Here is a 109267-nt window from a genome sequence, read left to right as displayed (position 1 = left end):
TCAGGCCTGGGGTCTGAAGTGGAGGTTTATGGCAAAGGAACGTTGAGGATGCTGGTGACCTTTGGGTCACTATCCTGTGGCACGGTGCACTATAGAATTGTATGCTTAATAAAAACACTTAGCTCAGTTATCTCTTCCTGAAGAGCTGAGACGGAAATTCAGCATAAGGGTCAGAATAAGAGCCATTCCCGGGCTCACGTCTCAGGTCACAGATCTACTGCTTCTGTCTGTGCAAAAGAGCAGCATAGCTTCTAGGCTTAGGCAGAACGAGTCCAAGGAACACTGCTTTAAAAACAGACAAAACAAACTGCAGAGCAGTGTTCCCACCTTTGATCGTACAAATGTCCACAACCATCCAGGCGGGAACGTGCTGACGCCCGTTCACGTTAATCTAGGGCATTGCCGTCTTGGTCGACCTTGTGAGTAGAGCTCTTTTACAAATGTTTTTAAATGACTGCTTAATATCTAAAGCAGTACTGTGGCCTTGTCGGCCTAAATGCAGGGTCTGTCACTTCAAAACTGCGTGACCTTGGACAAGTTTTCCACCTTCTGTTGCCTAATCAGCACCAAGCGTCTTAATAACCAGTGAAGGGATAATCGTGAGAATTACCCGAAGTATGTCACCGCCCCTAGCACACAGGAGATATCCAATGAAATTGTTTTTCCTTTACTATCACATAAAAAAACCCACCCTGCAAAACCGGACGGACGCTACGCCGGGTCCTAACAGCAGCGCACGCCTTTCCGAGCCTGTCTTCTCCACCCCAGCGTGCGCACCGCTGTTCACCTAAACGAGAATGAATAACTACAACGGAAATGGGGTGGTGTGTTCACCCCGAGTTGTGCTGCGCGACAGCCTGGGGCTCAGCCTCCGCTCGGCCTGAGGTGGGACTGGGGGCGGAACCAGGGAGTGGGACCGGGGGCGGGACTGAGGTCCGCGACCGCTCCCTTGTAGGTTTCCCTGGGGCGCTGCGACTGCGCAGCGGAGGCAAATGTCCCTTGGCCGCCGCCGTAGCCGAGGACCAGCAGCGCGCTCCTATTGGCCGCGCGTGTTGGCGCCAAAGCGGGGTGGAGGCGGGGTCGGCCCGCCGGCCGAGGAGCGGTAGGCGCGGTGGTCGTAGGCCGAGCTGCGGCTGTGTGCCGACGGTGGGCGGTCCGCAGGGCCTGCGCTGCCGCCATGCTCTGCGAGAAGGCCATGGAGCTGGTCCGCGAGCTGCACCGCGCGGCCGAGGGGCGGCTGCCGGCCTTCAACGTGAGGCGGGCGCGGGCGGGCGTCTGCCCAGGGCGGCTTCCCTCGGGGCTGCGCTGCCGGAAGCGGGACGGCGGGCTTGCCCATGGTTTTCCGCGGAGCCGGACATCGGCCGGGGCGCGGCTCCGACGCCGGCCCGGCTGGGTTTCGGCAGCTTCCCGCGCACGGGGCGTGCAGCGGCCCTGGGGCTTCCTGCCGGACGCACGGGTGGGCGGGCGGGCCTGGCCCGAGGCGCTCCAGCGGCGGGGCGGCCGGGGGTGAGCCCCGCCCCTGCGCTCGTGCCGCTATCCCCCTCGGAGGGCGGCCCCTGAGCTCGCGCGGACGCGGGCGGCCGGAGAGGCCCGGAGACGTGTCGTGGGCGCAGGTGCTGAGTTACACCGGGGAGGTGTGGGCCGCAGTAGCTGGGGCGTTAGACCCGCGCCTGGAAGAGGCGGTGACCGCATGCCAGCCGCGGACCGGCCGTGTGGACACCCTCCGCCCGCTAGGGAATGACCACAACCTGGGCTCTGGGTCCAGGAGATGTGCCGTCACTCACAAGGCATTTTAGGCGCAGGAGTGACTGAGTAATTTGTTGTGTTTTGACGATAACTGTGGCAGCACTTTGGGAAGTGGATCGGGGAGAGGAAAGAATGATTCTTGGTAGTTATGATAGACCAGCTGAGAGATGTGTCGGGTCCGAATCCACATCTCGGGAGGCTTCGCTCTCAGGTAGCAGAGTAAACAACATAGGAGGTCAGCAGGAAGAGTGTTTTGGGGAAAGCGAGTTTTGTTTTGAACATTAAAAGGCACCTAGTCTGACAATGAGGCCATTTGACAGATGAGGAAACTGAGCCGAGGAAGTTAGGGACCGAATTAAGGGGCTTGTCTGAACTTGCAGCGAATTGGAGACAGAGCCTCAGCTTGAACACAGGATTCCAGTGTTCCAGTCTGTTGTTCTTTCAACTTCAGGACAGTTACCTCATTAAAAGTTAAGAGAGAGCATTTCAGTAGAGATGCTGAAATTCAGAGGTGTGGGGGCTCTCAAATGTGGCTCCACTGGGTTCCGTGGGTCTGGGCCTTTTGGGGGTCCTGGTACAGTTGAGGAAACCAGCCCAAAGACAGAGGCTGCCGGACATGTGCTGGCTCTTAGACAGCTAGTCCAGCCCTCTTTTCCATTCAAATTTTACAGTAAATGTTGGTTTGCCACTTTGGGGGTCTGGGGTGGACTTAGAAGTTGTAAAGTCACTCTTCTAGGTCTTAGTTGGCGGAGGAGACTACCCTTGCAGTCAGTTGGAATGATTACCCACTTTCTATGTGTAGAACTGGTAATAGTTTAAGTGAGTTTGTAGGAAAATTATCTTGGGCTCCCAAAGGCTTATGGCCCAGAGATGAGAGCACAAAATAATGCAGTTCCTTCCATAGATTAAAAAGTCTAAATCTGAAAGCTTGTGTGTATTTTTACAAAATTATTTCACACTTGTCTTTGGATCCCTGCAAGCCTACTAACTGTGCAAGAGTTTCAACTGTTCCTTAAAATAATATTTGTGATAAAAGGAGTGTTTAACTAAATTCTAATAAATCAGACTTTTCTGTGATCTCTTTTTGACCAGCTGATAGAAGGTAGAAGTTATGCTTACATTTTTCATCAGGAATGACTTCTTTTCTTAAAACTGAGCATGTTAAGTAGTTGATTTTGTAATTATACCAGTAGTGTCCAAGCATTTTTGCTAATGTGTATATTTTGGCTCTAAAATAGGTGGGTCGCTTATATTTGATTTTTGGAAAAACCAATTGTGTAACACTTACGAATTTTATGTTCTAATGTTTTTATCCTTCCAAGGGAAAATTTTAAAAATTTTGCCCTAAAAGGATAGTAGAAAAACTCCTCTGACCTTTCTGTTTTCAGTTCTTGCAGTATAAGCCAAACCACTGTTCGTTTTTTTTTTTTTTTTGGTAGTAGCCTTTTAAGACCATTTTCTAGTAAGTAATAAATTATTTACATACTTCTGTCATGCATTGTTGCTTCTGTATGACTTGACTTTTTGTCATCAGTTTTATTGTATAATTTATGTACAATAAAATACATATTTTAACAGACCTTTAAGTTTTGACAAATGCATACAGTCCTTATTATCAGCACCCAAATCAAGGTTTCTGTCACCACAAGGATTCCCTTTTCTCCCTTGTAGCTGTTAGCTGCCTCCCACCTGCAGCCTTGGGCAACCTTTCTGTGCTGCAGATTATATTTGTGTTTTTTATGTTCTTCTGGATTCAGCATGCCAGGAATCGCACACTTTTCCATACAGGGCCAGTTGGAAGCACACAGCGTGTACTCCTGTCTGACTTCTTTTCTCAGAACAGTGTATTCAAGATTATCCTTAATCAGTATGTTAAGTGTATATCTTGTCAGTAACTTATTCCTTTTTTTTTGGTGGTAAAATATACATAACTTAAAATTTGCCATTTTAACCATTTTTCAGTACAATTCAGTGGCATTAATTATATTTACGTTGTTGTACAACCATCACCCCGATTTCCAGAACTTTTTCTTAATCCTTAAGCAGGAATTCCCCATTCCTCTCTACCCTCCGCCCCTGGTAACCTCTAGTCTGCTTTATCTCTGTGGGTTTGCCTGTTCTAGACATTTCAGATAAGTGGAATCATACAATATTTGTCCTTTTGTGTCTGGCTTATTTCACTCAGCATATTGTTTTCAAGGTTGAACCATATTGATGCCTGTATCAGTCCTTCATTTCTTTTTATGGCTGAATAACATTCCATTGAATGGAATTCAATAGATATTATAGACAGAATATTACTACAAACTTGGTGTGGGAATTAACGTATCAATATAATTTTGTATGTTCTAGGAGGATGGACTCAGGCAAGTTCTGGAGGAGATGAAAGCTTTATATGAACAAAACCAATCTGATGTGTAAGTTGATAAGACTGATACCTTAAAACAACTTAAGAAATAAGGTATTGAAATCATATAATCTTACGTTAGTCTTTAGATAATGATTTTTTTTTTTTTTAAATTCTCTGTGAGCCTGATCATAGGCCTGGAGGGATTTGTGTTAAGCTGCTGTATCTCCGGGGGTTCAAATAGTGCTTGGCACATGGTAGATGTTCAATAAATATTTGTCATTTGACGATACGACTTGGTATTGGGTCTGTCTCTTATCTCCGTGTGATAAAGACATTCCCCAAAGTAAGGAAATACGATGTCTGTCTTTTGGAGGCAGTGGAGAGTAACTGTGCCAAATGCGGAGTACCACATGTCTAAGCAAAACCCCCGGGGGGTGTGATCCTAGGCAGATAAGCTTTTGGGCTTTTTATCTTTTAACGTATTAGCAAAACTCTGCTGTGGAGTATTTGGGTACATTAACTGTTAACATAAATGGATAAAAACAAGCATTCAGTCAGCTGTTGGCTTTGAAAAGGCTTATTCTGAAGTAGATTTTCTTTTCCTCCCTAAATGTTTTACCAGGAACGAAGCAAAGTCAGGCGGCCGAAGTGACCTGATACCGACCATCAGGTTTCGACACTGCTCTTTGCTGAGAAATCAGCGCTGCGCTCTAGCCTACCTGTGAGTGCCTCTGGGTTTGCTGGGGTGACAGGGAGCCGCAGGGGGTTCCCCTGTGGTTTCCTAATTAGTCATTTCAGATGGATAACCAACATTCTTAGATTTGTCTCTCCTTTATAAGCATGCTAAATTCTTCTCTTTTCTCCGTTCAGTTTTTTAGTATGAAAAACTGCAGTATTCATAATATTAGGGAATAACATGAAACCCTCATGGAGCCATCATAAACAAAATGTTAGGTTTAACAGTCCTGACATTTTGCTATAGTTGCTTCATCTTGTTTTGTTTGTCTGCTAAACCACTACAGAGCATCGTGGCATCTGACCACTGAATACTTTAGTATGCACCTCTAAGAAATAAGGACCTCTGGGACCTTTTGTCATGTGGCCACTGTACCATTCTCATAGCGAGAAAATCGAACACGCTGTCACTGCGTCTGTGCAGTCTGTGTCCCTGTCCTCCCAGTTGTCCCAAAGGTGTCTCACGACAGTGGCTGGTTTGCCTCAGGAGCCTCATGAAGTCCACGTGTTACATTTCATTGTTGTGAGTCTTGGGTCTTTCCTGATCAAAGCAACTTCTGATACCCTTCTGTTACACTCTCTAATACCTTGTTAATGTCCTAGGTACGACCGATTGCTTCGGATTAGAGCGCTCAGGTGGGAATATGGCAGTGTCTTGCCAAGTGCTTTACGATTTCACATGTCTGCTGAAGAAGTAAGTTAGCACTGTTCAAGTTTATGAATTTGGAAAACACTGAGATTCTGGCATTGTTCTATAACAGTATTTATGGTATTTCTCTTCTTGTCTTAATACTTGTTTTTCTGCAGTTTTGGTCTGTATTTACTGTGTGCTGTGATGAGAATGGCAGGAGTGATTCTAAATGCTATGTGGAAAACTCTGCTACGACTTATTAGGGATCATCGGTAGGATTAAAATCACTGGCATCGTTATTTAGAGATTTTCCATAAATTATGTGTGTACATACTTTCCTTGTCAACGTGAATATCTATGATGAATCTAGTCACTGAGGCACAGAGCTGGCTCAGTATTTAAGGACACAGAGTCATGCAAACTTGGATTCAGACCTTGGCTCTGCCACAGTCATGTCTTGGGCAGGTGATTCAGTCTCTCCCTGTGTCTAAATCTCCTCGTCTGCAAAGTGAGGGCCGAAGTGCTTACCTGTTAGAAGGCTGCAGTGTCTTCAGACACTAGCTTCCTAGAGTGAGAGCAGACTTCACAGGGTGAGACTGCCCTCAACCTCAGACACCAGTTGTAAGTTTGGGGGTTCCCAGGGCCACCCTCCCTTCTGGCCAACTGGCTGCAAATTCAGGGGTTCCCACCATCCCCTCAGGCTTTTAGCCTCTTGATATCAGCCCAACTACCGGAGAGGAGAGGGGAGCTGGACATAGACCCTCAGTCACCTGTGAGCTGGTCAGTCATGCAGATGTAATGACACCCCAGAGCTGTGAGCATCCCTGGTTGACAACACGTCAGTGTACCAGGAGGGTGATGTATCCTGAGTCCACAGTGGGAGGACCCTCCCAGATCTCCCCCTGTGTGTCTCTGCCTTTGGCTGGTTCTGACCAGTGTCCCTTTAAATGCAGTAAAACCATGACTTTTAAGTGGAGTGCTTTCCTGGGCTCGGCGAGTCGTTTTGGCAAATGGTTGACCCTGAGGGAGGGGTGGGTGTGTCCGCGCATGCACACACATTCCCGACGCAGGTTATGAGGATGTCTTCTGCACAGCCTTCCAGGAGTTAGCTTGCTTACCAGCCCCAAAGAGGCCTACAGTGCGGGGACTGATTCTTGTGTTTGATGGGAGAGTTGGGTAGCGTTTTCAACATGGGGACTGAGATGGCACCGTTTCTTGAAAAGCCACTCTTTTCCCCCTGCTCCGTGCACAGTGCCACTTTTGTCATAAATAGAGCATCAGTGTGTCTGGATTTGGATGGGGGACTTCTGCTTGTCCTTGCACTGGCTCCATGCTGTTTTAACTCTTCTAATTTTATAAGTCTTGAGTCAGTATTCCCTTCTTATTCCTCTTTTTCAAGTGTCTCAACTATTTTTGGCCTTTTGCATTTCCATGCAAATTTTAGACTCAATTTGTCAAGTTTCATTTTTTAAAAAGTTGACGTTTTGATTGAGATTGAATTGAACCTGTAGGTCAGTTGACATTAATATGAGACTGACTCGTGCAGTCCATGAGTGTGGGATACCCTTCCAGATATTTAGGTCTTCTTTGATGTCTCTCAACAATTATAAGAAAAGAACCAATATACTGAGATACAATTTACATACTATGAAGTCACCCTGTTAAAGTATCTTGAGAGAGATGTGCGCCTGTCAACACCCTGTCCAGAACATGTTCTCTCTCTGCTTCCCTGCCCCTGGAAACCACTAACCTACTTTCTCCATAGATTTGCCTAGGTTGGATTTTCCATATGAGTGGAATTGCGCAGTATGTGGCCTTTCATGTCTTTTACCCGGCGTGTTTTCAAGGTCCAGCCACGTAGCAATTGCACACTGGAAGTCCTTTCAGGCTTTGGGTTGGGATAGTCCCGTTGTGGGGTTGTACACGTCTTATCCCTTCATCGGTTGATGGACATTTGGGTGTTTTCTCTACATTGTTTTATAGTTTCAGAGAAAACATCAGTACGGAGTTTGACAGAGTTTGAAGAGATCATAATTCTGAAATGGTGTATTTTTCAGAGTTCAGGTTTTGTTGGAAGGTTCCTTAGGGCTGCGATTAAGTATGCTGGGATGCAAGTTCTGTGAGAACAGGTTTTTGCTCACTTTGATAAATGATGCTTCCTAAGACCCCAGGCCAGTGCCTGGTTCAAGGCAGGCAGTCGGTAATATTTGTAGTTTAGATGAATGGTAGTTGCAGTAATGATCCCTGTGGGGAGAGTGTGCTGTTTTTGAAAGGATGATGCACAGTTTCTGCAAGTCTGTTTTCTTATAACTTTATCAAATGGCCACCTTTATGTTTTCAGATGGAGTGGTTCAATCACTATAAAAAGTCCCTTGCTACTTACATGAGATCCCTGGGAGGAGAGGAAGGTTTGGACATCACACAGGATATGAAGCCTCCCAAAAGCCTATACATAGAGGTAACTGTCCCTTTGTAAACGGGTTTTCTTTAATGCATAGACTCTGCTGACTTGTCTGAGGAGAAGCGGGATGTGGGTATGTAGTAGCCGTGCAGGCACACCTTGGAGATACCGCAGATTTGATTTCAGACCCACAATAAAGCCAACGTGCGGTAAAGCAAGTCACACAAAGTCTTTGGTTTCCCAGTGCATGTAAAAGTTGTGTGTACACTACATCGTGGTCTATTAAATGTGCAGCAGCAGTGTGTCTAAAAAACAATGAACATACTTTATTGCTAAAAGATACTGTCATCTGATAATGCAAGGCTGCCATAAACCTTCAATTTGTGAAAAATAGGTTACCTGAGAAGCGCAAAAAGCAAAGCACACACACAAAAAACATAAACCCAAACCAAAAATGTCCCCTGTAGCGGCAGTAATAATAGGACGGAATAGATAAAACTTTCTGACTGGACCTGTTTTAACAGTTTTAACTTTGGAACTGTGTAAATATGTTACTTTAAAACACATAAATTGACTGTATTTCCCTAATGAGTGTATTCTAAGGATGGGAAGACGTGCAGAGAGCTCTTAGCCTGTGTCTAGTTACGGTAGTAGTAGTAGTAACAGTATTGTTACTGTTATTTGTAAACAGTGTATGAATTGAGGAATAGAGCAAAATGGTAACAGCGTGGACTCACATTGAATCATCTCTTTCAAAGAAGTGTTTCTTAGGGCTGCCCACTGAGGAGGCTTGGGAGCTGTGACCAGCCCTGCATGAGCATCCGCTTCCTGGGGTCTAAGTGCCATTTCCCCTGTAAAAGGAAACCAGGACTCCTGGGGAAAATGGCCCATTCCAGGTCTTGAATAGATAGAAAATGTACCAGCTGAGCACGGAAAGCAAAGAAGGCATCATGGGCTCCATGGGGAGGGCTGCCCAGGCTCAGGAGCAGGCTCAGAGGGGCTGGCGTTCCCTGGGGAAGCAAACTGAGACGCAGAATGACTGATGGCAGCAAATCGTAGCACTTCAGTTACGTAAGGAGCAAGAATGATAACACCACCAAACAACAACAGTAACAATTTTAAAACTGAAACCTCTTTGGGGCCCCTTGGAGAATATGAAAGAGGCACCTCATTTTAAAAAGTGGTAAATAAAAGAATGGAGACAAGCCTCCACCCTCCTTTACTGCACAGATTCAGTCTCAGGGAAGCCAGACTGTTTGCAAGGGAAATTTCTTTTTGTGGAAGAATTCCAGCTAACAAAAAGGAGCAGGAAGGAAAGAATGAGATGAAGGCCGTTTTGTAGCCCTAACACAGGGAGGCAAATAGCTGCTACACCAGGAGGTGGAAGAGCTCTTAAATCATGGGAGTGTGGGTGGGTGTGGGTGGGCGGGAGTGGTGCGCAGACCCACTGGTCGGTCTCAGCGTCCAAAAAGAGACTCCAGACACTTTGTGCTTCGTGACATCAGGACACCGTTTGCCTGGAAACTAAGCCTGATCTGATCCAGCCCCTGTACCTAACTTCTACTTTAAAGGAGATTCTGGGATGGAGGAATATGTTACGTGACCCCACAGGAATCCACAACAAAATCTAGTTTGTGGGAAACTACCAGACAGACTTCCCAGTTTATTTAACAGATAAATCGCCAAGGGGGAGAACCCTGCAGATGAAAATGGACTTGGAGGCGTCAGAAACATGCAACGTGCAACTCTTGTTTGACTGATTTTAATGTGGCAACTTTAAAAACATTATGAGATGATTGGGGGAATTTGGATACCAACCAGGGTTTTCACGGTATTTAAAAATTACTACTTACTAAGATGTGATAATGGTGTTGAGGGTTTTTTTTTTGAAGAAGAAGAATCTTATTTTGTAGAAATAGGTACCAAAATATTTATTAATTAAATGAAATGATGTCTAGGATGTGCATCAGAACTCCCCAGAAGTGGTGAGGGAACCAGACTGGTGACATGTTGGTGGTTGTTGAAGCTGATGGGTCGTGGGGTTTTATTAGTCGTTTTACCTTTGAATGTGCTTGAGATTTTCCACAATAAAAATCTATTTAAAGAAGCAAAATGGTGGTAGTGGAGGGGGGTATTTTTCTAAAATAGTGTCGCTCAAGCTAAGTCAGAATGCCTTTGGGAGTCGTGGGGAGATTGCAGAGCAATCACAGGGCATGAGATCATCCGGGAAACGTAGGGGACTGAGACGGGGTTGGCTGTGCTCATACCACACTGGTGCTGGGGCTCGGGAGGGTAAACTGCAGGCCGCACTCTCAGGCAGAGGAATGCGTCCTCCCGCTTCCCTGGGGTGGCTCCTGGAGCTGGGCCAGGTCCCCGACCTCTGGGGCCCTGTCGAGGTTCCTTCCTTGCAGCCTCAGAGGTCATCAGGCTGCCTCACCCCTCCCACCTTCAACTAAGAGCCTTCCGGGGGAGGGGACAGGTCAGAGGTAGAATGCGTGCTCAGCAGGCAGCAGGTCCTGGTTTCAGTCCCCAGAGCCTCCATTTAAAAAAGGGGAAAAAAAGAGCCTCTCCTGACTGTTGTAACATGAGTCTGCCTCCGTTCTTTCCCAGGGCCCTGCTAAGCAAGCGTCCGCGTGGTGACGGAGAGTGGAAGAGTCCAAAACAGAAATGTTGCTGACTTACATCCCATCCTCAGATACTGGTGTTTTATGGGAGGGATCTGGGAGAGGACGTTGGAGCAATTGGGAAACATTCTCTTTTCTTTGTAGATATGTATTTCAGCTGCTTGGTTTTTCAGGATTTGCAGAGGGACGAGAATCCAGTGATGTTGTCTCTCTCTGGCAGCAACCTGGGTTTCCTTACTGCCAGCGCTGATGTCCACATATTCAGAAACTGGCCATTTTGCTTCCTCCCCATCAGAGCAGCGCGGTTGGAACCACGAATACCACAGCAGGGAGAACCAGTCCCAGTACCCAGAGAAGAAACAGGAGACAGCCCCGTGCCCTCCCTGCGGGTGCACACACGGTCCCCATCCACTTTGTGGTCGCTGCATGTTAAATAGTTGAGGTAAAACATCAATTTTTCCTTTCAGGTGCGGTGTCTGCAAGACTATGGGGAATTTGACGTTGATGATGGTACTTCAGTCCTTTTAAAGAAAAACAGCCAGGTATTCACTATCTTAGGATAGTTTAAGAGTGTTGAATGATGGAAATGTTAGAGTCAGTAGCAAACAACTGTCTCCTTGGGGTGATCATTTGTGTCACAGTAATTATGTTTAATTTAAGATACTCTGTTTTGTCCTTTTCCTAAACATAAAGACTTAAAGCCATTGTTGCAGATAGTAAGAAATGGTTAATCACAGCTGACTCTTGAACAACGTGCGGGGTTTAGGGTGCCAGCCGACCCCCCAGCCCCGCATGGTCAGAAATCCGAGCACTGCCATTTCTGCCTCAAAAACAAAGGAACTGATAGGTGGCTCGCCCGAGGGCAGGAAGCCGGGATGGTCGGGGTAGAGTCAGGACCCAAACGCTAGGTCTTTTGATTCCACATATTACGATCTCTGATTGAACACAAACTTGTTAATTTAAAGATCTGTAAAATGAAAGTACGAGATACATATATATGCCACATGTAAGTGGAGCTGTGCAGTTCAAACCCATGTTCGGGTGTCAGCTGTAACTTGCTTGGGTTTTGCTTGAATTTAATACCAAGCATTTTCCTGGGAAATTACCACACCGGGTCTTACTCTAGCTAATGGCTATTTGTTGCATTTAGCGCCGTCAAAGGGTTATTTATTAAACGGGCTCAGCGCTTGCTTTTAGTTTACACTTCTTCACAGTCTAAATGCCGGTTCTTCAGCAAGTGGTGGTACGGATCGAAAGGTTCCATAAACATAGCAGCTTAATAGGGAAGGACTGAAATTGTGCCGTTGTGGCCTACCCTGAATTTTTCCTTAGAAAGAATCTCAATGCATTTATTGTTTCCTTAGACATCTTCAAGTTCACGTTAGATGAGTCGCGTCAGCTACATTTATTTTTTCCTATCTCAACTTTCTGTAGTCACACTAGCATAGGAGGGAAGATGGCCTGGTGAAGACCACTTTCCTCTGTTACCTGCCACCTTGCTGTCGGACGGGTGTCATCTACTGACCCCTCGTCCCTGACGTTGAAGCCAAAGGATGCTTCCAGTTGGGTGGCTCTTGGCTCGTTCCCTGAGGGTGAGCTGGTCTCTTATTTTACTAGTACCCTTGGAGCTTTAAGTGGTTTCCTAAAACAAAGGTTGAGTTTTTTAAAGACAGGTTTTCAGGGTGCCCTAAAATCTTTAGTTGTTAACGGCAAAAATTTCCCTCCCAAGCATCCTCCTAGAAGTAGGGTACTGCTGAGTAGAAAGTGTGAGTTAACGCTCTCGTAGTATCTGTGTCTGGAGGACCCAGTGTGACGCTCTGGCTCACAGGAACAAAGCCGGCCTCTTACAGCAGGCTCTGAGCAGTGCTCTTCATCCCGGACGCCGTCTTGCGGCTGCACTTCTCCCCAGGCTCTGGCCAGCCTTCCCACCCGGTGTGCTAGGACACTGACTTCTCAGCAGGGAGAGCCTGGGCGGGCTGGGGCGGCCGAAACCCGGCCGGTCCCTCCTCCACCTGCTGCCCTGCTAAACACTGCTGTTTCTGTGTGGACCGTGCCACAGCCTTCCTCTTGCTGAGACTTTGTCTCAGTATCGCCGCAGAAAAACAGGAAAGCGGCAAGGGATAGCCAGTGGTAGAGCATGTGCTGAGCTTGCAGGTGGTCCTGGGTTCAGTCCCTGGTGCCTCCACAGTGTGGAAGTAAACCACCCCTCCCCAGTGAATGAATGGACGAATGAATTAAGGAAAAAAGCCAGAAAAACATTTCAGAAGCATAATTTATGGTAGTTGATGTAAGGGGCTTCTGAAATGTCTGAGCACACCTGAAACCAGTTTCTGTGGAATCGAGAGTGTAGACCACCCACATGATGGGACACGTCCCCTCCCGCATATTCTGCTCTTGTCAGGGTGGTGAGCACGCTTCTGGTCGGGAACTCAGAGCCCCCTCTTTTCAGCAGACACTGGAGTAACTTCACTGTTGAGCTGCGGGAATGTTTGAAATGTATATGAAATGCTGCTTTTTAATGATGCAGGATGTAATTTAAAACTCTTCTCCTTCCTTCCTTCTTCTCCCCTCCTTCCCTCAGCACTTTCTGCCCCGGTGGAAGTGTGAACAGCTGATTAGACAGGGCGTCCTGGAGCACGTGCTGTCGTGACCCAAGCTGCTGCCAGGCCCCCGGTGGTGCGGGGCTGGACCCGACCAAGGACGCTGCTCCCCTCCCCTCTCCACCTCCCCTGGGCCCACCTCTCTTTGGTTTTAATACTTACATTCTTTAAGATAACCAGGAATGATTGGTGGAAGAATACAGTTTGTTTTTTTCGATTTCTCTTTTATTTAATTTCTGAATAGAATCCCCTAACCTTCCATGGTGAACCTGTTTTTGGATTTGTCATGTGCTTCCATTGTGAAGCATCATTTCTCAATTCAGAGTTTGAATTCTTGCCCTCTAGAGACCCTACTTCCCCCACCCTGCGGTCCACAGGCCTAGTGGCCAGGAAGTCCAGGATCGAGGCTCTGGCAGATCTGGTGCCTACAGAGGGTGCTTCCTGGGTCCACCTTCTCACTCTGTCCTCACAAGGTGGAAAGTTGGGTTTCTTTTGTACAGGATCCTCCTCTTTGTGTAGTAAGCTGTTTCTGTAATTACATTCCTGCAGTTCCCAGAATAAATACCACAGTGTGTTTTTGTGTAATGAAAGTAAACATGTTACATGTGGATCTCTTCTCAGCTGTGGGGAAGGGTCTCAGCTGGCTGTGTAGGGAGACAGGGTGTGCCTTGTGTGGCTCCTGGTCGTGCTTCCTGTACCAGCCGGGGTCCCTGCAGCTCCTGTTTCCAGGTCACATGGTCGGGGAGGTGACGGTCTAAGATTTTCAGTGTATTGATTGTTTAATGACAGACTAACTTACTGTCTGGCTGGGAAGGAAAGACACAATGGATTTTTCTCATTTCCTGCACTGGTGGCTGGTGTGGCTGGAAAGGGAAATAGAAATTGAGGCTAGAAAAGGGAGTTCGAGCGGTTCCCCCCTCCACCGAGTCACACTCACCATAAAGTCACATGAAGAGCTGGTCAGCTGGGTGGAGGGCAGTTCTCATTGCCCGAAGTTCTGTGAGTGATAGGAACTGGACAGTGGTGGTCAGTGGCCTTTCGCTGCCAGTCCCCTCCATAACCAGCCCAGTAATCTCAGAGGCAATCAAGTACAAAGTCCAGATAAGCCCGGTACCTGGCACATGCTGTGCAGTTTCATTCTTACATAGGAGACTGTTTCTGGCCAACATGACGCTCAAGTCCACCTGTGGAGAGAGTCCGCCGAGGCTGTGGGTCGCACGTTCTCAGGGTACGCGAGTGCACGTGCTCAGGTCAGTAGGCGGCCCTTGGCCCATTGTGAGCCTGGAGTCCTTGAGTTGGCGCGAGGACGGACCGCAGTGCAGGCCGTTGCCACGCCGCCAGCCCAGCCTCGTTCCTGAGCTGACATGATGCGCTTTCCTGTTCAGTCCCAAGTGAAACAGTAAGTACAGGCCTTATTTGAGATGAATGTGCGCTAGTTAAAAAGTTAACATTTTGTGGGTTTTATTGATTTATGTTGGCTGGCTCTCTAGAATTGTGGCTAGAATTTTAAACATCTATCTTATATGATTTTTTTCTTAAAGAGGTAATATATGCACAGTTAAAAAGGAAAACATAGCCCTGTAATGTAGAAAATGAAGCAAGTTCCCCTTCCACCTACTGAATGCCACCACCCAGGGTATCCACTGTTAACTAGTCACGTGTGTAAAGTGTAATTGCATTTCTTTTTAAGGGTTTCCCCACGCATTTCTAGTGTTTGTTTCTAGTGTGAATGGAATCCCTTTTTTAAAAAAATGTGGGGGGTGACTAGGTTTATTTATTTAGTGGAGGTACTGGGGATCGAACCTGGGACCCTGTGCTTGCGAAGCAGGCACCCGACCGCTGAGCTAGAACCTCCCCGCGGAGTCTTTCTTGTGTGTGGTATTTTCTGACTAGTTTTCTGCTGATACATACAAAACTGCACATTACGATGGTTTGGCCATCTTCTCATATTTATGTAAGCTCATGTCTTTTCTCACGTTGATCTTGTTCTCTAGAACTTTCAGGAAGTGGTTGCCTTCTGCAGCTCACAGCTGGAAGCTTACCTTCTTCCTGACTTGATTGAAATGCCAGTCTTCTTAATGTTTCTGTCCCAGGCTTCTCCAGGAAAAATACTAAAACTTGTGGCCTCCCTCAGTGCCACCTGAAGCCCCCAAATAAATTCAGCACCGTAACAAAATGAACCTGGGTAACTAACAAGCAGGGTTTTCCCATGTGCACTTTTGGAACTTGAGTCATCATAGATGGTTTCTCACTTAACTCTCTGAAGTTATAAATTATATGTAAAGAATTTTATTGTTGAACTATCTTGCATTCCATTTGTAACACTCCTCTTGGCCATGGTGTGTTAGCCATTCAAGGAACTGCAAGGTTTGACTGACTTTATTGGGAAGGTTGCAGCTGTGGCTGATGCTGGTTTATAGTGTTTGGGAAGAGGCGAACGTGTACGTGTTCATGTATGTGTCTACGCTTTGTCAGTGTTTGCAGTTATCTGTTCCTATGAAAAAAAAATCCAAACTTAGTGGCTTTAAAGCCACACCATTTTGTTAGCCCTCCCAGTTCTGTGAGTTGACGAGGTTCAGCTGGGAGGCTCTGCAGATCTTGCGTGGGGCCCCTGAGGCAGTCGCATTCAGACGGCGGTCTGGCTGGGAGGGCTCAGCTTCCCGTGTCCGAGTGGGGTCTCCACGTGGTTCTCCAGCAAGCGGCTGGGCCTCACCTGGCACCTGGGGCCCCTGCGGAGCTGGGAGGTGGATGTGGGAGCTGCTGGTTTTCTGAACGGCCAGGCCTGGTGCTGGACTCGCACCATTTCTGCCACAGCCTGTGGTTACTGCAGCCAGAGGTGCCCAGGCTCGGGAGGGCCCCAGGGCCAGGCATCGCTTGCTGGTGTCCTTAGGAAAGCTCGCTTTCTTGTCTACCTTTAATAGAAATGTAAGTTTTAAGATAGCACGAATACCTATGGAACCACCTGAGTATGAATCTTTCTGGAGAGAGGAATTTTTTTTACTTTCCTTAGTTTGTGGTCAAATTTTTTGCTTTTTAAAGTAAATTGTAGTTAATCGTGTTTTTAAAATATTTTATTCTATACATATTTATTCTATATTTTGCAGTGTATTAAGGTATTTTTTCCTTTTCTGTACACAGGTCATTCCTAATATGTATCTGTTTTCCCTTTTTTCTCTTGGTCATATAGCTAAAAAAGGTATCTGTAACGATGATGTATTAATCTTTTAGGATGTAGAGAATGGAGATGCAGATTTCAGATGATTTATTGCTTTTCACAGTTCATAGTATTTTAGGATGAGCTGAATTTATTGTTTTATAACTTCACAAAAAAACACTTAATGTTTTCATGTAGTAAAAATGTAACCGCAAGAAGGCAGCCGTCGGCAAGCCAAGGACAGAGGCCTCAGAAAAAACAAACTTGCCAACACCGTGACCTTGGATTCAGCCTCCAGAATTGCAAGGAAGTGGATTTCTGTTACGAAGCCACGCAGTCTGAGTTTTGTAACAGCAGCCTCCTCAGACGAAGAGGCGCCCGCACTTCTGAGAGGGGTCTGCTTCCCTGCTGACGGCGCTTGGACAGTTTGCGCCCTTTCGCTGTTACAGACACAGCTGGGTCAGTAGCCTTGTGCATGCGTCGTTCGCTGTACATACAGCTTTGTGTGGGGGAGAATTTTAATTCTGATGGCACAGATGTAGGAATTATAATTTCTCCTACCACCAGAGATGAAGGAGTCGCTCCCCCCACCCCCTTTGCTCACAGAATGTTTCCAATTTGGGGCTGTTGCACACATGTTCAAGTCTTTTATGGACACGTATTTCCTTTTCTTTGGGGCAAATAACTAGAAGTAAAATGGATGGGTCATGTTGTAGGTGTGATTTTAACTTAAGAAACTGGCATGCTGCCCCGAGATGGCTGTGCATTTTGTGTTCACGTCAGCGCTGTACGAGTTCTAGTTCCTTAGTGTCCTCCACAGGACTTGGCAGGATTACCCTTTCTGATTTTACCCATTCTAATAGCTGTAAGGTGCTAGCTCACCGAGATTTTAATTTGCATTTCCCTGGTGACAAAGATGTTGAGTATCTTTACATGTGATTATTTGGAATGTGTATCTTTATTTGGTGAACATGTCCAGATCTTTGTCCATTTGTTGAAAAATTAGGTTGTTTTCTTGTTGAGTTTCGGGAGTTCTTTATACATTCTGGATGTAAGTTCTTTATGAGATACATGCTTTGCAAAGGTTTTCTCCCAGTTTGTGGCTTGTCTATTCATTTTCTTAACAGAATCTTTTGAAGAGCAGACATTTTAGTTTTGATAAATTTATTCATTTGTTTTATTTATGCTTTTGGTGTCATATCTAAGAAATCTTTTCCCAGTCCAAGGTCACAAAACATTTTTCCCTTCATCTAGAAGTGTTATAGTTTTAGGTCTTACACTTAAGTCCATGATCCATTTTGAGTTAATTTTGGTATATGGTGCGAGGTGTTGACCAGGGTCACTTGGGGGGCCGGTGTGTGGGGGATACCCGGCTGCTCCAGTACCTTTTCTTCACAGGACGTGAGTGAGTGGTTTGCCGTGCCTAGCACTGCTACGCACAGAGCAGGCCGTGGGGCTGCGCTTGCCAACCCTGTTCTTCTGTTTGACTGCGGTAGTGATTGTCCTATTTCCTTCCTCCTGCTGATTTTGGGTTTAATTTGCTCCTTTTCTGCTTATTTAAGGTAGAAGCTGAGGTCACTGATTTGAGGCCTTTCTTTTATAACCCAGTTGTTTAGTGCTATGAATTTTCCCCTAAGTGCTGCTTTTGCTCCACCCTACACATTTGGATATGTTTTCATTTTCAGTCAGTTTGCAACTTGTTGTAATTTTCTTTGTTTTGTGGGTAATATCAGTTTGCAACTATTTGGGGATTTTCCAGATCTCATTCTGGTCTTGAGTCCTAATTTAGAAGAACCCACTTGGTGTTGTCCTCTCCAGAATCTGCTCTTCCCTTCCATCCAGTGCTTTAGGGCCGTTCTCATTCAGCCTGTACAGTAAGTGACCGACAGACAGGAGGAGGCACCGCAGCTTCAGGACAGTGGGTAGGGTCTGCACTTCTGTCTAAATCTTGTAGGAGAATGTTTTTCATACATCTAGTTGGTGGGCATATGACTGTTTCTTTTAATTAAAAAAATACCTAGAAGTTTAATCAGTTTTAAGAGAAAAGGACTTTATTACAAATACAGTGACTTCATATTACAGTAGCTTCTTATGATAAACCAAATGACCATAATTTATATATATTTTTGCATATAAAACTATACCTTTTTTTTAAACATATAATACACTTTCCAGTGTGACGACCTGTCACTGAGGATAAGATTGCATCCACAACAGACACCACCCTCCCTGAGTCCTCAGCCCTAAACTAAGCACTGTCTGCACCTCCCCCGGGGAGCAGGCCCTGAGGAAGAGCCTTCCCCTCCTCCACCCCCACTGCCCTTCTGGAGCCTCCATGGAGCTGCCCTCGAGGTGCTAACGGCTGAAGCTGAGCAGTGACGCTCAGACTGCACAGGGCGCTGCCGCTGCCCTCAGTCTCTACAGCCGGGGTCAGCAGTCAGCACTGATGTGGCTTCACTGCACCATCTGCCTTGCTGAGAGCCCACAGTCGGCTTCACCGGGAACAGCAGCATCAGCACTTCTACCTGACGGAGGTGGAAACGGAAATTACCCACGACCCCTAAAAGCACGTGGTCTCTTCCAGCGTGTTTTCCCTGCATCTGGCCCAGCAGACCTTCATCGGATGTCTGTGGCAAACGAGGAACCACAGTCCTCACCCGTCCAGGGGTGCACGGCCAGCAAGCCATCACGGGGCTTACTTTTAAAGGATGTTCCTCCGAAATGAATTCCAGGAGCAAAAGCCGTCCTTACACAGAGAGGGACGCTGACGCCACCTTACTGATGAGTTTGTTGAGCGCTCTAACTTTTTCCTCCAGGAACCGGGTTTTTCTCTCGGCACCTCGTTGCTTCTCTTCAGTGACCTGAAGTGCTTTCATCAGGTGAGCATTTTCCACGTAAAGGTCCTTGAGCAGCAGGTCAGACTTCGTGTTCTTTTCAAACTGGAGAGGGGAGAAAGCCACACCGTACTGTGAGTCTAGCACAGAAATGCCATGCGACCAGCTGGCCCCTCCTCATCGTCCACGTTTGTTCAGACCATGGTGTTGGGGTTTTACAGATTGGAAACAAACATGGGATGTAATGACAGTTTTTAGTTATCATAGCGTGAGAGGAAATTCAGAATCTGGTGAACTAGGCCAACTTTGTACGAATTGATTTTACCAAAAAATGAAGACAAAAAGACCAAGATCCACTGGCCTCAAAAAGGACTGTTCTGGGCAACTTAAAACAAGGAAATCGCTAGGAGTGCCCAGACAGCTTGTCCACGTCTGCGTGCTCTGCAGGCCCATTGCGCCACCCGGGTGCACTGAGGCGCGCGAGCTGGTCACCACGCACTCAGCTGCCGTGGGGCGTTGGTGATGGGCGCGCAGGGCCACCGAGTCGGGGCGCCAGAGGCACGGGCATCTTGGGCTTTGTGAGTCAGCGCTGAGTCCACCCACCCAACAGGCAGTACCGAGCAGCCCCCTGGCTCGGCACTGCCCTAGCAACCGCCCGGCTCACGGAGACAGACCAGAAACAAGCCCGCACGCAGCACGTGCTGAGAGAATGCCCAGGAGGGGACATGGCGGAGACCGGGTGACAGGTCTGAGGAGGGTGCAGGGGGAGCTGCTGAGGCTGTCCGGCGGAAACAGTCCAGGCAGAGGCTGGCGCACGTGTGGTGACAGGAAGGACCAGGCGGCCTGTGGCCGGGCAGGGTGCCAGCGGAGGGGACTAGGTCCTTGAAGGCCACTGTAAAAACTGCCTTTTACTCTGAGCAAGACTGGACGGTTCTGAGCAGAGGATGGCAAGCACCTCCATCACATTTGAAAAGGACTGCTGCTCCTGAGAGCAGACCAAAGGGGCAAAGAAGGACTAAGTTTAGGACCCAGAAGAGGCGGGGGTAGGGGCCGTGGGGACGGGCGGGAGGTGGAGGGCTCTGTATGTGCGCTGCAGGCGAAGATGGTCACCCTGTGGGAAGGGGTCACCCTGGGAGGGGGTCCACCATAACGCCAAGGCTTTGCACCTGGGCGGGCAGGCAGGTGAGCACAGACAGCTCTGAAGGTCCCTCTGTAAAGAGGAGCAGAGACCTAGCAGGACCCGGGCTCCAGAGGGAGCGCCGAGGAGGCACTGGGGCCCCGGGGAGGGAGGTGGCACCAGCACTCACTCTTCTCTGCACAAGTCTGGTCCTCCACTGACACAAGCAGGAATCTGAGCTGAGAGGCGAGGGGAGAGGTGCTGGAGGTCAGAGACAGGAGGAGGGCCCTGCTGAGGGGGACGGCTGGGCTGTGGGAGGCACCTGACACCCTCCGTGTGCAGCAGTCCATGGGATGTACGCCGGGCTGGGGTTTTTGCCAGGTGAGAGGAGGCAGGTGAGGCTGTGCCAAGAGTGATGGCCAGGGGGTCACTGACAGCCTGGCAGCTGGGAGGGGAGGTGCGGACCCGGAGACAGAGAGGGGGCGTCAGTGCCAGCGGGAGAGGGGCCGCACAGGTGGGGTCGGGTGGGGGCAGCCCGCACAGAGTGACCTGACTGGGGGCCTGTGGCTCCAGGCGCCTCAGATGGCCACATGTGATGGCTCTGTGACGGGGGGTTTCTGCAGACCCGTTTCTCACTCCTGTGGCGCCAGAGCTCTTGTTGGGTGGCTATGGCCTCCCCTCCCGCTGGCTCCGGGGGAACGAGAGGTTCTCAAGGGGTCTGTGACTGGAGGCTCTGCCTGGATCAGCCGGGAGACTCCCCGGAGCAGGGACGCTTCGGGCCGCATCGCGCTCACCTGCACCTTCCGCTCGCTCACTTGCTCCTGCAGAAGCAGCTCCACGTTCTTGAGAATCCCCTCCGCCTGGGCCCCCCGCTCTTCTGCAGCTCTCAGCGGGTTCTCGTGAGCTTCCTGCACGAGGGGAGGTTTGAGACCAACGCTGACATCTGAGGAAGAATCACCTCTGGCTTGCGTACTTTAGAGTGGAAGCTAGCCGGCTGGGCGGGTAAACCCGTCCGGAGCAGAACCGTCAGCAGTGCCTCCCGAGCCCAGAACCGCATTCCTCTGCGGTTCGAGGCGCCAGCAGACTGCTTTGTCCTAGGGTTTTCATCCTGTGTGACTCCAGAGTGAGCTTCCCCAAACAAGTCAGTCTTCCCAAAGGATTTGACTCACTTTCTTTGTTCCGTCAGTACCTCTCTGTTTAACTGTCTCTGCAGCTTAATGTTTTCACATAGTGAGAAAGGTTCTCAGAACCTGAGCTTACAAACGTCAGATTTCACCCACATTTCCAGTCTCCTCTACTCTAGTCCCTTCCTGAGGAAGGGCCCCCCAACCCTCCAGGAACTTCCAGGACTGCTGGTGTCCCCAGCCCTTCACTCGGCTTCCCCAGGCCCCAGCTCACTGATGCCTCTGGGGAGTGCTCTGAGGTGGGCTCCACTGCCCTCAGAATTTTACAGAACCTAGAGCACAGAGGTGAGGTGACTGCGGTGGCAAAGCCAGGACCCCACCCTGCCGTGTGCACTCTGAGCCCCTGTCTGGCTGCATCTAAAGGCGTCTAGGGCAGCGCCTGGCACAGTGCTGTCACTTCGCTTGATCTCGGGTCTCCCCCGGCCCCCCACCCTTACTACCTTAAACCCACCGCAGGGTCCTTGCACTCGTCTGCACTCTCGGGCCACCCAGGCCTGGCCTGGAAGCAGGTTGTGGCCCTAACGTTAACATTTAGCCAGGTGGCCGACTGCAGACATGGTGAGGCCGGAGACAGCGCCTCAACCCCTGCCCACCCCCCCCACCCCCAGTTCACGGTGAAAACTGGGTCCTCAGGGAGCAGGGGCGCTGTTGGGCACCTTCCCCTTGGCTCCTGGGCAGCTTCTGGCTGAGGCCAGGGCTCCAGCCTCCCCCTCCCCACCGCTCTCAGGCCCACGTCCCCCTCACCTGCTGCGCCTCCAGTCGCCTCCCCCCGGGCCGCAGAGCTGCCTGCTGCTCCCTGTCCAGCAGCTGCTGCAGCTCCACCACGTGTCCCCAAGGCACCAGCTGCTGAGAGTGCGCCCGGGCCCGGCGCAGCCTCAGCATGGCTCCGTGCAGCTGCCCAGGGAGAAGGCGCAGCGGCTCAGGGGTGGCCACTGAGCGCTCCCCCTACAGCCCCCCAAGACGGGACGGCAGGGAAGGCCCCCTCACTCCCGCGTCCCTGCATCTCCCGCAGAGCCCCTTCGTCTGAACTCTCACGGGCAAACTGCTCAGCTGGCACATCTGGAGCCAGGAAAACACGTCGGACTCTGCCCTTCTCCCTGTTGGGTACTTCACTGGGGTCTAACTCCTCTCACACTGGGACCCACACCAGCCACAGGTGCAGCCTTCCTCTTGGGAGTTTGTGCTCCTGAGACTTTGCTGCAGCTGGGGTCCTGGAGGCAGTGACACAGAGCGGCAGGAGCTTGGGAGCAGGCACCGGCTCCCTGTGGCCAGAAGCTGTAACCAGCCGCACAGAGCCTGGCCACTTCCACTTACTGAGCACCCGGGGGGCCAGGTCTAAACACCACGTGCAGCACATGGACTCCGGAGGCTCCATCCAGAACACACAGAACTGCCCTCAATGTTCTGCCACTGCATGTCTCTGAGGGGCCGCCCCAGGCCAGGGGTCCTCCAGGACGGGCCCCCAGAGATGCACCTGCACACGCCATGTCCAGCAGGGCAGCTACCCTCCTCTCTGGGATGAGAAAACTGGGGAGGGCAGTTCTAAAACACACCTCCACCAAACGTGGCTTCCTCCTATCAAACTTTGGATGGTCACCTGATAGTCACTCTGGCCGGAGCCCAGCCCACAGGTGCTCATGGCACTGAGTGCTGTGTCAGCCCCGACCCGTCCCAAAAGTGCTCCTTTCTTTGCACATGCTGCCCAGGCCCCACTACCTTCTACAGCCACCTCTGCTCTGAGGCCGGACCCTGACCACACACTCCTCTGGGGGAGGCCGCTGTCTGCCCGGCGTGAGGCCTGAACCCACCCAACTCAGTGCCACTCAAGCCCCCTCTTTGTGGACGGACATGTGGAGAGAGGCTGCGCTCGCACTGGGGAGCCTGCTCCACCGTCACTTTAGAGGGCAGAACATCCCGAAAGGGCAGTGGGGCCACCACCACCAGGAAGCCAGGGCCTCCAGTTTCGGTGCTGGGCGTGGCAGCTGGTCTCAGACGGCAGCTCCTCCCGTCCCTTGGGAGGTAGGCCTGGGCCTGCCCTGACTCCAGGGGCCCCTCGCTGCCCTGGAAGCTCCTTACTTCCCTTCTCCATATTTTCCTCCATGTGTTTTTGGGGGTCCTCTTCCAGATCACCCAGAGAGGAGGAAGCTGACGGCACAGTGGACTGACCGCCTACATCCGGCACTGCCCGCCTGTGACGGGCCGTGCGTCAAGCACGGACACCTCTGGCAGCAGGGGGATCTCGCTCCTCAGCCCCAAAGGGCTCAAACTACTCAAGGCAATTTCTCAAGGTCCCTTTCATACTCAAAGCAGAGAAGGGAGCCCCCCAGACACAGAGGCACCCGGGGAAAGGCCTGCTCGCCCTAGCAGGAGGGCGGAGCCCACAGAGCCCAGCCCTGGGCTCCACACCCACGCTGACCCCTCCACAGCCTGGGGCCATCTGGGAAGTGACCTCTCTCGCCAGGCGACCACGACCAAGTCCAGTGGTTGGACCAGGGGCCAGTCGGGGAGCCACGCAGGTTCGAGACCCTCTCCCTGGGCCCTTTCGCTGCTGCAGCGCCCTGGCCCTCCCAGCCCAGCCCACGTCTGAGTCTGCACTGTCACCTTCCTTCTCCCCTCCTGCTCAAGCACCCGACTCCCCACCCTCTTCTGTCCCTGCACCTCACGCTGTCAGCACCCTCTGTCCCTCCTCGGCCTGCCCTGCTTGCGTCTGTCCCAGACTGCAAGCTCCCAACCTCCCTGTCTCTGCGCCTCCTGAACCTGGTGAGCGCTGGACAAATGGGGCAGGAGACAGGGCGGGACACCCGCTGGGTGTGCTGCTTGGGGCCTGGGGGGGGCCTGGACCTCAGAGGCAACTCGCCTTGTCCCCCAGCTCCCCCATCCGTAGAGGGCACCCCCAGAGGCCAGCCATGACCTCCTTCCCTCAGGAGTAAACCAGGCACAGCTGTCCGTCTGGCTCAGCCGAGGTCAGCCCGACCCTGGGCTAGGCCTGACTCAGCCCTGGACTGCTGCCCAGCCAGCCCCACAAGGCCCCTGGCTCCCAAGTCCCGGCCAGGCTACGTCCAAGGCCAGCTGACCCTCGCGGGCTGGGACCCCCACACACACCCACCTGGTCCCGGCTTGCTTCAAGGGCCTCTCTCAGCTGTGACTGCACCCGTCTCAGGCGCTGGCATTCCCGAGTCATGTGTTCAAGTTCAAGACCAAGTTTTTGGATTTGGTCACCCTGTTTTTAAAAAATCAGTTTCACAGGTCTCAGAATTATCTTAGCAATGTGATACAAAAGCAAAAATGACAAAATTTAAGCCACCCGTGATCGCAGCAGCCCAAGGGCGTTGTGCTGTCTCGGGTGGCCCTTCCTCTGCGCACACACTTCCGCTGAGTCACGGTGAGCTGCGCTTGCCCTGTTACTTTATTCGTTTTTAGTATTTAACAAGCACTTTACTGTGGAAGTAACTTCCTCGATCAAGGACCACAATGCAGATGCACTTTACCATCCAGTGAACACCTCGGAAACGTCCACGGCCCAGTGGTAAACGTAAGCCTCCAGTCTGAATGAAGTCTAAACCGCCCAGGTCGGGGCCTGAGCGCACAGCAGGAGAACATTCAGAGGACGCTCACAGTTGGTATCATCCTGCTCTTTCTGTGGAAGACCCACAGCAATTTCTTTGGTCGTAATTGGACTTAACAGTATCCAGTTCTAATGAACAAGGTAAATCGGAGATCTCTAAATTTTACGATCCCAGAATTAACGGCTCCAAGTCAGTACCAGCCACATCCGTCACCAGTGCCTCAAGTGCTTCTTTCTAATGAACTGCCCGTTACATTTCCACAGTTCTGAAAAGGCCAACAGACCGTGAAACAGGCACTTCCTTAGGCTCCTGCTTGAAACCAACAGCTTCAGCAAACCGTTGGCCTTGATTCAGGGCCAGTTCCCTGTGACGCTCAAGTGTGAAACATTGTTCGAAAACATGGTTTTTAAAACGGCTGCACGGAAACTGGCTGCCTCGCTCAGTGCCACTGACAGTGAAGCTGCCTCCAATGGTCGTGCTGTTGTAAACCCCACAGCCACGAAGGTGCTCCCGCCAGGCCTTCCCACCAAGCTCGGCGAAGTCCCTGATGCTCTTGGTGTATGTTCTGCCAGACTGCCCCCCGGGGAGGTTGCACCAACTTACTCTCCTGTCACCAGGATTTAATTCCTTTCTGCTCCTTTTTCTAGATGCCAGGCTTGCAAAAGCTGCTGAAGGCCTCGTATCTTCGGGGCTTGCTTGGTGGGTCCCTCGCTTTACCTCCAAGCACTCAGGTCTGTTTCCAAACTGCTTCAGACCAGCCTGCCCACGCCTCTGCCCCGCCAGCCACGCACCTGCAGCCCCTCCCGGTGCGCTGCCTCTTCCAGTCTCTGCGTCAACAGCTGAATGGTGACGTGATTCTTCTTGTTTTGGGCCTGGTGGGTAGAGGCCTCCTCTCCCAGCTGCAGGACCCTCAGGTTGAGCTGGGACAGTTCATCCTTGCATCTCTGACTCTAGAGCAGAAAGGGTGAGAACACGGGTGAAAAGTCGTTTTTTTTTCTATCCAGCAGCTGACTTCAGATCATCCCAGGGCTTCTCAGCCAGTGGTTCTTGCTTCTGTGGGGACACCTGGCAACGTCTCCAGATATTTTTGGCGGTCACAGCCGAGTGGGCTGGGGGGCTGCTCCTGGCAACTAGTGGGTGAGGCACTCGGGGTCCTCAGAGTGCGGGGCCCCGGACCATCCCAGGAGAAGCGGACACCGTCAACACCCAGCCCCCGCTCTGGAGGACTGGCGTGGTTCTCGTTTCTCCCTGTTGTTTCTAACGTTATTTTAAGCAATTTGAAGGGAAAACCCCTAGTTAAACCTGAGGCATGTGGACTTCTTCAGAATCTCCTGATTAATGTCATGACACACACGCTTCGCACCTCAGCCCCAGGGGTCCCGGGGTGGGGGCGCTGCGAAATCACCTACTTTGCTGAAACTCTGGTGGTGCCCGTGGGGTCATGGCCCTGCGGGCTGACGCCAGCGCCCGTCATTTCCAGCCGTGTGTCGTTCACACGTCACAGAAACCACGCCGTCCCGCCTTGGCTCCCTCCCCAGGGAAGCACCCGCCTCCTTCCTTCTATAGACTGGCCCCTCCCTTTGCCCCCCCCACCGCGCCCTGAGAACCCCAGGACCAGGTCGGGGGTGGGAGGTGCTCCCACCACAGCGGAGCGCCTGGCGGTGTTAGTGCCAGGTCACCGTGAAGACCAGAGCTGGTGTCCAGTATCGACCCCAGCCCTCCGTCCTTGGAGTCTGATTTCCTTAACAGCAAGAAATGGGATCTTCCTTTCACTCCTGGGATGAACACGTGTTATTTTCTTCTAATCCCTCACAGTCCAAGCCTCTGCTTGGAAAAGTCAGGCCCCCAGGCCCAGGCGGCTGGCACAGAGGGCGCGTCACAGAGGGTGTCCGGCGAGCAGCCTGCCACACAGCCTGCGACCCGGGGCCCCCTCCCCCGGCTCCGGCCCACTCTGTTCTTTCAGAAAAAGGTGGTGCGTGTTCTTTTGCTGAGTTGGAGATTACTGCAGACTAATGGAGAAGGGAGGGTGGCATCAGCCTCGTGCCAGGCGTCGGGGCCCGACCTGTGTGCTGAGCTCCTCCGCCTCGGAGCAGGCCTTCTCCTTGTCTCTCCGTAAAACCTCGATTTCCTTCCTGTTGAAGAGGCAAGGTCAGCAGTATCACTGAGCAGCCAGTTTTTTCTCCCCAGTCTTCACTCGCTGTCACCGTGGTGGCTTGGATTTGTACCCTGCTCCTGGACCTGCAGCCACGGCTCTGTCACTGGCCTGGGCTACGGCTGTGTGCGGCTGGTCCAGTCGGGTCCCAGGCCTCAGACCCAGGGGAAGGCTGCCAGAGTGTGAGAACCGACACTCTCCCCGACACCCTAAGCCCCACACGGTATTGACGCCCAGCTGCGTAAGTGAAGACCACCCCAGCCTCACACCTGCTGCTGTCTGCTGTCAAAGGGGCCCCCGCAGCAAACTGAGGGGAAAACGGTTTCTGCAGGGAAAGAACCCTTCAGAACGGCTGTGATGTGACAGCGACCACCAGTTCACCAGGTTCAGCACTTTAACCATCACCCAGTTTTATCAAATCAGCACTGCGTCCTCAGCATTTTAGAGCTGAGTTCACCTTGAACTTTATTTAAAAAAAAAAAAAAAAAAAAAGACCAAACCAACCATCCTTGGCTGGGGCTCTGAGAATGCAGGCAGAAATCCACCCACGGGCATTCCGCGCCTCCCCCACCACCCACACAAGCCTCTCCTGCCTCAGCGCTCAGGCCCGCACCCCTCCCCACCCGACTCTGACTCACTGAAATCCACACCCCCGGAATGCACCCCAGAGAAAAGGTCAGCTGAAACCATTGTCAGGACAAGAACACACAGGCCCCCTTGCCGGGCAGGCTGCCCCACCCCGACGCCCACACACGACGGGGCGGGGGGCTTCCGCAGGGGAGAAGTGCCTGCGCCTGGCGGGCCGGCCAGGCTGCAGCCCACAGGCTCCCGACCTCCTGCTTCTGAGACCAGGGGCTCGGGCGGGAAGGTGGCTGCCAACACCTGCGAGGAGGTCCAAGCCCTTGCCTACCGGCCACGGCCGCTTGGAGGGCAGCATGCAGGACACCCGTGAACAAGTCCCCTCCCGACAAACAGCCTTCGGAGCCTGCTCCACAATGAGCAGGCGCAGCCGGCCTGGGCGGGGCGCTGAGCAGGCCTCACCTCTGTGCCCCTTCTGTCCTTTCTGCAGCTTCCAGCTCTTGCTGGACTCTTCCCCGCTCCTCCTTCAAAAACGCGTTTTCTTCAGAAAGCTTATCCAACTCGATTCTGCAGGAGAAACGTAAACAAGACAGGACAGTGGGCACTCCACCCAGGGCTGGTCCCCACGCAGTCGCAGCCCCTCCCGACGAGGGCCCAGGGCACCCTTTCCTTTCCTTTCCTTTCCTTTCCTGTATCCTGGGCCAACCTGTGACGGTTTGCACCTCCCAACAACAAGGCCTTCCTAGCTTCTATAGTGGTCACACAGTCCACAGCTCGCTGAAGCATTCGGCGCTTGGCTCTGTGTCACAGCTGGCCTGCTCCTGCATCTCACACCCTCGGCTGGGACGTGAGTGCGCCCACAGCGGGCCCAACGTGAGACACTGGGCAGAGTCCTCAGGTCGCTGCGAGACGGGTCGCCCCCCCAGGGACCCTAGCGCAGAGCTAAGGCGTGCACGAGTCGGAGTGCCGGCCGCCAGGGGTAGAGCACCCCCACCCTGCACCCAGGGGTCAGCGCAGGAGGAGCCTGGGAAGATGCCCAGGTCAGGCGACGAGGGAGACCTGAGGCCTCGTGGAACCTGCAGCAGGAGAAGCAATTCAGCGGCAGCCGTGGGACTAGGTCTGCCTGGAGCCCTCGCTCCCGATGGGTGCTCTGAGTCTCCAGGGACGGTAACCCCACCACCGTGGGACAGACGAAGTCTCGGGGCAGCTCAGAACCCACGCCTGCCGCCCAGGGAACCCACCCCGTCTTGCAGACATCTCTGCCCCACGAGGTCTCTACTTGGCATTAGCTTCTAATGTTTTCAATTTAAAAGGAGCCACACGATCTCATGTTTAGGTTCTGTATTATTCTTACAATACCAAGCATAAGTATCTCCTTCATAAGCATATGTGCAACTTTGGTTTTTTTTCTCACGAGGGACTAAAGAGAAAAATGAAGACACAGAAGTCAATGGCATTTTAAAAGCAGCGAAGGGCTTCAAACTGGGGAGTGACACAAATGAAGTCTGTGTTTTGAGCTGTTATTCCAGCTCCAGGATGGAAAACAAACTGTCTCAAGGCAGGTGTGTGTGGGTGTGGGTGGCGGAGGTTCTGCCTCCAGTTTCCTGGACCTCAGGTAAGCTGGCAGAACCCCACCCCCTCCCCCTACACTTATCAAACCACCAGAGCCTGTGTGAAGCTGATCATACAGTGTGTGTCCTCACAGAAGGTAGTGGAGACCTCCCAGGGCCCCCAAACAGAACAAAATCTGGAAGCTGAAACCAAAGCCAGGAACATTAAGCAACACAAAGATGGGGTCACCCTGAGGCCAACACCTGTGTCAACGCTGCCACCAACAGTGTGGAGAAACCACACTGTGGCCACCTGTGTGGGGCCAGTTCCCTGGGAGAGGTTAATGTGGTCCCAGATTAATAGGCACCCAACTCTTGGTAAAAGCAAAACACATCCTTTCTGCGGGGAGCAAACTCTCCTACAGCTCCCAGGATTCCCAGAGACCAACATCATGCAAACATGAGCTCACAATCAAAGATCACCACAACATACGTGGAAAAGGACCACCTATGGGAATCAGAAGAGGCCAGAACAATAGGATTAGACCCTGCAGGAACCTCAGATATTGGAATTCAGACACAAACTAAAGATAAATATTATGAAATGTCTACTTAAATGAAAGATGGAAATAAAAGATGAACGAGCAACAAGAAGCAATCAAAAATGATCAGAAAGAACCAAAAAGAACTTCTGTGGGGGAAAAAAAGTCAATGTAAATATAAAAACACTGGTAGATTAGACACCGCTGAAGAAACAATTACTGAGCTGGAACACAGATGTGCAAAAGCACCTAGAATGTGATGCAGACAGGAAAGATGCAGACACGAAAGAGGGGTTAAGAAGTAGAGGAGAAGTGAAAAGCCCTGAGGTCACCATCTAACTGGAGAGGACAGTGAGGGCAGAGGCAGCATGTCCTGAATAGTGGCCGAGAGGTCTTCACAGGACACAAACCTATACACGCAGAAGGCACAGCGTTTTCTACGCAGGGTAAGAAAAAAGAAAACCGCCCCGGGCCCTGTGACCCGGCATTTCCAGTCTTCAGTACAGCAGCACCCAGAATGAGACAGGGGCTCCCCAAAGCCCCCCGGGGTTGCTGCTGTCCTGACTTGTAACAGTGACCTCTGGGGACTGGCTCTGGGTGCTGGGGACACAGATGTGTCCCACCTGTCCACAGTTCTTCCAACTGCACATGTGTGTATTTTCTTGTGTCCGTAACACTTTAATAGAAAGTTAAAAAAAAAGAAAGAAATACACACCTAAACCCCCCAAAGACAAGCCACAGAAGAATGAGAACTTAAAAGCAGCCGAGGACAGGACACAGGTCTCCTACTGCAGGTGCAGAATCACGGTGCCCCAGCCCAGGACCCACGAACGCGCTGTGACGCCGCAGAGCAGGTGGAGCCAAGGCCACGGCATACTGGCCCTCAGGCAGGGAGAGCACCCTGCACGGCCCGGTGGCCACGGTGGACATGAGAGGAAGAGGCAGGAGAGTCAGGGTCAGTGATGGGGCCTGAGGAGGACTGACCAGTCCCTGCTGGCTTTAAAGGAGGCAGGGCCAGATTGGGCTGTCGGCACCTGCAGACCAGACCCTCCTCCAGAAGCTCCGGCAGGCAGGCTCTGCGACACTGAGCCTGAGCTCCAGGCCCCACGCAGCAAAATCATCAACGGTGAGGTTTCAAGCCGCTGACTTGGTGGCACTTCATTCCAGCAGTGCTGGGAAACTGGTGTGCACTCACAGAGCAGACGGCCCCGGTCAAAGGGCAGAGGGCAGCCCGTCAACTGCTAACCTAGCCCTGCGCTCCTCAGGAGACCGTCCTTCGGAAACAGGGGAGAACCTGAGACAGTTTCACATCAGCAAAACCTGAGGGCATTTGCTCCAAGAGCGTTTCACTGAAGGACCTTGAAAGGCGACCATCAGAGGAAAGATGGTCCCATCAGAAGGCACCAACCCCGGCGTCCAAGACCAGGCCCACCCAGCAGAACGCCTGGTGGAGGTTCTTAAGAAAGTCCGTGTCCAACCCCCCAAAACACAAGCCACCAAAACTGCCCCCGAGGAAACAGGCCATCCGAGCCAGCCTGTGACCAGTAAAGGGGCTGACTTGCAGCAACAGGCCCGGGCTGCTGGCTTCCCGGGGGAACCCCTCCGACACCTGCAGAGAGAGGCCATCCTCCTCCAGCTCCTTCAAAACCTGAGCAAGGGGACACCTGCTAATTTGTTCTCTGATACCAGAGCCAAAGACACCACAGGACCAGTATTTCTTACCAAAGTGATGCTAAACCCGCAACAAGATGCCAACAAAAATGATCACTGAGCAGGTGCAGAGCCTGGGATGATGAGAAAGTTCTGGAAGTGGACAGTGGCGATGGCTGCACAACACTGTGAAGCCACCGCCTTATATATACACTAAAAAATGGTTACAATGATCAGTTTTATGGCAAAAAAGTCAATGTTCAATGACCAAAAAAATTCATTAAAAAAAGACTGATTCATTTTCTAGATTAAAGGACATTAAAGCGAGATGACAACTGAAGGCACAGCACGTTTGCCACAGCCACGACGGCAAAGGCACGTCCACACGGTCGCCTGTGCTCTTGCCCACCCCCCTGCTTCACCTGTGCTCTGCCCAGCCCCCGGCCCCTTCATGGGAGGGAAATCCAGGAGGCAGGACACATGATCAAGGTCCCACATGGTCAGGGACACCACGCCAGAAGCAGGGACATAACACAATGCCTAGATGGTGGTAAACAGTCCAGGCCCCTCGGGAGCAGTGAGGCAGTCTGGGGATGGAGCCCAGGGGCCTCCAGCTATGCTAACATTTTCTACCTTGAGCTGGGAGGTGCGTGGACATTTATTCCTTTTGGTTTATCGTAAATCCCACGTAACCTTTTGTTTTAAGTGAAGCAACTTGGCCCGGTCACCCAGCCAACAGGAGCTGGTGCCTGAGCAGGGCCCACCCATGTCTGCTGTGAGCCAGTGTCACCTGCCTGGACAAGTGACACAACGCCTCATGGAGCCTTTGTCTCCACAGGAAGCGGGGACCTCACAGGCATGTGGGGTGGGAGTTAATGGGGCCAAAGGACACGGTGCACAGAGCATGAACCGTGTCACACACCTGAGCCCGGCCGTGACCTCTCCCAGGCCACACTCCGTGAGCTGGCAAAGCCTTCCAGAATTCCGGCCTCCTGAGACAGAGCGTGTGCCAGGCTGAGCCCCCGGGCCGGGGAGGGGGGCCTAGCTGCACAGACCAACATCTCTGGGCCACCTCCCCACCCTGAGTCGGCCCTGACAGTGTCACCTGTTCACTACCAGCCGAGTCTGCCGTGGGAGGTAAAAACAGTTTGTTCAAATTCTATAAAGTCAGGTGCTTCAGGGCCTATGCTCTAGTTAACATGAATTTTTAAAGTAAAGAAAAAGTCCTGTAAAATAGCCTGTTCCTACGGGCTCACCTATCTGCACCGACAGAACCGCTGGCTAACAGGTAACGTGACTCTTAGCAGTTTCCCAAGTCCGATTTCAAAGTCTGGCTCTTAAGAAACCCTGACGTGGCACCCGAGAGGACGGGGTCCCCGGACCTGAGTCGCCGAAGCGCGTCCTGCAGCCGGTCCCTGTCCTGCGTCAGCCGCTGCTCCAGCTCTGCCCTCCTCTGCAGCCCGGCCCGCAGGCCGCGGATGACCGCCTGCGAGTCCGCATGCAGCCTGGCCAGCTCGGCCTTCTGGCCCTGCAGCACGCTGCGCTCCAGCTGGAAGGTCTGCTCCAGTTCCTGTCTCTGCTCCGCAAAGCCCCTTCTCATCACCTCCACTTCCCTTTCGTAGGCGCTCACCTGAGGAGAGTCTGAGGACCTCAGCCGGGGGCCCTAGAAGGGATCTGCCTTCCAGCACCAGGCTGCCAGCAGGGGTCTGAGCTGGTGGGGGGTGGGGCCCTGAGGGCTGTGAAAGGCTCCCCATGGCCAGGTGGCCGCAGGCTTCCATCACCTCCCTCCCATAACCTTCACTGGGCCCCGCGGGCAGGCCCAGCGGGTGCAGAAAGGAGGCTGGGGGTGGAGTGGGGCCAGTGCCTGGCAGACAGCAGGAGGGGGCGAGGGTGGACAGCGCCTCCACGAGGCTGGCAGGAGGCCCAGCAGGAAAGGCTACAGAGGAGCTTCTGGCTGAGGCATCCAGGTGGCCCTGCCTCGCTGCCCTGGGACACACCGACAAGTCCTGGACACTCTCCCCCCCAAAAACCCACCACAGCCGAGTAACAGAGCGGGAGACACATTCATCCAAGGGGCAGACTCGGCCAGGTGGCCCCTGGAGCGCCCCATGCAGGGCAACCCGGGGAGCTCCAGCTGAGACACAGCTGGGAGCAGCGCCCCCCACGGCACAAGGAGCAGGGCGGTCTGGCCCCTCGAGACACGCGGGCACACGTGACCCTGCCCCTTCCCATGGTCCGGCGTTCTTCCCCTGCCCTGCCTCACTTCCACTTCCTGTAAACCTCAGCCCTGCGTGCTTACTGTGGGGCAGAGGAGTGCCTGGCGGCTCCCAACCCCTTGGCCTCCCTCAGTCCCCCTGACCTTGGCCTCCAGCTGGACCTCGAGGTCCAGGTAGCGTTCCTTCACCTGCTCCAACATTATCTCCGTTTCTATACTCACTGGAGCGGACTGGCCCACAAATGCAACGAGGCCTGCGGACGAGAGGACACTTCTGCTTGCGTCCTGCCCTGGACACCACGGGTCCAGTCCCAACCCCCAAGCTCACTCCTGGACAGCTCCCTGGGACACGTCTGCCCTGAGGTCATGGCAAGGTCATTATGCCCTTCACCACTTCTGTCCCCCTCGTCCACCTCCCTTGGGGCTCTGGGTTCTGCAAAAGCCCCGGTCTCAGGTAGGCGGTCCAATCTGGCCCACCAGCCGCTGCCACCTCCCCCTCCCCGGGCAGGAGCACTGACCCACCGCCTCCCAGCACCCAGCTCCCACCTGCTGGGCGGTGTCCAGGGGACAGCTGGCCGTCTGGCTGTGCGTGGGGCTGGCTGGGCCGACTCAGGGGCAGCTGCGCCCGCAGGCCTTCCAGTGCGGCCTGCAGCTCGTCGTTCCGGTCCTGCAGATCCTGTGGGCAGAGCCAGACACCGCCTCCAGCTGCTGCGGCCTCCGGCCCCAGGAGCGCGGTGTGGAGACGCGCCAGGGGAGCAGCACGGCCCCCAGCTCAGCAGGGCAGGCGGGGCCGCCCCCTGACCTCCGGGACAGCTGTAACTGCACCCAGGCACCTGATGACTCGGTGAGCGACAGAGAAGCAGGGCCGTCTCCCGACTGCTTATGCCCAGCACACATTCCACCACTGGGGCACGGGGGGCTCAGGAAAAGGAGCTCAGGGAAAGTGAGAAACGCAGAAAATACAGAGAACCAGAAGCAGCTGAAAGCTCAGGTGCCTTGTTGAAACACATGGCGGTGCTACGACCCGGGTGGGAGGCGGCTACACCGGGTCTGCCCTGGTTCTGGCCACAGCTGGTGCTGAGTCTGCAACGGGTTCTGCAGTCACTGGCCACCAAAGCGGACAGCGAGTGCTTCAGACCAAAGGCCACAAAGAAACATGACCGTGTCAACAGAAGGGTGGTGGCCAGGTGAGCACGCACGTAAGGGGAAGGGGGATTTGGGGGCATGAAAGCTTAAGAGGAAGGGTTCTTGTTTGTGACAAGTGTAACTGGTCCAATCATGGATGAAATACACCTGAACCAGCACACTCGGTCACCTGACTTTTAAAGGCCCAGTTTCCCAGGTGGTCCCACAGCCGGCACCACCTGTCTGTGCCCTGCCACATCTGCTGTGGGTCCCTGTCCCCACATCCCCAGGCTGGCAGTCTGCGCCCACCCCACCTGGAAGATGGTACAGGGCATGCAGCCGCCACCGGCTTCTCCTTCTGGGACATGCGCTCTCGGGGATCCCAAACCAGCCACCCACGAGGGCCCATCTCTCAGATCTTTGAGTTTCCTTCCAGGCGGCTCTTGTTAAATAAACCTCATCTTCCTGCACTTCCTGGAGGCCCGTGCCTGGCCTGTCACCGTGGTTCCCCCTGGAGGAGCCTTTCCTCGGCAGCCCGAGGCCGTGGGGACAATGTACAGGCCCTGCAGATCTTAGAAGCAGCACAGATTTACTGGGATCCCTGTGCCTCCTCCAGCCCGCGGGAAAGGGCAGGCCTGCAGGGCGGAGCACTCACCCTGCTCCCCCGGCCCCGCAGTGTCGCCACGCTGGCCACTGAGCGCCTCTGGGGTGGTCAGGCCGGCTTGAGGTATGCCATAGCATAAACTCGACGCTGACTTTAACGACCCGATTCCCAAAAAGGGAGGTAAGATATCTCACTTAGAATGTGTTCATACAGATTTTATACTGAAATGATGACATTGCAGACACACTGACGTCAATGAAATGTTACTGAAACTGGCGTCACCTGCTTCTTCTCGCCTGTGAGATGTGACTACTGGAAAACTTGAAATCACACGCCTGACTGGTATTTTTATGGGGCAGTGCTGATCTAGCAGGAAGTATCTGCAGAGCCATTTCCACCCAATGCCCTGCGCCCTTGGGGGTTCTTTCTGCCCCTAAACGGGTATTTTGAGAGCACATATACGTCCTGCAAATTCAGCAGAAAGCAGGCTCTTCGCTGGGCACAGGCTCTGCAGCTCCCAGGACACACGTGGGAGCGCGGCCAGTTCTAGTCCACCGGGCGACGTGTGCCGACCTGGGCCCCAGCCCTGGGTGCCTCCTGCCACACGGGGCGGCCGGCAGGGCTGGGGAGCCAGGTGCTTGTTCTGCACGTGAATTTGGGGTGCCTGTGGGTGCAGAGGGCAGTCACAGGGGCAGGGTGTCACCCCGCTAGCCAGCAAGGCAGCAAACCCACTGCCCACGCTGCAGCGCTAAGGGTCTGGACCTGCTGAAGCTTCTCTTCTTGTTAGCGGGAGGAGCGAGCTCAGGAAGAAAGCTGGGGTGGGGAGGGGGGCGGATTTCAACAGCCACTTGGAAAACACTGGAGAGGAAGGTGGAGCGGCCCGGCAGGCTGTCTGGGGAGACGAGCCACACTGAGGCAGCACACACAGAGGGGCGGACCGCCCAGACACCGGCAGTGGAGGGGCTGGTGCGTGTCTTGGTCCGTTCAGGATGCTAAAACAAAAATACCATAGATGGGGGCTTGTAAGCAAAAGAAATTGAGTTCTGACAGTTCTGGAGGCTGGACGTCCACGACTGAGGTGCCCATGGAATCAGTGTCTGGTGGGAGCTTCCCAGTTCAGTCTTCTCCTGTGTCCTCATTTGGTGGAAGGCATGGGGGTGCTCTCTGAGGCCCCCTTCTTAAGAGCCCTAATCCCTTCGTGGGGCCCCCTCCTCACACTGTCATGTTGAAGCACAGGCTTCAGCATGTGGCTCTGGGGGGACACCCTCATTCAGGTTACAATGGGTGGAAATACAGAAAAGAAAAATCTGCATTTATGGTTTCTGACCAGGGACGAGTCACTCCATGAGGGTGTCTGCCCAAGACGGGGGCAAAAACTCGAAACCACAGAGGACCTCTAAGAAGGATGCAACTAACACCTTACAGCCCCTTTTACCAAAGGCGGCCTCGTCCAGAAAACTAAGACTGACAGTTGAAATGAAAAAAAAAAAAAAGAGAGAGAAAACCGTGGTGGAAGTGGGGGTTCTAGCATGCATGTGTGCTTAGCAGGTACGAGGTCATGGGTTCGAGCCCCAGTACCTCCATTAAATAAAATATAAATACATAAATAGACCTAATTACCCCCCCAAACTCCCAAAACAACAAGCAGACAAACAAAAGCTAAACTGACAGCTGAACAGGAAGAGAACCAGCAACAACCGGAGCACGGGTCCCAGCAGAGCCAGCAGAGCCCTGCTCACAAGGGAGGCGGGAGGCGGCAGCTCTGGGAAGATGGGTGACGCTCAGCAGGGAGGCTCACCAGAGGGAGGCTGCCGAAACGCCCTGTCCCCGAGGCAGCGCCCAGACCCCCGTGTCTGAGCCGCTCCTTCCTGTCAGGAGCCGGGCTCCGCGGAGAAAGGGCTGTTTCCAGGGCAGTCGTTACGCTGGGAAGTTCGTAACTGACTGAACAAGACTCGACAGTCACATGTCACAAGTCAGGGCTGCCGGCCGGAAGACGCCCCACTGGACAGACCCCACACAACCGGGGCCCCAAAGTGTCGGACACAGTGGCCAATTATGAAGGGGGCGGTGGGGCCCAGGGGCCAGACTGACAGCAGACGGGTGGGACACCGCCGGCTGACGGCAGGTGACAAACGCCAACCGACAGAGCAGATGCTGGAGCTGGAAAACCACCCTTCAGCCAGAGTGGACAAGAAGCACTGACTGGCCCCAAACCCAGGGAAACCTCTCACAAAGGGCAGGACGTGCACGTGGCCTTCGAGTGTCTCCCCACCAACCACTCATCAGCTGCAGGGGAGGAAACCCAGCAGCTGTCCAGCGGGGCCAGGAGGCCATGCCGAGGGCAGGTGGTCAGAACCGACCTCACCTCCGCTGTGCAACTGAGAAGGACAACTTCAACCCAAAGGGAATATCAGAAAAGCAAAATGAACGTTTCTATTAAAAATGGGGGGGGCCATATTCTTTGAAAATGTCCAGGTCAAGGGCAAAGGCAGGCTGTGGGAAAGTGTGCCGGGCTGAATGTGTCCCCCAGATCCGTGTGTTGAATCCCGAGCCCCAGCGTGATGGTGTCGGGAGGTGGGGCTTTGGGGGGTGATGCGGTCATGAGGGTGGAGCCCCCATGACAGGGTCAGTGCTCTTGTAACACAGGCTCACAGGCCCCTCGCCCCTCCACGTGAGGACACAGTGAGAGGACAGCCAGCCACCTGCAACCCCGAACAGAGCCCTGCAGACACAGCGTCTGCAGGCTCCTTGACCTCGGACTCACCCGCGTCTAGAAGCGTGCAAACTACATCTAGCTCCCCAGTCTACAGTGTTCTTTCTACCACCGCCCGGAACGGGCGAAGACAAAGCTTGATTAAAGGACGTTAAACAGACACAGCAGCCTCGGCAACACCTGGTCCTGGGCTGGATCCTGCCCTGGAGGGGAGGGGACCCCTGCGAGGCGAACCAGCGTTGACACGCCGCGGCCGCAGGGCGCGGCGCTGCATCCGTGGGGGGACACGTGACCAGGCGTCCACCGCTAAGCAGGGGGTACTGGGGGGCGGTTCTCCAGGAGGAGAAGCCCAGCTTCGTAGCTTTCGTTCACTTCTTGGTGCACATAAGCCCCACCATCAAAGGTTTACCGAGAAGTCAGCAAGATTCCTGACATTTGTCGACTTTGGTCACGTGACCAGCCCTGCGCGGCTGTAGGGTCAGCCTGTGCTCAGGAAACGCGTGGACTGGTCTGGGGGCACAGGGCCCCGGTGCACATGGGTCACCTCAAGTGCTCAAGAACAACCACGTGTGCATGTCCACACACACGTGCACACACAGTGCACGGGGCGAACGTGAACAACTGGGAACCTGGGCGGAGGCACTCAAGTGTTACTCGAGCTAGTTTCACCTTTGTGACTTCATGTGTTAGAAATTATTTTCAATTAAAAAGCTTTTTTAATGCTCTAAATGTTAGTTCAAAACAGCCAAAAACATCCCGCCAAATAGAACAAATTTCAAAATAAGCAGCTTAGTCCTGAAATGTAAAATATTTTGCTGATGTTCCAAAAAAAGTCAAGAACCAAAAGTGGATGAGTTGCAGTTCTTAAAGAAGGAAGTTTACGCTTGTGCACTAAAGTGACATACGAATGCGTGGCTGGTTCCAGGTGCCCAACGTGGAGAGAAAACCCAGCAGGAAGGCCAGCTCCCTCCGGCAGTTGAGCGGCACAGCCCCCAGCCACAAACTACACGCCAGCCGGGCTCCCGAGGAGGTGGGCAGCTGACACACGCAGGGCTGCGGGGCACCTGGGACTTGGGGTTGGGAGGGCAGGGGGCCGGGGTCACGCCACACTGCACACCAGCACGAGCTCACCTTTAACCTCTGGTGCGGCCAAGGCATCGCATGCAGAAACAGGGCTTGCGTTAGTGGGGAGGGAAATCATTAAGAATCAAGTTGCCGCCACACCCTTAACACCAAACAGCAACGTTTTCTACGCTGGACTCAGTGATCTTGAGAGGGTAGCGGGCTGGGCCATGTTTCTACGCCTCGGGTTCCGCCACCTGCGCCCCACTCTGCACGGCACACACTGGCAGGTCTGGCCCAGGAAATGCCAGCAGCCACGCACGGGAGACAAGATGAAGCCCTCCATGCTGCCCGGAAACAGAGGGGGCCTTAGGGTTGGGGTTAGTGCCAGCCCGGGAGCCGGGCAGCCTGGCGGGCGCTGGGCACGGGCGCTGGGCACGGGCACTGGGCAGGCGAGTTCTGGCCCTCCCTTCAGAGCACAGGCTTGGAGGACCCCGGGGGCAGAAGGCTGGCTGTGGCCACTCCTGCGGGGTTGCTCCGGCAGGCCTGGGCTGGACCAGGAGGTGGGAGGGGGGCGGGGCACATACCCGGCACTTGAGTTCGTGCTCCTTCAGGACCTCTGAGAACCGCTCCTCCTGGGCCAGGAGCTCCGTGCTCTGTGGCTCCAGCTGAAAGCCAGACACACGCAGGAAGACGAGGGCTAGGACCTGAGGCTGGCAGGGGTGCGCAGTAACCTCTCACACCCCCCTACCCCGGCTCAGCACCTCCGGAGACAGCCGCCCATCCCTCCTCCTCTCCCTTTGTTTGAAAGGTCTCAGGGCAGAAGGATGGTCCAGACCCATGGAAGGTGGCCTCCCGCCCACCTGGAGCCTGGGCTGCCTTCTTGCTGGGCTGCACCTGCCCTCCCCTCCTCCCCCCATGGGGATGGCAGGGGGCTTCCAACCTCTCCCCGTGCCCCCACCACTGAGACTCTGCCACTGGCCCAGGCCTTGTCACTAAAGGGCCCATGTGCAGGGCATCACCGGCACCACCTGAAGAGGAGGAAAACCTGGAAAGCTGTCTTGATTTTCTCTGCATTCTAGAATTTTAGCAGCAAAAAATCCTGTCACCTGTGCATTCTTTGCTAAGACCCTGACACCCCTTGCCCAGCACCCGGGCTCCTCTCTGAAGACTTGGAATCAGCAAGAGGACTCACCTTTTCCTTCAGCACAAACTCCAGATCGTTCTGCAGCTTCAGGACCAGCTTCTCTGACTCCGAGAGCTTCCCTACGACTTCAACAATCTCCTTCTGCAACCGACTGTTTTCCTACAAGACACAGGCCAGTGGTTTGCCAGCTGTGGGAGCGCAGGAGGGGCTGTCACAGGTCTGCCCCCTCTGACAGAGGAGCAGGGCTCCAGGGGGGACTCGGGGCCAGAACAAGCCAGGTGGCCTGTTCAGACCCCACGGAGCCCTTGGCAACACTCCTCCCTGTCCCGCTGCCTCGACCTCCCCCACAGCCTGAGCCCAGGATGGTCGTGAGCGGCACGAGGAAAGGCTGGTGGCAGTCCCTTCTGTGCCATTTTTAAAGACGGCTCTGAAGCTGCACCGTGACAGCCCAGGTGTCCACCAGGAGGAAGGCAGTGTCTGCAGACTTGGGGGCTGGGGGACAGAGGCGCAGGAGCCAGGTGGGTGTGGGCAGAGCCTGAAGCCCTGAGTTAGGAAAGGAGAAGGAAGGCGGAGCCTGGGGGGCCGGGGACATCTCACTGGGTGCAAACGCAGGGTGCGTGACAGTCGTGGGATGCTCTTCATGGCCCAGAGGGCCACGTTTGCCACAGGGCAGGGCTCCAGGCAGGGGGTGGGGCAATGTGCTTTGGTCTCTGCTGACCCCACGGGTGCCCTAGTGCCCAGGGGCGCACTAACCCTCCCTGACCTTGGCGCGGGAGCCCCTCGGCCCCTGTCCTGCTGCCCCCACAGCTGGTGGGGGGTGATGTCCCTCCGGGGAAAGGCAGGAGTCTTTCTGTTAGGCTGGGAAGGGGGTCTTCCGGTGTGTGTGTGTGTCTGTGTGTGTGTGTGTGTGTGTCTGTGTGTGTGTGTGTGTGTGTCTGTATGTATGTGTGTGTGTGTGTGTGTGTGTGCGTGTGTGCGTGTCTGTGTGTCTGTGTGTGTGTGCGCGCACGAGCGCATGTGTGTGTTGACAGAGAGAGACCTGCCCCTGTCCCTTCCCAACCCCGGAATGCCCATGTAAGGCTCTGGGGAGGGTTCGGTCCTCGACCCGGAACTTCGCCTCCTCCTTTCGGGCAGGAGGCCCCCCTCTGGCCCGTCACCCCTCCCCTACCTTCAGGGCCAGGGTCAGCTTCTCGCGGAGGCCAGCCTCCTCAGCCCGCAGCCTCCGCAGGTCCTCCTCCAGCGCAGCCCCCTGCCGGTGGGCCTGCTCCCGGAAGAGCTCGCGCTCCACCTCCAGCTCGGACCGCAGCAGGCTCAGCCTCCCCCTGCACCCCTGCTCCAGGTGTCTGGAAGGCACACGGCAGTCATGTCGGGCCCGAGGGGCCATCCGCAACCCTCCCCTCCCCGAGTCTCCTGTCGCAGCACTGGCCACTGGGGCTTGGGGCCCTGCTTAAATCCCACCGGGGCTGGTGGGTGCGCCCCTGCAGCCTCTGGAGCAGGGGTAGAAGATGACCTGACTCTCCTCGGCCTTTCCACCTCCTGCACGTTATCAAAAACATAAAAAAGGCAGCGTTTGGTGCCCAAGTGCACACACAAGTAAGCCTGCATCACAAGGACACGGACAACAGAAAACCTGTAGACGGTGAATCCCAAAGCAACCAGAGGAAAAGGTGGGGGCGCCTCCTTGGATTCTGCAGGAACCTTTTGCAAGAACTGTCTCCAGCAGCAGAAAAACGGTGCCAGTGCTTCATTTTTTCACTAAAATGGTTGCTTAACAGGGTTTCTCAAACCCAGTCTGTCTAGACCGAAGACGACTGAAACTCTTACTTCCGCAGAGCTTGTCTGCGTCAACAACTCCGCAGAAGAAACACGGGGCTGGTCTTGCGTCCTTCTCACCTCAGAGCTTCAGGGAAAGAACACAGCGGGGCGGGGGGCGGGGGAGCTGTCCCGTAGGGAAACAGCTGGACGGATGTGATTAATCTAACATCTTTGTGCCAGTTTTAAAAATACAAGTTTGAGGAGGGGAGGGTATAGCTCAAGTGGTGGAGCACATGCTTAGCAGGCACGAGGTCCTGGGTTCCATCCCCAGCACCTCCTCTAAGAATAAATAAATAAGGAAACCTAACTATCTCTCCCACCAAAAAAAAAAAAAAAAACAAAAAACCAAGAAAAAGAAATAGAATAGAATACTCAACCTTTTTTAAAAATTTTAAAAATACAAGTTTGATCACATCACTCCACTCTTTATACATTTTTTAAAGATCCAGCAAACATCCAGCCAAGGGAAAGGGTCAGGAAAATGCAGCAGACCCGCACAGAGGTGCTCCGGGGCCGGCAGCAAGTCTGCGCAACACGACACCGTTCCGTAAATAACCACGAGCACGGCACAGAGAAGCCGGGGTGCACAGACGGCGTCAGGAGCGACACTGCTTTTCCTCTTCCTTTTGCTTGTATTTTCTAAATTGTCTACAATGAACATGTATCATCTATTACCTTTGAACGAGCAACACCTAACGCAGCCTTAAAGACAGTCTCTGGAAATGTACCGACAACGCCCCTTTGCTCACAGGGCAAAATCCCAACGCCTGCCCGGCCCTCAGGCTTCGTGTGTCCCCAGGCCAGGTTCTCTGAGACTGAGATACAGCCTTCGAGCCCCTTTCTGGGTTCTCTGACCCGGTCTCTGCTGGGTGGCTGGGAGAGGCGGGTCGACCAGTCGAGACCAAAGCAAATTAGTCTCAGCTCCTTGGACTGAAAGCACGCAGCACATGGGCGCGGGGAGGCGGCCGCGCTGGATGCAGAGGAAGGGCGCGCGCGCAGGTCAGGCCGCCTCAAGCCGGGAGCCCGTGCACCCCGCCAGCCCAGGCCTCACCCCAGGGCCCAGGGGGACCCCGTCCATGGCAGGGACAGGGCTGAGCGCAGCCACAGGAACCACAACACACCCCCCGCCCCGACCTCCACTGACAGCGTCCCCGGGATCCCCGAGCGGCCTCACAGCCCGCTCCGCGCAGCCAGGGACTGAGGATGGCACCCCCGCGAGCGAGCGGAGCTGCGAGAGCCGCACCTGGTTCCTGGGCGGGGGGCCCGCCGGGCAGCAGAGCAGGACAAACCCGGTATTTCCCAGCCACAAGCGCCCCTGTGGTTAATGCTGCCCACCGCCTGCCCAAGGGTGGGCCCGGGCGCTGGGCGGGCAGGCACACCTCACAGTCAGACCATGCTTGTTACCTCAGGTTTGACTGGAAACATTTTTTAAAGTTTGGTGCAAAGAGTTAATTTTTAGCTTCCCTGAAAGTTACTGTGATCCGGTGTGGGAGCTGGCGGCAGTGCACGTGCAGGTGTGTGTGTGCAGGTGCCCACGCACACCTCCACCCACACGCACGGCCTTGGTGCCCAGACCCCAACTCTCACACACCCGTCTCCATGTGGCTCATGGGCAGTGTGGACTCTGGCTGGTGCCCAGACCAGGGTCTTGGCTGCTGCGTCCTGCCTTCCCAGCCCCCGGAAGGAAAGGGGGACTCCGGCCTTTGGGAACTCGGACATGAGGCACCACCCCAGGCCTGTGACACATGGGAAGGTGGTGGCCCCAGGAGGGTCCCTGAAGTCACAGGTCGTGGGGGAGCAGAGCTGTTGACCTAGGATGTGGGTCAGACTCCAGGTGACCCCCAAAAGTGACGAGCTCTGTCCCCCAGCCCTGCTCACATGGGGGTTCATTTCCAGAGAGGAGGGAGGGGCATTGCCGGCTGAGTGACTGTGGGCAGTTACTACACTGCTCCAAGCCTCAGTGTCCTTGGCTGAAAAACAGGAATGGAAAGGCCTATTTGGGGTCTCCGGTCAGGCAGTGCCTGGTCTGTAACAGGATCCCTAAGGCAAGAGAGCAGTTTCGCAGGCCAGAAGCCTCTTCCCAGAGGCCAAGACCCCAGCTGCACTGCCAGGGTGCCCGGTGGCTCTGCTGAAGGAGGAGCTGTGGGTCAACCCGCTAAACCCCACGGACAGCGCCCCCCAGCACCTCTGCTGCAGCCCCTCTGCTCAGGCCTCGCTTCAGAGCCCGCAGGCACACTGGGCAGGGGGAAGCCCTCCAGGGCCCTGGGACCCTGTCACATCACACTGTGACACCCACACCTCACCAATAGGCTGCTGAGGCTTCACCTGAGCAAATGCCCCTGTCGCAGGGGGAACCTGCCTGGGGACCCAATGTCCAGGTTCGAGCTCCTGCCACCCCTTTGCCAGCACTGAGGAGGACGGACACCCTGAGTCAGGACAGTTTCCGCAGCATCCTTAGCTGTCCTTGAGGGGACCCGCTGGTGACCAGAGCTTCCAGAAAGGGGCCAAACTCCGTGCTCTATTGGTGGGAGCATCCCCCTCAGGGTGAGAAAGGCCCCCTCCCAGCTGTAGCCTGGGAGACCGCAGAGGCTGGACTTCCTCAAATGTTTTGGCTAATGAACCAGCGAAGTGGTTTTGTGTCCCTGGAAAGGAAGGTCAGAAAGCCTTTCCTTTGGTCCGTCCGCCCGCTGACTCACCAGGAGCCCGCTCAGCCCTCTGCGTGGGCGAGGCCCTCAGTCAGCAGTTTCGGGCTCTGGGCTCCTTTCTGCAGAGCCGACAGGAGGCAAGGCCATTCCCTGGGCCTCTCTCAAAATGTCCACCTGTCTCACTGATCACAGCCATGTACAGAAGGCGCAGCTCAAGTGGGACCCACCCCGACAGACGGAGCAGAGCAGAGAGGCCAGCAGACACATGGCCAGATGCCGCACTCCCGCGTGAGAGCAAGACTGCACCTGAAAGCGCACCCTCTTCTCTCCAAGGACGTCGGCCAAGTGCACCCTCTAGGCTTCCACCGGCTCGGCTGAGACCAGACAGGAGGCCCTCAGCCGGTGGTGGCCACGTCCCCCGCCCGCTCCGGCCAGGGAGCAGCCGCAGAGCTGGGCTGGGGCCCCGCGGGACCTACTTGATCTTCTGCTCCGCGAGCTGCTCCAGGGCGGCGTGGTAGTCGTCCATCTCCTTCACAAAGTCCAGGTTCCTCTTCTCCACCCTCTCCAGGTCCTGCCTGGCCTTGTCTCGCTCCCTGGCCATCTGCTCCACCTGGCCCCTGCAGGAAGGAGACGGGGTCGAAGGGGACATGGCTCTGGGCCCAGCAAGCCCATCTGCAGGAGTGCACACAGCTGGCCTCACAGGCGCTGGGCTCTGACCAACCTCCTCCCAGGGCGGTTCCCACAGGCACTGCGCCCGCTTCATAGATGGACACACGGAGTGAGGCCAACTGCCGTGCCAAGGAGTTTCTAGCAGGTTTCTGAACCAGGAGGTCTGAGCCTGGAGCCCTGCGGCGTGCCATGCCTCCAGACGCCTCTGGAGGACAGGTAAGGATTTATCCCAGCTCCCTCTCCCCTCTGGCCCCAGGGACCCTCAGCACAGAACAGGGACTGGCTGCCTTCAGGGGACAAGGCTGGCCAGCCATGATCCTGCCTGGTCACTGCCCTGCCACCTGCAGCCTGGCATCCAGGTGCGTGGGAGGGGTACCGCCTAGAGCAGAAGCGATTCCTGGGGTGTCCCTGGCCCTGTCTGGTCATGCAGGACCCCACTCGAGCTCCGTGCAAACCATCTCTGGCACCAGATTCTCTGGTGGCTACTTCTCCCTCTGAAGATGCACTGAGCTATCCCCCCACCCTGGGCACAGTATTTCTCCCCACGTGTGCAGGGCTGCTGCCCTCAGGACGCTCATCTGGCGGCACCTAACGAGACCCAAAACCCTGGGGGTGGGGACTGCGCTTTTCCGTCAAGCGTTCCTGTAACTTCGGGACATCAACAAAACACAAAACGAAACTTCATGCCAATCTGCTGAGCAGACGATGGCCTGAACAGTCAGTTCAACCAGAGCCAAACCCAAAGAAAACGGAATGTGTACTCGGCCCAGTGGCCGCACGGAAGCACCCGCTACTTCCTGGCCAGCCACCCACCCGGGACCCAGCCACCCACCTGGGACCCAGCCACTGGGATGGCTTCCCAGCAGGCGGGGTGGCACCAGGCCACAAGGTTACTGTCAAATGGAAACCCATCCCCTTGGAACTTCGTGAAGCGGGACTCAGAAAGGACCCTGATGGGATTTCTAAGTTTCTCACCAAGTCTGGGGGTTGGCTGGTGACCCCCAAGTTCTGTGGCCACAAACTGATCAGCAGCCACGGGACTGGCCCAGTGGGCGGCCCCACCGCGAGAGCCACCTACAGGAGAGTAGGCGGGAAGGGGTGCAGGGCCCCCGCCCCGGGGCTGGCCCTTCGGGGTAGGCAAGGAGGCCGGCCTGGCCAGCGGCACCCCACACCCCCACCTGGGGCTCTTACTGGCAGAAGCTCAGCTCCTGGCGGTAACAGGCCAAGGCCGCCTGCTGAGCGGCTCCGTCCACCATCATGAGCTCGTTCTCCAGGGCCCACGTCAGCTCCAAAAGGTTCACCTTCTCGTCCACACTGAAGTCGAGGCTCTGGAAACAGCAAGGCCCATGGGGTAGGCGGGTGTAGACCCTTCCGGGCTCCCTAAGGACAGTCAGGACCGGTCCACACTGTCCCAGGCCTGCCCTTTTCTGTCTGCAAAGTCTCTGCCTCCTGGGCGTAGCCCTTCCCCCGACCGTCCACACTGGGGTCCTCTCTGTCCCTGCCAACTCTCAGGGTGGGCGTGACCCAGGCTGGACAGAGCCCCTGTCCCTGGACAAAGTGACAGACACAGAAGGCGCATGTCCCAAGCAGAGGCCTCTGGACCCTGGCGTGGGGGCTGGAGGAGGGTCCCCAGAGACCAACGTCCTCCTCCTCGGACTGACCATGCAGGTGAGCCCCTAATGTCCTTCTCTCTGCCCACTGGAGTTGGGTTTGTGGCATTCTGGACACAAAGGTTCCTGACCAACATGTCTCCGAACTACACACACAGTCACAAAACGGACCGGCTCTGTCTGTGGAACACGACCTCCCAGCTGAGCACCACCCAGCCTCCAGAGAGTGGCACTGCCCCACCCCGGGATTCGGAAGAGTTGAGAGAACAGAAAAACCATGTCACGTGGACTTCACCACAGTAAGAAAGAGAGGAGGACACGGGAGCGCTGCCCCCCGGGGGCCCCCCCGGAGAGTGCTTCGGCCACGCCTGCTCTTCAGGGACGGGTGCTCGGGGCCAGGAGTCACAGACACACAGCGGGGCGGGCGCACAGGAGGGAAAGAACGGGATGACCTTCCTTTAGCTTGTGAGGAGACTTGAATCTCCATGTCCCCCATGACCCTGAACCACGTGGAACAACCCAGACGCTGAAGCCATAATGCAAGGGCTGCCTTTCCAGCAGTGAGGCCTCCAGGCAGAAACAGGTCCCTGCAGCAGCGTCCCGATCAAGAAAGGCCCCGTGCCTCCCGGCGTTCACACCCGTGTGTGACCAGGACAGGCCTGCGAAACCCCCAGGACAGTGACAGGCAGTGGTGTGGGAGGCACGAGTCCCCCTTGGCCTCCTGGACAGGGCTCTGGGGAGGCCAGTGCCGGCTGGGAGGGGCTCATCCAGCCCTGGCTGGGTGGCACGTGCCCACAGCGAGACCCCCGCCCCATCCGTCAGGCCTCTGCAAGACCGCAGGGTGGGCTCCTGGAGACCCTGGGAGAGGACCACCCAACTCCTGACCCACAGAAAATGTGTGAGACAGAAACGCCGCTGGTGTCTATGGCACAATCAGCGTGCTGAGTTGAGGAGGGTCAGGGCTGTGCTCCCCCGGGCACCCGGGAGAGGTCACGTCCAGGCCGAGGGCTTCCGACCCGAGGGACAGGCCTCTTTCAGGCAGGTGTGCTGCTGGTGGCCCACAGTTCGATCAGTGTCACAGGTGAGCAGTAACGGACCTGCTGTGCTGGGGCACCCGGACCAGGGAGCCACCCTCCATGTCGGGGGACAGACACTTGGGGCTGCGTGAGGGGCACATACAGTCACACGCTGGGGGGCCTTGCCTGGCCCTGGGGTGCTGAGGGGGTCCAGTGACATCGTTGCCTCTCAGTTAAATAGAATCAAACCCTGAGCAACAGGAAATTCCAAGTGGCTAAAGAAAAGGAATCGTTCTCTGACAGCACGAGAGCAACGGAGGGATACAGTACGACCCTAACTGTGCAGAAGCTTCTGGAACGAGAACTTCTAAGCACACACTTCCTTCTGTGCTGGGAAGAGCCCTCAGGACGTCCACCAGGCCCTCAGCCGTCCCCACCCCTGGAATCTGGGAGCAGAGGGAGGCAGACTTTCTTCCTTAGCTGACAGGTTTCTAGGCTTTTTTTCACAGCAGGAAGTGAAATTAGGAACTTAGCTGACCCGCCCAGCTTGCCACACAGGTCCCAGCGCCCCTCCCTTGCTGCACCCGCCCCGCGGACACCTGACTTGCCACCCAGGGCAGAGGTCCCTCCAAAGCCCCGGGGACAGGACTGACCGGGCAGAGCACAGGCCTCCTGGGCCCGACCGGCGGCGGGAGGCCTGGGAGAGCACGGGGAGGACAGGTCAGCGGGCCGGGCAGGGCCCGGCTCCCCATGGGCCCGTCCCTAACCAGCGGGAGCACTCAGACCTCTGTGACCATGACCAGCGCAGTCCCGGGGGGCTTCCTTCCCTCCTCCGGGGCGCAGATCTGCTCCGGGGTAAATGTCTGCGACGCTGGAACCTACCTTCAAATGGATTTGTTTCAAGCTATGGTTTTTCTCTAGTTTTTACTTATTCTGTGTTTAGTTAAGATTCCCTGTATTTCAGTATCAGAAAATAAAGAAAAAAGGGGTCACGATCGGCCTGCCCTGCACGCAGCCTGTGTCTGCGGGAGCTCTGTCCAGCCTCCCCTGTGGGCAGTGGCCCCCCACGCCTGGAAACCGCTGCTGGGGCAGCCGTGGGCGACTGGTCCACACCTGCAAGACCTCCCTGCCGTTGTGAACCCCCTCCTGGGCCCACAGGGCGACAATCTGCTCCGGGGAGGCAAAGCCCGAGCCGTCATCCACGCTGCAGAACAGGCGCGGGCCGGAGCACACGGACACCAGGGACGACGTTGTGGTCTGGCCGCCGCCCTCCTCTGGGACCTGCACATGGGGACAGAGCCACTGTGAGCTTGCGAGGGCCTCATCTCACAGCCTCCCAGACCTCACCGCCCATGCCTGGCCGGCACGGTCTCACCGAGGCCCAAGAACAGCCCTGTTTCCTGCTCAAGGGAACATGGCACCCGCATGGTCGGCCGGGATCACGGGCTCTGCAGTGGCGGCCTCGAGCCCAGGGCTCAGCGCCGGCCACATGAGGCCACGCAGTGGACGCTCCAGTGCCTGCAGGGCCCTGAGTTAATCTCCTCCTGAACCAGTCACAGCCTCCCCACCTGTCCCTGCAGGCCAAGACTCGTAGGAAAGCCAGACTGTGCAAAGAAACCCGAGGTGGGCTTCATAAGAGGCAGGACGGCCGGAGCAGAGGGCACATCTCCTGGGGTTCAGGAACATGAGGCTCGTGGCTGCATCTCAGGGAGTTTCAACTTTTTTTAACAACTTTTATCGTGGTATGGTTCCTATACGGTAAACTATACATATTTCAGACGTACAACCTGATGAATTTTGAGAGATATAAACACCCACAGTCAAGACAGCTCACATTTCCACCCCCTCAAGAGTTGCGAATTTCAAACTCCCAATTTGTCCCTTCCCACCCTTTACCCCCTGGAAACTGTAAGTTTGTTCTGTGTCTGTGAGTCTGTTTCTGCTTTGTAGATAAGTTCATTTGTGTCCTTTCCAAGGAGTTTTAAGACAAAGGCAAAAAGTCCCTCAGCCAGAAAACTGACAGCAAGGCCAAGGTGCTGCAGGAACCACAGGGCGAGGCCACCCTCCCTGCGGGGTCTCCCCCAGGAGGACAGGGCCTTTCAGACGTGTGCCTGCTGTCGAGGCCACACCAGGACAGCAGCCCTTCCTCTCTGAGCCCCCTGCAGCCACACCGGAGTCCACACGCACAGGACGCCACAGCGCAGCCTCCTGGGCAGGCAGGTGTCGGCCCCTCCCCAGCGGTGCCTCCGAACTGGACACAGAACAGCGGCCGCTGCACCCGGGAGGAGGCCGCCCATGGGCCTCTGGCGCAACTTGGGGCTGCCCTCACGTGACCTGACACCTTCCCTCAGGGCTCTGGTTCCTCCCCGTCTCACTGACTTCAGGCGCTGAAACCTGATTCTCCAATGCGCCGGCCCAGCAGGGAGCAGCAGTGTCACTGTTCCAGACACAGGACCCCCAGGGCAACTGTCCCCGTTGGGTTGGGGGGAGGCTGACCCCTGGGACCCAGAAAGACCACGTGCACTGAACAAAATCACGTGTAGTGACCACTGAAACCCGCTCTCCTCCAGCTGGCATAGGACAGGATAAAATTCAGGAACACGGGCCGGGGGGCGCAGGGCACAGACCCATCAGTGACTCTGCCCTCTGCTGCACCCCCACAGAGGTGAGAGGGTGCTCCTGCTGGAACGCAGGGACCCCCACACTGAGACACAGCGAGGAGCTGCCCGGGAAGCCTCATTAGACCCCAAGGAGGGGTGTCCATCTTACAGATGAGGGGCCTGAGGCTCAGAGAAGGCAAGCAGCTCCCCAGTGACACACAGCTCAGCCCGAGGCCGCATGGCCTCTCACCAAACACGTGCGTGTACGTTTCCCAACCGACCCTGGGCCCGCTGTGGTGACCAGGCAGAGGGGTCAGGCCAGCGGCAGATGCTGAAGGCTGGAGAATGACAGCAGCCATTCCGGGGCCCGAGAGTTAACTGTCCCGTTTTACCTGGTAACGAGACCAGGAGCCACTCAGATTGACAGGAGAAGATTCCGGAAGTGCAGGGGAACGGTGCTCGCACAGGCCAAGCTGGAACTCCTCCAGGCTCACTCTGCCATCCCCATCTCGGTCCAGCTTGCTGAACAGGTCCTCAAGTTCCTAGGCAAAAGCCCCCAGGCACCTGCTCAGAGCCCCCCGCCCCCAGCAGCCCCACCAGCCCCGCCCAGGCCCACCCTCCCCAAGCAGGCGGCCCGCTGGCCTGTCCAGACACACTGTCTGGGCCACCCTGGCCTCCGCGCTCTAGCCTGTCCATCCTCACGCCTGGTCAGCTGCCACCCCGCTGCAAGGGGCTCCCTGGGTGGTGGGGACAGGTTCGTATGGAGCAGTTCAGGGTCAACAAGGTGGGGAGTGCCCCACCACACTGCCCGCCCTGCTCCCTCGGCCCCTGCGGGGGAAGGGGCGAGGACAGCCGCCAGGGAGCAGCCAGGCTCTGCAGGCAGCACCCCGGGCTGGGCAGCAGACCTGGGCCTCGCAGGAAGGGGAGGCATGCTCCAGGCAGAGGACGGTCCTGTGTGAAGGGGGCCAGGGCCACACGTGGCCAGAGGCGGGCCTTCGACACCAGCCCAGGGAGTCATCACAGGGTTTCAGGCCAGAAAGTAACAAGTGAATCAGTGTCTGAGGGTGAAGGGGTTTCCCTGGCCCAGCATCAACCACGACCACCACAAAGACGCAGCCCTCCAGGGCCGGCGTCCTGCCCCTCACCTCCTTCCCCAGTCCCTGGAGCCCGACGCTCTGGCAGACCACGGCCAGCTCCTGCTCGGTGAGGTGGCCACTGCGGCCGACACCCAGCGCTTCCCAGATGTCCCGGACTCGGCTCTCGGGGGTGTCGAGGGAGGGGCTGCCAGACTTTCGGGGACTCCCGGAGACCTCAGAACACCAGGCTGGCAGCTGACCTGAAACAGGGGAAACACACCACTGCTGTAACTTACCCCGAAATCAGACAGACTGACGGATGGACAGGGGATGGGCAGATGGACACAGGGGAGAGTCAAGCTTCAAAGGAGGAATCTAGGTGGTGAGGACACGGCGCTCACAGCACAACTCTTCCAACCTCGCTGGGCGCACACACGCACAATAAAATGGGGGAAACCTGCAGCACATGGGGAACGCTTTCTGACGGGACCTACGAAAGCCACACCGGATGCACTGCTGCTGGTTGGACTTAAAAGAGCAGCCTTAAAAATTAATTTTCAGAAACTTTTCAAACCCACCCAAAGTAAAGAGCACAGCCCAGGAGAGGCCAGTGGCCCTGCCCCTCGGGCCGCCTGGAGCCCCAGCTCCATCCACCCGGCCTGGTACTGCCCGAGGATCTGAAAGCAAATCCCAGCTGTCACACCTCCCTCGTGTCCATCGGGTGATTGCTGAGAAGCGTGGACCCCAAGCTACATCTCCCCTACAAATCAGCAGTGACTGCCCACCCCTCACCCGGCCTTCCTGTGGGGGCTGGTCTGGGTCCTCACTGCACACGTGGCCGCTATTTCTCCCAATCGTTTAAGCACCTCTCCTGCTCTGTCTGAGACACTGGACCAGCTGTTCTGCAGGACGCCCCCCAGGCTCTGTGAGTCTGCCCCTCGTGCCCTCCATCCCTAGCGTCTCCTGTGAACCTGAGCTTAGTTAGCGTCAAAGCCAGTCTGGACTCAGGCCCAGTGGTACCTGCTTTCTCTTTTTCCGGCAACAACATCCCCGGGCAGGCTGTGAGCTCCACCCCACCTCACACCAGGAGGCACAGGTGTCTTGGGATGCAAAGACTCTCCAGTGGGTCTAGGTGACAGGTGGCCAGGTGTCTCAACTGGTCTACCTTAGCCGGGTGGCTCACCGAGGTTTCTGAAGCTTTGCCAGAGAAGCACCTTGTGGAGGAGGCCAGACCTCGGGGTGCCCACGAGTGCCCACGAGGAGCTCCCTGTGCAGGCGCTGGGCTTAAGAGCCGACTCCCTCCACGCCCCGTCCATGCCGCCCAGCCCAGCATGGAAGAGGGCCACTCACATGCCATCAGACTGGGCCCTCGGCCCAGGGGCTGGGGCCCTGGGGAGGAAAGCTACCTTGGCGTCACTTTGATAACCCAACTAACGCTCAGAAGCGCCTCCCCACAGAAAGCCTGGCCCGTGTGCTCATGAACGATGCTGGGGGTGGGCCACCTCCGAGGTCCCCTCCAGCTTAGAATGTCTCAAAGTTCTACATAAAAATGGAAAAGCACTTCTGAGACTAGGCTTTGTTTCCCAGGGCCGGCAGAGGAGGTGAATGAGTCCTGTGAGGTTTGACATGTGAGTGGCAGTTCTCACTTAGATGGAAAGAACTGCAATCTGCTCTGGGCAGAGAGCCTCAAAATCTCTCGGTGAGTGACCTCCCAGGACCAGAACCACATCCCACACTCCACTCAGGGTGCAGACAGGGCCTCGTCGGGCAGGGAGGGGCTGCACTTGGCCCAGCACATCAGGAAGGAGCTGGGGTCTGGCCGGTCCCTGCAAACCCTGAAACTGCTCTCTTAGTCAGCAGCCCCGCCCAAAGGTCTGACTGCAGGGGCCTCGGCACTGGGCCCCCCAGGAGAAGGGACCACCAGGGTCCCCGCCCGCACTGGGCCCCTTCCCAGGAAATTTCCCTGGCCGGTGACCCCAGACCAGCAGCCCAGCACTGGCCAGAGGGGGACACTGAGCACAAAGCCGGGCTTCACCTTGAGCTTCAAACACCTCATTCTGAGGCTCCTTTGCACTTTCGGCTTCTTCATCTGACTTGAGACTCTGCGGAAAGACAGAAAGAGGATGTGAGTCCCCAGAGGATGGGGCACCGGGAACCAGGAGAACCATCTGTGGGGCTGACTGGGGAAGGGAGGCCAGCCCGGAGGGCTCCCAGCTGACGCCTGTGTAGACCAGGTCTGTCTCCAGGCCACACGCCGCGGCCTGGATGCGGGCACCTGACGCCTTGATAGGAACCAAAACCATCAGCAACTCTGTGAGAACACAGGCAGGTGCTCCCCCCGCACACTCCCAGTCTGCTCCAAATTCCATCACAGGACAGGCTCTCGGGCCAGCCCCTCAACACCCATCTCAGTCGGCAGCAGGCAAGAGAGCAGGTCTCTGACCCCTAGGTGCTCCGGGGACAGGAGGTGAGCAGCTGAGGCCTTTGTGCCCAAGGGGCTGGGCTGCCAAGACTCCAGTGGAACCCCATGTTTCCGTGACTGGTCGGTGGACCCCAAAGCCTGAGTCCACTTCTGATTCTGGAAGGAATGCTGGCTTGACCAGCACTCAGCACTTACAGCCAGCGCTGAACCGGGGGTAGGGACCTGCGGCAGGGTGTGTATGCCCTTTTTCCAATGCATCCAACCTGCTGACAACCCCAAAAGCACATCCCCAGGTCCTAGTTCTGAGGATCAAAGATCGTTTTTTTAACCTTTACTGTGGTGTGGCTCCTGTGCAGTTCGCTGCACATATTTCAGGGGTGCACTCTGATGAATGTCGATAGATGCACACACCCATGCAACCACCACCACCAAGACAGCTAGCATTTCCATCTCTCCCCAAGAGGTGCAACTTTCGAATTCCCAATTTATTCAAGAAGCAGAATGGCACCACAGAGATGGCACAGACGCACTGAGACTCTCCATCCTTGGGGCCAAATTTAAAAAGGGAACGAAGAGGCAAAGGCCAGGGATCTGCCGGTGTCACCCAGGTGCAGAGGGTCCCTGGGAAAAGGGACTCCAGGATTTAAATACACATCTGTTTGTTTTCCCTCAATGAACGCTGAAGATAGAAACAATTAATTTGAGGGCCAGAGCCGTCCTATTAAAGGTAAGTTCCTGGAGAGCCCCATCTGACAAGGATGACACCACAGGTCGGGGGGAAGCCTGGAACCTTCTGTAACCCTGAAAACAGGTCCAGTGGGCCACAATTAACCTACAGGGTGTGGGTCTGCCCCACCGATGACCCTCCACAGTGGGCAGCTCGGGCACCAGCTGCCCCAGTTGTGGAGGATGGGCCAGGGCCACTCCAAGTACTGGAGGCAGGGGCCCTGGGTGTGGCACACCTGCTTTGCTCTTTTTTTGGTTTTTCCTTTGTTGTTGTTTTCTTTTGTTTTTGGTAGGGGAGGTTACTAGGTTTATTATTTTTATTTCTTTTTTAACGGAGGTCCTGGGATTGAACCCAGGACCTCGTGCATGCTAAGCAGGTGCTCCACCACTGAGCTGCACCCTCCCCACCACCAGATTTTTCTACCCTCGGCTGGTTAACCTTCCCCTCCTGGTAGTGCCGGGGGAGGCTGGGGGGTGAACAGGGGAATCTCCACGGCCCCGTGTCTGAAGGAGGCCAGTTTCCCTGTAGACAGTGAGACCCAGGGACACAGTGGAACCTGTTTCCCAAAGGGCACTGGCCTCTGGCACTGAGCTGCCCCCTCCCATCTTCCTGCATCTCTTTAGGTGGGCAGGTGAGCAGCTACTAAGACATGTAATTTCCACACTGGGGAGCCTCAGCAGGGATGGAGAGGGGAAGGGGGCGGACCTACCTCCACACTTTCCAGGGACGCAGAGCAGCAGAAATGGCTCCTGGCGCTGGGCCTGGCCGGCTGCTCCAGGACACACTTGGCCCTACCTGTGAGGTCGCAGGGCTCGGGCCAACTCCAACGGCCGTACCTCTTAGAGCCGCTCACGTACTTCGGTGGGACAGCACAGGGGGGAGCTGGGAAGAAAATGGGAGGTCTGTGGGGCTCTTAAAAACAGCCTCTGGGCCCAGGCACGCGGGTGCAGATCCCGGTGCTAAGTGCGGCTCTCACGCGCAGGACGCAGGGAACGGCCACCAGCAGGCCGGCGGGGAAGGCCAGGCTGGGAGGGCTTTCTGTCCTAAATGCTAGGTGCTGTTCAAACTGTTCCAAGTATGTTTAGCCTTTTTTTTCTTTTTTTAATGGAGGTACTGGGGATTGAACCCAGGACCTCATGCACGCTAAGCACGCGCTCTACCACTGAGCTGTAGCCAGCCCCCATATTTTGCTTTTGTTATGTAATAAAAGACTAATCCAAAAATCCAGCTTTTTATCCAAAGAAAAAAACGCTCCAATAATCCAGCAACATCCTGTTCCAGAGTCCAGACGGTCACTTCCCAGCCCAGTCACGACAGGACCCACCCTGGGCCAGACGCCGCAGGCAAGGACCTCCGCACAGCCAGGGAGGCTCAGGCTCCGCGTGGGTCTTCACGAAGCCTGGAGCAGAGGCAGGCGGGGGCTTTAGTCTGGGATTCATGCGGATCCCTTAAACCCTAATAAACCTCTTCCACTTCTTCCTTCCCTCCTCACCTGCCCACATCCGCTCAGAGTGGCCAGGACCTGGCAGGCGGAGAGATGTCACCGACTCTGTGGGGGATCTGGGCGGCCAGAGAGACTGGGGAGGACGGCCGGGCAGGGGCCAGGACAGGACTCCGGTTCCGAGGGAAGCAACCAGAATGGGCCAGTCGGAGAAGAAAGGGACGGGCCCCAGGAAGTGAGGCCAGGCCAAGAAAACCGAGGACTGTGTCCCACAACTGGCGCACCCATACGGCCAAGTGACCACCTCGCTTCCCTCCTCCACAGCCCCTGACCCTGGGGCCGTCACGGAGGAGGCCGACACGGAGAACAGTGAGGCCAGTGACCGGCAGAAACTGGGGACACGGGAGGAGTTTGGGGAGAAGATGCCATGTCTCACGGGGCAGCAGCCACTTAAGGCAGAAGACCTATGGTCCCAGGACCCTCGGAGGTTACCATGGGCCTGGCCCTGCAAGCTCTCATGGGGCGGCTGGAGAAGTGCGAGTGCTCAGGTTGCCAGCGGGGTGGGGAGCAGAGCGGGAGACTGAGCGACCCTGCGCACGGCGGGGGGGAAGCGCCAGCACACGGGCTCCCCGCCTGGTCCTGGTCTCTGCGTGCAGAGGGGCTGCGGGCTGGTTAACATGGGGAAAGAACCTTCCTTCCACCAGGAGGTGCAGGAAGAGGACAGTCCTGTCGGGGGGGGGGGGGCCGAGTGGCACGCTTGGGAAACCAGGTGCAGAGAAGCGGGCAGGCCCCCCAGGCTCAGCTGCTGGCGCACGCCTGGAGCTCGTGAACCAGCCCCGTGTCTACCCCATCCAGCTTGACCCTGCTCTCCCCTCCCCTCCAGGGATCCCCTGGCCCATGTCTGGACTCCCACCCGCCCCCAAGGGGGCCCTTTCTGCATCGTTTCAGCTGGTCAGCACTTTCCTCAGACGAACAGAAAACACATGGCTGTTTCAGAATATTCCCCCAAAAGCATCACCTCCCCAGCTCCAACAGGGAGAAAGGCTTCTCCAGAAGTGAGTGTCAGGGTGGCCGGTCAGACCAGCAGCCACAGAGCACAGAGCCACAGCCTTGTGGGAAGTGCGGAGTCATGGCTGGTCCCTCAGTGCCACCCAGACAGCCCGGCTGGCGGGCGCCCTGCCTCTAACCACGAGAGCCCTGCCCCAGGCGGGCCTGTGACCACATGATTGAGGAAAGTGCTGGAATCGGAAAGACGACAAAAACAACACAAAACAAAACAGAATCAGTGTGAAAAAGCAGCAGTCCTAAAATAGCTTCAGTATTTACAACAGCCAAGAGACAGAAACAACTTAAATGGCCACTGACAGATGACTGGAGAAGGAAGATGTGGTGTGCGCGCACACACACACGGAATACTACTCAGCCATAAAAAAGAACACACTAATGCCATTTGCGTTAGTTAACATGGATGGACCTGGAGATTGTCATTCTAAGTGAAGTAACCCAGAAGGAGAAGGAAAAATACCATATGATAGCACTCATGTGTGGAATCTAAAAAAAGAGACACAATGAACTTATTTACAAAATAGAAACAGACTCACAGACACAGAAAAAAATTATGCTTATCAGGAGGGAAAGGATAAACTGGGAGTTCGAGATTTGCAAATAGTAACTACTATGTATAAAATAGATAAACATCGCGTTTCCACCATATAGCACAGGAAACTATATTCAGTATCTTGCAGTAATCTATAACGAAAAAGAATGTGAAAAGGAATGTATGTGTGTATACATATGAACTATTATACTGTACACCAGAAATTGACACAATGCTGTAAACCGACAATGCTTAAATTTTAAAAAAAATCTCTGGAATAAACAGCTTCTCCTGTCTTTGGAGGAACTGAGGACACGTCCCACAGACGCACACACGTTCCCGCACGGAGTGGGGGGCAGTGGAACAGGCGTGACCTTTCTCAGCAGGTTCACATCCACATCCACATCCGCATCCACAGCCACGCGATCACACTCCAAGTCTCCCAAGTGGCCTGCTTCCCACCTCGAGGAGAAGTGTGAGGTAGGCAACCAGTGACCCCTGACCCCCAGACCCGTGGCGCGGCTGGCGGGCTGACTCCTCCCCCAACATCAGGGCCCTCACTGGCTCCAGCAGGAGGTGGTGGGAAGGCGGACTTCAGCCCCGGGGGTAGGGGCAGGTGCATATCTGAGTAACAGGTATGATAACCCATGGGATTTCTAGGAGGGCTCACTGGCATTGACACGAAACGCACAGGAAGCTGCAAGCATGGCACACAAAGCTCCCACGCGATATCCCCGGTACCCCAGATGTCACAGGCTCCAGAACAAGGACCTGCCCAGGATCCTGGAGCAACCAGCGCCTCCCGCAGGGCAAAGGGGAAGCACTCCCTCCTCACACGCCTGCCTGGAGGGGAGGGAAAGACCTGCGACCCTTCACTCTGCCTCCTGACACTCGGAGGAGCCGAGACCACCCCCCAAGCCCACCCCATCTGGTCATCCCTGTGCTGGGGGGCAGCACACAGCCGGGACCACCCCCCACACCCACCCCATCTGGTCATCCCTGTGCTGGGGGGCCGCACACAGCCGGGACCGCCCCCATGCCCACCCCATCTGGTCATCCCTGTGCTGGGGGGGCAGCACACAGCCGAGACCACCCCCCACGCCCACCCCATCTGGTCAGCACCCTGTGCTGGGGGGCGGCACACAGCCGGGACCGCCCCCATGCCCACCCTGCTACAGCACACAGTGTCAGCTGACGTTTGTGACACTGTGATGTGACAAACATGATTTGGTCTCCTCCCTTCCCTGGCACGGCCCCTAAAACCCTTGGAATCCCCAAAGTAGTAGAGCAGCCACACCTTAGTTTATGTTAACAGGCGCCTTTTGGGGCCACACCCCCAGGTGGGCTGGCTGCCAGGGGAGCCACCCTTGTGATCAGAGGGGGGACACTTTCAGCCCCGCCCTGACCTCCAGAGAGGGGAGAGGCTGGGGTTCAGTCACTGATCGCCAATCATTTGGTCAGTCAGTTCTTGTGATGACGCCTCCAAAAGACCCAAAAGGACTGTGTCCGAGGGCTTCTGGGCTGGTGAACACGTGGAGACGGGAGCGGGGCCTGTGGGGCGCAGGACCCCAGAGCCACTTCCCTGCATCCAGTGTCCCTGCGTCGTGTCCTTGTGCGATAAACCAGGGTTCCGGGAGGACTCCCTGAGTCCTGTGAGCTGCTCCAGCAAAGGAACTGAGCCTGAGGAGGGGCCGGTCAGAAGCATAGGCGACACCTGCACTCGTGACTGACGTCTGAGAGGGAGCAGTCCTGGGGACTGAGCCCTTGCCCTGTGGGGTCTGACGCCGTCCCCAGCAGACGGTGTCAGAGTTGAGTGGAATTGCAGGACACCAGCTGGCACACAGAACTGCGCGGGGAGGGAAGAACTAGCAGGTCTCTCGTGCCCAGAGGCGCCAGTGTGTTCAGAGGGCTGCACGCAGGGCCGCGGAAAACAGGAGTCTTCCCCTCGCTATTTCACAAATAAAGAAGCAAAAGACAGAAAAACCCGAACGCTGGTCCCAGTCCACACTGCTTGGCAGTGACAGGTCTGCTGTCCTTCAGTGAGGATATTAAATCCCAGAAATCACAGATGAATCACGGAAAGAACCAAAAAAGGAGACCAGGAAAGCCTCTTACCTGATTCCAAAGACCCACTGTCTTCGTCCAAGGAGCCGACACCAGCCTGTGATGACAACACTGCCACGAAACCGTCCTTAAACTCCTCAAAGTTAACCTGTGATTTTGAGAAGAGAGGTCAACACCACTTTCTGCAGGTCACAGACGTGACACACTGGCCTTCAGCTTTTTTCCCTGGGGGAAGATCTTACGTTGCCTTCAGCACTGAAACATTCATCTTGTCAAATATTCACTTAGCATTTAAAAAAACTGAAGATATAATAAGGAAAGTAAAAGTGAACCATAAATCCATCACCAAAAATGCTAATAAAACTCCATAAAAGTAACCTTAATTTGAAAAGACACACACACCTCAAGGTTCATAGCAGCACTATTTACAACAACCAAGACATGGACACAGCCTGAATGTCCACTGACATGACTGGACAAAAAAGATGTGCTGTATATATACAATGGAATACTACTCAGCCATAAAAAGAGTACAATAATGCCACTGCAGCAACATGGATGGACCTGGAGATCATCATTTTAAGAGAAGAAAGCCAGAAAGAGAGAGAAAAACCATATGATATCACTTACACGTGGAATCTAAAAAAAAGACAAACGAACTTTTTTACAAAACAAGAACAGACCCATAAATAGACACAGAAAACAAACTCATGTCACCAGGAGGAGGGCGTAGGAGGGGTTAAACTGGGAGTTTGAGATGTGCAGATGCTAACAACTATATATAAAATAGATAAACAACAGGTTTCTTCTGTGCAGCACAGGGAACTATATTCAGTATCCTGTAGTAACCTATAATGAAAAAGAGCATGAAAACAAATGTATGTATGTATATGCGTGGCCGAACTGCTCTGCTTGTCACCAGAAACTGACACAACATTGCAGACTGACTATACTTCAATTAAAAAACCCAAGAAAATGTGGCACTTAGCTGTATTGTGTGATAAAGACTACTTCGATTAAAAACAAACGAAAGCCTCCGTAAAAGTACTTAGAGCAACCCAGTTAGAAAACAGCGCCGAGAAGAGGCACCTGGTGACCATAAACATTAACACAAAGAAACAGCCAGGCCCTCGCCACCCGTCCACGGAGGAGGGCGCTGCCAGCGCGGGCGGGCCTCCCCCGTGCTTCCTTCCCGGGTGAAGCCCCTGCCCCAGTCTGACTTCTGCAGTGACAACATCCCTGCTTTATGCCCCATTTGCGCGCACCCCTCAACAGGACGGTTCAGCCTCACCTCTTAAGTCTGACCTACACGGAACACGTGCGTACACATCTCAGACTCAGAACGACGCTTGCTGAGCGCGCCTTGCCCACGTCCTCTACTGCGTCTCCCCGCTGCCGCGCTGTAAGTGCTCAGCAAACACTGCTGGCTGCATCTGCCTCTGTGCGCTCCCAAAACTGAGCAGAATTCGCCTTCTCTCTTTTCCTTACGGCGTACAGGGTGCAGGTTGCAGCATCTCCTTCGAGCACACGGGGCACCTTTCCGGGGTGGCTGGCTTCTGCTGTCACATGAGGGGCCGCCGCCCACCTAGCCTGTCACGTGAGGGGCCGCTGCCCACCCAGCTACGGCCCATTTTCAGGACACGCCTTTTGTCCCTGGCTGCTTTCTAAAACTATTAAATGCTTCACTTTGATATGAGATTCACAGGCAGTTGCAGGAAAAAATCCAGAGAGAGCCTGTGCGCCCATCTTCGGCTGCTTTTTAAGATGATCTGTTTTCCTTCCATTTCACAATAATATGGCCAGGGTGGGTGTCTTTTTATTTATGCAACTTGGAATTCCACGGGCTCTTGGAACCTTCAATCTGATTTGGGAGCTTCTTAACTACTCCCCCCTCATAAAACCCCCATTCACTCCTCTCCTCCTGGAAGTCCGACTAAGGGACGTCCGGCCGCTTCACTCCACCTTCACTTCTCCTTTGACTCTTCTCAGCGGCGAGCCCGGTGCACGAATGCTCTTCAGCTGCGTCTAATCTGTTCAGCTCCTAAAGTTGTGTTCAGTTCTCTGTTCAGATTTGTTTTATCACTTTTTAGAGTTCCCTCTTTCTTATGGATGCTTCCAAGCTTTCTCAAAAATCTCTCCTAACGCAGCAACCATAGTTGGTTCACATTTTTTGCCCAGTAATCCCAATGGCCTCGCATGTCAGTGCCACCGCTCCTGCTGCCTGTCACTTCTCTGGCTCCAGCTCATCCTGACTCACCTGTGCCTCGCTGCCCTCGGCGGCTGTATTGGCCTGTCACTGAGGAGCAATTATAGGCCCTAGTGATAAGAATTCCTCAAGAGGGGGCTTCCGTCTGCTTCTGCCAGATGCCCGAGGGCGCGCCCCGAGGGGACGCCGGCCCAGGCGGCAGATGGCTCGCTTCGGCATCTTCGCCCCCAGACACGCCCTCAGGACCCTCCCTGCACAGGGGGCTGGCTCCTCGGTTTCCCTGCCTCTGGTGACCTGGGCTTACACATGTGCTCCCCTGGCCCTCTGGGCCCCCCCGAGACCACGTATCAATTTCACAGTTCCTACATGAGACGAGAAAATATTCTCAAGGCAACGGCATTGTGTGTGCTGAGGCCCTCGGTATGTGGCTTAGCATAGCTTTTTAGACTGTAAATTCCTGCTGACTTGTTTGCGCTTTGCCATTTTCACAAGCTTTGTTTTACTATTTTGTTCAGCCTTTTTTTCGTAGCCCTCCCTGGAAGGCGAGCCTGAGTTTGCTAACCTGCTACTAAGACAACGTCTGAAGCCGCTTCACTCGTTTCTAGGGCTGATCAGACAGACCCACAAGAAGGCACTGAAGGCATCTCACACTGAGGAGGCTGTTCCCAGTCTCCTGCCTGCTGCATCGACGCTGGATTGCGTGACCTTGCCCAGGCTTCATTTCACAGAGACGGACACCGTGCTCTCCTCCCTGCCTTCCTAGCTGCTGCCCCGCGCGGCGTGGGCGCTCAGAAGTACCTGCTGACGACGTGGGAGCAGAACGACACGGCCCTCTGCCTGACCTCCTCCCAGGTTTCTTCCGTCTCCAGTAACGCCTCCCCAGCAAACAGGGCGGGCTCTGCCGGCCCAGGTGCTGCCGCTTTTCCTGGCCCCTCTGGCTGTGCCTGCAGGTGTTCTGGCGTCCTCTCCCCTCAGAGCTCACGCTGAGGGCGCAGCCAGCCCACAGCATCAGGTGTTCGAACTGAACAGGGCAGCCCATCGTCCCGCTTGGTCTGGGACCCAACACAAACGAAGGGGCGGGAGCCTGTGCTCAAGGGTCACTTTCAACTTTAAAATTAGTTTCAGTCACGCTATGTTAACAAGTATTTTATTGAGAGGAAAACTCCCTTTCTAGCCAAATTTAAAATACTAGAGGGAAGAAAAGGGAACCTTCCTACACTGTTGGTGGGAATGCAGTTTAGTGCAACCACTATGGAGGACAGTATGGAGGTTCCTGAAAAAGCAAAAATAGACTTACCGTGTGACCCAGCGATCCCACTCCTGGGCCTGTATCCAGAAGGATAGTTAATTCAAAAAGATACATGCACCCCAATGTTCACAGCAGCACCATTTACAACAGCCAAGACATGGAAGCAACCTAAATGTCCGTCAACAAATGACTGAATTAAGAAGTTATGATACATATACACACACACACACACGATGGAATACTATTCAGCCATAAAAGCCATAAAATAAAGCCATTTGCAGCAACATGGATGGACCTGGGGATCATCATTCTAAGTGAAGTCAGCCAGAGAAAGAAAAATACCATGTGATAGCACTCATATGTGGGATCGAAAAAAAAGACACAAATGAACTTACCTAAAAAACAGCAACAGACTAACAGACATGGAAAACAAACATGATTACCGGGGGGAAAGGGGGTGGGAAGGAATAAACTGGGATTTCGAGATAAAATTTGCAGATACTAACTACTGTATATAAAATAGATAAACAACAAATTTCCACTGTGCAGCACAGGGAACTACACTCAGTATCTTGCAGTGACCTATAATGAAAAAGAACATGAAAACGAATACACGTGTGTACACGTACGACTGAACTACCCTGCTGTACCCCAGACATTGACACAACATTGTGAACTGACTAGACTTCAATTAAAAAAACATACTCGAGGTAAGATCCTCACCCCCAGCAAAGAAGCGAGAGAGCGCGACAGAAAAGGCGCACGGAAATTCCCCACAGGTCACAGCCTGAGGCGGCATCAACTTTCCCGCATGAAAACAGACCTTGATAAAGTTTCTTTAACAGGAAATAGGAATTAAAAACAAGCACACCTTCATAGCAGTAAAAAAGTTGCCCTGTTAATTCAAATACTGTAATACTGTTTTCATGTTTATAACCGGATTACTGTGTCAACGACGAACCTATGGTGTCACGTATGTTGGTTACCACAAAGAAACTGACTGTGTGATATTTGAACTGAAAATCCAACCCATTCTCCCAGATAAAGGGCTTATCTTGCTCACAGTTTCCCGAAGTCTCCACTGTTTGGCGTCTACCAGAATATGGTGACAACTATCTGGACATTCCTGACTCGACACTGGCTTCCCCTAAAACCTCTACTGAAAGTCCCACCCACGCGCAGGCTGCGAGAACTCCGCCTCTGTGGGTGGAGCAGAGTCAGCCACCTTCCAACTCAGCAGTTCCAGGTCACGCACCCTTCTGCTCACATGAAGCACAAAGTGGAGACCAACCGAGAACGATACAGTTTGTTCCATCAGCAGAGCCTGCAATGAATCTGGGGCCCCAGAGTGATTCTTTTGGTTTTGAATTTTCCAAACTGTCAAGAATGATGAAGGAAACCAGCTCTGGGTTTACGCTGTCTTTAACCAGAGTGTTGATTTGCTCATCCAGCTCCCAGAACAATTCCAGGTGATACCAAGCGGGGCTAGAACACCATCTATCAAAGCACATCTGATTTGGGGGAGGGTGTAGCTCCATGCACGAGGTCCTGGGTTCAGTCCTCAGTACCTCCATTAAAATAAATAAATTAAATAAAAACCGAATGACCCCCTCCCACACACACACACACACACAAAAGACTGGTTAAAAACAACAATGACAAAACCCACCACATCTGATTCTTACATCCACAGAGAAGAAGCAGGACTAGAGGAAAGACAGAGAGAGGGGGCGGAGGGCTCACAAGGGACAGTGGCGCTGCTGACAAGCCCTGGCCACACGGGCCTGGGGTAGTAAGAGGTCGGACTCGCCTGGACGCTCTCCCGCGGTGCCCGCAGTGGGGGCTCTGGGTTATTTTTTTCCATTTATTTTTGCCCAAGAGCCAATTCAAGAATATTTGCATGCTAGATTTTTTTCTCACTCAAAATGAAAATAGCTTTATCCAGTTCTGTGGGGAAGAATGAAAATAGTTTTATGAGCTCTTCCTTCAGAGGTAAGACAAACCCCAAGACTACGGGCACTGTTTTTAAAACCAGCACGTTAACATCTGGACGTGTTTCAGAAGCAGGGACAGGTAGGGCGTGCTGCCTACGTTTCCATCAGGAAAGCAAGTTGTGGTCCAGGCTCCAGACCACCCTTCCAGACGACCTCGAATTTCCTAGAGAAAAGCAACTCTCCGAGCATGTATTTCCTCTCCGGGCTGGATAAACTCACAGGGCACCTCTGAACACAGAGAGACTTTGCTCCTGCAACAGCACCGTGCAGCGTTCTGTCCAGCTGCCAGACACATTTCACGCTGCGCAGTTTTCTGAGACAATCAGCCTTCAAGGTACTGCCTGCCTCTGACCCACCCGGCGTGTGAGCTGCCCACAGGTGCCTATGTTTTGTGAACCTTGTGCCACTGCCCATACAACCTTCCAGCCCCAGGGAAATCTCTCAAACATCTTTCTGGAAAAACAGAATGAAAACATACCTCGGAAAGTTACTACGCGTCAAAAAAGCCGCCTAGGTGGGGAGGGTGTAGCTCAGTGGTAGAGGATGTGCTCAGCATGCATGAGGTCCTGGGTTCAGTCCCCAGTCCCTCCATTAAATTAAAAAAAAAAATTAAATAAATAAACCTCCCCCACCCACCCAAAAGTAAAAAAATTTAAATAAATAAACCTAATTACCTTCCCCCGCAAAGCAATCTAATGTCAGGGTTCCACAGAAGGAGCAACACTGTCCCATGCCTCTAACTTTCCTCGGATGAGCATCTCTAGCCAACTGGCCCTTCTCAGATGCCCATGGAGAAAACCACATGCTCTCTGTGCTTTTCTCTGTGAGGATGAAGTCCAGTACCCACCCTGGCAAAGTGGTCGTTTCCAAGAAGTGTTTGCAGGAGGACGGGCAGTTGCTTTTCCAGATGAAGCTTCCGGCAGACTTGGATCAGCTCTTCCCGGTCCAGGAAGCCGGTTCCCGTGGTGTCGCAGCTGCTGTAGACGGCCCTGAGCTGCGACACGTGGTGGCCCTCTCCCTCCTGGGCCATCCCATCGCAGGCTGCCGGCCTCTCCTACTGCCGCTCTCCCAGCCCCGACGAGCCGGGCAGCGTGGCCCAGGTCTGGGCAGGGGCTGGCTGGTGGGAAAGGGCACCAGGTCCTCTTGGTTTACGTGAGGCTGGAGGAAGTCAGGTCCACCTTGATGGGAGAGGCCAGCGATGTGTCCCAGGGAGCCCGTCCTCCTTCAGTGGCTCAAAGAACCAGGATGACTTTGTTCTATAAAAGAGTATTACAGAATCATCAGAAAAAAGAGACAAGAATAAAGAGAACGAAGATCACGGTTCATGTTTTAGTGAGTCCACATCCTGCTTCTTCTCTGACCGGGTCCACCTGGGACCCCCTGGACACGTGGCACACCTGCCCGAACACCTGCCCCGATTCCAGAACCGGGCAGGACTCAGGCGCGGGGCTGGAGGCTGGAGGGCACCGAGGGTCCTCCCAGGAGCAGGGACAAGCCAGCCCCTTCCTGAGAGAACCTGCTGGTCGGTCCCCACTGCCCCCACACAAGGGCCCCCATCACCTCACTCACACCTGGCTTTGCCCAAAGCACAGCCGAGTCCCTGGCCACTCAGAAACACACCTTTCCTCGCCCCTCCCTCACCTCCAGAGACTGAGACACTGTCCCAGGAGAGTGGGTGCTTCGCCTCGGGCCATCCGGGTCAGGAAAGTGGAGTGACAGGCGTCACCTTCTACAGGCCAGGCAAAAAGACCTTTCAGTCACAATCTGCTGGCTCGTTACTTCCTAAGTGCAAGTAACTTAACCTCCATCCAAGATAAGGTCCAGCTATGTTTTCTTTCTTTTTTTTTCTCTTTCTAATACTTCTATTGTTTTGCTTTTTATCCACCATAACTTTTTTCTTTTTAAATTTTTTTAAATTGAAGTATAGTCAGTTAAAACGCATCAGTTTCTGGTGTGCAGCATTGTGTTTCAGTCACGCACATGCACACATATATTCCTTTCCATATTCTTTCTCTTTATAGGTTACTACAGGATGCTGGATACAGTTCCCTGTGCTGTGCAGAAAAAACTTGTTGGCTTCACCATAACTCTTAATTCCTCTATAATTTATTTTGATATATGGGTTTAGATAGAAACTTAACGTTTTCCTAAATGGTTAGCCGCTTGCACTAATACCACTTAATAATCACTCTTTCCCCATTGATTTCAAATATGTTTTCAAAATACCGGGAGAAAGGAGGCTCTGCCCCTACTCACGTACACCCCACGGGACTCGCCTCCTCCCGCCCCACAGTGGTCTTTCTGTAGTCAAGACATGTATGACAAATCTCCGTGCTGAGCCAGCTGGAAACACTGGCCAGGAAGAACTCCCAGGGCACCTTCACCTGGGAAACACGGCCTGGGCTCAGGTCCGAACACCACCAACCCCACCGTGGGGAGGGGTCGTGCTGATGCACATGGCTGCCCTGGGACCCCAGAGTCCCAGGAAGGGGCTAGAGTGACAAGCCGCTAGACACGCTGAACACCTCAGAACCACAGAAGGTCTCTGGAGTTGTGCAGAAGCCTGGGTGGGGTTCAGAATTTGGATGCTCCCCCCTCCCCCGCCTTGCTGGAATCTGGAGGCAGCGATGGGGGAGGTGGTGCACGTGGGAGGGGAGGGGGGACAGCCTGCGCGCACACACACACACAGACCAACATCCACAGAGAGATGAAGGAAAACCATCACAATCATGAAACGAGATAGACTACTGGACACAAACGATAAATGCTGGAGAGGCTGTGGAGAAACAGGAGCCCCCTGCACTGCTCGTGGGAATGAAAACTGGTGAAGCCACTGCGGAGGACAGTATAGGAATTCCTCAAAAACTAAAAATAGACTTACCATATGATTCAGCCGTCCCACTCCTGGGCATTTATCCAGAGGAAAATATAATTCAAAAAGGTATATGTACCCCAACGTTCACAGCAGCACTATTCACAACAGCCAAGACATGGAAGCCACCCAAATGTCCATTTATAGATGGCTGGCTAGAGAAGTTGTGGTCTATTTATACAATGGAATACTACTCAGCCATAAAAAAGAATAAAATAATGCCATTTGCACAACATTGATGGACCTGGAGATTGTCATTCTAAGTAAACTGGGCCGGAAAGAGAAAGAAAAATATCATATGATATCGCTTGTATGTGGAGTCTAAAAAAAAAAAAAATGAACTTTTCTACAAAAGAGAAACAGACTCAGAGACATAGAGAACAAACTCATGGTTTCCAGTGGGTAAGGGGGTGGTAAGGGATAAATTTGGGAGTCTGAGATTTGCAAATGTTAACCACTATATATAAAAATAGATAAAAAACAAATTTCTTCTGTACAGCACAGGGAACTATATTCAGTATCTTATAATAACCTTTAATGAAAACGAATATATGTCTGTATATGCATGACTGGGACGTGATGCTGTGCACCAGAAATGGATACATTATAACTGACTGCACTTCAATTAAAAAAAGCTCTGGAGATCTGCGACACAACAATGTGAATATACATAACATCACTGATCTGTATATTTTAAAACGATTGAGGGTAAACTTTTAAAGCAGGGGTACATTTTATACTATGTGTTTTTTACAATTAAAAATTTAAAAATAAGAAAAACATTTAAAGAAAAAAGTCAAAATTTGGGGGCTTGCTTTCTGAAGTTGCCTGGCTCTGTTCTGTGGCACTTTTACTCAGATTTTCTTTCCTTAAAAAAAAAAAAAAATTAAAATCAATCCCCAAACTCCAGGAGAGGGAACCAGTCAGTGGGAAGGAGGTCACAAGAGAAACACAAGACTCTTTCCAGCAGAGAGATGGCGAAGGCCCATCCTGAGGGCCAACGAACGGAAAACACCCATACCACATGGATCCTCGTGGAATTTCAGAACAAACAAACAAACAAGCCCTGAAAGTGTCCGCAGGAAAAAGAGCCTTCCTGCCCTCACGGCTCCAGGCATGACCCCAGCAGCAAGGCTGGGAGTCAGAGACTGAACAGGCCTTCGACTTCCTGAGGGAAGACACTTTCCACCTGATCTGGAAGCTACTAGATGGGCCCTGAGCAAAAGGAGGGGTTAGCCAAGAGGGAGGAAGACACCGGACGGGGGGCCTGGGCCCCTGCAAGCAACGGACACTGTTCTGGGAGGGCAGCCCTGGGCAGAGCCAGTGCAACCCACACTAAGCCACAACTGGACACCCAACAGGTCCTGCGTCGTGTGACCACGTGGAAAACAACCCGGGTACTTTCTGGCACAGCTGATGAAGCATTTGGAAAAGAAGGAGGGTAAATACATTAAAGATCAAAAACCAAGAAAGCCTCCTTAAAGCCAAATCCAGCACAGGAACTGTGAGAAGGCACCCAGACAGCGTCCCCAGGGGAGTCAGGTGGGCAGTGCATCCTCGGAGGATGAGGAAGCCGGGGTGAGGGCGATCGGAGGTACCAGCCCTGGACGGGGTCGGTGCAGGAGAGACGGGACCCCAGGAGCTCAACCCGACTGTGGCCCAGATGGGTGTTTCACAGGCCCCCACAAAGCGGCTCCAGGCAGGAGTCCAAGAGCACAGCACCCCCACGGCTGCGTCCATGCTCCGTCTCGCCGGTGAGACCCTGAGGCTGGCACAAGCCCGTGAGGGGAGACGCCCTGCTCAGGGGGTGGGGTGGCTGACCTGAGCTCTGGCCCATCCAAACCCGCGCTCCCTACTGGGAGTGCCGTGTGGTCCTGCAAACTGGGACTGATAGGCAGGGAGGGCCGGGCATCCTTCCAGCTGGTCCTCTCAGCGGGGTGAGCGCTGTGTCTGCTCTGGCCTTAGGTTCTGAAAGGCCTTGCTCCAGCAGAGCAGGCGGGACGTCACTGCAGGGTGAGGGGCCCAGAGAACTGCCACATTCCAGCTGCCAGGGTCACGGGAGGCCCGCCAAGGCCTCCGTGAGAACATTCCTTCCGACGTAGCAGACCAGAGCAGCTACTGACCCAGCTGCAATCTACTGAAAGCCAGCTCTCAACACAAGGGTTTGTTAAAAAATACATAGATAAATAACATTTTAAAGCATCAGACCCTTCCTGAGCCAGGCAAAGGCAGTCCTAAAAGACCCCAGACGTGGGCAATGCTGCCTTCAGGGCTCAGTGATCAGTGCCCTCTCCCCACACCTCCCTGCAGGACTGTGGGGTCACAGCCAGGGTGGGCTCTGGGCAGGTCACAGCGTCTACCAGACTGGGTCTGAAACGCCTCCTTTCCTGGGCTGCTGGGGGAGGGGCAGTCACAAAGGGCCGGGCACACCACACCAGCCACTGCCCACACACAGGTGCCCAGGTCCCCGGCCTTCCTGCAGCTCAAGTCCTGGGTCTAGCAATGTGTCCCTGGAGAGCTCCCCTCTCCCTCCCTCCTGGGCAGAGCCGTCAGCCTACATCACAAAACATCCAGGAGAGAAGCACAGGCCTCCACCGGCCCCTCCCAGCAGGGAGCCTCGGCCCACTGACCGTGGACTCTGCTCAGACTCCCCAGGGCTTGGATGCGGCGGCAGAGGACGCTGGTGCCTGGAACCCTGCACAGGCCCCTGGGAAGAGGATAAGCACTGGGAGCGCCTTCCGGGAACGGGGGTGGGGCCTGGGGCGGCCCAGCAGGCCCCAGCATCCAGCACCCCCCGGTGCCCCGGCCATGCAGAGCCAAGCGGGTGCTATAAATAATGAACACCCCCGGGCTCCAGGCCCTCTTCAGTTTCCTCCTCACCCAAGCTGAATTATTTAATTCTCTCGGATCCCACACAGGTACAGAGGACTGCATGTCAAAACCACCTGGAAGCCCAGCCGACTCCGCGGCTGAGGGCCGCCCAGGGGGCCGGGCTCCAGGTAAGGAAGAGCACGTGCTTTCTTGTGGCTTCATTACTTTAAAGTTGGGATGAGTGGACTCTCGCCCACTCTAATGCTGTGAAGCTTAATTAAAAATACGAGCCTAAGGGTGCAGCCACTGCGGAGGACAGTACAGAGGTTCCTTAAAACACTAAAAATAGACCTACCATGTGATCGAGCAATCTCACTCCCGGGCGTGTACCTAGAGAAAACAACTCAGAAAGACACCTGCACCCCAGTGTTCACAGCAGCACCACTCACAGCAGCCAAGACACGGAAACAGCCCAAGTGTCCATCGGCAGACGGCTGGAGGAAGAAGCTGCGGTGCGTTTATGCAATGGAGCACGACTCAGCCACAAAGAGAGCAAGACAATGCCTTCTGCAGCAACACGGACGGACCTGAAGGCCTTCATTCTAAGTGAAGTGAGCCAGACAGAGAAAGAGAAAAGCCACATGATAGCACTTACGTGTGGATCTAAAAGAAAGGACACAAATGAACTTGTTTACAAAACAGAAACAGACTCGCAGACACAGGCAACAAACTCACGGTTACCAGGGGTAAAGGCGGTGGGAAGGGACACACTGGGAGTCCCAGGACTGCACCCCCTGGGGAGGGATGGAAATGCTAGCTGTCTTGATCGTGGTGGTGGTTTCATGGGTGTGCACATCTATCAACATTCAGCAAATTGTACATGTGAAATACGTGTAGTTTGCTGTGCAGGGACTATACCACAATAAAAATGTTAAAAACAAAACAAAACAAAACAAAACCATGAGCAGAAAGTTTGTTACCAAGTGAAGCACAACCCTGTTTTCACTGGGGGAGAAAACCTGCACTCAAACAAACAGGTTACTGGCCCCGAGGCCGCAGCTGGCCCGGCCTCTGCAGGACAACACAGCCCTCTGGAGGCCACGGAGGAAGGTGTGGGTTTGCGTCTCACTAATGCACAGCGAGGAGGGAATTTAATCTGTGGCCTGGAAACCCACTGGGCGTGCAGGGCCAGCACGAGGACTGCGGTCTCACCAGCAGCTGGGTGAACAGGGACCAGCTCCCCACAGGGCCTTCCATAAAACCAGTAAGACCTGCTCTCCAGAACCAACAGCGCCAGGGTCCCGCTGCGGACAGTGCGTCCTGCATCTGGGAAGATGGACGACCCTCGGCTTCCAGAAAAGCAGGTCTCGGTGCGATAAACAGCCTGGCGGCTGGTTAGTAATCAAGCTTCATTCTCCAGCAGTTCGGAGCTTTTAGGATTCATTTCTGCATTTGCTGTTTTCATGGCTTTTTCCTGTTTTTCAAAACTTACACTTTTTTAAAATTGAAGTGCAGTCAGTTACAGTGTGTCGATGTCTGGTTGCAGCACCATGTCCCAGCCGTGCACATACACACACTTCTTTGTCTTCATGTTCTTTTTCATTAAAGGTGATTACAAGATACTGAACATGGTTCCCTGTGCTGCACAGAAGAGATTTTGTTTCTCTCCCCTTTTCACACACAGTGGCTAAGCTTCGCAAACTTCAGCCCTCCAAGGCACGCCTGCCTCCCCTCATCTCCAGTGACACAAGACTGCAGAACTTCCACTGTGTATTCACTTTGCCAGCGAGGGCCCCGAGGGCCGCAGCAGTGAGGCTTGAGAATCTATCATTTCTACCAAAGGGATTTTTCAATCCCAACAATGTAAAAATAAGCCAATGTCTCATTTAATTAGCAATTAGTATAGTATTTGCTCCTCCTCCAAAGTAGGTGTAAGAACATCAGACTCTAAAACTGGCCCAGAAAGCCTGTCATCTGGGTCTCCTCGAGAAGACACCGCGGGGAGAGCAGCGCAAACAACCTTGCACCCTTTGGCCAGTATCTTCCCAGTTCTTAAAGCTTTCTGTGGTTTGATAATTTGCTTTTGCATATCTTGGGGTTTTTCAGGTTTTGTGACTCCACAGTATGCTTTTGATTATCGGTCACCCTGTTTTCCAAGCATATTAACCCATTACTGTATCTGTTTGCTGTAAACTGATAGTCAAGTAAGCTCAAACATGTCCTAAAAAGAATGAAAAAAAGAAAAAAAATCTGCATTTTCTTACCCCCATCTCAGCTTGAATGATTTGATGACTTCTTTTACATACTCACGTTTATTCTATCGCAACTGACTGTAGTTGTCACCTTTCCAATTACGGCTTTCCTCTTGCTGTAGCATCCTGCTTCTTTTCTATTTAGAGTAGACCTTTCGACGTTTCTGTTGCACGGGTTTGGTATTGCTGAATTCCTTTTGGTTTTCCTTGTCTGTGAGATTCTTTCTCTCTCCCTCTAGGCTAAAGGATAGCCTTGCTGGGTAGCGTAGCCTCGATTGCAACTTTTTCTCATTCAGAACTTTGAATATATCCAGTTCCTAAAGATTTTCATAACCACATGCATATATTTGGTTCCAGGACTAGAGCTACAGACCCAAAGGTCATCACACATCTACGTAATTATTCAGTTACACACACACAAGGGCATCCTCATATGGTTCTACTTACAAAAAATAAGCTTTCTCTTTACGTATCGCTGTGTATACAAAAAGAGAAAACCTTCCTCTCAGCAGCAGTATCAACTTCTAACTTAAATTCAGCTAGAAAATTCTACCATAAGAAAAGCAAGAATTTCTGCAAATGTTAACCAGTATGCATAAAAATAGATAAAAATAAATTTCTTCTGTGTAGCACCGGGAACTATATTCAGTATCTTGTAATAACCTTTAACGAAAAAGAACATGAAAATGAATATATGTCTGTATATGCAGGACTGGGACATTGTGCTGTACACCAGAAACTGACACATTGTAACTGACTGTACTTCAATTTTTAAAAAAAGAGAGGAAAAAAAATCAGTATTTCTAAAAATGAACAGGAACAATACAAACAATAAAACACATGCTGAGCTTTGGGGGGAAATTATGAATAAAACTAAGAAATTCTTTGGTAAAAATATGAAATAAATAAAATAAAATAAAATATAATCTCAGAGGCCAATAAGCTCCTTCCATACTGAGCCTTCCCCGGGTAACACTATAAACTCTGGATAAGACACAAAACAACGACCCAAGATGGATACCTGAGAGCACCGAAGAGCAGGCGGACTCTGGAAGGGAGTGGCGGGCACTGGTGCATTCCCCATTCCCACAGCTTCTAGGCGGAGGGACGCTCAGCCCACACCATGTGGACCAGCTAAAACGTCAACAGGAAAAACAGGTCTGATAGCCTGCAGGGTTTGAGGCAACCACTGCAACTGAAAAGTGAGTGAGGAATCCTGAAAAGGAGAGCACCAGAGAGAGAAAGCCCCAAATTCTGTAAATGTTACCCAAATCTCCAGATGACCCACGAGCTATGCATGTTCAGTGGAGCAGCCTCGGAGCAGCTCAGCCAAGAAAAAGAGAACTGAAATAAGATTTGAGCTGCTGCCAAGAGCTGCAGTTTTCAGTTTGACTATAACTGCGCTGCATACTAAAACAAACACAAACAAACACTCTTCAGAGGAATATACCAGAAACATCATTCTCTACAACACAACTTCACAATGTCCAGGACAGAATCCAGAATTATTCACAAAAATTAAGAACCAGGAAAGAGTAAGCCATTCTCAAAAGAAACCACAACCAGAGAATAACCTCAAGGTGAAGAGATGTTGGAATTAGCTGCTTTAAAATCCTCTGCCAGACAAGATCTAAACAGACATTTCTCTAAAGAAGACATCCAGATGGCAACAGGCACATGAAAAAATGCTCAGTGTCACTAATTATCAGAGAAATGCAAATCAAAACTACAATGAGGTATCACCTCACACCAGTCAGACTGGCCATCATTAAAAAGTCTACAAATCACAAATGCTGAAGAGGCTGTGTTGAAAAGGGAACCCTCCTACACTGTTGGTGGGAATGTAAATTGGAGGACAGTATAGAGGTTCCTTAAAAAACTAAAAATACAGTTACCATATGATCCAGCTACCCTATTCCTGGGCATATATCTGGAGAAAACTATAATTTGTAAAGACATATGCATCCCAATGTTCACAGCAGCACTATTTACAACAGCCAAGACATGGAAGCAACCTAAATGTCCATCGACAGATGACTGGATGAAGACATGGTATATATACACAATGGAATACTACTCAGCCATAAAAAAGAATAAAATAATGCCTTTTTTTTTTGCATTACAACATGGATAGACCTAGAGATTATCATATTAAGTGAAGTAAGTCAGAGACAGACAAATATCATATGATGTTGCTTAAATGTAGAATCTAAAAAAAAAAAAACAAATTTTATTTATAAACCAGAAATACACTCACAGACACAGAAAGCAAACTGTGGTTACCAGTGGGGAAAGGTGGGGGGAGGGATAGATCAGGAGTTTGGGATTAACAGATAGATACACATTACTATATATGAAACAGATAAACAACAAGGACCTACTGTATATAACACAGGGAATTATATTCAATTTCTTGTAATGAGCTGTAATTGGAAAAGAATATGAAAAAAATATATATATGAGACTGAATCACTTTGCCGTATACCTGAAACTAACATTGTAAATCGATTACACTTCAATCAAAAAAAAGAATTAAAAAATATTTAAATCTTCTGCCAGCACAACTATACTCAAGGATGTAAAAGAAAAGATTCTCCTAATGAATGCACATTTAGAAAAACTAAGCAGAGAAACAGAAACCTTAAGACAGAGTTAAATGGAAATTCGAGAACTGAAAACCACAATATACAAAATTTTAAATTTCACATGAACAGCAGAATGAATATGACACGCAGCAACACGGATGTCCCTGGAGAATGTCATTCTAAGTGAAGTCAGCCAGAAAGAGAAAGAAAAATACCATATGAGATCACTCACGTGCGGAATCTAAAAAAAAAAAAAAAAAAAGAACATAAATACAAAACAGAAACAGACTCATAGACATAGAATAGAAACTTGTGGATGCCGATGGGGCGGGGGGGGTGGGAAGTGACAGATTGGGATCTCAAAATGTAGAATAGATAAATAAGATTACACTGTATAGCTCAGGGAAATACATACAGGATCCTGTGGCAGCTCACAGCGAAAAAAAATGTGACAATGAATATATGTATGTTCATGTATGACTGAAAAATTGTGCTCTACACTGGAATTTGACACAACATTGTAAAATGACTATAACTCAATAAAAAAGTTTTTAAAAAAAAGAATGAATATGACAGAGGAAACAGTCAGTGAACTTAAAGGCAAATAAATAGAAACCATCCAACCTTAAGAACAGACAAAAGAGAACTTTTAAAAGGTTCACTTCAGAGACTAAAGAGACATTTTCCAATGGTCCAGCGTACATCCTGGAAGGGGAAGAGAGAGAATTAGGCAGAAAAACAGACTGAAGAACACATGGCATAGATGACCCCAAATTCGGTGAAAAACAAATTTACAGATTCAAGAAACTCAGTAAACCCCATTTAGGATCAATGTCACTAAAGCTACACCGAGGTACATCATAATCAAACAGATTAAAACCAAATGTAAGGAGAAAATCTTGGAAACAGCCAAAGAAAAACAACACATCACACACGAGGACCCAACAATTCAAGTGACTGCTGACTTCGCATCAGAAACAACGGGATCTAGAGGTCTTAGCCTCTAACTGGTTAAAAACAACAACCAAAAACCCTGCCCAGCTATAATTTTACACACCAAAAACATCCTTCATGAGCAAAGATAAAATCAACACATTTTGGATTAAAAAAGTCCCAAACTAAGAGAAATACCAGCAGGGCAGTTCTAAGAGAAATGCCAAATGCTAAAAGGAAGATCTTTAACTGAAGAGAAATTACACCAGACGGAAGCTTACATTTCAAGATGAAATAAACAGCACCTCAAAGAGTGAACCTCAGTAAAACAAGAGAAAAGAGTTTTAAACTTAGAAAAAGATACAAACAACTGAAGTAAAAAAATCGAAACACTGTCTCACTGGATGTGCAACATAAGCAGATGTAATCATAGCAGGGCCCACACTACCAGGAAGAGTTCCTGGGATGGACGCATACGTTCGCAGGATCTCTGGATTACATGTGAAGCTGCTAGAATATTAACTCCGAAGACATTAGGAAAAATTCGGTCCACAAGAAACCTGCACACAAATCTTTGCAGCAGCTGTGGACGTAACTGCCAACACCTGTTGAACCAAGATGCTCCTCAGTGGGTGGACAGATAAACTGTGGTACATCCAAGGGATGAAATACTATTCAGCACTTGAAAAAAGTCACGAAAAGACATATCAAACCATGAAAAGACATGGAAGAACTTTAAATGCACATTACTAAGTGAAAGAAGACAATCTAAAAAGGCCCCATGCTATGCAATTCTAACTCTGCGACACTCTGGAGGAGGTAAACCTGTAGAGACAGTGAAAAGATGAGTGGTTGCCGGGGGTGGGGGGGGCGAGATGAACGGAGCAGGAGATTGAGAGCAACGCGACTACTCTGTATGATACTTAACAGTAGGAACACGACACCACACGTTTTCAAAACCCACAGAGTGCAAGACCCAGAGAGTGAACCCTGCCGTAAATTAGGGGCTCTGGGTGATAATGATGTCAATGTAGGTTCACCGACTGTAACCACAGCGGTGAGGGATGTTGATGGTGGGGGGAGGGTGTCGGTTGGAAAAATATATGAGAATTCTCTGTATTGTCTATTCAATTTTGCTGTGAACCTACAACTGCTATAAAAAGAAATAAAGCCTTTGTTTTTAGAAAACAAAAAATGAAAAAAAACTAGAAAAAATTGTTGGATAAAATACTAACGTATGCTACAACATTTATGATCCTTGAGAACATTATGCCAAGTGAAAGAAGCCAGTAATAAAAGACCACATACACGATGATTTCATTTGTATGAAATGTCCAGAACAGGCAAATCTATAGAGACATAAAATAAATTAGTGGTTGCCCAGGGCTGATGGGAGTGGGGTGTTGGAAAGACATGGGGAGTGACCGCTAATGTGGGATTCTTTTGAGATGATAAAACTGTTCTAAAATTTGTTGTAGTACTGGTTGCACAACTCTGTGAATATACTAAAACCCACTGAATTGTACATGTTAAATGGGTGAACTGATGGTATGTGAATATCTCAATAAAGCTGTTATTTTTTTAAAGTAAAGCTTATTTATTTTTTAAGTAAAGCTGCTAGTTTTTAAAAGTAACTGGTTAAGCCCATGCCATGCATACTTCAAACACCAGAATGCTGAAGAGGTCGTATTAATAGACTTCTGGAGGTAGTGTATGACCAAAGGCAGACTCTTCATAGACATAATTCAGCAGGAAGACGTACCATAAACAACCACCTGCCTAACAACAGAGCCTCAAAATACACAAAGGAAAAACTGACAGAACGAAAGAAACAGACGATTCCACAATCAGTCCTGGGGAGGGTGAAGCCTACGGGTGGAGCCCACGCTTAGCACGCACAAGGTCCTGGGTTCAACCCCAGTGCCTCCTCCAAAAATAAATAAATGAATAAACCTAATTACCTCCCCTCTCCAAAAAAAAAATCACAGTTGGAAATTTTAACAGCAGTTTCGTGGCAGGTGGTAGAATCAGATCCAAAAAAAAATTGATATAAAGAAACAGAAGTGCTCAACAGCACCAGGGACCGCCTTGCCGGAAGATGTGCAGACAAGCAGTGTCTAGCGAAGCACGATGAGCCGCGCTTGAGCTCTCATTTCATCTTAACTGTCTGTCTCCTTGGAGCCTGTAGGGATCTCCCAGAGGTCTGAAACCCTCCTTTAAGTCTTCTTGGAGAAGCTGACCAAGGCAATCTGCACTGATGCCTTTTTCCTTCTTAACATCCTTTTCCAAACACGAAGAGTCATTCAAAACCATTCCACTTCTCCAAAGCACAGTCACCTTATTCCTGCCTCCTAGACTCGAAGTGTCTGTTCCCCAGAGCCCAGGCAGTTACTGACGGGGAGCCCCTCAGAAACGTGCTGAGGGCCAGTCACCAGCAACCAGCCGAGGTAGGGCGGATCCACGCATGCGGGGTTTGAGTGTTCAAAGCACAACGCAGCAAAATCGGGCTCGTCTGTGTCCCCACGTGGCCTCACAGCCGTGGACACCTGCAAGGCACCTGTCACTCTTAGCACCGAGCAGCAGCAGAGGCAAAGGTGCGAGCCACGTCCCCCACTTTCCCCAGGAGGCCATTGGCTGCTGAAGCCTCCGGCCGTTCTCCGGGGCTCAGGCTTGGCAACACTGTAGCTTTTCAGCAGTTACCTCTTAGAGACCTGTACGACCGCGGGCAATGTAAGTGACCATCATACAACGGCCCCCAGTGGGCCTGAGGACCAAATCGGCGGGGCGGCTGCGCACCAGAAAGCCTCCTTGCCTGCACGAAGCCATGTTGGGGGCTCATGTTGCCACACCCTGAGGATCGAGGGACACAGCCCTGTCCCTCCAGCCGCCTGCAGGCAACACAGTGCTCTCTGCACCCCAGGAGCAGAAGGATGATCAGGACCAGGCTGGGGCGGCAGGGGGAACAGTACAAGGGAGGAGGTGCCTGGAGCCGCTGCACAGACCATGAGAGGGGGTCAGGCACAGCTCATCTGTGAAAGGGAAGAAAGAAAAGCAAGCCACAAAGCAGTATGGCTTCACTGACCACGCCTCACTCACTCACGGCACCTGGGACACTGCAACCAGGAAAGCAGACCAACTCGCTCAGTCTGGAAGATCAGCACATCCCACTGGATGGCGCAAGTGCTGCGGGGAGAAACGGAGCAGGAGGGGCGGGGGGCAGGCTCACAGCTTTAAACGGGGTGGCCTGGCGAGGCCTCCCTGAGAACGCGGCCGTTCCTCATGCCTGCAGGTACCGCTGCTGGGCTGCACACAGGCCGGCGTGAACCCCCGAGTACACCCCTGCCTGCTTCTAATGCCTGACACTCCTTTAATGCGGGGGGAAAAAAACCCAGAAACCTATTGAATTCCATGCTATGAAAGAGAAGTATCTGATGGTTTGGGGAAAGCTGGCACGCAGTGCTCCATGTCTCCTGGCCATCCTGGCAGCACACGGCTGACGGTGGGCACCAGTTCCTGGGCGCAGAGGTGGTTATCAGACAGCACTCGTCCAGGCTCGGCGGCCTGCGCCTGGCGGTCTGCCGCCTGGTCTTAGGTCCTGTGGCTGAAACCAGGCGCCCACGGTACACCGGGACATTTACACGAGACAATTTAACAACGACAGACACCTCAGGGACTCCCCCAGTGAGGCGGCACGGAGCTGAGCCTTACCCTCGCACCGTCCACGCTGAGCGGGCAGGGATGCTCTCCAGCTCACCTGCCCTAAAAAAACGCTAAAGAAATTCTTCTGATGTAAAGGAAACAATACCAGAGGGAAAACTGAAATTTCAGGGCTAGAGGAGGAGCAGCAGAAATGACAAATAACCATGCAAACACAAGAGCCTGCTCTTCTCCTTTGGAGTTCCTTTGAGCAGTATGTATTACGGCAGGAAGTGAGAACTGTGACACCGCCTGGAGCAGCTCTGGATGTATGAAGACACATAAGTAAAGGAACTGACGTGGTGGTGTCGTTTCCATGAGGACCTGAAGTGGCACAATCTTATTTCCAGGTAGACAGAGAAAAATAAAGCATGAATCCTGTAACCTCTAGGGTAGCCACTGAAACAGCCACCCAGAGATACATGGTCAAAAACCGAGTGGTTAAAGTGGAATATTGAGACCATGGTCAGCAACAAGCTGGGAGAATCCAGCCAGTAACACGCAGTGTCCTTCACGGTGGCAGATGGTAGCTGGACTGATCAGGCGACCGTTCTGAAATGTATAAAAACATCAAATCACTATGTTGCACACCAGGAACTAACAGTGTGGGAGGTCAGCTATACTTCAAGCCAAACAAACAAGCAAGTTCACAGAGAAAGAGGTCAGAGCTGTGGTTATCAGAGGAGTAGGGAGGGGGAACTGGATGAACGTGGTCAAAAGGTGCAAACTTCCAGCCACAGGGAAAATAATTACTGGTGCAACATGATAAATATAATTAACAAAAACTGCTGTATGTTATATGTGAAAATTGTTAGGAGAGTAAATCCTAACAGTTCTCATCACAAGGACGCTTGAGGAATCCAGAGCCTCTGGCGTCTGCCACCGCAGCGAGCAGCAGACACAGCCTGACCCCCAGCCAGAAAACACAAGGCCCCGCACCCCAGGTCTTCGTACTTCAGCTCCGACAGCCCAGGACGTCAAGTCCAGCTTTCAGCAAAAAGCTGTGAGGAGCATCTGCAGCAACGTGGATGGACCTGGAGACCGTCATTCTGAGTGGAGTCAGCCAGAGAGAGAAAGCCGTGTACCAGATGACGTCACTCACGTGTGGAACCTAAAGACTGACAATGAACTCATCTACAGAACAGAAGCAGACTCATAGACACAGAGAACAGTCTTATGGTTACGGGGGACGGGGGTGGGAAGGGACAAACTGGGAGTCTGAGATTGGCAGGTACACACTACTATATACAAAATAGACAAGTAAGTTTCTACTGTACAGCACAGGGAATTATATTCAATTATCTTGTAATAACCTATAATGAAAAAAATGAAAACGAATATATGTATGTTCATGTATGACTGAAGCATTGTGCTGCACACCAGAAACTGACACAACATTGTAAACTGACTACACTTCAATTAAAAAAAATTTTTAAATGAAAATTGAAAGACAAAACAATGTTTTCCTAAAAAGAAAGGTGGAACCAACCCTAACAGGTGAGTGGGCGGCGGCGGAGGCGCACCCCGCACGGCTGCCCTGCGCCACACCGATGCTGAAAGAACCAGCCCGGGAGGCCTGCTGTGAGATTCTCTTACGTGGCGTTCTGGGAGAGGCAGAAGTGGGGTCTGCAAACGGGGGCAGCACGTGTTTCTGGTGACAGAACTACGTTCACATGGTGGTGACAGTTACACAAACCTGCACGACTTAAGCCCCTGGAGCTGCACACGTGCCTGCACATGTAAGTCCAGTTCAGTGTGAGCAATTTTCTTTTAAAGGGACGGAGGTCACTTTCCTGAAACCTCTGCCTTCGACCCCTGGAGGCAAGGGAACACCTAAGGTCTAGTACATGTTGGAATGGGAAAAACAGAAAAAACACAATGAATTTCAGTAAATGATCCCCCTGCTGCAGGTTCACAAACACTAGGGTGTGTACTGCCCGCTGCAGCTTGACTCCGAGGGTCGCCACTACCTTCCCACGGGGCTGGGCCTCACGCCCTCTGAGCAGCAAACTGCAACCCCTCCCACCCGGCACACAGTCTCAGAACCTGGGGGACCTGGGGCGGGACCAGCCCCGGGACATGGAGGTGGGCGGGTCCCCTCCTTCTCAGAGGCCACCCTGGAGGCGAGATGTGGGTGCAGACACATTCTGAGCAACAGCCGAGTAACCCACATTTCTCTGTTTGAAATGAGAGGCCAGAGCTGGCGCTGGAGCCCAGAGGGAGGCAGGCAGAGCAGAGGCCTCCCTGAGGCTGATGGGGTGAGCCCCAGCACCTTGTCATTTTACGGAGGGCAAGTTCGTGAGCCGCCACACCATGAGGCCAAATAAATGGAAAACTCAGGGTTTGGAGCAGAGAAAGGCTGAATGCAGGGCCGAGCAAGGAGGGTGGGGTAGCTCATGCCCAAGAAAACCCCGAAGTCCCCGAAGGGACTCAGCAAAGCCAGGCAGGTGAGGAAGCGGGGGGCAGGGTACGTGATCAGCTTGTGCACAGACGGGTTGACGTCGAAGGAGCAGGGCGTCAACAGAGCCAACCGCCAGGCGCCTGAAGGTCTGGGGGCCACGTCATCATCGAGTGGTTAATTTCTTCCCTTTGGTGGTGGTTTTAAGCACCTGAAAAACTCTGGAAATCTGCATGAGAAAGTATGACTTGGGTCGGTCAGAGAGGAGCTGCAGCAGAGGACCTGGGGGAGGGGTCTGACCTGGGAAGGCCCCACGGGGTCCTGCAGGGTGACATCGTTAGGTAAGTGTCATCACTGGTCACAGAACCACTATAACTTCATTGGTGAGCTAACTGGAGCATCTGATTCTCTATCAAAGCCAGAAATTCCAGAAGAGAATGCATATAAACGCTCTTGTTTTCTTTCCCCAAATGTCTGTGATCCCAATGTTGAGGCAAGGGGATGTTACACTGAGGGCTCCTTGTTCCCACAGTTGTCCAAGAACAGACCAGGGTCAGCCCGAGGGGCCCTGGTATTGCTCCAGGCCCCACACCTGCATGGCAGGAACAGTGCTGGCAAGACACCCAGGGAGGCAGGCAGAGCTAAGGGCATGAGCTAGCTTTTCCTTATCAGAAACAAGCAAACAGTTAATAGGCACAATCTTGCTAGTCACTAAAGAAACTGAATTAAAACAACTTAGGCAAGAGCCACAACACAGCAGGCTGTACGTGAGCTGCTTCCACCTGCCTGGCACTCTGGGGTCGGGGCTGACCCTCCCACTCCCCCCGCACGGAGCGGGAAGGATGTTCTGCCCAGAGATGCCACCGCACACTCATCCCACCAGCAACATGAAAGGGCTGTGGCCAGACTCGAGGAAAGAAGCCAGGGGGTAAGTTTTACATCCAGAAAGAAAGAAAACAGGAAGGCTGAAGTGTTTCACAGAGCACTTACCCGAAAGCCCCCAACTGCTCCGTAAAGAGTCAGAAGCGGGAACAGCTCAGCACACGAACTGCACGTTTTCAACAGTAACGATATCGCCTCTGTGAACATACTGCTTTCCTTTAAGTTTCCTGCGTTTATCATTTTTTGAAGTGTTTGCACACCTTGCCATTCTGAAGTTTCTTTTTGTGGGACAACTGTTGCAATTTATTTTTCAGTCAAGTGACCTTCAAGGTTGAGGGAAAAAATAAAAACAGCCCTAGAGGATTTTCTTAACACACCCTCCCAGCTGTGCAGGCCCTGGGTCTACTCTCTGTGGACAATCAAGCCGCTGGAGAGATGTCTCAACCTCTGACCCCTCAGGAGGACACTTGCTTTTGCTAAATAATCATTTGATATAAAACTAGTATCTCTTAAGCATGCATCCTGTAATGGGCACACTCCTGAACACTGTGGAATTTAGCCTTGTAAGGGAGGCACCATTATTGTCCCCACATGAAAAGCAAGGAAACTGAGGCACAGAGAGGTTAGGTAATTTGCCCAAAGTCACAGAGCTGGTAAGTGAACGCATACTGAGGTCTAACTGCACAGTTAGAACTACCAACCTTTACATCCTGCCTCATGGCTACTAATTACATGTAAACCCAAAAAACAGTTTTGAATAGTTAAAAAAAAAAGATTTTCCCATGAATAGGTGCAAGAATCTGAAATCCAGAATACATGGGAAAATGTCTCTCCTAGCTCTACACCAAACCAGAAGGTCCCAATGTTATGCAAGAATTTTATGTGAATAAACTTAATTAAAAGGAAAGAACATTAACTCGAATAGTCCCTTAAATCAAAAAGCAGTTCTTCAGCCCAGCACTCAGCATCCCAGCCCATTTTTATCCATCTGTCAGGAAACTTTCTCTGCCAAAACCAGGGTGTAACAGTTCTTTTTTGGTGTCAACTATAAAGAAAGTCAGAGAAAATAACACAGCCTACGAATCTATTTAGACAACCCTGAGAACAAGCTTCCCACTCATTATTGTCCCAACTTTCTTATCTTAAATTACAGGCACACAGCTGAGACCCTAAGGGCACATCACACGAAGCTTTGATCTTCTCTGTTCTCTACACATGCTTAGAAGTCCAGAGAATCCAACGTGGACTGATTATCTTGGGTTTCTCCTTCTAAAGAACGAGCCTGTTGTGAAGGTCAGTTCAACACCAAAAGCTCAGTGGCCACAAAAGTGGATTCGGAGTCGCCACGAAGTGATCACCTAAGACGCAGATGGAGCGGGAGAGGAGGGGTGGGAAGGGACAAATGTGGGAGTTCAAGGTTTGCAAGTATCAATTACTGCATATAAAAACAGATAAAAAACAAATTTCTTCTGTAACGCACAGGGAACTATATTCAGTATCTTGTAATAACCTTCAATGAAAAAGAATATGAAAATGAATATATGTCTGTATATGCAGGACTGGGACAGTGTGCTGTACACCAGAAACTGGCACATTGTAACAGACTATACATCAATTAAAACACAAAACAACATAAAACAAAACAAAACGAAACGAAACAACGCGCCAGTGGAGAAACCAGGCCATGGGGATATCACCGTATTTTGCTATTGCAGTTGCTTGAAGTCCATGCCAGACAAAAAAAGTAAAATGTTACCCTCCTGTGCTGATGCAGTTTCCTTGAGTCAAAGGCACTGAAGAGGACTCCAGGGCTCTGGGCGGAGCCAGCCCCAGCCCGACACACATGTGTTCAAGAGCTACTGAGACTCGGCCAGAAGTGTCCACTCAGCACTGCCCAGCGGGCCCCAGGGCGGGGAGGAGCCCAGACACACCAGGCACGGAAAGCTCTACAGACACCTTCTCCCGGGGGTGCCTGCCAGCATCCAGCGTAACCGCGCCCCGCCACTCACCCAGGAACGGCACCCCATACAAGACAGAAGCCTGGGAGGAAGTGCTGGGCCTCAGGAAGCGGGGCAGCCACGTGTGCTCAGAGAGGGGTCCCCTTGGCGGAAACCGGCCGTTCGAGTGATTCTAGGATAAATGCCTTCTTGAAGTGCTGTCCTATTCCAAGTCACAGAATTTCAGAGCCTTCCAGTACCTGAACTCGCCTTGTCCGTTACCTCGACAGGCCTGGGATACATGTCCCCACCTGACAAATGGAGGAAACAAGGCACACACATTCCAAGTGCAAAGACACTTCAAGGAAGACTTGAGCCAGCCTCCCTCTGAGACGAGACTGGGACATGCCCGCTCCACCTCCTCGGACGCGCCCCTCGCCCACTGTGGACGGGGCGACCCTGAGGGAACAGCTCTTACCAAGATTTGGTGCTGTGGCGATCAACGGGTTAAACACACGGCTCCCAGGGGATATTTTGGAGCTGAACAGCAGGTTTCCACTCCTGAGACAGGAAACCCAGGAAGAGCCATTTGGGGTGGTGGATGGAAGTGAAGACAGAAATCCAGTCTGGAATGTGTTGAGTCTGAAATATCTGGGAGGCATGGAGGTGGAACTGAGCGAAGGCAGCTGGATACCTGGCCGGGAGCAAGATGTGAACTGAGGGACTTAAAAAGACTTACACACAAAGATACTTGAGCACTGTCTTCTTTGCAGACAACAAAGCCAGAGAAAATACCTTATTTCATCAAATCCACAATGCCACTGATTCTCAGCCAAACTACCCAGAAAGAAAAACCGATGTCGAAACTAGACACAACGAACATTAAGACAGCAGTGATGATCAGATGCACCCCAGTTCAGAGTGGCTGTGAAATGAGAGCAGCGCATCTCAGAAAAGACGAAGGACAGTAAGCGTTTACTGGTGGGAGGGATTCAGACTGCAGGGAATCCAGGGTGAACCTCTGTTTCTGTAACTTTTTACTCTGAGTTCATTTCAAATGTACAGAGAAGCTGCAAGAACAGCACAAAGAATTCTCGAATACGCTGTCTCCCCTTTGCCCCTTTTAGCACGTCCATGTTACCATTCTCTCTCCCCTTCCCCATTTCAGACTGAGATTCAGACGTTGTGCCCTCTTCTCCCTAAAAACTTCCATATGTATTTACACTCAAGGACATGGTCACAGGACAGTGATCAAACCTGAGAAATGAGACACTGCTAACATACTATTGGGCCGATTCAACAGTCACACTCAAATTCTGTCCACAGTCCCAATAATGTTCTTTATAGCCACCCCTCCACCCCACCACCAGCAGAATCCAGTCCACAGTTGAGCACTGTATACAGCTGTCAGGTTCCTTCAGTCCTCTTTCAACCAGAGTCTTTCTTTGTGTATCTTGACCCTGAAATTTCTGAAGAGTACAGAGGCCAGTTACTTTGTGGAATGTGGTTCAAATGCAGTTTGCCTCATGTCTTTGCACAGTGCGGTTCAGGTTTTGGTGGGCATACCCCAAAACCTCTTATCAGGAGGTCATCCATGGGATATGAACTTTGACCACTCAGTTAAGAGGTGTCCACAGCAGGGCAGTTATCTTTTATGAGAATTTGAATTAGGAGAATTTTAAGTAGTAAAATCGACAAACATCAAAGTCTGATTTTATGTGTACAATCTGAAATAATGAAAATTCAAAAAGAATTTAAAATGTATCAAGAACTGCCTAACTTCCAAGCCACATCGCTGCAGGAACCATCACCTACTTTTATGCTTTTGCCAGAGAGCAGGACAGACTAAGTATGAATTACACAGGACGCTGCAAGCGTCCTGTTTGAAGCAGTTTTCTGAGGAGTGCTACCAGTGGTGAGAACAGGTCTTCCATGTAGATTATGGGGTTCAGAAACTGGGCATCCATGTTTCTGGCCCAGTCAGAGGGCAAACTCACCCACCCTTGTCCAGATCCTCAGAGAGCAGTGACCTCATCAAAGCCAGACCACAGAATCAGGCACTTGCGCCCAGGGAGCTAGAAGGCTGGGGCTGCCCTCAGCACAGAGGAATCGCTCCCCTGGGGCAGAAGGCACTGCCCTCCCTGCTCTCTCAGGGACACTGAGTCCTCAGTTTGACTCCCTGCCCACACAGGACACGCAGCCCCAGAGCGTGAGGAGAGTCTCTCTGTCTAAGGCCCTGTCATCGTCCTCAGCAGGGAACTGGTGATGCTGCCCACTGCTGTCCGGTTCTGTCTACCTCTGTCAACGCAGCTGAAAGCCAGGAGGCCACGTGGATGGACAGTCCCAGCACCTCCCTCCTCGGGCCACCTGAATGCAGGCGGGTGAGATGTTCTAGATACAGTGAGCTCTCCCTGGGGTATCAGAGCCTGCTCGTCAGATTCTGGGCAGACTGCCTTGTTGACTTTTAAAGAATTTCCAACTTCAATTTATGAAATTCCTGTGCCCTGAAACTAAACTCCACATCAGCAAATGCTCCATTACATTACTTGATATTGGCAAAGTCCAATTTCTTAAGCCATTCACACTATGGCTCACATGGAATTCGGGCTGCCAGATCCCCCACTGCACCTGTCCACGGGTGTCTGGATAGACCACGTAAGTCACACCTCTGAATCAACATGGAAAGTCTTAATTTTTCTTCTTTTATATATATATTTTTTTCTCTTAATGATTTGTCTTTATGTTTGTCAATTGATTTCTTTATTTTTAATGGAGGTGCTGGGGATTGAACCCAGGACCTCGTGCATGCTAAGCATGCACTCTACCACTTGAGCTATACTCTCTCCCCCTAATTTTCTTCTTAATGTACAGAAACGAGCAGTGATGTGCTCGTTTAATGTGCAGTTGTCGAGGCAGTGAGGTATCAGTTTTCAAGATGGGAACCAGGGCGCCCCCCAGCTCAGCGACTACTGTGAGCACCACGTGGAGGAACTTAATTCCAGCACCAAGAACAGAGCCTGCCCGGCACACAGTGAGCGCACAACCAAGATTTAAACACAGCTCATGAAGAGATGGGGGCTGCATTTCTGACCGCAGCACAGCCAGTGGACAAGCCACTCGTGGTGTCCAGGTACAGGGGCAACGCTACCTATGGGGTGAGCCCTCCGGTGGCCAGGCGCCCAAAGCCTGCCTCCTCCCAGCCCCACGCACCCTGCTTCCAGGGAAGTGTGGGGCCTGCTGTAGACGAAGGGGAGCCCTCCTTCACAGCTAGGGACTGGTGCAGATGGCCCAGAGGCCAGCAGGCTTGGTACTCCTCATTCTCAAAGCGAGCCTCAGAAGCCAACCTCTCTCCCTCCGAAGTGACTGAGACAGCCACCACCAGCACGACACTGCAGGAGAGGGACAGTCTGGCCCCAGAGGCTGCTTCAGACTCCTGAAACAAGCCACCCCAAAGCCCTGCCCCCTTCTGGGACCTCTCTGCTTGGTTAAACTAAGACTGAGTCAGGTTTTCCAACACTGGCAGCTAAAAATATAACAGATACCCATTGACAAATACAAAATTCTCCACTAGAAACTTGAAAACCCAGAGATTGTGAAGACTGGCTTCCCGTCAGATCTTTAACAATAACTAGAAATGATGAAACTGATAAACTCCAACACAGCAGAGTCTTAACTTATTAAGCAAAGCAGATCCCAAAGTGAGGTAACTGGGTTACAAGAGCACGTGTCACAGCACAAACGATGTGCCGTTTCCTCTCATGGAAGACAAAATAACTGTCAACACACAACAGCTGGTACGTACCAGAGCTTCCCAGAATCACTGCAGGGCTCGGTTCACTTGAGACCATGCACCAGTCTTGAGAAACGAGAAGGCATCAGCCCTCGAAGTCTAAGGAAGGACAGACAGTCCAGGGTTGAGAGACACAGACAGGGGCAACCAGCAGCACCAGATCCAAGCTCCAACCTCAAGAGGCTAAAAACACAGAATGCTCCAGGAGCCTCTTTTGTCCTTTGGTTCAAAAACAACAACAGTCAGAATCTTTTGGGGGAGAGGTCTCACTGGGATCTCAAGGTTACCCCAAGGATGGGGGAAGGAAAGCCTTCCACTACCACCACCCTCCAAACAGCTCCAGGTAGAGTCTGACCCAAAGTTTTAGCTTCCTGCTTGTGATTAACCAAACTGCTGGCCTTGAGCCTGAATTCCTAATTTGTACTTGGAGCCAAGGACTAAGCTAAGCCTAGATGGAAAGTCCAGTTAGAGCGGGAAGGGCATAGCTCGGTGGTGGAGTAACTGCCCAACACGCACGAGGTCCTGGGTTCAACCCCCAGTCCCTCCATCAATAAATAAACAAACACAATCACCCACCCCCCAAAAAACCAAAAAAAGTTGGGTTACTGCCGATTAGCCTTTTAGGAAATGACCACAGAACCACAGAGCAAAGTGGCCAGGGCACTGGAAACACCCTTCCAGGCTAGAGGCACTGTTCTTTCCAGTCAGGAGCCACACCACGCCCCTGCCTCCACCTCTGAAACTTCTAGAGTTTTTGTCTCCTTTTAGACCCTCTTGAGCCAGGTAAGGAGAGAGGTATTTAGCAACCATCTGTTCATGGCAAGATCCAAAGTAAGCGTCCAAGGGCTCTCTCGCATGTCCCAGTCCCAGTCCCAGTCCCATACACCACATGTGCCATCTTCCAAAACAAAATACAGAACCACCCACTAACCCGCACCGAAAGCCACACACCAGAGAAGGGCAGGATCTGAGCCCTGAAGAGACACAGTACACGTGCAACTCTTCTGTTACTCTATTTCGCACCATCAAATGTTCGTAAGGACCAGGGACAAAGAACAGAAGACACAGTGACACAGTTACAGCACGCCATCAGCTGCCAGCAATGATGTCAGCTCACCCACCTGCGAGTAGCCCTGCAAAGCACAGTGTCTGGAATAAATATGAGCTGGAGAAAAAATTTTCCACCAAAGTTTACACAAACTCCTCAACTGAAAAAAGGTTAAACCAGAACTTTCTGCCTATAAAACGTTCTCTTTTTAGCTGGATAATGTTAAATTAATCTGAAGCTCAGGTTCTTTGGAGAAGGCTTGCTATTTCACCATTCTGCAAAAAAAGACTGTGCTCTAGTTTCTACTGAATCTGAGCTACAGGTAAACACACGTCCCACTGTTACACGCCAGTATAGACCACTTTGATTTGTAATAGTTTAAACCACCTCAGATGACGTGTAAACCACAGAAAAGGGCAGCACAGCATGGTGATACCCACTATCCTGTCTTCGCTTTTTTTTTAATATACACTTAAGTCTTTCACATGGTTCATAAAACCGAGAGGCTGTTGACTCAGTATTCTGTTTAACAGGCAGTTTTAACTGTCATTATTTTTTAGTTTTTATTATTTTGGGGGGAAGGCAACTAGGTTTATTCATTTATGTATTTAAGGGAGGTAGTGGGGATTGAACCCAGGACTCCGAGCACGTGCTCTACCACTGAGCTATACCCTTCCCTCCTCATTACTTCTTTTTAAATTTTCTGCTTTAAAAAGCACTTGAAGTCCGATGAGGAAAACCTGGAAATCACCACAGCGGCCTCTGAGGAGCAGCTCCCGGTCGCTCGCAGCCGCCCCGCCCTGTGGACAGGGCCAGCGCAGGGCCCAGGGTCCACAGGGCCCACAGTGGGGCCGCGAGCACCACTCTCCCCGCCGAGCCCTCCAGCTCCGCAGCTCTTGCCCGGACCCGCTCCAGTTCACAGCTTGGCCTATGGCTCCGGGAGCAGGAAGAACCGAGCGACCTTCTTCACTTCCATCCTGCGAGCGGAGCTCCCAGGAATCAGCACTAACCCCAGGGCAGGACTTGTGGGACCGGTGACTGAGGCACCGGCGGGAGGAAGGGACCTTCTGCAAAACTATTCACAACAGGCAAAGCCGGCAACGCGCCCTCCGTCCCGGAGTGCGGGTCCGCGTTCCTAACAGGTTTCCCAAGTGCAAACTCGTAACGCAGCGGAAGGACGCCGGCAGGTCCCGGAGCTCCTGCGCCGTGGGAATCTCACTCAGAGCGCGTCCCCTGCAGGAACGACGCCAGCGGCCGCTCGCAGGGCCCGCCCGGCCGCGACCCGCGCCGAGCGCCCGCCCGCCGGCCGCTGAGCCGAGGCTCCGGAGCGCCGGCCCCGCCGCGCCCACCCCGCCCCCCAGGGTCTCCGGGGTGCGGGCCCCAGTCCCGAGGCGGAGCGAGGCGCGGGGCCCTGGCACCGGGTCCCCACTAGCCCACCCCCGGCGCCCGCTCACCTGGGGGTCGGGGCGCCTCCGGTTCCGCCCGCACGCAGACAGGACGAGATCGCCGGGCGGGCGCTCGCCTCCCAGCCGCGTCCCGCCGCCGCTCTTTGTGTCTGGAGGCCCCGGCGCCGCGCTCCTCCCGGCCCGCAGGCGCCGCGCTGCTCTGGGCGCGGGCGGCGGGGCGGGGCCGGGTGGTGGGTGGAGCTGGCGGGCGGGGCCAGAGGCCGCAGGGCCAAGGCAGGCGCGGGGCCGGAGCGGAACCGGCGTAGGTGGGCCGTACCCGCGGCCACCGAGCGGGAGTCGGGGCGTGGCCGGGGCGGAGTGGGCGTGGCCGGGGCGGAGTGGGCGGGGCCGGGCGGGGACCTGGGGCCCGTGGGGCGCACGGGGCCGGTGGGGCCGCGTGGGGAGAGTGCGGGGTGGCTACTCGAGAGCCGACGGGGTCCCCGCAGACCGGGGTGGGGGGGTGTCTCGGGAAAAGTTTAGAGCCTCAGGGAGTGAACCCTGGGGCTGACCTCGCTGATCTGTGTGAGTGATGCTCCCTTCACAGGTCTTGGCCTCGCATCCTCCTCCGGTAACAACCCCGGGAGGTTGGTCAGGCCATACCCCAATTCACAGTTGAGACACTTTAGGTTATTGCCTTCCATCATGTATTCAATCAATAAATATTTACTGAGCACCTACTAATGCCAGGCATTGTCCTAGGGGCTGAGAACAGAGCAGTGACAATGAGCATAGGGCGTTGGCAAAAAAAATCCCTGCCCCTGGGCGGGGAGAGTATAGCTAAACCAAATACCCCTGTACCTGAAGAAACTGTCTTTCCTACAATACTTAACACCCACTGGGTCCTGGGCACCACTGTATCTAAGATGCTTGTGCATCTTAGATGGTACATACATGTATGAGATCAGAAACCGTCCACCTCCGTCAGTATTCCAGGTACAGTGCACTCTAGGCCTTCCTCTGTACAGTGTTTGGGGGACCCTGTGGACAACTGAGAATTTATGGCTTTCTGAGTATACCACTATGAGGAATCTACAGATAAAAAACAGACAAAACATCATTGTTATATCACTTTTTTAATCTTAAGAAATATTACTCTAAAACAAAAACATCATTAAGAAAATAATAGGTCATTCCAAGATTTCTTAATATCTTCTGTAACATTCCACTCAGAAGGCAGAAAATCACAAAGTTCTTCCCTAAGGAAGGGTGCAAATGGAATGTAATACTGCATTACTGCACTGTTTAGAATACAAACTGAAGACGAGGAAACTCAGTTATATCATTCCCCCCAGCTCACTTCTGCGGAAGAACGGCAGCTCGACATCCTGGGTGCTCTGGCCGCGGCCCACAGCTGTGACCTTGGATCAGTGATCCCAGTGATCCTCCTCAGTCAGCATTAAGGATGCGCCGTGCTTACACTTGTCCTGTGGGAGGCGTCCTCCGCATCACACTCTGATCCACCACAGAAATCACACACACAACTATTCTGTCACGATCCTCCTACCTAACAATTTTAAACCAGCTAAGGTAGAACTGAGGTCACATAGGCTCCGCGCCAGGAAGAGCTACACGGGAACCACTCCCTGTTCACAAACATCCAGCTTCAGAGTGACAGCACCCTGGACAGTCAAGGACACAGTCACATTTTAAAAAAGGAAGAGTGAGAAGTCAACAGGCATAAGCACCAGTGGCAGAGAATCCTGCTCTTGGCAGGATGCTTGAAGGAGCCACGGCTGTATGTATCCTAGCAATCTAACATTTTACACTGGTAGTTCCTTACACAAAAGTAAAAAAAAAAAAAAAACCCAAATAATTTTTTTCCTTAATTAACCGTTTTACTCCAAGTTTGGCTGGTAAAATCATGAGACTTGCTAGCCTAATGGTCTTGAGAAAATTTTCTAGTTGCAAGATGCCTCACTGTGGAGTCATTAATTAGTAGGCTCAAAGCAAACCCTGAATTGGACAAATTTGTGAAACAATGACGTATTTCCCCAAATTTGAAAAACAGGAGATTGAAGGCAGATGTTAACACCAAACAAAGCCCAGCAAGTGTTAAAATGGCACCCTGGAATTGGTTCGTAGCAAAACCTAATTTTCTACTAGTTCTCATCATGTGGTTGAGCTCTTCAGTCAGCAGACGACAGGTAGGGCAGCAGGATTAGCAGCACCGAACAATTCCCCTCCGATGTAGCCACAGAAGGGAAAAGATTTCTGGTGCCAAGTGCTGGCTCTCATCCTTAGCAAAGCAGGCCAGTCCCTCAATCCCACTGTGTGCCTGGGAGAGATAGCAAAAGTAGTTCCATAAGAGGCAAAGACTAACAGGAACCTCAAAGCTCACTCAGGAAAGACGTGAAAGTATCATGGAAAAGGAGCACCATGCTGCTGATTTTAACAGCTTTTTTACTGGAGGAATTTGTTGGTCATGTCTACAGCATAGGAAAATTACCCCCCTGCAAAGGTAATGCAGAAAAATTAGATTCATAGGAGGGGTATACATTCAGAGTAGGGAAAAATATGGTGCATGTTATAAAAACAGAAAATATGAAAATCATTTCACTATGAAATGTCTGGATTTGCATGTGACTTGGTATTTATTTCATATTAACCAGATCCAACTGCTCTAATAAATCTCTATCATATATGTTTTAGAATACCTATTTTTTAAAAAAATACATTTTCAAGCCAAAACATAAAATCTGTGTTTGTGTGTCCATGTATAAGTTATCCTCCCTGGTATCTTCCTGGATCCAAGATGCTAAGAGATTAATAAAATAATTTTTTAAAAAATCTCAAGCCACAGATTAACAAATAAGACTTCCTCAAGTTTTTTGGTTGACACCACTAAAAGTAACTTGTATTAATACACTCTGAATTTTCAGGTATAAATACCAGTCAATGGTTGGCTGGCCATTAAATGACAAGTATAATTATTCCAGAACTGGGTCATAGTATATAGAATGCCTTAACTTTTCTTAGGTGAAGCTCTGTAATTTGACCCTAAAATTCCTAAGCACGCCCCTTTCTGTGCTCTAAGCTGACACACTGACTCTGCAGTCTATACTCTGTAAGAGAGCAGGTAATTCCAGCACAGAAGAAACTATATAATGCGGCATGGGGGATGACTTCAATGGCACTGTTCCATTTCTGTTTATCCAGACCGTTGCTTTCAGCCCGGCATTGAGGCCTCCTTGAATATCGGTTTCTAGGGTGTCCCCAACCATCACGCAGTCCCCAGGCTGGACTCCCAGAAGATCACAGGAGTAATAAAATATGGAAGGGGCTGGTTTCTCCTCTTCCTGTTCTCCACCTACAACAATAGCATCGAAATAGGACTGACAGGCACAAGCCTCGATCTTCTCCCTCTGTGTCTGTCTTTCTCCATTTGTTAATAAAAGCAGGCGGACTTCCTTCCGAAGTTCAGTGAGCATGGCTTTGACATCTTCCGCTAGTGTCATATGCTGTAAACGTGTAGATTTCCACAGGAAATAACATTCTTCGGCCAATTTCCTATTGGCTGCACCACCTTTTGTTTCCTGGATCGCTTCCTCCCAGTGTGAAGTCCTTAGGTCAGTAATGCACATATTGGAAGGATGAAAACACTCCTTGCTGAGTTTAACCTGAACTTTGTCACAGATGATTTCGGCCTCTTCTTTGTACTGGTATTTTGATTGTAAGAGCTTTATCACCTGAATAAGGGAAAATAACTCCATCAGCATACTCCATGTCTTTAACACTCATGCCCTGAGAAGCTGTGAGGCTACAAACCCAGAGCAGAGACAGATTTTAACTCCACTCCTCTGTCTTAAAGAAGCTCTATTACCACACCATTTCTGGTGGGAATTAGTCTTAATTTTCCTCCAATTCTTTGTTTGTTTTTTGGGGGGAAGGTAATTAGGTTTGTGTATGTATGTACGTATGTATGTATTTATTAATGGAGGCATTGGGGTTTGAACACTGGATCTTGTGCCTGCTAAGCTCGCTCTACCAAGAAGCGACACCCTCCCCCCAAACTGGTCTTATTTTTAAAGACTACCAGAGTGAAGATCTCTCAGCCCCTCCAGACAACTCATTCTTTTTGCTAAAACCAATCTCTATCCTAAGAAGATTATTTATATATAGCTAATAAAAATCCTTCATTGGCAGTTTAAGTCTACTGTCTTTCATTCTGGTCATGAACACATAAAAATAAAATGACTTATATTTAGTAAAACATTCAAAATTTCTTTCTTTTTTTTTTCTAAAGGTTCCACCCTTCTCTTTTTATTTATTTTTAAAATTTATTTTGGGAGGAGGTAATTAGCTTTTTTAAATTTATTTTTTAATGCAGGTACTGGCAACTGAACCCACGACCTTGTGTGTACTAAGCACACACTCTACCACTGAGTTACACCCTTCCCCCTTTTCAAGTGTCTAACAACTAATACTTAGACACTTCCCAGAAATACTACTAGTTCACCTAACCCTTCCTCTCCTTATGTTTGGAGGTCTAAGTTAACATCATATAAAAGGGGACCCAACCCTATACTTTTAAAAACACGTGTATGTACCTCTAATGGAATCAAGCATGTTCTGTGATTTCAGCAGTTTAATGCCAGTGCTTCTCCCAAACTTAGTTTTCGAGAGTAAAAAACCTCAAGTAGTTCTGAGTCCCTGTCTTGGCCACACGGGCTCTAGACCCCTTATCACAGCCCCTTTTGTGCTCCCACAGCTCCTTCCTGGTTGTTTGTTAGCAGGTTCTTATCCCCTTGGCCTGTCTCCTAGCATTTACCAAGACCCTAACTTGGCAGCAGGATGCCCAAGGCTCACATACATTGTTTCTGATCGTGTCTACACTCTTCAAGGGAGATCCCTTTTTGAGATGAGGGACTGGAAGGTCAGGACTGTTAATAACTGGCCCCAGCTGAGGTTTAACCACATACTTGCCTACCTCCAAAGGCCGTACGCTTGCCTTTGCACTACTGGACCAGGCACTGGAGACTGGACATCATGACCTCATCTGGTGGGGAAAATCACCACCGCAAATGCTGGGCTGAGCGCCTTGACAGGCACACGAAAAAGTGCGGAAATAAGGAGCAATCCTAGGGTCGTCGGGCATGGAAGGCAGAGAAGGCACCTTTAAACCAAGGAGTTACCGAGCCTCGAAGGTGGAGATGGGAGGAGGTTTGACATTCCAGACATAACAACAGCACAATGACAGAACCTGGAATTTTGTGAACTGGGAAAGGCAGCTGAGTTCAGGCACAATGGAAGGCATGTGAAGGAGATGCTAAGAGGTGAGGCTGGAGAGGCTGCAGTGGATGCTGCCCCGATTCCCTGGCACGCGCTACCCTACACATGCCAATGGCTTCATACCGCATGGACTTGGGCTTCTCTGCCTGAGAACTTCATTTGGCCAAGGGGCACCCATGTGTATAGGCTGAAGCCAGAGTATAGCCCTAGAAGCAGGCCTCAACCAGTTAGAGGCAGAAACTGGTGTGCTTCCAGTCACAGAGAACAAACTTATGGTTACCAGGGGTAAAGGGAGTGGGAAGGGATAAACTGGGAGTTCGAAAATTGCATCTCTTGGGGAGTGATGGAAATGTTAGCTATCTTGATTGCGATGGTGGTTTTGCGGGTGTATACATCTACCAAAGTTCACCAAATTGTACATTTTAAATATGTGTAGTCTACTGTACAGGAATCATACCACAATAAACATGTTAAAAAAATACTTCTTCCAAGCTTTCAGGATCAAATTTTGAAAAAAAGGAAAATGAAATGGACATGCCTCTTGGGAGGGCCACGTAAAGCACAAAGCATGTCTGCGTGCTGACTCCCAGAGTCCCCCACTGTTCATACCGTTCCCTGCTCATTAATACAACCTGTCTGAGATTCCTTCCCTTCCCAGTCTTACTCTGTCACTCCCCTTCCTGGGATCCTACCCTACGGGAACTACCTGCACTTGAAGTCCCTGTCTTGGGGACATCTGGAGAAAGGCAACCATGCCAAGGAGATTTTGGATCTTTGCAGACGAGTGCAGTACACTTAACTGGGACTAAAAATTGTCTGTTGTTGAAGGAAAGCAGTGAAATAAGTTCAACTGTGTTGCCCTAAACTCTACAGGGAATAAATGAGCTGCTAGTCACAGCAGACACTCTATTCACCTCCTGAACAGGGGAACAGCTGAACAGACACATTCTTCCTTCAGAGTATGAGAAGCACGTCACAGGTAAAGGGAACAGTTCTCAGGCTATGTGTGCTACTCGGCAAATGTAAGAGTTAAAAAAGGTCCTGCCGGTCTGAGAAAAATGTATCAGCCCTAGGAGTTCTAGACGAAGGCAAAACACTGACACTTGTTGCTTTTTAAAGTTAAATTTCAATGAACAAATTCAGCTTATTCCATCTTCATAGTGATGTCACCGTCTTTTCCAGCAATGTCAACTGAACTACTCTTGAGGTACGACTGAAGGTCACTCTAAAGTCCTTAGCAACACTACTGATACACAATAAAAGGACACAGGCCTCTAGGACTCCACAGGACTCTCGCTGAAACAGGGCCTGGCTCAGTTAGTTAGTAAATGAGACTCCCAACAGAGATCCCACTGCCTGGACGCCGCAACTGGTGACTCATTAAGCACATTCTTGGGCTCTGAAAGAGTAGACTGGCCCACCTCAAAGGGGAGACTCTTTGTAAAGGCATATTGCCCCCCCAGGTTTCAAGCCTGTTTCCCAACTTTGCCGTTTTGTCACACAGCGACTAGTTACATATTCTTTTGGAATAACAAGCAGCATTTTAGTATCAGTGACATCTTTGGTGGGGGGGGGGGCATTGTGTATCAGTCATTCACATATTACTATCAGTTCAAACAGAACTAAAGCCTAAGGTGCAGGAGTGTACATGACTAGTGAGAACTCCCTAACGTCTGCACTGGGAGAACAGCGTTGTATCTGAACTGGGGCTGGAGGAAAAAGATCTTGAATTTAGAGGTATGATGACATTTTCTACTTCAAAACTCTACTTAAGGGTAGAAACACAAAAAAAGGAAACTCTTCTACCTCCGGCTCTCTGGACCCAGAATTAAAGTTAATCCTATCAGTACTAATGCTTAGCTGTGATTTAAGAGGACTTTTTGAGGGCTAGTGTGGGAACCATGTAACATTTTATAGCATATGATTATGATATGAAGTGGCTGAATTCCAAATGACACTAATTTAAAAAGACATGCTCACAAAGCATGACGGCTGCATACAGACTAACAATTCAAGTGGTGTTTGTTATTTTTAGTTCAAGTCTTTATTTAAAAATCATCTACTCAATGAGGCCTGATCTGACCAACCTATTTTAAAATTTTAGTTTTCTCCCCTCCATTTTTTCTAATACACTTATAAGCACGTTTATTATGTTCACTGTCATCCCCACTAGATAGTAAACTCAAAAACACAGAAATCTTTTTTGCTTTTCTGTAGAAGGCTTCCTAATTTTCTATAGAAGGCTTCCTCTTGAGTAGTGACATTGAAAGACAGACCTGAAGAGGGTAGAAAGAAATAACTTTCCCAGATGATCAAAAAAAAAAAAAAGTTAGAACTGCCAAAGCATTACTGAAGAAAAAGAATGAAGCTGGAGGAATAACTCCCCCAGACTTCAGACAATACTACAGAGATACAGTCATGCATGGTATTGGTACAAAAACAGGCACATGGATCAGTGGAACAGAATAGAGCCCAGAAATGGACCCACAAACTTTTGGCCAATTAATCTTTGACAAAGGAGGCAAGAACATAATACAATGGAATAAAGACAGTCTCTTCAGCAAACAGTGTTGGGAAAACCGGACAGGTGCATGTAAATCAATGAAGTTAGAATACTCCCTCACACCATACACAAGAATAAACTCAAAATGGCTTAAAGACTTAAACATAAGACAAGACACAATAAACCTCCTAGAAGAAAACATAGACAAAACATTATCTCACATACATCTCAGCAATGCTGTCCTACGGTAGTCTACTCAAGCAATAGAAATAGGAGCAAAAATAAACAAATGGGACCTAATTAAACTTACAAGCTTTTGCACAGCAAAGGAAACCATAAGCAAAACAACCACCTACGGAATAGAAGAAAATATTTGCAAAAGATGAGACTGACAAGGGCTTGATCTCCAAAATATATAAACAGCTCATATGACTTAATTAGAAAAAAACAAACAACCCAATCCAAAAATGGGCGGAAGACATAAACAAGCAATTCTCCAATGAAGACATACAAACGGCCAATGGGCACATGAAAAAATGTTCAATGTTGCTAATTATCAGAGAAAAGCAAATGAAAACTACGAGGTATCACCTCACACCAGTCAGAATGGCCATCATTCAAAAGTCCACAAATGACAAGTGCTGGAGAGGGTGTGGAGAAAAGGGAACCTTCCTACACTGTTGGTGGAAAACAGTACAGAGATTCCTCAAAAGACTAAAAATAGACTTACCATTTGATCCAGCAATCCCACTCCTGGGCATATATCCAGAGGAACCTTAATTCAAAAAGACACCTGCGCCCCAACGTTCATAGCAGCACTATTTACAATAGCCAAGACATGGAAATGACCTAAATGTCCCTCAACAGCTGACTGGATAAAGAAGTTGTGGTATATTCATATAATGGAATACTACTCAGCCATAAAAACGACAACATAACATCATTTGCAGCAACATGGATGTCCCTGGAGAATGTCATTCTACGTGAAGTAAGCCAAAAGAGAAAGAAAAATACCATATGAGATTTCTCATATGTGGAATCTAAAAAAAAAAGAAAAAAGAAAAGAAAAAGACTAATGAACATAAATACAAAACAGGAATAGACTCATAGACATAGAATACAAACTTCTGGTTGCCGGGGGGAGGGGGGTGGGAAGGGACAGACTGGGAGTTTGAAATTTGTAGATACTGACAGGTATATATAGAATAGATAAACAAGATTATACTGTACAGCACAGGGAAATACATACAAGATGTTGTAGCTCACGGTGAAAAACAATGCAACAATGTATAAGTGTATGTTCATGTATGACTGAAAAATTGTGCTCTACACTGGAATTTGACACATTGTAAACCAACTATAACCCAATAAAATAAAATTTTTTTAAAAAGTTAGAACGGATATAAATAATCTGTATGACTCCTCCCCAAGCCGCAGGCAATGGCTGGACCTTTCCCCCTTCCTGCTTCATAAATCATTCAGATTTAGGAAAGCTGACATATTACTTTTGAACAGACCAACATTTATGGGTGTTGTGTTCTTATGTGATAAAGTGATCCTCGTATAGTTAATTCTGCACATTTCATAGAATATTCATAAAGGAAATGGTAACAGAACCAAGTCTGGAGAAATGGAGAACCATCCATCCAGCATTCATTTAATATTTACCATGTTTCAAACATGATGAATAAGACAATTTTTCCCTCTTAAGAGTTTTTCCCTCACTATTTAGTTGTAGGCATCTCAGTAACAAAAAATAACTGCAACATCCTTTGACAAGTGCATTAAAAGATATCTGAACAAAATACAGAGCTGGTATAAGGGAGGGTGTAAAGACCAGGGAGGAATACCATCTGATTTTTGTTTTGGAAATTTCACTGTGGTAGGAATGTAGAGGAAGAACTGGATGTGATAGGCCTGGAATCAAGGCAGCAACAGTCTCAATGACAGACACGTCCAGTTTTAACTAAGACAAGGGCAGGGTTAGGGGCAGACTGGGTGACAAGGTGGATGGCAGCACAAATCTGAAACACTGGATACTATGTACTTCCCACACATTATATTAAACCTAGTTGACAGGGTTACTGAGGACTAATATCACAATTCAAATTTTATAATGAAGATTTGAGACTTTGATGGTTAACTTGTTCAGGTGCTTTGAGCTAGGTAATGAGAGCTGTGATTCAAACTCAAACGTCTGATTTTAATGCCTAAACTCTTGGTCTATAGCAAGAATTGGACTAAAACAAGCATTTAATCACAAAACACTGGATGTGGCCTGCCAAGTACATGTAGGTAAGCGTGTACTGTCTGCAGCTAGAGATACTGGAGGCAAGACAGCACAGGGTGACGCCCCTAGGGGCAGCGCCAAAGGCATGGGGATGGAAGGGATGGTCAACAGTGTTTAATGCTTCAGTGAAGCCAGTAAGACAGACTAACGTCCAGTGATTCTGGCACTTTGGGAAGTGCCTAAGGACGGTGAGTCTACTTCGTTCCAGAGGCAAAAACAAAAGATACATTGTAAAGGATTTGTGAATAAGCAGGAAGTAGAAACATGGAGATAATGGGTACAGATTTGTCTTCAAACACATGGCTGTCAAGAGAGGTAAAATCTTGTGGCAGAAGGGGCCAAGGGGGGCGTTCTTTTTAAAGTATTGGACAGGTCTGAACGCGCAGCAGGGGCGGAATGCACCAAGGAAGGGTGAAGACGCTGAGGGTTAGGGAGATAAAAACCTCAGGGTTGGAAGGATTAGTTGCTGAGAGTGGGTTTTTCCGATCTGATAACCCTTAGTTTTCTCCTTGAAGCTGAAGGCAGAGGAAAGAAAGCAGGGCTGGCTTAGCCGCTCGAAGAGCACAGGAAGGTCTGAAAGAGCACCAGTGGGCGCAGAGGAGAGGCCGCTGCTGAGCAAGCCCCGCGAAGCGCGGACCGGAGCTGAGCGTCCCCTCAGCAACCTCCAGAGGGCCACGCCCCTGGCAAGGACAGCGGGGGGCTTCCCGCGGAGGAAACTCGAGTCGCCAGAAGGAAGGCCTGCCTCCCGGGTCCAGAGAAGACCACCCTCCCGCGGTCAGTCCCGGCAGAACGCCAGCGCCTCGCGGCGCGGCCGCCCTCCGTGCGCGGGGGCGACTCTGCCCTCGTGGCAGCTCAGCAACATCCTTCCGGCCGCCCGAGCGCCGGGCGGCCGTCAGCCCCCGCCCCGGCTCCGCCCGCGCGGGGGGGAACCAGGGCCTCCGGGACGAGAGCCCCCACCCCGGGGGGAACCAGGGCCTCCGGGATCAAGGGCCTTCGGGAACCAGGAGCCCCGGCGCCACGCAAGCCAACGGGGCAGTGGGCCGGGGCCTGAGGGGTCGAGGGCGCCTGGCCCGCCGGAGGGGGCGCGGGAGCCGGGACGTTACCTCCAACATGCCCTTCCGACTCGCCCCGGCGGTGTCGATGAGCGTGTTGTCCAGGTCGAAGAAGACCGCCCGCACCCGGCTCAGACCCATGCCGCCGGCCGCCGCCCGCGCAGGCGCGATGCGGGCCCACCGGCGTGGGAGACGCGGGCGGAGCCTCGGCCCCTCGACCCTTCCGCGCTGTTTCGGGGAACTCCCGCGAGACGTCTCCCTACCTGAGCGCCGGCGAGCCGCGAGTTCCCGCGAGACTTCGGCATCGCGGTCTCCGGGCGCGCGGGGGCGTCCCGTCGTCGCGGTGCGAGCGGTTTCCTCAGCCGCTCGTGTGCGGCCGGTGCTCGGAAGTGCGGCCTCTGCCTTCGCGCCTGTCCCCGCTCGTCTCTTTCCTCCTTGTGCCCTCCTTGGGGGAGGAGGGCGCCAGGCTGCCGGGGAGCGGGTTCCTGGGCCCGGGACGCCCGGGAGGAGACGGAAGAAGCGGCCTCCCAGCCCGGTGGGGGTGTCCTCGCCCGCGGAGCGGCCGGCGGCGCGGGAGCGTCCGTCCGAGGCCGCGCCTCCGTGGGAGGGTTGCGTTCCGAGCTCGGAACGTGCGGCCCGGCCCGCCGAGCTCGCGCGGCCGGGGTGTGGAACCGCGTCGGCGCCGGAGGCGGGCAGCCCGGGTCTGGAGGCCCTCGTTTGGCGGCGGCGTCTGAAGACCAACGTGTGTCTGCCTCGGCGGCGCTTCCTGAAGCCTCGGTTCCCGGGGGACTCGGTTGCAGCCAGAGGCCGAGGCACCTGGAGAGGCCGGTGACCCTCCCTCCCGAGGGCAGTGACCCTGTGCCTTCTGCCGTCGGCGGAATCTGGTTCCTGGGCCGGGCCTCGTGTTCTGTCCGCGCCGTCGGTGCCGGCGACCCCTGACGTGTGGCGCTGCGGCCGTCCCCAGGGACCAGGGATTGCCCGCCCGGTGTAGCAGGGCACAGGCCGAACTTGGCCTGCTCCCTGGTTTTGTTGGATCAGTGAGCTGAGTGGCTTTTTATAGCTTTTAAAGTAATGGAAAAAATCAAAGGGAGCGTATTCGTGACACGTGGAAACTAAATGAGATCCAGGTCTTAGGTCCACGGGTAGTTTCACAGGGGCCCGGGCCCACCTCATTTACAGATTGTCTTGCTGCCTTTGCCCCACAGTGACAGAGTCGGCACTGAGGCCACGGGGCCTGCAGGGCCGAAAGCAGCGGCTGTCTGGAACTTGGTGGAAAAGATCTGCCCGGCCCTGCGGCGCCCGCCGACTGCCGGGCTGCTGACGTCCGGCGGGTCTGGACCAGCTGTGTCTGCGGTACCAGGCCTCCTCCGGCCGCGCGGACTGCAGTGTCCGCGTTTTGGGACAGTATCACAGTTGACCTCTTTGCTGCTGTGGGAAGTAGGCGAATATCCATTCCTCAGAAGCAGGACTCTGGTTACCCTGTTGACGTGCAGAGCTAGTCTATCAATACTGGTCATTTAGATTAGCAGTTAGACGAAAGTATGAGCGCATTGGTTGCAGTTACTTTTTTAATTGCCTGAATTGTCAGGATGAGTATTGCATAAAACTGCTTATGGACACATGAAGTTTATAGGATTGGAGCGATTTTCCTCCTTTCTCTTTTTTTGATGTGCACATAGAGTTTATTGACCTGGGCGCAAATCCAAAGTCAGGATCCACAGCAATTGCGTGTGTCATCAGTCCTCCTGGTTTGAGGGGTTGGGGTGTTTGACAGGGTTCCCTGCGTGACAAGTACTCTAGTCCACTTCTGCTGCTTGCAGGGGGGTGATGGCCAGATACAGTGTGCTGATGACCGTTGTTTCTTCTAGTGAGATGTCTCCAGGTTTTCAGACGTTGCAGTTAACATTTGTGAACCAGTGAATTTTCCCGTGCACTTTAAGGCAGTGAGATGCACAAGCTTATAGATGGGCCTCAGGTTATTAAGTGGTCAGCTTGACAGAGTTGACACTAGAGGATGTTTTCACACTTGCAGGAAGCAAGGTCAAAGTAAAAGATTAATAATTGTGAGACTTGATGAAGGAGCACAAGTGAAAACTAAACTACAGCACTTGCTTTTCCCACGTTCTGCAGAACGGCACCGCTGCTGTGCAGCTGCTTCCACCCAGCATCCACCCTGCCTTTTCCGTCCTGCCCTAGGGAAAGTCTTTTTCAGACCCTTCCCACCCACCTCATGTGCAAGTTCGTCGCAACTGCATGACTTCAAAAGAGAGTGCTGGGGGACACACGGAGGGGCCAGAGCCGCAGGTGGTAAAAGAATTTACCAAGAGCAAGAAGTTTAAGAACAAAGGAAAAGGTTAATAGTTAAGCTGCTGTAGGCAACAGCGGGCCGCATAGGTTCCTGCATGCCCATCGAGTGTGAACGTGCAGGACCTTTTATCAGCGAAGGGGCTGGGGACACAAAGGGCGGGCGGAACAGCCTTCTGGCTGGCGGTAAACGAGATGAGGTGCTCTGGTACACGGGAGGATAGTGGACTTACGGCTCCAGGAAGGTGGAGACGTTGGCTGACACCAGCAGGGGAGTGGGATTTATGACTCCGAGAAGGAGGAGACTTGGGCTGAGATGAGTCATTTCCATTTCCAGGGTGGTCAGTTCTGCTGAGGCAAACCCCTGTCAGGAGCTTGTCTTCCACAGAGGGGCGGGCAGACACCCCAGGGCTGGAAGCTGGGGCCGTGCGGCCTCGGCAGGCACCAGCTGTCCTGGCAGAGGTTTGCCCCATGGGCTCAAGGTTTTCCCAGGATGGGCCATTGCTTAGCTGACAGGACAAAACAGAAACCACCTGGAGAGAGTCTCGCAGGCCCCACTCCACCTGCCCAGCTGTCACCAGCTGTCCCCTCCCCTGCCAGACGGCCTTAATGTGAGCCGCCCCTGCTGCCTGTGTGGCTGAGCCTTCAGCTGTTTGCTAGATGCCCCGCTCTTTCTTAGGGACATCTTTTCAGCAGTTCTTCCCTCTCTGCATCAGCAGCGCCCTCCCACCGTTGGACCCACTCCTCTCACTCACAGCGCTGTGCTGAAACTCCTCTGGAAAGTCGCCAGGGGCCTTCACTTGCTAAATCCAGTAGCCATTCCCTGGGCTTGCCTTCTTGTCCTGTCAGCATCTTCCCATCTAGCTGGCCCCTTTCTCGTACATACGCTTTGTTCGCTTGGCTTTCAGGACACCACACTTCCTTAATTTTCTTTTTTGCTCCTGACTACTCTTCATAATCTCCTTTGCTGATGCCTCATCTCCCTGACTTTCTGGTGTTAGAGGGCCCCAGGGCTGCCTCACTACACTCACTCCCTCAGAGAATCTCCTTCATTCACTTTCATGACTTTAATTACCATTTATAAGGGGGTGGGTAGAGCTCAGTGGTAGAGCACGTGCTTAGCACGCGTGAGGTCCTGGGTTCAATCCTCAGTGCCTCCATTACAAAACAAACAAACTTACCCCCCCCCAATATCCCCCCAAATATCATTTATGTATAAGCTGATGACTCATAAAATGCTATCTCCCCTGATCCCTTAGGAACCATCTTGGCAGAGAATAGGAAAATAAATAAAGCCATTGACCATTTTAGAGGCAGTCAGTCACACCTGTATTTTAAGAAATGCAAATCCAAACTACAGTAAGATGTCATTTTTATATATAGGATAACCAAAAGTTAAATGTCTAAGTTATACATCAATAAAGCTGATTATAAAAACAAAACAAAACACAAAAACAGCTTCTCTACAACCTGGACCATCTGATCCCAGGTATGTTACATAAAGTAAAAACAATATTTAACACCTTTATTATAGTATGATTCCTGTACAGTAAACTACACATATTTCCTATGTACAATTTGATGAATTTTGATAGATGTATACGCCCATGAAACTACTACCACAATCAAGGTAGCTAACATTTCTATCACTCTCCAATCAAGAGTTGCAAATTTTGAATTACCAGTTTATCCCTTCCCACCCCCTGTACCCCGTGGTAACCATAAGCTTGTTCTCTATGTCTGTGAGTCTATTTCTGTTTTGTTAGTAAGTTCATTTGTGACCTTTTTATAGATTCCTATGTGAACATCGCATGGTATTTTTCTCAGAAAGTAAAAATTATTTCGGCTTACTAACACACTATGTCTTCCTCTGCAAAATGGAGATTCCAATCCTAACTTACAAGTTGGTTAAGAGGATAAAATATGGCAATAATTGTAAAGCCAGGACCTAGGAGAGGACAGTTGTTCCATAAATGCTAATTGAATCTTTTTTTTTTTCCCTACAAGACCTGGTCTACACCAGGAATGCATCAGCCTGAGTAAAGTGCTGAGAGAAGGAATGTTGGGACAATGATGGAGATGTCCTAAATGAGGGCACAAGGTCTAGGGAATATTCCTCACAAAGACGCCTGGTTATCTGCGAACGAGCTGAGGCTCTGAGCCCCAGAGGGGACAGTGCAGGTCACAAGATGTCAGACACAAGCGAAGGACACCCACCATTGTCTGGAGCAGAGAAGGCCTTGTAGGAAGGCAGTAGATAAGGAGCACCCACCGGAGCCGGGCTGTCCTCCCTTTCCCCAGCAGAGTCCTCTCCTGGGTGGGCAAGGGACTGGAGGAAGTAGAGCCAGGGGCTAAGAAAGGGTGTGACCCTCAGAATGTCCTTGGAAATTCCCAAGCCTGGGAAATGGCCTCCTCTTTTTTCTTTTTTCAAGTATTAATCCTGCCAGAGAAGAAAAGAACCATGGGCAGCTTCCTAAGAATAGACCCAGAGTGTATGTGTAAGATCAGCCTGTCCTGACGCGATACTGACACAGAGCAGAAAGTTCATTCTCTTTGTGCCTCTGGAATAAGGAGATTTCACTGTCAGTAATATCCAACACGTATGGAACATTAAGTATACACCTCAGATGGTTCCCGGTGTTATACAAGATTTCCTCATTCAGTCCCCACAAGGACCCTATGAAGGAGTTATTTTTCACCCATCTTTTTCAGGTGAAGAAACCTGGCACAGTTTAAATACCTTTCTCAAAGTGATGGCACCCAGGTCTGCAGTCTCGCTGTGGAGGGCACGCTCTTAACCAGTAGGCATGGCTGTGACAATTCTCAGTGTGTGTACAGGTTGGGGACTTGGGTCAAACCAGATTAGTTGCAAGGGAATGTGTTACAACTGCTTGAAGGATTCATGGGATACATCTGGGTTCTGTTTATGATTTTTCCATAAAATATCAAAGCTGTTGTTACTGAACCCAAGTTTGTATGCCTGATGCACAGTGAGGCCAAAAAATACCGAAACGTCGGCGTTTGGAGCAGAGAAAGGTTTATTGCTGGGCTGAGCAAGGAGATCTGGTGGCTCATGCCCCCAGAACCCCAAACTCCCCGAAGGGTTTCAGCTGAGCAATTTTTAAAGGCGGCTGAGGGAGGAGCGTCCCTGGGTGACCAGCTGTGCACAATTCTCTGTATGGCCTTAGGCGCCAGAAGGTCTGGGGGCTGTGTGCCCATGATCGTCCAGTAGTTAATTTCTTCCATTTGATGGTGGTTTTTAGCATGAGATACTATTATCTGGGTCCTTCAGAGAGGAGCTACAGCAGAGGACATGAGAGAGGGGTCTGCCTCGGGAAGGCCCCACAGGGTCCTGCTCAGTTACACTGTTATTTGGTGATTAGCCCACAGCCCCAGGGACACTGGAACAAATGCACCAGCCCCCACTTAAAATACGTGGGCAGACACAAATAGCCACCTTTTGTGTGATTTCATTGATAGGGAACGTCCAGGAGAGGTAAAGACACAGAGAGAGAAGGGATTGGGGGGTTGTCGGGGGCTGGGGAGGGAGGAGGGGGAGTGTGTGCTTTAGATTCAGGGTTTTACTTGGAGGAATGAAGTAGTCTGAAACTAGACAGTGGTGATGCTCGCACAGCATTGTGAATGCACTTATTGCTCCTGAATTGCACAATTTAATAGGGAAAAAGTAAATTTTATTACTGTAAACTTAAAACATAAAAAATAGATGACACCATAAATAACATAAAAGAAAAAGAGGAAATTACAGAGAACCCAAACAAAAATAATGCCAGGGGAAGGGAAGTAAAGTTCAGGTGTGGGTGTGGGATG

The 109267-nt window shown here is 52.1% G+C and overlaps 3 protein-coding genes and 1 non-coding gene across 10 annotated transcripts; 1 reads left to right on the top strand and 3 right to left on the bottom strand.

The window, feature by feature from the left end:
* The first annotated feature begins 758 nt into the window (after window positions 1–758).
* GINS1 (GINS complex subunit 1) lies at window positions 759–17421 on the top strand. 4 transcript variants are annotated; one of them, XR_012500730.1, is made up of 8 exons: window positions 1259–1613; window positions 4099–4163; window positions 4719–4817; window positions 5435–5525; window positions 7804–7920; window positions 10955–11029; window positions 13069–14486; window positions 16440–17421. XR_012500730.1 is itself a non-coding variant. In XM_074347743.1 (7 exons), exons 1-7 carry the CDS (start codon window positions 817–819, stop codon window positions 13135–13137), a joined length of 585 nt encoding a protein of 194 aa, XP_074203844.1. In that variant the 5' UTR covers window positions 759–816; the 3' UTR covers window positions 13138–17421. The 4 variants fall into 4 exon arrangements, 3 of the variants coding, with proteins under 3 accessions (XP_074203844.1, XP_074203843.1, XP_074203842.1); XM_074347743.1 differs by lacking the exon at window positions 1259–1613 and adding an exon at window positions 759–885 and having other exon boundaries at window positions 13069–17421; XM_074347742.1 differs by lacking the exon at window positions 1259–1613 and adding an exon at window positions 1052–1252 and having other exon boundaries at window positions 13069–17421.
* Window positions 17422–18312: 891 nt separating this feature from the next.
* On the bottom strand, window positions 18313–103322 carry NINL (ninein like). Of its 4 annotated transcripts, XM_074347738.1 has the most exons (24): window positions 92071–92192; window positions 74369–74481; window positions 66260–66668; window positions 60015–60111; window positions 55571–55743; window positions 53748–53814; window positions 51782–51972; window positions 51029–51178; window positions 49150–49317; window positions 46602–46738; window positions 45218–45358; window positions 41450–41624; window positions 40330–40440; window positions 39722–39802; window positions 34177–34306; window positions 33775–33884; window positions 32798–33045; window positions 28136–28240; window positions 27005–27074; window positions 25734–25892; window positions 24483–24596; window positions 22121–22270; window positions 20987–21100; window positions 18313–19180 (listed from the first exon to the last, which is right to left on the bottom strand). In XM_074347738.1, the coding sequence occupies exons 3-24, from the start codon at window positions 66440–66442 to the stop codon at window positions 18989–18991; spliced, it is 3066 nt and encodes a 1021-aa protein (XP_074203839.1). In that variant the 5' UTR covers window positions 66443–66668; window positions 74369–74481; window positions 92071–92192; the 3' UTR covers window positions 18313–18988. The 4 variants fall into 4 exon arrangements, with proteins under 4 accessions (XP_074203839.1, XP_074203838.1, XP_074203837.1 ...); XM_074347737.1 differs by lacking the exons at window positions 74369–74481; window positions 92071–92192 and adding an exon at window positions 103187–103322; XM_074347736.1 differs by lacking the exon at window positions 74369–74481 and having other exon boundaries at window positions 92071–92209.
* On the bottom strand, window positions 25165–25302 carry LOC123613666 (small nucleolar RNA SNORA2/SNORA34 family). The gene has a single exon (XR_006721054.1). It is a non-coding gene; the product is annotated as a small nucleolar RNA SNORA2/SNORA34 family (small nucleolar RNA).
* Window positions 93116–103318, bottom strand: NANP (N-acetylneuraminic acid phosphatase). The gene is made up of 2 exons (XM_074347744.1): window positions 103187–103318; window positions 93116–95747 (listed from the first exon to the last, which is right to left on the bottom strand). Exons 1-2 carry the CDS (start codon window positions 103274–103276, stop codon window positions 95091–95093), a joined length of 747 nt encoding a protein of 248 aa, XP_074203845.1. The 5' UTR covers window positions 103277–103318; the 3' UTR covers window positions 93116–95090.
* Window positions 103323–109267: the final 5945 nt, after the last annotated feature.

Source organism: Camelus bactrianus, chromosome 19, assembly GCF_048773025.1.
Source record: "Camelus bactrianus isolate YW-2024 breed Bactrian camel chromosome 19, ASM4877302v1, whole genome shotgun sequence".
Taxonomy (NCBI): Eukaryota; Metazoa; Chordata; class Mammalia; order Artiodactyla; family Camelidae; genus Camelus; species Camelus bactrianus.
This window is presented reverse-complemented; position numbering and strand designations above follow the sequence as displayed.

Coding starts and splice junctions, on each gene's coding strand:
- GINS1 (XM_074347741.1), top strand. CDS start 1,335: ATGGTTTTCCGCGGAGCCGGACATCGGCCGGGGCGCGGCTCCGACGCC. Junction 5,526..7,803: donor TTCACATGTCTGCTGAAGAA/GTAAGTTAGCAC, acceptor TTATGTTTTCAG/ATGGAGTGGTTCAATCACTA. Junction 7,921..10,954: donor CCAAAAGCCTATACATAGAG/GTAACTGTCCCT, acceptor TTTTCCTTTCAG/GTGCGGTGTCTGCAAGACTA.
- NINL (XM_074347737.1), bottom strand. CDS start 66,442: ATGGCCCAGGAGGGAGAGGGCCACCACGTGTCGCAGCTCAGGGCCGTC. Junction 46,739..49,149: donor ACGGCAGGGAGGTCTTGCAG/GTGTGGACCAGT, acceptor TGCTGTTTCCAG/AGCCTCGACTTCAGTGTGGA. Junction 41,625..45,217: donor CTCGCGGAGCAGAAGATCAA/GTAGGTCCCGCG, acceptor TGTGCCTTCCAG/ACACCTGGAGCAGGGGTGCA.
- NANP (XM_074347744.1), bottom strand. CDS start 103,276: ATGGGTCTGAGCCGGGTGCGGGCGGTCTTCTTCGACCTGGACAACACG. Junction 95,748..103,186: donor GTCGGAAGGGCATGTTGGAG/GTAACGTCCCGG, acceptor TCCCTTATTCAG/GTGATAAAGCTCTTACAATC.